This window comes from Delphinapterus leucas, chromosome 20, assembly GCF_059928025.1.
Source record: "Delphinapterus leucas isolate spDelLeu-1000000601 "Yukka" chromosome 20, BTC_Dleu_Yukka2, whole genome shotgun sequence".
In the NCBI taxonomy this organism is placed as follows: domain Eukaryota; kingdom Metazoa; phylum Chordata; class Mammalia; order Artiodactyla; family Monodontidae; genus Delphinapterus; species Delphinapterus leucas.
The window spans coordinates 16,558,782-16,695,251 of record NC_143148.1 but is presented as its reverse complement, the minus strand read 5'-3'; the positions used below and the strand labels follow the sequence as shown (position 1 = coordinate 16,695,251).

Sequence of the window (136,470 nt, the reverse complement as noted above, 5' to 3'; positions counted from 1 at the left end):
AGAGCTTCCCTGCAGAGGCAAAGCAAGTGCAAAGGCCTGGGGTTAGGAATGTGTCTGGGGAGTTAGAGGAACAGCAGGGAGGCTGGGTAGCTAGAGGCTGTGAGCAAGGGGGAGCCAGAGGAGAAGTAAGACTGGAGTCTTAGGCAACAAGGGAAGGACTTTGCTTTCAGCGGGACTGAGAGGTGGGGCCCCAGGAGGGCTCCAAGCCCCGAGGGCCCTGACCTGACACCAGTTCACAGGCTCCCTCTGGCTGTGTGTGGGGAGCAGACTGTAGGGGCGGGATGGGAGCAGGGAGACCAGGGAGGAGGCTGTGTGATGGTCCAGGAGGGAGGATGGAGGCTGGGCCTGGGTGGGGGCAGTGGAGGAGCCGAGTTTAGATTCTGGGCTTTGTGGGTGGAGCCCACAGGGTCTGCTGAGAGACTGGATGTGCGTGTGAGGGAAAGAGGGTCAAGAAAAGCTGAAGTTTGGGGCCTACCATCCACCAAAATGGAGAAGACAGTGGGTTTTTTTGGAGGGAGGGGGTGTAGGGTGGGAGAGCCATGGGAATGGAGTTTTTTTCAACAGCTAGGAACAGCCTGTCCTAGAGGAGCGGGGAGCAAGTCTCTGTGCTGGGGCGCCCGTGGCCAGGAGCTGCGAGGTGGGACTCCCGTGTCTGTGCTCTCGGACAAGGGGTCCAGGACACCGACAGACTCAGGCAGCTGATACTCAGGCAGCCGCTGCAGAGACAGGCGCAGGTTATGGCGTCACGGGAGGGTTGCGTCCAACAACAGTGACCTCGGCGAGGCACTTCCCATCTTTGAGGCCAGGCTTCCCCTTCTGTAAAAGGGCAGTCCCTCCACCCCCACCCCCCCACTGTCCTGTGGGAAAGTCCTGACCACAGAGTTAGTGGGATCCCCAGGACTAGGTGACTTGCTTGAAGTCAGATAAGCGCCGGGGAGGCTGGATTCTAACTCGGGCTGGCTGACGCGGGCTGGGACCAAGAGGGGTCCCTAGAAACCAAGGCGCTGGGCCCTCCGGGGGCCGACAGTGGGGGTTCAGAGATGCGGAGAGGGAGGCGGCCTAGGGCCCCACCCGCTTCCCGCCAGCTGCGTACCCACAGCCGCAACCCCTCCGTTTCCCCGAATCTCCATCCCACCCCCAGCTCCACCCCACCTCTCAGGTTCCGCCCCGGGTGTGCGGGTGGGGTGCCGAGAGCCCCCAGCCTGGGGTCTCACTGGAGCCGAGGACCCCTTTCCCGCTACCAGGGGAGCGGGTCGGGCCTGTGCCCAAGCCTCTAGCTGCCATGGCGGTGTCGTGTTTTAATCAAGTCTGTGTTTTTCTCCTGTCTTTCCCCCTCCCCGGTCCACTTCTCTGTCTCTCTCCTTAGAGCCTCTGTCTGTTTCTCTTCCTCTCTCTTGCTCTCTCCGTGCTCTGGCGTCCCAGCCGCCCCTCTCCATCTCTGTCTCGCTCTTCCTGCCCCAGCGCCCCGTCCCTCCCTCTCTAATTCTCCCTCTCGCGTCTCTCTCCCTGTGGCCTCGCTCTGTCCCCGCCGTCCCTCCCTCGCCTTGGCCAGCTCCCCGTGGGTCTCCCTCTCGCTCTCACCTCCTCCTCTCCCGCCTCCCTGCGGCCCCTCTCTCCCTCCAGGTATCTGACTCTCTCCATCTAGGCCCCGCCGCCCCTCCCCGCCTCGGCCGGTCCCTCCCCTCCCCCCTCCCTCCCGCGGGCGGGGGGCGGTGCTGTGACGCGACGGGGCGGGGGCAGGAACGGGGAGCTGACGCTGCGGCTACCTCCCGCGGCCCCGGCCTTTTGTGCGGGCGGCGGGCTGCGGGCGGTGGGCTGCGGGCGGCGGGGTCGGGTGCGGGCGGCGGCCGAAGAAGGCGAGGCGGCTGCCCAGCGGGGACGCTCAGCCGGGCCCGGCCCTGCCCTGCGGCTGGGCGCGCCCACCGCTCCGCATCCATGTTCGAGTGAGGACCGCGGCGGGGGCGGGGGAGGTTCGGGAGAAGGTCGGGGGGGAGGGGGCTCCGCGGGCTCGGCTAGGAGTGGCGCGGCAGCGGCCGAGATCCGGGAGCTTGTGTACCGGGGGCCGGCCAGGGAGAGGGGAGGGAGGCGTTGGGGGCCCATGGGTGCGCTCGGGGATGGGCCCTGACGGCGGGGAGGCCCCCGGGGCCGGTTCGTTGGCTTGGCGGGGCTTTGGCTGGGGGACCCGGCCTTCCGGGAGCGCCCGGGCCTCCTTCGCCTCTGCCTGGGAGGCGAGGGGTGTGCGCGAGGCTGACCCAGGTCTTCGGGCCTGCGGTCGAGGCAGGACGCAGACGAGCCCCCTCCGGCCGGGCCCCGAGGTCACGGAGCCCGGGGCAAGCCCGGGAGCAGCCTCTCCGGGTCTGGGCCCCCTCCCGCCGTTGTGATCTGTTGCTGGGCCCGGGGCTGCTCGGATGGGGGCTGTTGCGTGGCTGGTCGGCCGACCGCGTGCGTGAGATCCTCTGGGGTCGTGGGCACGGAATTGACCTACTCTCTGTCTGGGCCCAGAGTATTTTAGATTTTGCATTGTAGGTGTCTTGGAAGTGTGTATGCGTGTTTGTGTTCCTAGTGTGCAGGCAGCTGTGATCCTCTTTGGCTCCGTGTGTGTGTGTGATTTACCTCGAATTCCATCTGTGGCTCCATGTGTTTCTGTAAGCTTCCTGCGTGTGTCTGATTGTGACTGTAGTGTGGGTCTGGGGCTTTGTGTGTGTGGCTGTGACCTTCCGTGGTTGTGTAATGTATCTCATCCCGTCAGACCTATGCATGTCTGATTGTGACTTTGGAGTGTGTGTACATGTGTCTAAGTCTCCTAGTGTGCAGGCAGCTGTGATCCTCCTTGGCTGTGTGCGTGTGTGTGAATTTAGCTGGGATACCATCTGTGGCTCCATGTGTTTCTGTAAGCTGCCTGTGTGTTCAGTTGTGACTTTGTAGTGTGTGTGTGCATGTGTCAGGGGCTCTTTGTTTGCTGCTATGACCCTTTGCCTCTGTGTGCTTATAATTTGCCTCTGAACCTGTTAGCTCTGTGTGCAAATGTAAGTCACCTGTGTGTGTGCATGTGTGACATTATTGTGTGTCTGGGGTCGTTGAGTATGACTGAAACCCTCTGGGGTTGTACCTTTTATCTATTTCTGGTTCCATCTTTGTGTGAAAGTTCCTGTGTGTGTCGCTTCGTGACATTGTTGTACGTGCCTGGGCTTCCATGTGAGCAGCTGGGACCCTCTGGGGCTTTGTGTGAGTGAGAGACCCCTTGTGGCTCACAGTGAGCCTGGGACCCTCCCTCCTGAGACCTTGGCTGTACCCTTGACTCTCCGGAGCAATAATCGTAACTGATGCTGTTCCGCTGTTACAGTTTATAAAGCATGTCCCATGCATGATTTCAGTACCTGGCCACTGTGTTGTCGAGATGTGTCCACGACCTCCCGGGGCTGCATTTTTCCCAAGTCCTTCATGGCTGTGTGAGTGTCAGGGCTCTCTTGTCAGTCAGCAACAGCAGCTGACATGTCCATCCCTTGCCACGTAAGAGCAGGTCTTTGCTCTGGCATCCCCTCCAGATGGGGAATGCCATGAGAGCTGAGCTGACCCTAGACTTCATTTACCTGGGTTGTGCACATGTTAGCTGGGGTCCCCTGTGACTGTTCTTTCACTGTGTGGCTCTCTCTGTAACTGTGGGAATGTTACTTGCTTTCAAGTCTCCTCTGAGACTTTCTTGTGCCGGTATGTGTGAATGTACCTGGGACTTTGCATGGTTTTCTGTTTCTGTGACCCTCTGCAGCTGCGTGTGTGTTGTGCATGCATGCACGCGCATGTGTGTGTAACTTCTGGGACTTTGTGTGTGGCTGTGGCGTCCTTGTGTGATTGTGCTGAGACTCTGTGGCTTTGTGTGTGACTGTAATATACCTGTGATACTATTGCAGGGTGTATGGGGGGTGAGGGGTAGGGGAGGCTTCTTACAACTGTGGGGAACTGCAGTTTGCCTGTGACAGTGGCTGTGTGTGAGCCACGTCGAGGTTCCCTTTTGTGCACACCTGTGTAGGCCTCTGCCCCTCTCTGACCGGAGGGAGTTGTTGACCTCTTTAGGCCCGGGAAACCGGAGGTGAGGTGTCTGCAGTGACAAAACCCCATTCTCTTCCAAGTCCCTGAGCCATGTCACCGTGTCGGGCTCCTCCCTTCCCTCTGCTGCAGCCTGCCTGGTTGGGCAGCCTCCGGGCTGTCAGGCTTGAGCACTTCCTCTTTGTCCTGCCAAGGAGCGAGATCTGGGGGCGCAGGCTGGGCCCTGTCTGTGTGTGTCGGACTGGTCTGCAGGTGCCTTCCCTAGACCTGAGGCTGCAGGAGGGTAGGATAGGTGGAGGAGGGGTCTGCATTTCGGACTAGAGAGGCAGGAAGATGAGGCAGGGGAGGAATGTGGTCACCCCTCCTTTAAACCCTTCCCGAGCTCACCAGGGCCGTCAGGGTGAAGCCCGAACACCTGCTCAGGGCCCAGAGGGCCTGCAGGTGGGCCTGTGGCCTCCTGTCCTCCTTCCCCAGCCCCGCTGGCCACCTCCCTCCTCCTCAGACCTGCCAAACTCAGTCCTGTGCCAGAACTCACCGTTCCTGCCCCTAAAACAGTCTTCCCCGGCCCTTTGCCAGATCTGCTCCTTGTCCTTTGGGCTCAGCTCAAGTGGTCCCTGCATACCAACCCACTTAGCCCTCCTTATCTCCGTGGTCCTCAAACTTGAACATGCATTAGAGTCTCCTGGACCCCACCCACACTTCCTGATTCAGGAGGTCTGAGGTAGGTTCCAGACTCTGCATTTCTGACAGCTTCCAGGCACTGCTGGCGCTGCCCCTGTGCGCAGCGCTGCCTCACAGCACTGACCAGTGTCTGAGATCATCATCCTTATTTACATGATCTCTTACTGATCGTCTCTGTTCCCCCATCAGAATGTCAGGTCCCTGCGGGCAGCTGTTGGGTCTGTCTTGCCCACTTCTGTGTCCCCAGTGCCCGGTGCAGGGCCGGTGCTCCGTGTGCACTTAGGGGTGACTGACTGGGGTTGGCGTCCGTTTGGGCTCCAAATACCAGGCTGAGGTGTTTGTGCAGGGCTCAGCGTGGCACCTCGGCAGCAAGTGCTCTGGGGTGGCGGCAGGGCTGCGTGTTCCATCTTAGCCTGACAGTCCCTACTCAGCCAGAGCACCTTCCAGGTGGTGGGCTCTATGTATGTACGTCCTATAGACAACCCTGGGAGGTGGATACTGCTGTTATCCCCATTATGCTCAAGAAGAAACTGAGGCACAGAAAGGTTCAGGCACTTGCCCAAGGTCACAGGGAAGTGGTCCAGCTGAGATCTGCAGCAGCCTCAGCCTGCGGAGGGTTGGGCCAGTGGTACACTTGGTGGAATCCAAGTTTGGAGGGTGGGGGGCATGGGGTGGGGTCAATCACTCGTTCAGTCTACAGGGGCAAAAGCTTGCGGAGCACCTGCTGTGCGCCAGGCCTCATTCTAGGCAATGGGGTGCAGCTGGGAACAAAACCCCCTTCCCCTGTGAAGTGCACCTCCTGGTGTGGGAGGATTTGAAACGCGAGGGAGAGAGAAGAGGGAGGGGGCTCGGGGGCTCGGGAGAGGGGATGTGGTTTACATGGAGGGGCGAGGGAAGGTATCTTGGAGAACTGGCCCCTGAGCAGAGGCGGTAAGGACCTTGCCTTCATCTGGAGTCGAATGCAGGGGGAGAGGACTAAGCCAGGAGGTCCCTGACCTGAGCAGCGAGGAGGCTACTGCGATGTCCAGGAGCGGGGAGCATGGAGGCTGGGTCAGGCCGCTGGAGCAGGGGGAGGTGGGCCAAATAGAAATAATGGAGATAGATTTTAGAGCTGGACCATGTGGGACTTGCTAATAGAGTAAAAATGAGGGGTGAGTAGGAAAGAAGGAGACGCTTAGGTTTTTAGCTCAAGCCACTGAGTGGAAAGTGGTTGTTCAATAAATATTTATTGTTATGAAAGAATTAATAATTTTAAGACCAGCAGGCATTACTGAGAGCTCACTATGTGCCAGGCTCTGTTAGAAGCCCTTTACATGTACTGATTTGTTTAACCCTCCAGACAACTAGAAGAGGACATGCATTTCTCACCCTTGGATTACAGATGAACTGATCGAGGCCTGGGGAGCTAGGGGGCCTGCTCTGGGTCACATGGCTAGGAAGTGGAGCAGGGTGGGTAGGTGGGGATCAATGGGCTGATGGGTGGGCCCCCCCACCCCCCCCCACCCCCCCCCACGCCGGCCTGTCCCCCCACCCCAGCCCGTTTTCCCCCACAATGCCCCTCTTCCTGTTCCCCCAGCACCACCCCGCACTCTGGCCGGAGCACGCCAAGCAGCTCCCCATCTCTCCGTAAGCGGCTTCAGCTCTTGCCGCCAAGCCGACCCCCACCTGAGCCGGAACCGGGTACCATGGTGGAGAAGGGGTCAGATAGCTCCTCAGAGAAGGGTGGGGTGCCTGGGACACCCAGCACCCAGAGCCTGGGCAGCCGGAACTTCATCCGCAACAGCAAGGTCAGTTGGTGCAAGCCCAGGTGGGGTAGGGGGAGCGGTGGGGGGAGGGGTGGGAGGGCAGGGGCATCCCGAGGCTCATTCTGACTCCATTCCTTTCTCTTACAGAAGATGCAGAGCTGGTACAGTGTAAGTATCGGGGCAGGGGGCCTTGCTGGAAGGATGAGAGGGAGGGGGACAGGTGCTGGGCCAGGGGCCCCTGGCTGCAGTAGTCATGGAGTGGGTGCTGGGGTCAGCAGACCTGGGGATCACATCCTATGCTGCTACTTACATGCTCTGTGACCTTGAGTGAGTTGCTTAACCTCTCTGGGTTTCTCTCTCCTTGAGAAACAGTTCTGACCTTACTAGACTGAAGGGAGCATTCACTGAGAGTCAGTGGTACTGGTGGGTACGTGGTACAGGACCTGGCTTAGGTAGCAATCAGTAAATGGCTCTCGTTATGGTTACTCTTGTGTTAACAGGCAGTAGGAGCCAGAGGTGAGCTAGACACTGAAGCCCCACAGAGGCTCCTCCCAGGCTGAGGAGACTGAGGGGTGCTGGGAGCTTTGGGGGACAGAATTAGGGGTGTGGCCCCCTGTCCTGGTTCTCACCTCCCAAACTTCCCCCAGATGCTGAGCCCCACGTACAAGCAGCGGAATGAGGACTTCCGTAAACTGTTCAGCAAGCTCCCTGAAGCCGAACGCCTCATTGTGGGTGAGTCCCTGCCAGCCAGACCCGGGGCTCCCAACTCTGACCTCCTGACCCTCCCGCATGTGCCAGCCCAGCGGCCAGGACAGCCGTGTGACTCGGGTGTCTGCCCGTCTCTCCCCTCGGCCGCCTCAGATTACTCCTGTGCCTTGCAGCGCGAGATCCTCCTCCAGGGCCGCCTCTATCTCTCCGAGAACTGGATCTGCTTCTACAGCAACATCTTCCGCTGGGAGACAACAGTGAGCTGACCGACCTGGGACGAGGAGGGGCCCCAGGGCGGGCAGGGCCCTGGCCCCTTCTGACTTGTCTTTTGTCCTCAGATTTCCATCCAGTTGAAGGAAGTGACGTGTCTGAAGAAGGAAAAGACGGCCAAGTTGATCCCCAATGCCATCCAGATCTGCACGGAGAATGAGAAGGTTAGCGAGAGGACCAGCAGACAGGGGCCCCGGGGTCCCCGATCTTCACCGGCTCCTCTCTCCTGCCCACCACCCAGAGCCCTGTTGACTCAGCACCCAGCTTCTCTCATCTTCCCTTTCTCTTTACTCTCCCGGCCCCAGCATGGGCTCCTGTAGTCTCTGACCCGGACTCCTGCACCTGCTCCTGTCTCAGGCCCTGCAGTCTGTCCCCTGACATAGCTGTTCAGGGATAGTATTAACAGAAAAATTCTATCAGCTCAGAGGGCTCCTCCACCGGGAAGCCTTCCCTGATGCTCCATGTATCATGATTGTTGCCTCAGGGTCCATCCAAGAGGGCTGCCTCACACCAGTGGCCCAGACGGGACTGGAGAAGGAAATGGGGCGGGAAGACTTCAAGCAGACTTCCCTTTGTGTTTTCTTGGCCAAAAGGGGATCCGTTGGCCACCCACTGTGGGCACAGGAGACTGGGAATGTGCCTTGGGCTTCCCCCAAGCAGCCCAGCCAGTTTGGGCTGTGAGCTCTGGACTGTGAGCCCGGGGGCCAGGGCCGGGGGCCATCTCCTTATCGTGGTGACTCCAGGGTCATCCAGTGCTGGGCTGGGCACAGGACAGATATTCTGTGGAATGAGTGAAGGGATGAATGATTACATACATCAGCATGGAGAGCCGGGAACAGGGTACAGCGGGTGGAGCTTCCTCCTCCCTCCAGCCTTGTCTGTCCCCCAGGGCTCACACACCTCTCTCTTCTGCAGCATTTCTTCACCTCCTTTGGGGCCCGAGATCGCTGCTTCCTCCTCATCTTCCGTCTCTGGCAGAACGCACTGCTTGAAAAGGTGGGCCTGGGCGAATCCTGGGCAGGGGGGCTAGGGGGAGGGCTGCAGTGGGGGGACCATGGAGCCAGAGATACCAGGACTCGGGGAACTGGAGGACCCCTCCAGCTCTTCTCCATGGGCACCAGACCCAATGTGCCTGCAGCTCTTCCATAGGCCCCCACAGGGGGCTGCCACGGGCTCCGGTGCCACACCCTGCCCATGAGAAATGCGTACTCACAACCGCTTAGTCACCACCTGCAAATCAAAAATGCTCTGAAGACGGGGAGGTTTTTGGTAAAGCAAAACCTGACAAGATGGGGAGGTTTTTGGTAAAGCAAAACCCGACTTCAGCTGACATGGTTTACAGTCCCTATCAGCACTGTCTAACAGAGTTTTGTGCTGTGCTGTCGGTATGGTAGCCACTGGCCACACTTGCCTGTTGAACTCTTGAAACGTGGCTAGTGTGACTGAGGATCTGCATTTTTAATTTAATTTCAGTTTTAATTAATTTAAACTTAAAACACCACGTGTGCTTCTTGTATAACACGGGTCTGTATTTATCTCAACTAATGGGACTTTTCATATGTTTGAGGACCAAAAAATAATAATGTGAATGACTGGGGTAAATCTTAAATATAGTTGTGACTCAGTATAATATTATAGTATCCAGTACAGAATATACCAGTGATCCTCAAACTCTGTAGTTTCAGGAATCCTTTGCACTCTTTAAAATAATTATAGACTCCAAAGGGCTTCTGTTAAGTAGAGTATATCTATCAATTAGAAATTGAAACTGGGAAAAATTTTTTTAAAGTGTTCAGAGTTTGAGAAAGAACAGAAGAAGGGCAGGTTTGGGAGAGGTAGTGGTGCAGTGGGTCAGTGGGAAGGCCTCCCACAGAGAGTAAGTTTTTCAGTGTGTCTTTTTTATTTCTTTAATTTCTTGGCCTCGCTGCGTGGCATCTTAGTTCCCCAACCAGGGATCGAACCCGCGCCCCCCTGCAGTGGAAGCACAGAGTCTTAACCACTGGACCACCAGGGAAGTCCTGAAACTGGGAAATTTTTAAACACAAGATACACAAACACGCGTTACATTAGCCATCCGAACAATGATAAGGTCATATAGTCTCTGGAAAACTCCACTGTACACTCATGAGAGAATAAAAGTGAACAAGGCAAGTGATATACTACTAGTAACACTTACCATACTTATGAAAATAATTTTGCCCTCATGGATTCCCTAAAAGCGTCCAGGGGATGCCCAGAAGTCCTTGGACCACGCTTTGAGAACCTCTGGTATACACTGTACTTACTGGATCCTAAATATAATATAGATATTTCTAGTGCTGTATTATAGTATAGGCAGTGTATTATCTTTCTTAAATCCCCAAATATCTTAATTTTGAATCAAGTCTTACCCCAAAGATTCTGAGTAAGGGATTTCAGACATTTACTTTTCACATTCTGATAGTCTATTATGGGCCAGCCCTGAGTGGGCTCTCCTGGAATGCCCACTGTGGTTGCATGAGTTTATGTGGCATGCATTCAGCTGCAAGTAGCTGAAAACCCAACCAGACAATGGTTTAAACAAACAGACACTGAATTACTTCAGATGATAATAATAATAGCTAACACTTAACAGAGCTATTGGGTGCAAGGGACTGTTCTGAGCTCTCCATGAATTAACTTATTTAATCATCACAGCCACCCTTCAAGGCAGTGTGGTTAGTATCTTTATTTCACCAGTGAAGCACAGAGGGAAAGCCTTGCCCATGGGCACATATGCTTTTCTGTGGCAGAGCTGGGATTCTGACCCATTACAGTCAGGCTCCAGAGTCCACTTAATCACACTGATGCCCATGTAACAAGAGGTCTGGAGGCAGGCAATCCAGGGTAGATTTGAGGGCTCCCTATGTCATCCAGGACCCAAGCTCTTGTCCATCATTCCACACCGTCGTCCTTCTGCATATTGATGTTTTGTCCACATGCTTGTTGCCTCATGGTTGCAGGTGGCTGCTACAGCTCCAGATGTCATGCCCTCAGTTAAGTGTCCCAAACATGAAAGAAGAAAGGGATGGATGGAAAGTGGGCATTCCTTTATCAGGAAGGGAAAGCCTCCTTTAGCAGACTTTTCCTTGTATTTCTTTGGCTAAGACTTGGTCACATGATCACCCTTGGTTGCACAGGAAGCTGGGTATGTGGCAAAGGAAAAATGAGTTGATATAAGCGAGTTATAATTCCCTGGGGCTGGGGAAGATTTTCACCCCAAACAAATCAGGGTTCTGCTGGCAGGAAGGGATGGTGGATAGATGTCAGGTAGGCATCACACAGTGGCTGCTACTGCTGGCTTGTAGCACCTCAGAAGGCCCCAACCCACTCCTCCAGCAGGGCTGAACTCACTTCCTGTCTTCAGGGGCAGCTCCAGCTATGGCCATCCTCAGGGGCGAGAGCACTGGAGCAGGAGCCCGAGGGAGGGACAGTGCAGTGTCAAAGTCTCCAAGGAGGACAAGGGCAGCCAGACTGTTGGGGATGGAGTTCAGCCCCGTCACCGAGTGCGAGTCACTGAACCCCGTTGGTCAGATGGGGACTGTCCCTCCTTCACAGCACCCGAGCTGGGCCTAGAATAGAGCTTGGAAATGTCAGCTCGTGGGAGGCAGTGCAGTCCAGTGGTTAGCTCCAGGGCTAGACCAGCCCCCTGGGATCACATCTCAACACAGCCACTTCCTAATTGGATGACATTACCCACCTCTGTGCCTCAGCGTCATTATCTTAAAATGATGACAATATTAGCACCTACTTTACAGAATGGTTTTGAAGACTTGTTGAGTTAGCATGCATAAAGGGTTAGAAGAATGCCTGGCACATGGTAACAACTCGGTGGATGTCAGCTGCTGGCACTGCTACTATTATTACTGTTAGATCTCACCAGCATCATCCGGCCACTCCAGCCATGGGTAGCTTCTGAGGGCACCTGGGAAAGTAGTTGGGGGCAGGACAGCATGGCAGGTGGGAGCATTGGCTCTGGAGTCTGGCTGGGTTTGAACCCCAGAGTTGACCTCAAGCACGAGTTCTCCACCCTGGGCCTCATATTCTCTGTAAAACTGGGAACTTCAACCTGTAGCTGTGGAAGTATTGTGAGGACCTAAGGGAGAATTCCTGAGCACACTGGCTCCTATGCGATGGGGTGCCGAGCGCGATTGGGAGAGGTCTGGGATGGGAGGTCATGCTCCCCCTTGTGGACACCAGGGGAACTGCTGAGGCTGAGGGCTGGTGGGCGCGGGTGGAAGGGCTCTGGCCCTGATAAGGTGGAGGCCAACCTAACGTCCTGCCTGCCCAGACGCTGAGTCCCCGAGAGCTGTGGCACCTGGTGCATCAGTGCTACGGCTCAGAGCTGGGCCTCACCAGCGAGGATGAAGACTATGTCTGCCCCTTGCAGCTGAATGGTCTAGGGTGAGTCGGTAGCTGGAGGCTGGTTCCGGGGGTCGGGAGGAGACAGCAGGGGCTGCGTGCAGAGCTCCTGGGGTCCTGGGTGGACTGAGGCGGGGGTACAAAGTCTGGGAGACCAGGAGGGTGTGTGGGTGTCTCAAAGGTGCAGTGGTCTTACTCCCTCTCTTTCTGTGTAGGAGCCCCAAGGAAGTGGGAGATGTAATCGCCCTGAGCGACATCACCTCCTCAGGGGCAGCTGACCACAGCCAGGAGCCAAGCCCGGCAGGTTCGCGCCGTGGCCGCATCACCCCCAGCCTTTCCCGGGCCAGCAGTGACGCAGACCATGGGGTGAGCGGGCGCGTGGAGAAGCAAGGAGGGTGCTGGGTGGTGCCGGGGAGAGAGAGGGACAGACTGACAGATTGAGGGGGGACGGGGGGGAATGGACAGAGAAGAGGTAGATGGAGGGGTAAGTGAGGGGATGGATGGAGGGATGGGATGGAGCTGGGAAGATGGGCAAGGAGACTAGGCACAGGTAGGGAAAGGGAGAGACAGGCAAAGATGGGGCAGGTAGATAGATGGGAAGCGGGAGAGACAGAAGAGCCGATAGAGGGCTGGCTGGCTGGATGAGGTCGGATACATACAGATAAGGCATGGACAGGACAGGCATAAGAAAGCTCATGGCCCAGGCATCCAGGACAGGCCTGGCTGAGAGGCTGAGAAGCTGAGAGGAGTCCTCGTCTGGGTGGCCCCAGGGCCCCCCGTAGCTCAGCGAAGAGCTACACATGACCTCCCCGGCACTGGTTCTCCTACAGTCTCGAAGCCTTCTGGTGGATGTGGGTACACAAGGGGCCCTTAGGCTGGGACAAGGCTGGATTAAGCTTTTCTCTGCAGGCAGAGGAAGACAAGGAGGAGCAGACAGACAGCCAGCCAGACGCCTCCTCCAGCCAGACAGTGACCCCGGTGGCTGAACCCGCGAGCTCAGAGCCCGCCCCACCTGACGGGCCCGCCTCCCTGGGCCCCTTGGATCTGCTGCCCAGTGAGGAGCTGTTGACAGACACGAGTAACTCCTCCTCATCCACGGGGGAGGAAGGTGAGGCAGGTGGCCGATTCGTTTGCTTTGGGTACACGTGACAAACCTCACTCACACGGGCTGCACCGAGGGATTCGCTGGCTCGTGGGACTGAAAAGTCCACGGAGTAGGCAGCTAAGATAAGGCGTTTAAATGGTGTTGTTAGAAATCTGTCCGTATTTAGCTCTGCTTTGCAGGCAGCTTAGCAGGGTGGATAGGAGTATAGGCTCTGAAGCCAGATTGCTGGGGCTCAAATCCTGGCCACGCTGCTTCCTAGCTGTGTGACTTGGGCAAATTATTCAACCTCTCTGAGCCTCATTTTCCTCATCTAAAAATTTTCCTCACCTGGGGTTAGCAATAACACTACCCACTTCACAGTGTTGTCACTGAGAGAATTAAATGTCTTAATACAGGTAGTGTTTGGGCCAGTTGGTAAGCGTTGGCTGTTATTCCGTCATCATCATCGTTTCCATCTTCTCTGTGCCAACTTTATTCTCAGAGAGCTTCTACTCTTGTGGCAGAAAGAGCCCCAGCCCTGCCCCAGACAAGCCTAGCAGAGAGAAAGCATGGTTCTCCCAGTGGCTGCACCGAAAGCTCTAGGGTTGGCTCTGACTGGAGAGCAAGCCCACCCCTGAGCCTCTCACTGTGGCTGATGGCCTGGCTTGGGACACGCACACACCCCCATCCGCCCACCCCTGAGCCAGTCACTGGGGCCGAAAGCTCAAGCTAATGGGCAGGCCCACCCCTGTCATCACTGGGACTGCAGGTGCGTGAGCCTAGGTGTGCGCTCCGCCTTGAACCCATGGTGGTAGCTCTGATTGTCTGGGCTTGGGGCACACGCCCACCCTCAAGCCATCCTGTGGTGGAGGGGGGCTGAGTAGCTCGTGTCTGTGTCCGCTCTGGTCCAGGAGGACGGGGCTGCCCAGGCACCCCACAAGGCCTGGGAGTGGGGAGCAGCGGTCACTCAGAGGGAAACTGAGGAACGCAGGCAGCCTCATCCCCTGTCCTTCTCTGTCGCCCAGCCGACCTGGCGGCCCTCCTTCCCGACCTCTCCGGTCGTCTCCTCATCAACTCCGTCTTCCACGTGGGTGCCGAGCGGCTCCAGCAGATGCTCTTCTCAGACTCGCCCTTCCTGCAGGGCTTCCTGCAGCAGTGCAAGTTCACAGGTCAGGGGCCGAGGTGACCAAGGTACACGGGAGGGGGTGAGGAGGGGCAGAACAGGAGACGGGCAGGCACCGCTGTGCAGATCAGGTGTGGCAGGCTGGGGAGTTAAAAGCAGCGTCTGTGAGGCCAGAGAGGCTCCGCCTCTTACCAGCTGAGTGGCCTTGGGCCAGGTGCAGACCCTCTCTGTGCCTCGGTTTCTTCTGTGTGATGCGGGTGTGATACTAGTTACGTGCCTTGTCAGGGTATCATGAGAACTAAATGAGTTAATACTAGAAAAGTGCCTAGAACAGTAGCAGACAGTAAGCATTTAATAAATACGAGTTAATGAGCACTCTGTCAGGCCCGTGCAGAGACCAGGACAGATGAATTCCGGAATCTAGTGACAACAGCAGTAAACAGATACTCAGGCAGATAAGGGTGTATGTCAGAGAGGTGGCTGTGGTCTGGGGGGTGTTAGGAAAGGCTGCTGGAAGGATGTGACGTTGAAACTAAGGCCTGAAGGAGGAACTTTCTTAGGGAAAGTGGAGGAGGTGGGAGAGAGGAGTCCAGGAGGCCAGCAGGGTACCTGCAAAGATCCTGAGGCTGGAGGCTGGCACTGGGAGAAGCCCCCTGCGGCTGGGCCCCTGTGGCCAGGTGTGGAGAGGGGAAGCCACAGCACCAGCAGAGGCAGAAGGGCTGACCAGGGGACTAGCAGGGAGCTCGGGAGGCTGCAAAAGAGATTCAAGTTGGGGAGGGCCTACTCAGATGGTAGTTTTCTCTGTTTCTTTTTTCTGTATTGATGAAAATGAACCACGTAGAATCCCCTGCAGAATGAGTAAGACTATGCCTTGTGTTGGGGGCACTCGAGTCCCCCAAAACTATGCTTATGTCCTGGAGAGACTGGCACATCAGACTGAGGAGCTCAGACTCTGTCTGGCAGTACTGGGGAGCCATGGAGTGTTGTAGACAGATAAGGGACAGGGTCAGCCTTGGCTTTAAGAAGCTACCGCTGGACCAGGGGTAGAGACGGAGGCCAGGAGCTCAGGGGGAAGCTGAAGAGGGGCCCTGGACAGACAAGGATGGGCTGAACTAGGACAGTGCTCAGGCGGTCAGTGAATAGACGGGGAGGGAGTGTCCAGGACGAGGCTCAGGGCTCTGCAGGAAGCCTGGAGGACAGTGGGGCGAGGAGGGATGTGTTTGAGGAGATGCGGAGGCCAGTGGATGTGAGGGGCCCTGGGGACTTCCAGGGGAAGGTGTTCAAGAGGTGGCAGGACCCTAGGTCTGAGGCTCAGGGGAGAAGCCAGGACTGGTAAGGAGAGGAGACTGGGGCTGCAGGAGTAGAGGAGGTGGCCCAGGAGGGCTGAGAAGTGTAGGCAGGAGAGAGGCCCCAGCTCTGAGGATCATCAACGTCTGAAGTTTTGGGCGTCCAGAGGGAAGATGGGGCAGACACCGGGGTGGGGGCAGGGAGGAGGCGCAGGTTCGGGGGCAAGTCCCCAGAGAACTGGAACCTTCCAGAAAGGCTGAGTCTCCTGCAGTCTGTGGGCAAAGGACTGGAGAGTGGTGTCTTCATTCTGCCCCTCCATCCTCCAGACGTGACCTTGAGCCCCTGGAGCGGGGACAGCAAGTGCCACCAGCGCCGAGTGCTGACCTACACCATTCCCATCAGCAACCCGCTGGGGCCCAAGAGCGCCTCTGTGGTGGAGACACAGGTGTGCCAGGCAGGGTGGCCAGCGGGTGGGGTGGCCGGGGGCCAGGGTGGGGGGCATGGCGCTGACTCCCTGGCCCCGCAGACGCTGTTCCGGCACGGCCCGCAGGCAGGCGGGTGTGTGGTAGACTCAGAGGTGCTGACGCAGGGCATCCCTTACCAAGACTACTTCTACACTGCCCACCGCTACTGCATCCTGGGCCTTGCCCGCAACAAGGCCCGCCTCCGGTGAGCAGTGGCCCGGCCCCTCCACCTGACCCCTGGTGGTCCCAGGGCCCCTGCCCCAGTCTCCCCACACCGAGTCAGCTGCAGAATGTTCGTTGCCATCGTGGCAGGCGAGCAGAAGTCAGGAACACCCCGAGGTGTTTGGCCTGAGCCACCAGAAGGATGGAGCTGCCATTGACTGGGAGGGGAAGGTCGGGAGGGGCAGGTTTGGGGGAAGATTGGAGCTCAGCTTGGGACTTGCTGAGGTGTCTCTCAGAAGCCCGCGTGGAGCTGGGCGCAGCAGCAAGATGGAAGGGGTTCGAGGGGGGGGGTGTAGGCTAGGACGGCAGTCTGGGTGGGCAGTGCTGGGGCAGCGCCGAAGGCGGGAGACCTGCCAAGGTAGTGGGTGTGGACAGAGCAGGGGCTGCGGGCTGAGTGGGGTGGTGAGTGGGGATCACAGGGAACCCTTGGGGGGTGTCTGTTTTGTCTGTGGGTGACAAGGGGCCCTCTCTGAATCAGGGGAGGGAAGGCTGCCCCTGGGAATGGGACAGCAAGGCTGGAGTCAGACCCTGACCCCCTCACCCCTTTCCCGACCCCAGAGTGTCCTCCGAGATCCGCTATCGGAAGCAGCCCTGGAGCCTTGTGAAGTCTCTCATTGAGAAGAACTCGTGGAGCGGCATCGAAGATTACTTCCACCACCTGGGTAGGGGACAGGGGTCCGGCCAGGGCCACAGACAGGGTCGGGGCCTGGCCGGGTGCAGACATGCAGGGTCCTCTTTCGTGTCTGCAGAGCGAGAGCTCGCCAAGGCCGAGAAGCTGTCTCTGGAGGAAGGCGGGAAGGATGCACGCGGGCTGCTGTCCGGCCTGCGCAGGCGGAAGCGGCCCCTGAGCTGGAGGGGCCACGGTGACGGGCCGCAGCACCCGGACCCTGACCCCTGCGCCCGGGTTGGCATGCACCCCTCAGGTGAGTTCCGTCAGGCCTGGGGTGGGGGGGGCGGGGGAGGAGCTGGGGATCTGGGTGGGGTGAACCCGTCCATCTGGGTGGGGATGAGTCTGTCTAACTCGGAGTTGCTCCCCCGCAGGCTCCCTCAGCTCCCGCTTCTCAGAACCGTCCGTGGACCAGGGCCCCGGGGCAGGCATCCCCAGCGCCCTGTTTCTCATCAGCATTGTGTGAGTAAGGGGGCCGGGCTTGGGGGTCAGACAGGCCTGGATCTGCACCCTGGCTGTGTGAGCTTGGGCAAGTGCTTGGCCTCTCTGGGTCTCTGCTTACGTGAGAGCACGGGCTCCCCACCCCATAGCAAGGATTAAAGGAGGTGACGTTTGAGATGCGCCCGGCAGGGCTCCTCACATGGTGTACTGCCCAGTCTGCCATGGCGAGGTCATCCCTGCAGGGAGAGGGAAGCCTCGGGGCTCTGGCGGGGGTCAGAGGGGCCTGACCGCGCCCCCAGGGCTGGAGGAGCAGGCCCCGAGGGAGCCGGAATTGGGTGAACCAGGAGAGGTGTGCAAAAGGAGCAATGGCACTTACACTTCATTCAGGTTTTCTGTGCCCAGCCCTGAGCTGTGTGATGCGAGGGACACAGTAGCGACCGGCAGCCCTGGGGGGAGACAGACCTGGCACCAGACCAGAGGGATGGGGTGGTGATGGAGGAAACATGGGCGGAGGGAACAGGGAAGCCTTCGGAGGCCAGTGAAGGCTTCCTCCAGGCTGGACAGGTAGGCCGCCAGGGAAGGCTTCCCAGGAAAGCAGAGGACTCTGAGCTGAGACCCCACGGGGATTAGGCGGGGAGACCAACATGCACAGAGGCCGGGGCTAGGGGCACGGTGCTCTGAGGAAATGGAGATGAGATCCATGCTCCCCGCAGACCCTGGGCAGTGAGAGATCGGCCACACGTTCAGCCTCTCTGGGCCTCAGTTTGCCAATAACAGCAGTCCAGTGAGGTGCTGTGCGGTGCGCTCAGCTCAGGGCTGCCGGGGTCGGGGGGTGGCCGTGACCGGCTGGGCAGCTCTCATCTCTTTGTCTCCCCCTCTGTGCCTCCTCAGGATCTGTGTGAGGTAGGGTCCTGCGTCTTGCCCTCCCCTCATCTGTGTCTCACCCTCAGCTTCAGCCCCTTGTCCTCACTCCGTGCCCCCAGCTCCCCCAGCGAGGTGGCCTGGAGTAGCAGTTGAGGGCTCGGGCATCAAACAGGCCTGGGTTTGAACCCTGACTTTGCTGAGTATGGACTGTGTGACCCTAGGTGTGTCATTCACCCTGTCTGAGTCTTAGTTTCCTCCTCTGAAAAGACAGCTAATCATGGCACCCCTTCAAGGTGTGGTCACGTGGGTGACCCCCCACTTGTGGGAACGTTGGTATCCTGACTCCTGACCTCTGACCCCTCCCCCCAGCCTCATCGTCCTCATTGCCCTCAACGTCCTCCTCTTTTACCGCCTCTGGTCCCTGGAGAGGACAGCCCACACTTTCGAGTCCTGGCACAGCCTGGCCCTGGCCAAGGGGTGAGTGGGTAGCCCCAGGGAGCTGGGAGCTTGGGGAGGTCGGGGGAGCCCCAGATCCCACTCAGGCCCTGTATCCCCCACAGCAAGTTCCCCCAGACGGCCACGGAGTGGGCGGAGATCCTGGCCCTGCAGAAGCAGTTCCACAGCGTCGAGGTGCACAAGTGGAGGCAGATCCTGCGGGCTTCTGTGGAGCTCCTGGACGAGGTGCGGCTCTGGGCTGCGGGATCCTGCATTCAAATCCCAAGATGCGGCATGTGCACCTGGGCCTCACTTTCCTTCTCTGTTAAATGAGAAAAGCCATTCATAGTCCCTGCCTCCCAGGGTTGCTGGAAAAATCAGTGGGATGGGAAAAAAGTCTAGGGATGTCTGACTTCAGGCATGGCTCGATCCAGCCACTCAATAGTAGTAAGAATCAGTCTCTCTCACCTGGTCTTGACTCTGCCCACCCCCAGGGTTGCCTTTGTTTGGGGCATCCTAGGATGACCAATATGGTACCTACAGTTCCAGGGTAACATCCAAAGGTCACATTCCCATCCCTGAACCAGTCATAGTGGCCAGGGATAAGGCTTGGTCACTGAACCCCTCCCCACCTATGAGGTGACTAAGGGGTCACGTGAGGGTGGGAAAGAGGTTCTCCATAGGTTATTGGGATCTCATCTCCAGAAGGGGTTGCCCCAGACAACCACTGTAATTCGCTGGCAGCATCGACTCAGACGGCCAGGTTCAAATTCTGACCTGTGACCTCGTGCAGGTGACTTCACTACTGGGGCCTTGGCTTCCTCCTCTGTAAACGGGATGATAATCGATGTTACCTCAAAGGCTGCTGTGAGGATTAAAGGAGTTAGCATCTGAGTAGTGCCCAGCTCATGCAAACACCTCACCTGCATTCACTGTTGTTAGTGAGATCCCGCAAAGCAGGTGCTCAGTAAATGTGGTGGGGGGAGGCGTCAGCACAGACGCTGGGCGCTGGGGAGCATCTGGCATCGGCTGAGTGCCAGAGGGCATCAGAGCCCATGTTGCTGGGTGATGGTGAAAATCATTCCTGGTCACTATGGACTGGAATGCTGAGGCTCACCTTTAGGGGCCTCGTTGCACCCTGAAATCATGCTCAGAGGGAGATGCTCACGCAGGAAAGGGCTGTGCAGGACAGGGGAGAGGGATCATTGAGGCTGGGGTCCCGTCGCTCAGAGAGAGGGAGGTCAGGGCCTTCCCATCCTCAGTTCCATTCTGATGATTTTCCTCTCTCAAACTCTCAAAATTAATACTAACAGCAGACACCAATTGAGCCGTGCTGTTCTAAGAGCTAAGATGACCAACTGATTTTGTTTCTCATGGCCAGCCTCCAAGGGGGGTGCTCTTGTTACCCCCCATCTAATAGACAGGAACGTTGAGGTAGAGGCATTCCCAAGGTCGCACGGCAGGCAGTAAGAATAGCTAACGTGTACCCAGCACCTCCTGTGTGCCAGGTCCTAGGCGTCCACCCGACCCACGTTTCAGCTGAGGGACCTGGGACAGTTAAGGCACTTGCCCAAGGTTACCCAGTAAGTAGCAGAGCCAGGACTTGAAACCAGGCCACCTGGGCCCCTTCCACCTGCTGCCTATGAGAAGTAAAACTGGGTGCAGAATGGCTGGGGTGCAGAGGCACAGGCTGACCTTGGCCTCTCTGGACCTTCCCCAGTTCCTCAGCTGCGGCATGTTGGGGGATGCGTCACCCCTCCCAGCACTCATCCCCCACCCTGCCCACCTCTTCCCCCAGATGAAGTTCTCGCTGGAGAAGCTGCATCAAGGCATCACCATCTCAGACCCTCCCTTCGACTCCCAGCCACGGTCCGACGACAGCTTCTCCTGAGGATATCTGGCCACTCGGCCATCTCCCCAAATGGACAGATGGACACAGAGGCTCGGTGGCCACTGCTGGCTCGGTGTGAGCGCCGGGAACCTCCCGCCCACCCCTCCCAGTGGCCCGGCCAGGGGCCACGCAGACATGGGGACCACAGAACCGAGATGCACTTTAGACCAGCGTGTGAGTCCAGCTGCCATTGCCTGCCCCGCCAGGGCACTGGCCTGGCCTTCGGCAGGCCCCCTACTAACTTATTGTGCTTGGCTGGGGTTATGGGGGGCACCTCCCGGGGTGCACGATTTCCTCAGCTCTGGGTTTAATGTATTATATTTATTTGGGGCTGACAGAGCCCCAATAAAGGGTTGGAAATGGCTGTGGTTGTGCCTGCGGGGCCCTGGGAGTGGGTGGGAGCCTCCTGTCGCACTCAGATCCCGCTGTGGTAGGAGGGGCGTACCATCCCTTTTCTGGGGCCACGGTCACTGACGCGACCTGGAATCCCTGAGCATCTTTCACAAGCTTTGCACCATCAGGGTCCAGTGTGGGGTCTGTGAGGACAGACTGGTGGCTGGTGGCTTGGTTCAGTCCTACCTCTGATACTTAGTGGGCATGTCACCTGGAGCAGGTCAACCTCTCTGAGCTTCGGCTTCTTCTTCTGTACAATGAGCATAAGAATAGTACCTGTTGGGGACTTCCCTGGCGGCCCAGTGGTTAGGACTCTGCGCTTCCACTGCAGGGGGTGTGGGTTTGATCCCTGGTCAGGGAACTGAGATCCTGCATGCCGTGCTGCAAAAAAAAAGAATAGCACCCGTCTCCCAGGGTTGTCAGAAGTGAGTCGTTCTCCCGGAGGGCTCTTTAAAAAGCAGAATGCCGGACCCCACCCTCAGTTTCCGACTCAGCAAGTCTGGGGCGAGTCTGCTGAGCTCCTGCACTTCCAACAAGTTCCCAGGTGACGCTGATGCTCCAGGGACCCCACTTTGAGAACCGCTTTATAAGGTTTCAGGGAGTTAATAAAGGTGGCTACTTATAACAGGATCTGCACAGAGTAAGTATTCAATAAACGTTACTATTATGGCAGAAAAATTGAGGGGAGAAAAAAGTGAGTCATGGAGTGGGGACCAAGTATGCACCAGGCTCTGTGCCACGGTCTGATGTTCATTTAATTCTCGCAGTTACTCCATGAGATGGAGACAAACAAATGGTTACATGCCTGGGGCCACTCAGCAGGGAGGCAAGGCCTAGCCCCTGGTGTCTCCACATTTAGATACAAGGCCCCCCTTCAGGACCCCACACCAGCCTGTCCAGGTTGTGGCCATCTGGACCCCATCTTACCGATGTGGAAATGGGCCTAGAGGCAAGGTCTCGGTCCAGGTAGAACCTAGGTTTGTCTCACTCAAACCCTATTCTGGTTCCAGAGTGAGTGAGGAGGGGTGTAAAGAGAGACCTTTGGCAAGTCACAGTCAGGCTGTAAGAATCTTAATTGATGGCTTGGGGCAGAGGACTGGAGGAGGGGCCGCATGGGACAGGATGGACCACAGGTGACAAAGGGCAGAGCCAGTCTCCTCTAACCTCTAGCTATGTGATCATGGCAAGTTACCCATCCTGAGCCTCAGTTTCCCACACCTGTAAAATGGGCATAATGGTAACACCCATCTTGTAGGAAGAATTAAATGAGTTAATATTAGTAAAGTGCTTAGAACAGCCCCAAGCCCGTAGTAGGTGCTCAGCCAACATCAGTTTGTAGGGCGGTCACTTGGTGCCCCTGCCTGGTGCCTACGACCTGTCCTCACTGTGCTTCTGCCTGCCACCCCCGATCAGAGGGGAGGGATCAGAACAGCAAGAGAGTTATTTTTTGCAGGGGAATTTCACAGCCTAGGAGGTGCTGGCACAAAGGCCCAGATCACAAAGGTATCTGGTGTCCCTGGCTTGGTGTCCCTGGCTTCCTCTCCCTCTGCCCCGGGCCAGCCCCACCCTTGGTTCCTCTCACCTGGCAAGGCTGCAGGGGGGAGATTCTGGAACTTCACCCCACCCAGAACTGGAGGTTAGGACCTGAGGAGCAACCCTCAGCCAAAAGTCTCCCACCCTGGTCTTGACGGAGCCTCCCCCCTCATCCTCTCCATTTAGCAGACAAGCCCCCTGCCATCGCCTGGCAGGATTCCAGATCCACCTGAAACCAGCTGCATGACCCTAGGCAAGGGAGTGGCCCTCTCTCAGCCTCAGTTTCCCTGTCTGTAAAATGCAGATTCATAATAGAAGTGCAGTAAATGTTTGGGGAGGTAGAAGTGAATCCAGCGTACCGGAAGGGCTCTGTGCTTGGCGGTTATTTATTCATTTGACGAATATTTATTGAGCACTTACAATGTGACAGGCACAGTGGAAGGTGCTGGAGACGCAGTGGTGCACAGGACAGTGTCCTCACCCTGCGGGAGCTTGTTTTCCAGGGTTGGAGGGACAAGCAGTGAATGGAGAAAAACTATATAAAGAAGAGTATAATGTCAGGTAGTGACAACTGCTGTAGAAAAGAAACAAAACAAAACTAGTAAAGGAGGTCAAGTAAGGGACTGCGGAGGTAGTTTGTCCTGAGTGGACAGAGGGCCTGATGAAGGTGACATTAGAGCCGAGAACTGCCGGAGGAGAGGAAGTGAGCCCCTTGGTCACCTAAGGGAAGAGTGGCCCAAGCAGAGGTGAGCAAGGGTGAAGGCTCTGAGGTGGGAATGAGCTTGGTGTATTGGGGACAGCAGGGACCTGGACAGCAGCGGGGAGTGGCCTGGAGAGGGGAGTAGAAGATGACGTCAGAGACAAAAGAGGGTAGCGGGGTCTTGAAGGGCCTTCCTCTTGAAACATGGCACCTCAAATCCCCAGAGCCGACTTTCTGGTTTGGATCCAGGGTGCCCATCCTGCTTGAGAGGGGTCTGGAGTATTATGGGTAGCCCTAGCCTGACACCCCCCCCCCATGCCCACTTGGGTTCCCACACAGTGACCTCCAGGCCGGAGTGCCAGGGGTCTGAGGGGGAGGTCACTTGGAGGTCCCAGCCAAGTTCCCCTCGAGATCCCATGGGGATGACCTCCATAATTTGAAGTCCGAAGCTCTGCCCTCAAACCGCTCTCCAAACCCTCTTGTAACTCTGAGGGTGACCTCTCCCAGACTCCAACACTGGGGCTCCCCGGAGTCTGGAGGGGTCGGACAACCAGACCACGCGCCCCACGCCCGAAGCCGCGGTCCCTGCGCCACCGGGAGAGGCCGGTGCAGCGGGCGACTCCCGGGCCGCTGCGGCAAAGGCTGGGCAGCCGCGCCCTCCCCCCGCGGTGATTCATCCCGCCCCCTCCCTCTCCCTCTCCCTCCTCCCTCTCCCTCCTCCCTCTCCCTCCTCCCTCTCCCTCCTCCCTCTCCCTCCTCCCTCTCCCTCCTCCCTCCCGTGGCCGCCGCCGCCGCCGCTGCAGTGCGCAGGAGACCGCGGCCCGCGCCCAGGCGCGCCGGAGCAGGAGCGGGGCCGGGGTCCGCGCACCTGGCGAATGTGTTCGGCTGCGCGCGCTAGCGCAACAGCCCGAGCAGCGGCCGCCGCCCGCGCGGCGGCGGGGATGCCCGGACACCGGGCTCCGGGGCTGGGCCCCCGGCGGTAACCGGAGCGGGGGGGCCGCGCCCCCCCTCCTCCCCCCCTCGCCGGTCCCAGAGCCGCAGCTGCTGCGCCCGCGCGCTCTCGGGGACATTGTGACCGCCGCCGGGTCCCGCCGCCTCTCGCCACGCTGTTAATACCGGGGGCCCGGGAGGGGGGCGCAGCGTGCGCAGCGCAGCCATGGGGACACTGCTGGCCTTCGTGGTCGGCGCGACACTGGGTGAGTGCGCTGGGGGCGCGCGCGGCGGGGGGCACAGCTGGAGCACTGGCCGGGCGGCGGGATTCGCGCGTTGGACTCCCGGCCGCGGGCGGGGGCCGCCCTCACCCCATCCCCCGGCCCGGCTAAGTCCTCTTCAGAAGTTGTGCGCGCGGGCAGCGGGGTTCCGGAGGGCGCGGAGGTGCGGGTGGGCGCGAGCGGGCGGGGGCCGGGCTGGCACAGGTTGGTGGCTGCGGGCGCCCAGCCGGGGGCGAGGAAACGCGGAGTCAGCTGCTCCCGGAGCCCCGCAGGCTGCAATGTGACACCCACAGCCGCGGGAGGTGGGGGTTGGGACGGGGGTGGAGGCGGCGCCCGGAGATTGGGACGGAGAGAAGGAGAGACTGGGAGAGATGGAGACGGAAGGAAGGGGCGAGAGACACAGAAGAACTCCTGAGCGCTCCGCTGGGAGACTGGAGAGATGGAAGTAAGGGGGGAGCCAAGAGAGAGGGGTGCAGAGGGTGCCTGAGAGAGACTGAGGAGAGAGAGTTAAGAAACTGAGAGGTGGAGAGAGGAAAAACTTGAGCGAGGCAGAAGGAGATGGAGACACAGGTAGACACAGGAAGAGATGGAGTTTAAAAAGGACAGGGAGAGGTGGAGTGAGAGAGCGAGAGGCCGGGAGAGCGTGTCTGAGCCTGGGAAAAGGACACAAAGTGGTGGGACCTTTAGAGAGACCCCTAAGAGAGAGAAAGAGGGGGAGACAAAGACAGAGGCGTTCAGGGAGATGGAAAGAGACAGCAGAGAAGGAGGGCAGAAAACCCCAAGATTAACAGCAGAAAGAATCAGGGACAAAGGAAAAGCCCCAGAGCTGGAGAGACAGAGCATTAGCTAGTGAGCAGGAAGGAGGTGGCAGGGAAGAATGTGGAGGGACTCAAACGGACTGGAATCCGGTGAGGGTGCAAAGGCCCTGGCGCAGGAAAGCGCTCTGAGAGTTTTGAGAAGCTAATAGGAGGTGGGATTGGCTTCAGGAAGTGAGGAGCCTGGGAGCAGAGGGGGCTGAGGCAGAAGCTTGGGGTGGGGGTGGACGACAGGAACTTATGGGACTGGGGAGCAGGGCTGGAGTGTGGGTTTGCCCTGGCTGCTGTGCCCACCTCCTTCTCAGGCCTTGCCTTCTCCCAACCCATTTCTCTGGGGCTGGCTGGTCTTACAGAGCAATAATGGTAGAACTGACACCGCCACCTTGAACTTCTAGCACAGCTGGAAATCTGTTCCCACCACCTACACGCTGCAGTATTTTGGGCAAGTGGCCTTCTGAAGAAGGGGTACTTGGGTAGCAAAGACTCTGAGCTACTGACCACAGTAACAGCCCTGTTAATTGGGGGTGTCCTGTGTGCCAGACCCCTTGCGACCTTACCTACCCTAAAGAACCTGTCCAGCAACCTCCAGAAGCAAAGACGATCGATTCCCTCACCATTCACAGAGGGAAACTGAAGCTCAGAGAGGATGAGGGACTTGCCAAGGGCACGTAGCAGGTGGCAGGGCCAGGCTCAGCGTCTGCTTCTGGCCATTCCTGATCATTATTGAGGGGAAACAGATGGTTTCTGAGGGGCCCGAGAGCTAACAGCCAGCGAGCCTGGCATTGCCAAGGGTGATGGGTGCCCTGGCTTGACCTGAGCCTGCTGTCCCCGCAGTGTCCTCAGCCTGGGGAGGCTGTGTGGAGGTGGACTCAGAGACCGAGGCCGTGTATGGGATGACCTTCAAAATTCTGTGCATCTCCTGCAAGCGCCGCAGCGAGACCACTGCCGAGACCTTCACGGAGTGGACCTTCCGCCAGAAGGGCACAGAGGAGTTTGTCAAGGTGTGTGGGAACCTGGCAGGGTGGTGGAGGGTGGGCGTCTGTGTGGGAGTTGGCGGGGGCAGGGTTCCGGTAGGGGTTGGTTGGTTGTTTGCAATAATGTGCTATTACTGATGACCTGGATCCAAATTCCAGCTCCACCATGACCGACTGGTGACCTTGGGCAAGTCATTGAGCCTCTCTGAACCTCCGTTTCTGCCTCTGTAAAGATGGGGGGCAGGTGGTCTCTAGCTCTGAGGTTTGCATGAGGATTGATTGAGTTCCTGCACCTGGCACCAAATCAATGTCATTGCCATTATTTAGTACAAGCAAAAATGTCTCAGATGGTCGTCATAGAAGGAAACAGAACTTTTTTGACCTCCTTTTTGCTCCGTGTAGTTTGAATTAGATATGAGGGGGCGCCATAAACTTTGAGGGCCTGCTGGAGAATTGGGGTCTACAGCAGCCGGCATCAGGCTGCCTCTCTCCCCGCCTGGGGAGCGTGTCTGGGGGGCCGGGGAAGAATGGTAGAGAATGAAGGCCAGGAATGCCGTGTGGGGGCTTGGGCGGATAACTGAGGAACGCATGTGTCAGCATGTGCGTGTGTCAGGGCTCGGGACAGAATAGAGGTCTTGGTGGGGGACGTGGCCCAGCGGTGACCCCGCCCCCACTGCCCCCAGATCCTGCGCTATGAGAACGAGGTGCTGCAGCTGGAGGAGGATGAGCGCTTTGAGGGCCGTGTGGTGTGGAATGGCAGCCGGGGCACCAAGGACCTGCAGGACCTGTCCATCTTCATCACCAACGTCACCTACAACCACTCGGGCGACTACGAATGCCACGTGTACCGCCTGCTCTTCTTCGACAACTACGAGCACAACACCAGCGTCGTCAAGAAGATCCACCTTGAGGTGGTGAACAAAGGTGAGTCAGGCCCACGGGCAGCCAGATGGAGGGACAGATGGCGAGTAGGGGACGGGTTGGCTCCGCGCCTGGGCAGCGGGGGCGGGGAGTAACACGTCCTTCCTGGAGTCCAGCTCCGGCCTCGATTTCCCTTCAGCCACGGGGAGGTCACAGCGGGCCTGTCCCGTGGAAGTGCTGGGCGCATAACTCAGCTCTGCCACCTGCGCTGTGTGACCAACAGGCGGGTGCCTCCCTGTCTCTGAGCCGAAGGATCGTCCTGTAGCGAACAGGATGATAACAGTATCTGCCTCTCCTGGTGTTGTTGGAGCCATTCTTACGTCCCAGGGAGCTGGTGAGGATTGAGCGAGTTGCTGGGTGTCAGTTGCTGGCGTGTCTGTCACAGCAGGGCCTCAGCACACGGGGGCAATGGTGGTGGTGCGTCTGATGTCAAGTAGCCTCAGCCCTGCCTCCCTCTGTCACGTGGCGCAGGAGATAGGAGAGCGTCTCCTAGAGCAGTGCTCGTCGTCTTTGACTGTGTGCACGAACCACTTGGCAGTCTTGCTGATGTGCCAATCCTGACTTAGCAGATTCTGGGTTGGGCCCAGGATTTCATCTCCAGTAAGCTCTCAGGCGAGGCCAAGGCTGCAGGTCTGGGCCCACACCGAGCAGCAGAGATATAAGGTGTTGTTGAACCATTTCATCATTTTGGCTTCAGCTGCCTTGAACCCCTTTCCTGAACTGTCTTCTGATTGGGTGTAAATTGGAATTTTCCAGGGCCCTATGGCCCATTGGCTTAGAGAGTCAGGGAGGTATCCCAGACCTTGGGCCACCAAAGAGCAGGGCACGTGAGTCCCGAGGGGCCTGCAGTGCACACACATCATCACGGGCAACGTGCATTGGCCCACCCTTCCCTGAGAGGGGTGCTGGCTTTAGCGCCTTACATGGAGTCCATCATTGAATCCTCCCACCCACCCTGTGCGGTAGAGGCTCTTCCTATCCCCATTTTACAGATGGGGAAATAGAGGCTCAGGGAGTTAAGATTACATGGCCAAGGGCACAGAGCTGGGACCTGGATTTGAACCCAGCCAAGCCCGTGTGACTGTTGTTTCCGTTCTTGGCATGATTCACTATACTCTGTCAGCCAGAGCCTGTGGGTTTCTTTTGATAGTTAGAATTTTTTTTTTTTTTTTTTTGCGGCACGCGGGCCTCTCACTGTTGTGGCCTCTCCCATTGCGGGGCACAGGCTCCGGACGCGCAGGATCAGTGGCCATGGCTCACGGGCCCAGCCGCTCCGCGGCACGCGGATCCTCCCGGACCGGGGCACGAACCCGCGTCCCCTGCATCGGCAGGCGGACCCTCAACCACTGCGCCACCAGGGAAGCCCCGATAATTAGCATTTTTAAGTGTATTGTCAAAGTGATCCAGCAGAATTCAATTCAGGAGACACGTCTGAGCGACTCTTTGGCATAGGTCACTATGCTGGGTGGGCAGTCACCCATGGATGTAGATGATGGAGCCCTGCCCTCATGAGTTGGGGGGACAGCTGTAACAAAGACACCCCAAATACTGTGGCTTAACAAAATCTCTGTCAGTCCTGTCTCTCAAATCTGTGTTGAGGTGAAGGGTCAGGCGGTGGGGAGGCTCCACGATGCCCTTCAGGCATCCAGGTTCTTTCCACCCTGTGGCTCAGCCCTTGCTCACAATGCCGTCCTCACCTGCATGGTGGAGGCTGGGCTCACGCACACCCGTGACCTAGTAGAGTCTCTGTTTTTTAACGTTATCTACCACATTACACTGCCTCCCAGAGCCTGTGTTCTTTTGAAAAATATTTATTTATTTATTTGGCTGCACTGGGTCTTAGTTGTGGCACGTGGGATCTTCATTGCTGCGTGCAGGATCTTCGTTGCGGCACGTGGGTTCTTTTTTTTTTTTAGTTGTGGCATGCGGGTTCTTTGTTCTGGCATGAGGGATCTAGTTCCCTGACCAGGGATGGAACCTGGGCCCCCTGCATTGGGAGCACAGAGTCTTAACTACTGGACCACCAGGGAACTCCCCCAGAGCCTGTGTTCTTATATTTAAGTAACGTAGAACTCCTTCTGTTATCTTCCCAGAGCCTGTATTTTCTGCATCCTCCACCATACCCCAGTATTTTTTATCCACCACATTACGGTACTGCTTTTTTAACATTACTCACTGTAGTGTAGTATTTTATATTCTACTATATGCTATACTGTTTCACACTAGCAGACATATACCTTTTTATCATAATCCATCATACCAGAGTATTTTTGTCAACCATATTATCACATTTTTATCGTTAGCCACCATGCTATAGTATTCTAAAATATTATCAATCATATTGTAGTATTTAAAATTTTTACTTGGTATATATCATCACCAATCATACTGTAGTATTTTTTTAAAGAAAATTTTATTTTATATATCACTAGCCATGAATTTGTCATTAGTTATTACGGCCGCCAAAAAATATGGAACACTTCATGAATTTGCGTGTCATCCTTGCACAGGGGCCATGCTAATCTTCTCTGTGTCATTCCAGTTTTAGTATATGTGCTGCCAAAGTGACAACATACTGTAGCATTGATATATTTTTTTAAGTTTATTTTATTTTATAAATTTATTTATTTTTGGCTGCGTTGGGTCTTCAGTGCCATGCACGGGCTTCCTCTAGTTGTGGCGGGCAGGGGCTACTCTTTGTTGTGGTGTGCGGGCTTCTCATCGCGGTGGCTTCTCTTGCTGCAGAGCACGGGCTCTAGGCGCGCAGGTTTCAGTAGCTGTGGCACGTGGGCTCAGTAGTTGTGGCTGGCAGGCTCTAGAGCGCAGGCTCAGTAGTTGTGGTGCATGGGCTTAGCTGCTTCGCAGCATGCGGGATCTTCTTGGACCAGGGCTTGAACCCGTGTCCCCTGCATTGGCAGGTGGATTCTTAACCACTGCGCCACCAGGAAAGTCCCAGCATTGCTTTTTTTTTGCGATACGCGGGCCTCTCACTGTTATGGCCTCTCGCGTTGCAGAGCACAGGCTCCGGACGCACAGGTTCAGCGGCCATAGCTCATGGGCCCAGCTGCTCCACGGCGTGTTGGATCTTCCCGGACCGGGGCACGAACCCGTGTCCCCTGCATTGCAGGCGGACTCTCAACCACTGCGCCACCAAGAAAGTCCCAGCATTGCTATTTTTAACATTACATATCACTCTACAGTATTTTTTTCATTCCCCGTGATATTATTGTATTGTTAGCATCACTGGCCATGCTATATTCTTTTTTTATTGTAATCCACTGTCTTACTGCAGTTTCAACATTACCCATCAGTCTGTATTGCCTCCTGGTAATGACCCCTCAGCAATGAACTGAGTCATTTCCAAATGAGGGGCAGTGGGCGCTGGTGGTGAGACCTTCACTGACCTGGCAGGGGTACAGAAGATGGTAGGAAGCACTTGGGGGCCCCCCACCAGGGATGGGGCTGGCAGCTGGGGACAAACCGGCTAATTCTATTTGGACACACCCAGTATGAAGGGAGCAGGTGTTGAGGTGAAGCAGTCGCTGAGGCTGGCGAGACATCCGGCCTGCAAAGGTGCAGGCTGGGCTTCAAATCTGGTGGCTGCCTGTGTGGGAAGGCAGGTGAGGCTCTCAGAAGATTTGGGGTTTCTGAAGAAATCAGAGGTCTCCCTAGAGAAGGTGCCTCTGCCCCTCAGTGTGACCCCTCTGCCTCGGTTCCTCATCTGTAAAGTGGAGGAGTCCCACCTCCTGAGATGTCTGTGTGGGTCCATGGAGACTGCACTGGACATATCCCAGCCATTTCCAAGTTTCTCTTTGGCTGGGGAAGCTTTCCAGAGCAGATAAGAGCTTGGACCCTACAGTCGGTTACACTTAGGGTTGAATCCTAACTCTGAGTGCAGTCCTGGCTGTGCATCCTTGCCCAGCACTTTGCCCTCTCTGGGCCTCAGTGAGCTTGTCCTGCAAATGGGCTACAGAGCCATACCTGTCACTGTCCTAATCCGATTGGGAGAGCAGGAGATACCAGATTGCCTAAATCCGTTTGGGCATTGAGTTCCAGGAGCAGGGGTGAGAATTCCAATGATTGAGCTTTATCCAGCATATATTCAACTCATTGTGCTTCCGGAGGTCAGCTGACGTGGGAAGCCTGGACTGTCTCTATCCTTGGGGTTGTTTCAAAGAGTCAGAGAGATGCTCAGGTAAAGAATTTAGCACAGAGCCTGGCTGAGAGCATGCATTCACTGCATGGGACACACTTATGGTATCTTTGGAGTGAAAGAACGAACAAACAGTTGAGGTGTGGAACCCTGTCCCCAGCTCCTCCTGCAGGGAAGCAGGGGAGAAGCATCCAGCCCTGCACGCCCCCCTCCCTGTGGTCCAGAAAACATTGGTGCCATCTGCACCGGGTGTAGCAGCAGAAAGACAACACTCCCAGGGGAGGAAGACCACATGGGAACAGCGGGGAAAATGAGATCCTGACCATCCAGAAGGAGGGGACCAGGGATGAGGAGTGGACACCTGCGAAATCCGGCCGAGGACGCCACAGTGGCCTTCCGCTCTGGTCCCCTGGTTGAACGCGCTCCCTTTACAGTTTAAATTTAGGCTCAATGAAAGGAAGCTGGTGTTGCCAAGAGCCAGGGCTGCGGAAAGGATAGAGGGTTTCCAGAAAACGTCAGCGAATAGCCAACACTTACGCGGTGCTGACTGTGGGCACATCCATGCATGTTACAGATGTTAACTCGTTTTCTCTTCCCAGCAACCCTGTGAGAAGGCATGAGTATTATCATCCTTATTTTACAGAAGGAGAATAGAGGCCCAGAGAGGTGGAGTCATTTGCCTGAGGTCACACAGCTAGTAAGAGGCAGAGATAAGATTTGAACCCTGACAGTCTGGTCTCAGAGCCCCTGCTCTTAACTACTGTGCTGTACTGCCCCAATAATAACAGTAATAATATTAATAATAGTAAACATGTATCAAATGCTATGTATATGTCAAGTACTATTCTAAGGATTTTTAGAGCTTGTTTAATTCTCACAACACTCCCATGAAAGAGATATTGTGATTATCAACTTTTTAAAATCATTTTTTGTTGTTGTTATTTTTATTTGGGGATTTTATTTTATTTCTTTATTTTTGGCCGCGTGGGGTCTTCGTTGCTGCGCTCAGGCTCTCTCTAGTTGCGGCAAGTGGGGGCTACTCTTCGTTGCGGTGCGTGGGCTTCTCATTGCAGTGGCTTCTCTCATTGTGGAGCACAGGCTCTAGGCGCGCGGGCTTCAGTAGTTGTGGCTCTCGGGCTCTAGATTGCAGACTCAGTAGTTGTGGCACGTGGGCTTAGTTGCTCCACGTCATGTGGGATCTTCCTGCACCAGGGATCGAACCCGTGTCCCCTGTATTGGCAGGTGGATTCTTAACGACTGCTCCACCAGGGAAGCCCTCCGCTTTTTATAGATGGGGAAACTGAGACCCAGAGAGGTTGAGTCACTTGCCCAAGGTCACACAGCTGGCAAGTGGTAGAGCCAGGATTTGAACCTGAGTGTTCTCCTTGTAGAGCTACAGCTCTTGGGCACCTACAACCACCTGAATGACACAGAGGACCCTCGAGTTATACAGGGAGGCAGGTTGAGGGTGATCCCGAAGCCCGTCCAAGGCTGGTTATTGAGAATCACAGTAACAACGATGGCTTCTAGGGAAGCAGCCTGGCCTCATTTGCAGACCAGGACCAGGGAGGTCAAGCCACTTGCCCAAGCTTGCACAGCAGGCTCAAGGCACACTCAGGCTGCCACCTGACCCTGCCTGGCCCCTGCAGCCAACAGAGACATGGCGTCCATCGTGTCTGAGATCATGATGTACTTGCTCATCGTGGTGTTGACCATATGGTTCGTGGCAGAGATGGTTTACTGCTACAAGAAGATCGCCGCTGCCACGGAGGCTGCTGCACAGGAGAACGTGTGAGTGGGGTCGCTGAGGAGGGGAGAGGCGGCCCAGGACAGCCAGCGCTTCCCAGAGGGGAGCATGAGCTGAGTGGGGAGGTGGGCAGGGGAGCAGCCCAGGGCGCCATCTGCCGGTCCTCCCCAGAGGGGACCATTTGGTGTCAGAGATGGGATGAGGTCCCAGCCCCTCCCCCCTCAGACTCTCAGCCCCCACTTCTGTCAGGACCCAGGGTTTGGGGCCAGCATCCTCTGCCCCAAAGATACAGGACTCCAGGCCCTAGCCCTTGAACCTCCCAGTCCCTGCTCCCTCAGACTCAGACTCCAGGCCCTCAACCCCTTTCCCAGCTAGAACCCAGGAGTCTAACCCCCCAGATACCTCCTCCCTCACATTCAGGACTCCAAGCCCCAGCCTGGGCTTCTTTAGGATCCCTGGGATCCAGCCAGCCAGCCCCCTCTTCTCTCTGACTGGAGCCCTGTGCACCTGCGACAGAGACCTCAACTCTCCTTGGCCTCCGGGGGGTGGGCCAGACTGACGGTGGGGTTGCTGTACCCCTGACCTTTGCCCCCACAGCTCGGAATACCTGGCCATCACCTCAGAAAGCAAAGAGAACTGTACGGGCGTCCAGGTGGCCGAATAGCCCCGGTAAGGTGGGCTGGGCAGGCAGGGGCTGGAGGGCCTGGGAGGTGTCAGCCCTTAGGTGCCTGATGCCCTGTGTCTCCCTCACCTTTAGGCCCTGGGCTCCGCCTCAAGGAAGAGCCAGCCCTAACGGGGGACATCCGGGCACAGCCTGCCCCCAATGGGGGTTGGCCATTCCTGGGCCTCCACAAGCCTCAAAGTTCTGCCAACGGAGCCTCCAGGGTGGGAGAGGGCAGGGGGCTTGGCTCACACCCCGAATCCAGCCTCTTCCTCCTGCCCCATCACCCGCCCGCGCCGTGCATGATGGGTAAAGCAATACTGCCGCTGCCCCCATGCCTGCTTCTGCTGCCTGTTTGGGAGGGGGCGGTGAGGTGGGGGCAGCGGCTCCGCACCCCTCTTTCTTGCTGATTTGCACACATTGGCCGCTTTGGACACGCACTACTGGGGCCCAGCCCCTCCCTGCCCCCTCCCCGCCCGGTGAGGGTTATGATGGGCTGGAACAGCTTGGGACGGGGGGTTCTGGGACCCACTCCGACCCCCAGCGACATTTCCCCTCCTGCTTCCTCTGGCTGGACCTGGGGTCTCCTCTCCCTGTGATGCACTCTCGCCCCAGCCCAACCCGCCGTCTCTCACCAGCCTTGGATTGTGGCCACATCGAAAGGGGCCCATTCAGCCTCGTCTCTCTTTACACAAGTAGTTTTGTTCATGAAATAAAGATTCTTGGACTTGCTTCATAGTCTCTCTCGTGAGCCCAGTCACCTTCTACACCCCCTCCAGATCCAGGAGCCTCAGTTTTCCTGGGGACCGGCCCTCCAGGGCAGGCAGCAGGGCCTCTCCACACACGTTCGGGGATACGATGGTGGCAATGTCTCAGGCTCAGCGCCTGCCTGAAGGCTCAGCGGGTGCGGCCACTTGGTACTTGATGAATGTGTTGGGGTCTGGGGAGTCATTAGCTCAGCGGGGACCAAGAGTTTCGAGGGAGCCAGCAGGAGCCAGGGAAGCAGACTGGTAGCCGGTGTCAGCGGGGGTGATGAGGGAAGGAGAGAGAGGGCCATGAATGGAGAGAGAGGAGGAGAGGCTAGGGGCTGGGCAGTGCCAAGGCTGCCCCAGTGTGGCCCCCTGTGGGAGGCTGTGGCTGTGAGTACAGGGGGTGCGAGGGGTGAGCGGGTGGGTCCGATTGTACAGGGACGGCCCATCTGGCGTGAGCAGCTGTGGTCTGACTGTGTTTGAGGGCATGGCTGTCCACAGGCAGGTGTCTGCTGGTCATCCTTGTGTGTCTGGGTGTTTATCTGGCCCTGGGGTGTGACGTGGATGACTCTTGGCTGCTGGCCAAGAGTGTCTGATGCGGGACAGTGTGTATCTGCCTCTGGACACTTCCGGCCACTTGGCCTGGGCCTCAGCACTCAGTGCTGCTTTTTCCGGGCCAGGTCCCCACCCCCCACCCCCGTCTAGGACTTCCCAGCTCCAGAGGTCATTGCTGCTGGCGGCAGAGAGGCTGCCAAAGCAAACCAGCCCCCGTGACTTGTAGGAAAGCAGCTGGGGGGAGGGGGTGGGGGGGGAGGGAGAGCAAGGGCGGGGGCAGGCGTCGGGACTGGGGCTGGGCCGGGGACACTGGAGGGGCAGAGGCTGGTGCAGGAGTTGGGGTGCGGGAGGGGTCTGGGGCACGGGCTGGGCTGAGGCCGGCCTGGAGCTGGGACCGCCTTGTTCAGGAGTTGGACAACAGGTGCAGGAAATGGCAGGGGCAGTGGTGGGCCTGGGGATGGGCAGAGGGTGCTGGAAGGGGCAGGGGTGGACTGGGACGGGGTTCAGCCTGAGCTGGGGCAGGGCGGGGGCTGGGCAGGAGGCAGGCGAAGAGGCCGGGGCAGGGTGGGCTTGGGGCAGCTGGTGCCCTCCCTCTGTGTCCCTCCAGTTCGTAGCTCCTTCCGTTGGTCCTTGTAAGCACCCCTAGCCTGCCCTGTCTCCCCAGACCCCCGGCCCTCAGGCCAAGCCAGCCCCAGCTCCTCGTCCCCTCAGACCGGCACACCTGAGCCCCCTCCAGGCCGGAGGCAGGTTGCTGGGCCGGCCTGGTCCAGCCCCTGCAAACCCTGTCCCACCAGCCAGGTGGCCTCCCGCGCTGCCAATCCCTTTGCCCGGCCCCTCCCCGCCCCTTCCCCCGCCTCTTGCCCAGCCCCCTCCTCCTCAGGTGAGGCAGCCAGGCCTAGCAGGCCCCGCGCCACCGCCGCCGCTGCCTCTGGGGCCGCCGCTGCTGAGGGGCCACCATGCTCCTGCCCAGGCCTGGAGACTGACCCTAAACCGGCACCATCTCTCAGCTCCGCCCCCACCTGCCGGACCCCAGGGTAAGGACCAGGGTCCTCAGTTCCAGTCCCCAGGACGTGGGACCCCTCACCCAAACCCGCCCTAATGCTCAGCTCCCAGTGGAAGGGCTCCCAGGGACCCGGAGGGTGGGCTGTCAGGCTTCTCCCCAAGGACCTCAGAGTCCCAGCCCCCTGTTCTTCAGACTCCAAGATCGGCCCCGGTCTCCTCCTCCCTCAGACCCCAGAGTCCAGGCCCCTGTGCCCCTCCTCCGAAGGAGGGCTGGCCCCCAAACCTCTCTTTCCCCAGGACCCAGGAGTTGAGGCCCCAGCTCTCCTCCTTCAGACCCAGGAGTTCAGAGCCCTAGTCTCCTCCTCACCCAGGCCCAGGCGTATGGGGTCCCCCAGGCCTACAAATCCAGACATCCCCCTGGCTGCTGGTCGCACACTGACCCCATCCTTGAACCCAGCCCAGTCTGTGTCCGTGATCATGGCGTGCTCTGGCCGGGGCCCAGTCCCTCAGCCTCCCTGGATGGGCGCCTGGGACTGGGGGCACAGGGGCTGGCCTGGGCTCTCCCAGGCCCTGCCTCCCCCCGTTCATCTCCCCACAGGTCCCGCCCCGGCCCAGGAGGTCAGCCGGGGAATCATTAACTAGAGGCCGTGACATGGCGGAGAAGGAGGGTGAGTCCCCCTTTCCCTGAGCCCCAACTTTGGCTCTGCCTGGCGCCCTTCCTTCTGTGCTTTCTTCCCAGCCCTCCACCCCCTTGGGGCCCCCTCTCTCTGGCACCCCTCCTGGGGCCCATCCCCACCCGCTTCTGAAGCCTCCTCTACCTGATTAACTATTAACCAAATTTTCTGTGGGACTGTGCCACCACCTGCCTCCCTGCCACCCCATATGACCTTCCTGGCTCCTTGCCTCAGTTTCCCCTCATCCCCCAGTGATCTCTCAGCTATCCCTGGACCTGTCCTCTACTTGGGGCCAAGGCGGGGAGACTAGCTATCACAGTTAAGGACACAGACTCCGGAGTCAAATACACAGGTTTGCATTCGAATTGGCTTCTGCCACTTTTTTGCTGTGCCATCTTGTGAAAGTGTCGTCGTTTCTCTGGGCTTCATTTCCCCCCTGGGTCAAGCATGGATTCTAATGCTACCTGCCTACCTACCTCCCCACCTACCTACCTACCTACGTGAGGTTGTTGGGAGCACGTAACACACACAAGGCACCAGCATGGGGCTCACCGTGTAAGACAGATGCAGTGCACCAGAGCTGTCGTGGAAGAGGTCGGCCGACTTGGAGTCCTGGGACCCAAGACCCCCACCGATTCCAGACATTCCTCCCACCTCCTCACACTGTGGGCAAAACAGCAGAGGGAGGACTTTGGACTCGGTCCGGATGGATGGAAAGGGGAGAGACAACAGAGAAACTGCTCCAGGGATGGTGGGGAGAAACCACATCCTCAGAGTGGCGGGCACTCGAGGGCTCATGGAAGCCCCTGGCAGGGTCTCCAGCCACCCTGGCTCCTTCTTACCCTGGTCCACACTTGGGAGCCAGCTTGAAGGGCCCAGTTAGGGGTGGTCTTTCCTTTCCACGCTCCCCAGCTGGGGCCGACTCCCTCTCTTCTTCCTGGAGCCAGGCTAGCTGGGTTTGGTCCCAGGCAGTATCACTTTCTAGCTGTGAGGCCCTGGGCAGGAGACTTACCCTCTCTGGGCCTCGTTTCTTCCTCTGTAAAATGGAGACAGTACTAGTGCCCACCTCAGAGGATGGTGTGAGGATTTACATGCCGTGATAGGCAGGAAGCCCTGAATGTGTTGGCTGAAATGATGGGTGTAGATTACTGGCCTCTTTGGGTCTCAGCACAGCTAGCAAATCAGAGCCCAAATCATTCAGCTGTGGCCCAGAGTAAATCCAGGCTCCCAGTGGCTCGGGAGAAGGTGCTTGTGCCCTTGCTGAGCAGGTGGGCAGCAGAGCCCTGCACCTTTGGAACCATTCCTTCCTGGAGCCCACTGAAGGGATCTCACCGGGCCTGGGGCCTACGGGTGAATGAACCAGGGATGAAAAGCAGAACATGTGCTGAAGGATGGCCAGAGACTGGCCTGGGGACAGAGAGAACCGAGGCACAGTGGGCTTCAGTGCATCTCCAGGCAGCTTGGGCCTGGCCCTGGAGGGGAGTCCTGCTGTCGTTTCAAACCTGGACACGAATGCTGAAAAGTTCTGGTGTTGTGGTTACTTGCTGGGTGACCCCAGGTGGGTGGCTGCACCTCTCTGGGCCTCCTTTCCTCATCTGTAAATTGGGGATGGTGATAATGACACCTTCCTCATTAACAGTTGCAAGGATTTTAGGAAACTGCAGGATGGGGTTAGGACAGAGCTAAGGTCGGTGTAGCTTCTGAGAACCATTGTGGCTGCAGTTGTGCTAATGTTTACCAGTGTTACCATTCTGCTGGGTTTTTAACAAATAAATCTATTTATTTATTTATTTTGGGCTGCGTTGGGTCTTTGTTGCTGCGCGCGGGCTTTCTCTAGTTGTAGCGAGTGGGGGCTACTCTTTGTTGCGGTGCTCGGGCTTCTCATTGCGGTGGCTTCTCTTGTTGTGGAGCGTGGTCTGTAAGCGTGCGGGCTTCAGTAGTTGTGGCACACGGGCTCAGTAGTTTTGGCTCGTGGGTTCTTGAGCTCAGGCTCAGTAGTTGTGGCGCACGGGCTTAGTTACTCCGCGGCACATGGGATCTTCCCGGACCAGGGATGGAACCTGTGTCCCCTGCATTGGCAGGCGGATTCTTAACCACTGCACCACCAGGGAAGCCCCATTCTGCTGTTGAAGTACACCTAAGGTGAGGTTTGGTGCTTCCTGGAGACTTAGAATCAGAGGAGGTGATATCTGAGTTGACACTCAGGATGAGGAGGGGGTAGGTAGGTGTGCCAGGCAGAGGGAAGAGCAAGGCTAACAGCCGGGGTGACAATCTGCCCGGTGTGCAGTGGCACGTAGCTAATTTCGTATTTCTGTCGGTAAAGTTGGAAATGTAGCTGGGAGGGTGATTGAGATCCATTAGGACTCTTTTTGGTGAGAAGCTGGCCCATGACTGGGCAGTGCCGGGTCTCTCCACAAGGTGGCGCTGGTGGGTATTCTTTGTTTTATAAGTCCTGTCGTTTTGGTTGCTTTTTGGAACGGCTTATCAGTTGTCTGATAAGGACCCATATGGCTGTGTGGGAATTTAGGAAAGCATGTTCAACCCCCAAATCTCTAATAGCCATGCTTACATCATAGAGGGGCTGGCACCACGGGCTGAGGGCTTTAGACTCTGTCCTGGGGAGCATTGGGGAGTCATGGAGGGTAGGGACAGGTTGGATTTGGTGTTTAGGAGGATTCTCTGGGGTTCTATGTGGAGGCTGGGCCAGAAGGAGAGACTGAGCCCAGGGGTTGGATGGGGTGGGAGCAGGGAAGGGCGGGAGACACTTAGGAGGCCTGTAGCTGAGGTGGGAGGGAGGCGTCCTGAGGATGAGGGCCTCTGAGACGGGACCTGGGGATCTGGGGAGACATTGAGGCCAGTATGGGACCTGGGAGGTGTGAAGGACCTTGGGGATTCAAGTGGGAGGCATCTAAGAGACTGCAGGACCCCCGATCTAGGACAAAGGAGAGTCCAGGGCTGGGGACAAAAAAGGGACACAGGCTGTGGAGGTGTGTAAGACAGATGGGAGTGGGGAGGCATGAGGGGGAGGAGGCCATGGCCGCCCTGGGGACCCCAGATTTCAGGGAGTGTGTGGAGGAGATGGAGAAGTAGGGGGAGAATCAGAATCGGGCACGGGCGGTGTCCCAGAAATCAGACGGGGAGAGACTTCTGTTCAGGAAGTTGGAGTTGTGTACAATGAAAACAGACACGGAGCTGTAGATTGAATGGCGTTTCAGAGACAAGGAGCCAAAGATGTCACTTGGGAGGGTTTTGCAGCCAAATGGTGGGGACAGAAGCACTGTCCTGTGAGAGGACAAGGGCAGCCTAGCGCCCTTGGAGGAACAGAGAGCAGAGCCTCAGGGGGAAGCTCGGGGGTCCTGGCTTACCCAGCCCTTTCGCCCCTGAGGAATCACGCAAGGATGCTGCTGCCTCTCACACAGTGAGGACGCTTTCCTGCCTCAGCAAAGATATGCAGTGAGAATGCCTCTCACACCAGGGACTCAGAGTGGGGATGCTTCCTGTCCCACCAGAGGCACCTGTTTGGGGGTTGCCCGAAGTCCCCTGAACCAGAAGGCATGAAAGCAAGTTTTGCCTCTCACCTTAAGAGACACAGGGTGACAATGCTTCCTGTCCCAGCAGACGTGCCAAAGCCCCTGGGCTGGGCTCTGAGTGGCCCAAAGCTCTGCAGGCACATCTGAACAGAAAGGAACCAGGACGAGCCTGACGGCTAGCGGAGCCAAGACCTCCCACTGGAACCAGGAAGATGGTTGGGGGTGGAGGTGGGGACCTCTCTCCTCAGGGAGACAGGAAGGGGTCAGCCAGCCAGGGCTGGGCTGGCCTGGTCCACTGGGGCCTCTTTGGAGGGAGGAGCACGTTGACGGGAATGGCTGGGCTCTCAAATTCTTAAGACACTCAGACAATAGGCATCCCAGGAAGGTGCTGGACTGCTCCCTGCTCCATTCCGGGTGCTGGCCTGGCCCTGTGCCCATCAGCCGTACTGCCATGACACAGATGGCAAAGCTGGGAGGTCCTGCAGCCCTGGGAGGGCCTTGCAGATGCCAAGGGCAGTCGGGTGCATGCCAGGCCCAGCAAAAGCTTTCAGCTGCCTTTTCCCTTTGGTTCTCCTGATCTCTAGCAAAAGGGTTGGCTTTTCAGCCCCAGGGCCCCTGTTGCACTGGGAATAAAATCCCTCTTGTCCGGGGGCTGCCAGCCCTCCCCAGCTGGCCCCAGCCTTGGTCCCACTGCCTTCCCCAAGCTCATGCCATTCTGGCCAAATCAGTGGCCTCTCTTGCCCTCTAACCCACCATGCTTATTCTTGCCTCAAGGACTTTGCCTGTGCTGTTCCCTCTGCCCACTGTGCCCTTCCATGAGAGGTCTTTGCTTGGCTGGTCTCACCCCTCAGGTCTCCGCTCAAAAGTCACTTCTTGGGGAGGCCCTTCCTGAACACCCCACAGAACACTGCCACCCCCAACCCACATCATTTTCTTCATAGACTTTGCCACGATCTGGAGATTATCAAGTTCATTTACTTGTTTACTTGTTTTGGTTTTCCCCTCACTTTACACACATGGGAATGTGAGCTCCATGAGAACCAACATCTCATCTGTCTTGTTTTGGGATGTGTCTCCAGAGCCTAGAATGGTGCCAGGTACATAGTGGATGTTCAATAGGACAATGAATGAATAAAGTCTCATTTTACTGATGAGAAAACTGAGGCCCAGAGAGGTGAAGGGAGTTGCCCAGGACCACACAGCTCTAATGATTTAAAGGCATTTATTGACCAATAAAAAAATGAAAAATAAATAAATAAATAAAAGCATTTATTGAGAACTTGCTATATGCCAGCCACTATAGCACAGGGAGGGGTAGCATGGCTTAGTGGTTATACACTTGGACCCCAGTGCCAAATCTGCCCAGGGTTCAGAACTCAGCACTGCCTCTTCCTGGCTGAGTCACCTTGGGCAGGTGACTCCACTTCTCTGAGCCTCAGTTTTCCCTGTCTGAAAAATGGGAATCATGACTTAGATAAGGACTGAATAAGTTAATGCGTTCAGAGCAGTGCTTGGCACATAAAACGTGATAAGAGTATGGTTTTTATTATTATTATTTAAAAGAACTTTAAAACATTATACTTAGAGGTGTGTGCTAGGTGGATGCCCATTAAATAGATGAGGAAGCTGAGGCTCAAAGAGGTGACACCACCTGCCCAAGGTCCCACATAGGAATGGGTAAGGTCAATATGTATATGTATTTTTTTGGCCACGCCACGCGGCATGCAGGATCTTAGTTCCCAGACCAGGGATCGAACCTGTTGCCCCCTGCAGTGGAAGTGCGGAGTCTTAACCACTGGACCGCCAGGGAAGTCCAAGGCCAATATTTTTAAGTGAGGCTGGCAAATTTCCAAATGTAGGTTCTCAACCTCCAGGGGCAAATTTGACCTTGGAGCTGGGTCCTCTGGGAGAGTCCTGGTTTTGGGGGGTTCCCAGGGGCAGAGGGTCTGGTATAGCAGAGAGAAGTGAGGCAGTGAGGAAATGCCAAACAGCAGGGAAGAGAGTTGCCAAGAGGGCAAAGGTCAGGGGTCACAGCCCCCAAGAGGCTCTAAGAACCTCTGGGAAAGTTAGCAGAAGTGAGACGTTCAAGAAAAGACGGCACAACGTGATGGAGGAAATACAGAAGCGCAGCGTCATAGGGGAGGAGAAATCCCTTAAGTGCCAGGAATATAGGCAGGGAGGGTGGAAGCTGTCCCAGCCACGGCTCTTCCCGGCTGGAGCCCTTGGGGGGCTGGACACCTGGTTGTCCTCGCCGCAGGGGAGGGACGGCCCTGCCAACTGTTCACCCCAGGAAACTGGGCCCAGGGCAGGGCAGGCTCAGGCGTGCTAAGTTGGCCTGGGGGCAGGGCAGAGCTGGCCCCGTGCTCAGATCCTGCCACAATGAGGACAGACCTGGCTGTGGCCCCAGCATGGTGTCTATTGCAGGTGGCCGGACTGTGCCATGCTGCTCTGGACCCAAGGTGGCAGCTCTCACTGTGGGGACCGTGCTGCTCCTGACAGGCATCGGGGCAGCATCCTGGGCCATTGGTGAGAGTGGACGGACCCCTGCGCCTCTACCCTCCCCTGCCCCCTGCAGTTCCCAGCCTACCTGCCCTCACCTCTGCCTTCTCCGCAGTGACCGTTCTACTCAGGAGTGATCAAGAGCCGCTGTATCCAGGTGAGTAGAGCGTGCTGAGACCCTCTGGGGAGCCCTGGAGGAAGCCCGTACCTGGTGGGAACTCAATGAAAGGATTTTTTTGAATGAACTCATATTGTTGCTCTAAACACTTCACTTGTCTAACCCAGTGTTTTTCAGACTCTAAATGTGTTACCTGTTAGTGCATCATGAAATTAGTGAGCTGAAAACCACACTTTAAAAAGTATGAAATAGATTAAAAAAATGAATGCATCTCTCTCAGTAAGAAGAAGTTCTGTTAAGCTTTTCTTTTGGTTTTATGAGGGTGGGACCGTTATTCTCTCCATTACAGATGGGGAAACTGAGGCTTAGAGCAATGCCATAGTTCACCCCAGAAAACAGACGTTCAAGGCTACATCATAATGTAAAAATGTGTTTCTTATTGCGGAACGTGGTCAAACATGTTTGAGAGGTACTGTATGAATTCAGCCAACCTTTTTCTAGCTCTCCTTGGAGGTAGCTGCTGTTAGTATCCCCATTTACAGATGTGGAAAGTGAGGACCAGAGAGGACATGCAGCTGGTAAATGATGGGGCCACGAATAGCTCTTTGACTGGACTGGTAGAGATGTATCTGCATGCAGGTGGGAAGGAGTGGCCACACAAATAGATGCAGAAACTCACTGTGGAATGAATGAATCTTCCCAAATGCCAACTCCAAGCTGCCGTTCTATAGCTCAGGGCAGCAGGAAGAATGGGGAAGTTGGGTGATGGGATGCATTTTTCACTCCCACAAGCCTCATGTAGTTCCATAAAGGACTCAGCTCACATTAAGAGCAGAAATGAGCATCTAGACAAGGAAAGCCACCGTCAAGGTCAACCACCACAGTTGACACTTAGAGAGCATTTACACGTGCCAGGCACAGGCCTCAGGGCTTTGCAGGTATTGATTCATTAAATCCTCCCCACAGCCCATTTTAATATGGGGAAATGAGGCTTGGAAAGACCAAGTGACTTGCCTCAGGTCACTGGGATTGGAACCAGGCAGCCTGGATCCAGCTCTTGTGTAGAACTACTATACTCTATTGTTTCTCAAGAAACAGCCAAGTGAGTTGCCATAGTGACGGCTAACACATGCCAGGCCTTGGCTGCAGCCTTTGCACAAGAGCCCTGTGCAGTCGGGGCCATTATCATCATCCCCATTTTGCAGATGGGGAAACTGAGGCCCAGTGAAGTGAACTGACTTGTCCAAGTCCGCACATTGAATAAATGGCAGGGCAGAAGGGTCATGCACTTGCCGGAAGCTCGCTACTGCCACTGGGCTAAAAGGAGCCAGGCTCTAAGGCTCCTAGGGTGTGGGCCCCTCTCCATCCTCACCTCATGCTTTCTTCCGGTGCCCTTCAGGCTCCAACGCACTGGCAGCTCTCACGCCCTCGAAGGACCCTCCCTGCACCACCTTCTTTCCCGCTCACATCCCGAGGCAGGTTTCAGGGTCTTGCGCCATCACTGCTGAGCTGAGGCTCACACCTGTCCTGTCCTCTCTGGTTCTCAGAGTCCTCATTTGGAAACTGGGAGTGAGAATTAAAGGGGGTAATGATCCGTGCAACACTTGACTCTCAGCCAACTTGGTTAACATGGGCTTTTGTGTCTCATGCTTCAGGCTGTAACATTCCTGAGCAGGGCCTTTCTGCCCCCAGGCTCCACACTGCCCCCCCACCCCCCACCCCGCTCCCCACAGCCATCCTGCTGCCCCTGGTAAAACCCTCCTCACACTTGAAGTTCATGATTTACTCCTGGTGAATTTCAGGAGGGCAGGGGCATTTTGTTTACTGCCCCAGACAGTGTCCAGCACATAGTAGGTGCTCAGGAAACCTTTGCTTAATGAATAAGCATGAGGACAGATCACCGACATGAACCAACTTGTCCTGGGCCTCCAGCTGGAAAGTAATTAGGCCACGATTCAGACTTGGCTCTGGCCAATGCCAGCACCGTGCCCTTCCATTATACTCGGGTTTTTCAAAAACGTTGGGAAATTACAAAATGAACAAACAAAAACAACCCAGAAATGATATCCCCACCTCACTTTTCTGGGATTTTCACACCTCTAAATATATCAGACAATTTGTTGAGCAAACCAGGTGACCCAGAACATATTTTTTGCATTGCTTAAAATAATACAAACAAGAATAAAGAGTTTAGAAGTGAGAAACAGTGGCACAGAATATAGTTTTAAAAATACTTGGAGGGGGCATTTGACATTCCCTCCTCCCTCCCTCCCCCTCCCTCCAAATCCATCCATAAAGTGATAATTTTTTCCTAAAACCTCACACTTTCTGGAAATCACATTCCTAGAGCACTGAGAAGTCATTTAAAAATAAGAATTCACTCCCACCCACAGTTGGTGTTTCAGACCCCAAGTCTTGGTCTGGGGACTCAGTGGGTGGCGGGCACCACCCAGCAGAGGTACCAGGCATCCCTGGGCCCCCACCTGGAGGCCGTGACTAAGGCGAGCCAGCCAGGAAGCTCCTAGTCCAGGCTGTGGGTGAGTATATTTAGGGTGGGGACAGGTAAGGGTCCATGTGAGAGCCACAGAAGGAGCAGGGAGTATGCAGGTAGGCAGGCCTGGGTTCAAATCCTGGCTTTGCAGGTTCTTAGCTATATTCCCCTGGGCAAGTATAGCCTCTCCAAGGTTCAGTTTCCCCATCTGCAAGATGGGCATAGAAATGGTCTCTACCTTCCAGGATGGTGGTGGGATTCAAAGACCCCCCCAGATATGACACATAGCATGGGGTCAGCCCACTGACATCCCCAGGAAACATAGCCAAGTGTTATTATTACTGTGCCATTATTGTTTAACCCTCAGGACGGAAGCCACTTGAGAGGCTGTCTAGGGCAACGTTAAAAGCTTGGGGTTTGGAGTCCCTCAGGCCTGAATGCACATCCTCTGTTTGCCTTTCTCTGTCCTCAGCAGGATAGGGTTTTCCCTGGAAGTCCTGCCTCCCCTCGTCCAGATCTGTGGGGCTGTGGGAAGACTGCTCAGCTTGGGTGTGGCCTCACCAAGTTCTTCCTACAAGGATGCAAAATTGAGTTTGCACCAGATTCACGTTCCCAGAATGTGCTCTCAGAACACCAGCCATGCAGGAGGCTCAGGAGAAAAGGGGTTCACAGCTGATCTTTCCCCAGGCTTACTCCTTCCCACCTTCCCCATCTCGGTCAGTGGCAGCTCCATCCTTCTGGTGGCTCAGGCCAAACACCCTGGAATTGCCCTCAGACCCTCTTTCTCTCACACCGACATCCAATCTCAGCAGACCCTGTGGGCTCCACCCACAGAATCTACCCTAAATCTAAACTCTGTTCCCCCCCTGCTGCCCCGACCCTGGCCCAGCCTCCATCCTCTCCCTCCTGGACCATCACACAGCCTCCTTCCTGGTCTCCCTGCTCCCATCCCGCCCCTACAGTCTGCTCCCCACACACAGCCAGAGGGAGCCTGTGAACTGGTGTCAGGTCAGGGCCCTCCTGGCTCAGAGCCCTCCTCTGGCCACATCTCACTCCTGGTAAAAGCCAAAGTCCTAGTGTCAATCCAGTCTTGTCTCCCATCTCCCCTCCCCTAGCTCACTCTGCTCCAGCCTCCTTGCTGTTCCTTAAACATCCCCCGTGTCTCCCCGCCCCCCACCCCACCACCTTGGGATCTTTGCACTTGGCAGTTCCTTTGGCCTGGTTCTCTGTTCCCTCACCTGTCTTCTTACCTCCTTCAGATCTTTGTGCAGCTTTCCCTGCCCACCTGTTGGAAAGTGCAACCTCCCCTCCCCTCAATGCCAGCACTCCCCTGCCTCTGTCAAGCTTGATTTATCTCCCTGGCGCCTTCTTTTGTGACACACCATCTATTTAACCTCTCTGTCCTGTTTGTTATGCATCTCACCTAGTGGCCTTTGAGCTCCTCAGAGCTGGGGGTTTTGTCTGATCTGTTCATTGTCCAAAATAGAGCCTGGCACATACTGAGTGTTTGCTAAATGTAAATAAATACGGCTAAGGGCTATGACCTGGCTTAGGTGTGCACAAGGGTCCTCTGACCATGTGAGGAGCAGCCTATGAGGGGCTGAGGGGAGCATCACTTCTCAACACAGTAAAGCCCCAGGCAGGAGGAATCCCCCATAAGCTCTCTCCAGTCTTCCTGTGTATCTCCGCCCTACCTCTTCTCAAATTTTGTGATGCTGTGTTTGGTTGGGTGATTTTTTTACTGCTGTCTGTCTCCCCCATTGGTGGACTTTGGTTGGTGAGGGCACAGCCCAGGGCTGTCTTGGTCATCTTTATGTCCCCCGGCATCACCCCACACAGGACTGGGCATGGAGTATGTGTCTAGTTAACACTTGTTGAATGAATGAATGAATACTGCATCCTCTGCTTGGAGAATTATCATGCAATTTAGTGTGTATTCAAGGCTCTGACAAGTCCTGCAGAAAAAGATAGCTATTCTCTTTTTTTTTAAGATTATAGGAAATCTATTTAAATATTTTGGCACTGTGATGTATTAGTCAAGGGTCTTCAGGCTGTAAAAGACAAAAGGAAAATCTAAGAAACTGGCTAAACAAAAAGGGAAATTATTGACTCACTTAAGCAACAGTTCTGGGGGTTCTTCAAGCCTGACTCCATCAGGGGCTTTAAAAATGTTATCAGAAATCTGTTGACTTTCCTCCACATTGGCTCATTTTTCCCCTCCTTGGGGCAAAGATAGGCCCAGGCAGACCCAGCCTCACATGCCATTCTCCTGGGAGCTTGGTTAAAACAGTTTCCCTCATCCCAAATCTCCTGGCAGAATTCCACATTTCCAGCTCATGGGCAACCAGCTTAGGAGTCCCAGTGGTAGGAGAAAGCCCCCTGGTTCCCCCTGGCGGGGCAGCCAGAGTCCCAGAGACCCCGATCTTTGGTTCAACTTGAGTCATGGGCCCTTCCAGACGCAGTCACAAATGTGGGGGGCCCGGGGTGCTGCCATCGGGCCTGCCAGGACTCAGGACTAGATCCACGGGGTCAGAGAAGAGGCCGGGAGGGCTCGGGCAGGAAGGCGACCCAGGCGGCGGTCCTGTTGCCCTGCAGTGCAGGTCGGCCCGGCCGACGCTCGGCTCACGGTGTTTGACCAGACGGAGGGCACGTGGCGCCTGCTGTGCTCCTCGCGCTCCAACGCCAGGGTGGCGGGGCTCAGCTGCGAGGAGATGGGCTTCCTCAGGTACCGGGGTGCCCCTGGGGGTGGGGGGCTGGGGGGCGGGGCCGCAGGCCTGACCCCTGCCCCGCCCAGGGCGCTGGCCCACTCGGAGCTGGATGTGCGGACGGCGGGCGCCAACGGCACGTCGGGCTTCTTCTGCGTGGACGAGGGGAGGCTGCCGCATGCCCGGAGGCTGCTCGAGGTCCTTTCCGTGTGGTGAGGAGGGCGGTGGGCAGGCAGGGCGCGCACTGCCCCCGGCACGCACACCCCTGCTCCCCCAATGTGCCTTTCTTTCCTCTTAATTGGCCTCTCTTTTTGTCTCCCCTTGTGTCCCCATCCCTGTCTCTCCCACAGCGACTGTCCCAGGGGTCGTTTCCTAGCTACCATCTGCCAAGGTGAGACCCTGAAACTCAGAGTCTTCTTCTGAGACCCCCCCTGAGGGCAGGGCCACGTCCCATTAGACACCCCCAGGCAGGCCTTATCCTCTTAGATCCTGCAAGGATGGGGCTGTGTCTTCTCAGATCTCCCTCCCCTCCTGGTAGAGCCATGTCCCTCTAAGTCCCCAAGGAGGGGTCTGTGTCTCCTCATATCTCCCTCCCCCCCGGGTGGAGCCATGTCCCCCTGGGTCCCCAAGGATGGGGCTGTGTCTCCTCAGACACCCTCCCCCAGGGTGGAGCCATGTCCCTCAGACCCCTCAGGTTAGGATCGTGTCCACCCACTCTTCGCAGAGTGGCGTATGACCTCTCAGACCCGCTAAGGCAGGGTTCCAGGCCTCCCACTGCCCCTGACTGCCCCCTCTCCCACAGACTGTGGCCATAGGAAGCTGCCCGTCGATCGCATCGTGGGTGGCCAGGACACCAGCTTGGGCAGGTGGCCATGGCAAGTCAGTCTTCGCTACGATGGAGCACACCTCTGTGGGGGATCCCTGCTCTCCAGAGACTGGGTGCTGACAGCCGCCCACTGCTTCCCTGAGTGAGTGTCTCCCATGGCGCTGAGGGGGGAGGCTGGGGAGCGGCAGGGTCGGGGAGGCTGTGCCCAAGCAGGCTGCCACCCTCCCCTCCTATCCCTGGTAGGCGGAACCGGGTCCTGTCCCGATGGCGAGTGTTTGCCGGTGCCGTGGCCCAGACCTCACCCCATGGCGTGCAGCTGGGGGTGCAGGCAGTAATCTACCACGGGGGCTATCTCCCCTTTCGAGACCCCAACAGCGAGGAGAACAGCAATGACATTGCCCTGGTCCACCTGTCCAGCTCCCTGCCCCTCACAGGTAAGTCTGGGGCTGTTCCTTGGCCTGGGGACACCAGGGGCCAGGAGGACAGGGGAGGGGGCTAGGGCATAGGAATCCATGGTGATGAGGGAAGTGATCTTGAGGGGCACACACTGGGCATTCATTAGATGGGGACAATTGGTACAGCCACTTTGGAAAGCCATGTGGCGATTCCTCAAGCAGTTCAACACAGAGTTACGATTTGGCCCGGCAATTCCACTCCTAGGTACGTACCCAAAAGAAATGAAAACACATAGCTACACCAAAACTGGTGCACGAGTGTTCAGACCAGCATTATTCCAAAAGATGGAAACAACCCAGACGTCTACCATCTGACACATGGATAAACCAAACGTGCTAGATCCATACAATGGAATGATACTAGGCCATAAAAAGGAATGAAGTCCTGATTCATGGTACACAATGGATGACCCTGGACAACACTGTGCTGAGAAAGAAGTCAGGCCCAAAGAGCTACATGCTGTATGATTCCATTCTTATGAAATATCCAGAACTGGCAAACCTGTAGAGATAGAAAGTAGATTAGTGGTTCCCCAGGAGGTGGGGGGGGGGGCGGGCATGGGGCTGTCTAGAGGTCATAGGTAAAAGGGGTGATGAAAATGTCCTAAAATCAACTCTGATGGTGGTTGCACCTTCCTATTGCCAGGCAGGCTAGTACCTATATCTAAAACCTCTCTAAAAACCACTGACTTGCCACTTTAAGTGGGTGAATTTTGTGGTGTGTGAATTATATCTCAGAAGAGCCGTTACTGCCCCCCCCCCCAAAAATGAAAAAATTTTAAGTATATGAATGAATCAGAAAGTCAGGCGTTATCCGAGTTACAGTTCTCTGGAGCATTTCCTTTGCTCTCAATGAGAAAGATTCACTTGGGTGCCAGTGTGTCTTTAATACCTCATCTACACATGCCTTTTGGATTAAGGGCAGGCCGTGGGCTTCAGCTTTCAGAAGACCACTGTGTAGCAGGAATAGTAATAATAATGATAAAAATTTTAAAAAATAGTAATGGTGATGATAACGAAGTTAAAATAGCGATGATGATGCCTTCAGCAGGCAACAGTATGATGACAATAATAATAATGAAAGAATACAATAATAATGATGATAGGATGAACTTCAACACCTGCACGCTCCTCCTGTGTGCGGCCACTGCCCTCAGCATGTCCCAAGCATGCACTCATTTCATTGTCCCAACAGCCCGGGGACAGTTGGTTCTCTTATGATCCTGTTTTTTCACAAGGGGAAAGGTCCCAACACAGAGAAGGTACATAATGCCCCCAGTTCCCACCACTGGCAAATGGCGAAGGTTTGAGCCCAGGCTGCCCGGCGCTGGAATCAGTGCCTGTGAGCCCCTGGTTGTGTTGCCAGGGAAGTCAGTACTATTTGGTTTGCATTTTTCTTATTTTTATGGTTATTTTTCTTCTGAATGGTCCATGATGCTGGTTTTCCATTTAAGGGAGCGATACATGTTTTTCTTTTCTTGTTTCTAAATTAATTTTTTTATTGGAGTATAGTTGCTTTACAATGTTGTGTTAGTTTCTGCTGTGCAGCAAAGTGAGTCAGTTATACCTACACATATAGCCGCTCTTTTTTAGATTCTATTCCTATATAGGTCATTACAGAGTATTGAATAATACATGTTTCTCTTTTTTTAAATTTTTTACATCTTTACTGGAGTATAATTGCTTTACAGTGGTGTGCATGTTTCTCTTTAAAACAAAATAAACCCTTCTCTTTAGTGAATGGAGTGAGAGGGTTAAAAAGATTGAAGTGGGGAGGTATCCATGGGGCACAGGTGGATGGGGTGGGAGGGGCCTGGGTTTGAGACACGTGGCTGAGGGGTAACGGCACGGGCTTTGGGGTCAGGTACTTGCCAGCCCTGCGATCTTGAGCGCGTGGCTTCACCTCTCCATGCCTCAGTTTCCCTCATCTGTTAAATGACTTCTGAGGGTTATTGAAATGATGAAAAGGGTTAATCTGAGTCAAGAGCCTACAGCAATGCCAGCACTCAGTTAATATTAACAATCATTGCCACTGTCGCTGTTTTTTACTATTGCTAGTTACGTGAGCATTTCCTATTAGCCAGGCATGCTATTCAACGCGTCACCGATGTCTCACTATACACCTCTGGGGGGAAATGATTATTCTTTCCACTTTGCACCTGAGCTCTGAGCTCAGGGAGGTGAAGTCACCAGCAGGCAGCAGGTAGGGCTGCCAGGACCACTGGTGTGGGTTGTGCACTGCACAAGGAAGTCATGTGTCAGGGATGCCATTCTTACTGTGGACAGGGTGGACTGGTGTGTTTATTATGATGATGTTTTCGACGGGTGGAAGTCCAGCATCTCAAGATAGTACCTTGTAAAATTTCTCACAGAGGCACCCTCTAGGCAGGGGCAGCCCCATGGGCCATGGTTAAGAATACAGGCTTGGAAATTGGGCCAAGCTGGGTTCAAATTCTGGCTCTGCCATCGACTCATGGACTCATTCTGAGGCTTTGGACAAATGACATGGCCTTATTTTCCCCTCTTCAAATGGGGTACTAATAGCTCCTACCTCCCTGGGCTGATGGGATATTAAAGGAACTCACCCAGGAAGGTGCCTAGTACCTAGTGAGCTCTCAGTAGAAGGCAACTTCTGCTGTTGTCGTCGTAAAAGAACAGAGGGAAGGGCGGGCCGGGGGCACCAGGGGCAGCTGGGCTGAGGTCTGTACCAGGCGGGGCAGGCCGGCAGGGGTGGGACCAGCGTGGTCTGTCTCACAGAGTACATCCAGCCCGTGTGCCTCCCGGCTGCTGGGCAGGCCCTAGTGGACGGCAAGATCTGCACCGTGACTGGCTGGGGCAACACACAGTACTACGGTGAGTTCCGTCCTCTGCCTGTGAAGTCACTGTTAAGGGAGACTCCGATCCGGGCTGGGGAAGGGCCGTTGGCCTGCTTGAAGGCCTCATGGCCCAGGGGTGTAGGGACACTAAGGAGCCTGGGTGGGCACCAGGAAGGAAGGGGGGTGTGCATGCCCCCCAGCTTCGTCCAGCCCTGCTTGCACACCCCCAGGCCAACAGGCGGGGGTACTCCAGGAGGCCCGAGTCCCCATAATCAGCAGTGATGTCTGCAACGGCCCCGACTTCTACGGGAACCAGATCAAACCCAAGATGTTCTGTGCCGGCTATCCTGAGGGTGGCATTGATGCCTGCCAGGTGAGGGACGGTGAGGGGCAGCCCGGGCCCCCTCCTCTCCGGGGGTGGAGACACATGGCAGTGGGTGGTCAGGCTCGCTACCTCAGGGCCAGAGCGCTCTGTGACCACAGCCCACAATCATCCGAGGAGGGCCTCTCGGCTAGCCATCTTGGCTTCCAGCCAGGCCTTCCGTCCCCTACCAGGGCGACAGCGGTGGCCCCTTCGTGTGTGAGGACAGCATCTCTCGGACGCCACGTTGGCGGCTGTGTGGCATCGTGAGCTGGGGCACCGGCTGTGCCCTGGCCCAGAAGCCAGGCGTCTACACCAAAGTCAGTGACTTCCGGGAGTGGATCTTCCAGGCCATAAAGGTGAAATTTGGGCCCAGATGGGAGCCAGAGGGTGGGAGGGTTTGGGACTCTGAGGGGGAAAGGGAGCCAGGGTTTTCCAGAAACCAGCGCTCAGGCTTAGAAGAGGGTGCCCTAGGGAACGGATAGCCTTCAAAGGGCTCCTGGAGAGGGGAGTTCAGCTGTGGGACTTTGGGGGAAGCCTCTCAGACCTTGGAAGCCCCTAGTTGTCTTTCCCCAGACTCACTCCGAAGCCAGCGGCATGGTGACCCAGCTCTGACCTGTGGCTTCTCCTCGCTGTGCACGCCTGCAGGGCCCAAGCTGATCTAGGTGGCTCCAGCCCCACATGATGGGGTTCACCCTGGGATGGAACATTTTTCTTCTTGGGCCCAGCCCACAGGTCCAAGGATACCCTCCCTCCAAGGTCCTCCACAGTGGCGGGCCCACTCAGCCCTGGGACCACCCGAGCCTCACCCTTCTGACCCCCATGTAAATATTGTTCTGCCGTCTGGGGAGTCCCATCTAGTGCCCCTGATGACAGGATGCTCTTTAAATAATAAAGATGGTTTTGATTAACGTGGTCTCTGAGTTTGCAAATGTAAGCAGCAAATGAGGACATTTTGGGGGGTTGGAAGAGAGCAGTTGGGCCAGGCAAACATCAGACAGGGAGTGTGATGCTCCAGTTCCCGCTGGCTTAAGAGAAAATACCTTAATTGGTTCACCTAACTGGAAATGCTCTGCAGCGTCTGGCTTCAGGTACTGCTGGATCCAGCTGCTGAATATTTTTCATCAGGACTGTCCCTCACTTCCTCTCTCACATCTGCTTTTCTGTGTCAGCTTCATTTCCAAGCAGGCTCCCCTACAGTCAGAGACAGAGATGTCCCCCCAACCCACCGAAACTCTTATATGCCATGGATGACTTAACAGCCACAGTGGAAAAAGAATCCTTCTTTCCCATCGGCTACAGCAAAAAAGTCCCAGGCCTGGCTCTCCCTGGACGGATTTGGGTCACATGCTCATCCCTTATCAAATCACTGTGCACCTGTGCATGGGGTGGGGAGGAGGTTTGACCCTCAGGAAATACATGACTTGAGTGTGAGGGGTTCTCCAAAGGAAAGTGGGTTGCTCTTTCCAGAAAAAATGGTTGTAGATGCCCAGTGAAAAAAAGACATCCACTGTGGATCAACATGGGAAGCAGGGCCCTGTAGGGAGGAGGCAGAAGCACCAGGCCCTGTGAGCACAACCTGAGACCCTTATCTTGTCATCTGGGCTGGAGGTTGTTCTCAGTTTCCCCTGGGACCCACTCTGTTCCCTAGAACGTCTGCAGACCTTGCTGGGACACCAATGGCCACCAGGGGGCACTACTGCCCCCTAAACTACGGGAAGTTAAGGAGTTTCTTTGGTAGTCTTGTCCAGGTGTTGCTGGACACCAGATGCTCTGCAGGAAAACACCCACCAGGTGCCTGTTTCCCATGACTTTCTTTTCTCTTTCTTTTCTTTCTTTCTTTTTTTTTTTTTGGCTGCGCCGTGGGGCATGTGGGACCTTAGTTCCCCAACCAGGGATTGACCCCATGCCCCCTGCATTGGAAGCGCAGAGTCTTGACCACTGGGCTGCCAGGGGGTTCCTCCCATGACTTTCAATGATAAAAGTTAAATGTGTTGCTTATCAGCTACAAGCCCCCAAGCAATTTCCTAAAACATAAATCGACACGGGAAGCCCCTTTGAATAACATACAGACTATCCATTTAGAAAATGCTCCAAGCATCCCTCCCTGGACCAGACTCTTAGGATTTGGTGATCCCCACCATTACTTTGTCCATCAGGAATGCCCCAGCCCCACATCTCCATGCTCTTTTCCAAACGTCTGCATGCTGCTGCACCGTTCTACCCATCATATCGGAGATATAATTCGAGACTTGACCCACACATTGCTTTGTTAGAAACGTATTGAGTCACGGGGATGGGGCTGTACATTCTCCTTTGTTGTTGTTAGCTGAAAAATGTACTGTATGTGTGTTTTACGATGTTTGGGGACTCTGAAAGAACATGTTCCACCTTGGGGATTCTGAGCAGATATGACCATGTCCTGGGGGTTCTGAGGGGACACAGCTCACCCTGGCAGGGAGGGGGCCAGTGTGAGCAGACATGACCCTGCTCTGGGTGGGACTGAAGAGGGCATAGCCCTGCCCTGGGACACCTGAGGAGCTGCAGCCTGATTCTAGGAGACATGGTGGGAGTTTGGACATTAAAAACCAATGGGTCGTCCACTGGGAAGATGTCAACCAGGGGACCACTCTGGGTTCTGCAGACATCATTGCTCTTGGAGGGGGGAGGGGGTTGGGAGATTGCGATCCACTCAACAGCCACTCACCAGTCAGTCTCCTTTGTTGGCCAGGGGTCAGTGAGCCTGTTTCTCCTGCTGCCACTAACCTTGTCACCCACCCCAAGGAGCCACGCAGATATTAGAAAAATAATAATAACAATCACAGGATTGCTTTGAAGCTTGCTAAGATCTTGATCTTCAGAAAGATCAAATATCAAATCTCTTTCTTCCATGTCATTGCTGTGTATCTCGGACCCAGAAGTATTCGGCCCATCTGATCTAATTTATGTAACCGCCTCAGGGATACAAGCAAGGCTTTGCATTCATGGTGAGTGTTTATATCTGAATATTCACTTTCAAATATAGAAAGCCTGCTGGATGTAACTTGGAATGGAAAGCTCCATATGTGGTTTATAAGTTGCCATTCTCCCCGTCAAGTTGAAGGAGAAATGTACAGTTATTTTTCCACCATGGTTATTCTGCAAGTAAATGACCACCATAATTAACAATGATTGTGATGGCCACGAAATCTGTATTCAGAAATAATTATTCTGATGTTCAAATAGTGCTGTAAGTGGAGAATGGATCTTAGTTTCTGCAGAAAAAGTAATACTATTTAAATCCTGCAGTCATTTTGTGAGCAGCTGTCCCAGTTCTACTGCCGCATAGCAAACCGTCCCAAACTTTGTGGTATAAAATAGCAACAAGCCAGGAGGGCTGTGAATCTGCTCAAGGTGGCACATGTGAGGGGGGAAAGCTAAGACTGGGACCATGACCAGGACATCTCAGGAGATGGTACTGAGCCTCCCACTCCCCCTCGAGTGACCACCCTCTCGGGTGACCGGGCTTGGACACTGCCCCCCAGGATTTCCCTGGGCCCCCAGGGAAACCTGTTGTTTCCAGATGCTGGGGGTCTTCTGGGGATGAAGGTGGGAGGCCTTAACCAAAGATTGCTCAGAGTGGGGAGAAGGCGACGGGGCCACTCATTCATGCTGGGTGGGAGGGAGCCTGCAAATCAGGGCCTCTGTCCCACCGGGTTTGACCATGTGAAGGACTAGCTTGGGTTTGGGGAGCCAGAGCAGTGGCTTGGGGATCCCCACTTTGAAGATGGAGTCCCCACTTTCTAATTCTGAACCTCCTCTGTTAGGGCAGCCCCCAGCGATCTCCACACGTGCACAGTCTGAGCTCCCCGTCGCCTGCCCTTTATTCATCTTTCCAGGTGGATCTCTCCTTCTGACGGTCCATCCCCCAGTCATGTTCCCAAATGCCCAACTATGAGTTTCTACCACAGACTCTCCCATCATTCTCTGCAGATGTCCCCCTGGGCCCCTTCGTCTCCCCAGGTGCACATCTCAACCACGCCCCCTGCACATGCTCCCTTAGGATCGGGGAGGCTGTGAGTTCATCTTTAACCTGCTGGGGAGAGAACCGGCAGGGCCCCAGAAGGAGCGGCGCTCAGCACCGTCAGCCCTCCAGCCTCAGCAGAGCTCGTGTGGTCACCTGCGGCTTGCTTGACCCGGGCTCTGGCCTGCTGATGGGGTGGGGAGCTCCTCCAGGGCCTGGATGCCTGTGACACAACCCTGCCCCCTGGGAAAGCCCTGGGGCCACCTCCTCTCTCTCTCCTTGCCCCACCCCCACCTGCAGGCCTGGCCCAGCCTCAGCCGGACCGGATGAGACCCAGCATCCCTGGGTGCTTCCCAGGCCCCCTGGATCCATGAACAATGGGTTGGTGGAGCTGAGTTACAGGTCCCTACCCGGCCCCCACCTCCGCTCCAGGCATAAGCCAGAGCGGCCAGCCAATCCATGGGGCTACCCTGGGGCTTCTCTGACCGCTGCTGGTGGGCCAGTGGGATTGGAAAAGGGTCAGCTGTGTTGGGTGGACCCCGGCCCTTAGCAGACACCCCGTCCCCTTAGTCCTGCAGAGCCAAGTGACCTGGAGCGAGGAGCTCAGAGGTGAAGCCGGATGTGCTTCCCAACTTGGTGAGGGGACAGGACTGGGGGGCAGATAGGGAGGGTCCTAGGGGTCTGAGAGGACATGGCCCTGCCTAGAGACCTGTGGGGACCTGACCCTGACCTTGGAGACTGAAGGGACATGGCCCAGTCCGGGGGCGGTGGTGCGCGGTGCTGGAGGGCACGGCCCCGCCCCGGTGGGCCTGGGGGAGCCTCACTGGTCTTGGTGTCCTCAGTCTCTCTCTTGTACCCCTACGGGCTGGGGCACGGGGACGAAGCCCTTCCTGCTGAGGTGATGGCTTCCTGGAGGAGCTGCAGCGGCAGGAGCACTTTGCACTCTTTGAGTTCACACACAGGATGGCCTGTGTGAGTGCCCTGACCCCTGACCAGAGGTCCCTGGGCCCCATCTTCACCCTGACCCCACCCTTGCCTCATCCCGTCTGTATCTGCTCCTTGCTCCTTCTGGGTCCTGGGTCCTGTCCCCCGTCTGATCCCTGACCTGATGACACCCTTCTGCCTGTCTCTTCCTTCCCCACTTCCCCCAGGTCTGCACCAGTGGGCTGGTGTCCTTCAGGGAGCCTGTGGCCCCGTTCACGCCTGAGGCATTTCCCCTGGAGATGGGCCAGGCCTTTGCAGCCCCGTTCTGGGTGGGTGGGTCCACATCGAGCAGGGGCCATGTGTGGTACAGGCAGAGCCACCGGCCTGAACTACTGCAGCGGGCGGCCCAAGACCTGGCCTATGCCTCCCCCGCAGCCCTCCCACCCCACACGCCCTTCTCGTGGCCACCTGGGACCAAGTTCTCTTTTGGGGGACCCTTGGCCCCCAGGTGAGGAAGGGGATGGGAGAGAAGGACCCAGGCTGGGGTTCTCTGGACCAGGCCCAGGGAGGAAGGGTCTGCTTCTTGGGCAAGTGGGAGACACCATGAGGGAGAGAGTCAGAGACAGAGGGAAAGAGCAAGAGATAAAAACAGGAGGGAGATGGGAGAAATGGAGAGACAGAGGGGAAACTGCAAGGAGGGAGAGAAAATGGGTGACAGAGAGGGAAAGACACAGACTGGGAGAGAGATGGAGAAGGAAAGACAGAGAGATAGCAAGGGGAGTGAGACCATCAGTTGGAGAGAGACAGAGCAAAAGAGGAAGAAAAGGATAGATGGGGGGCGGGGCGGGGAGTGGGACGGTGGAGGCAGAAAAGGAGAAATAGGAAATAGAAACCGAGGGAAAGCGGGAGGGAGGCTGACACCCCTCCACCCCCTTTCTTTGTTACACAACCCAGACTCTGGCTCCCACGCCCTGGTTCCCGGACTCTAGCCACTGGCTGACCTCACTGGCCATCCAACCTACTAACCCACTGACCCTGCTGCTTCCTTCTCATCCTTTTCCTCCTCAGATTTCACGTTCCCTCCTGTGCCCTCCCTCCCACACACCAAGGAAACCCCGCCGTCAGAAGGCTCCCCTCTCCTCTTGCAGTCACCCCTAGGCAGCTGAACACCTCTGGGCCACCTCCTTACCTGGAATCATGAGCTTGAAGAGCCATCTCACCAGGCCCCCAGTACCTTCACTGGCCGCCTCTCCCCTCAGACCGAATCACCTCACGGCTGTGATGATCTCGCCTATTCCACTGGGAAACCTGGGCAGCAACCCTCCGTGAGCCCCTCTGCCTGAGCCCCTCTGCCTTCCAGGCTGCGGTGATGGAAGACGGTCTGTGCTCCTGGCTAAGCCCCACTCCGTGACTGTTCCCGAATCTCACCCGGAGGTGCCTCCTTCTCTCTCTCCTGCATCTGTGATTCTCAAACGGGGCCTAGACCAGCAGCATCAGCGTCATCTGGAAACTTGTTTGAAGTGGAAATTCTTGGATCACACCCTAGACCACCACTCTGGGTGGGCCCAGCAGTCTGTTTCAACCAGCCCCTTGGGGACTCTGACGCTTGGGCCCCACTGATTTAATCCCACCATGTCAGTTTGCCTCTTTTTACCGGCTCCTTCTCACCACGTTCCAACAGGCTTCGATTTGTCGCATCTTAAGAAACCTCCCTCTTTCCCTCCTCCCCGCCAGCTCTTGCCCCCTTTCTTAGACACCCTTTATAGCAAAGGCCCACCAGAGTTGTCTGTGCTCGCTGCCTCCAGGCCCTGTCTTTCCGTTCTCTTGAACCTTCTCTGGTCAGGCTTTTGTCCCCCTTCAACTTCATGCCTCCCAAACCACTCTTTCTCTTTTTTTTGATTAATTAATTTAAATTTATTTTATTTTTGGCTGCATTGGGTCTTCGTTGCTGCTCACGGGCTTTTCTCTGGTTGAGGCGAGCGGGGGCCACTCTTCGTTGCGGTGCGCAGGCTTCTCATTGCCGTGGCTTCTCTTGTTGTGCAGCACGGGCTCTAGGCGCGCGGGCTTCAGTAGTTGTGGCGTGAGGGCTCTAGAGCGCAGGCTCAGTAGTTGCTGTGCACGGGCTTAGTTGCTCCATGGCATGTGGGATCTTCCTGGACCAGGGATCGCACCCGTGTCCCTGCACTGGCAGGTGGATTCTTAACCACTGCACCACCAGGGAAGTCCTCAAATACTTTCCATTCCCTTTTTTTCTATTTTATTTTTTAAAAGCAGGGATTGCCCAATATACCTGTACAGCCTTTAGGTTGAGAACACAGATCCCAAAGTCAGCCGGCCCTGGTTAGAATTCGATCAGCACCGCTTCCTAGCTGGGTGCTCTTGGGAAAGTCACTTAACCTCTCTCTGTGCTTCAGTTTCCCCTTTAACAAAAACAAATGATGCCAATAGTACCTTGCTTGTGGGGTTGTTGTGAGAATCCAACAGATTAATAATTCCTGGCAATACAGCGAATGCTGTCAAGTATTAGCTGTCATTATTCAATTGATTTATACTCTTCACCTTAGGGAAAGATGCTGCACTGATGTCACTCTGCCCTCAGAGCAGAACTGCAGGGCTCTGCACCCCGGGGCCCTGTTGGTGACAGATGTTGTTCCAGAGCCCTGAGTCACGCCGTCCTGGGGGGAAGTAAGAGTCAGCCTTGCCCAGACCCTCCCCAGTTCAGCAGGCAGCTGAGGGGTGGCCTGAGCCACCTTCTTACCCCTTTCACAGATGAGACACTGAGGCACAGATGTGAGGGGTCTGGCCCAAGGCCACACAGCTAGAGAGTGGGCTGGAGGCACTCTGGACCAGACCTTGCCCTGGGTGATGCTGGGGACTGACAATGTCCCTGGCTCTGTCCAGTGGAGCCCCCACTCCAATGGCGTAGACAGCTGTGCTCAGACAGCAACAACCCAGGGCGGTCGGGGCTGTGATGGGGGAAGCGCAGGCAGAGTCACTGGGGCTCAATGAGGGACATTCTGGTTCTGTGGGAGCCCTTGGGAGGGGTCCAGGCCAGCCTGGGGGGTAAGGGAAAGTTTCCAGAGGAGGGGACCTCTGAACTGAGGTCTGAATGACCTCGGTCATCCCTGGAGAGAGATGAGTCTGCACGTGGGCCAGGGCTGGGCCCACAGGGCATTGAATGACAGACACGGAGTGAGGGCTTTTCCTGACGGCCTGGGACCCGCTAATTCATGGGACCCAGGGACTCCCCTCCCCCACCCCAGTCCCATGCACCTCTCAGGAGTGAGTTCAGTGTCCCTCAGACAAAACCCCTTTTTGTCTAAAGGAAGTAGCCCATTGCATATTCCAAAGGCCAGCAGAAGGATCTGGTAGGGGGGCGGGGGGAAGCTGGGGGTTCTGCCCTCCCTGGCCTGCCCCTCTGTACCAGGGTTCTTGGTCTTCCCCAATCAATAGAAATTGACTAGAGGCCAGACAAGAAATTCAGGCAAGGCTTTATTGGGGCCCCTGCTGCAGCAGCGGGAACAAGAACAAACAACAGGTTCCCTTGCTTTCTCGCTCCCTGAGCAGGGGGGCAAGCTTGTTCCTTATATGGGGTGAGGGTAGGGGTGTGTCCAGGTGTCGGGCGGGAGGACTGGCTTAGGTGTTTTGCCCACCCCTTAGGTGGTGTTGAGTGCAGGAGGCATGCACAGTACCCTGCTTTTGCTCCTGACACCCTGTTTTTGCTCCAGGCTCTTCAAAAGTGGCAGTTGGGTTTTTTGGTCTCCTTGTATCTTTTGGGTCCAGAATTTGCCCCAACTCTGCATGCACGCAGTTATTTCAGTCCCATACGATTTCTTTGTATTTTATTGCTCAAGCAGAGGTGTGTCCAGGTGCAGGCATTGCAGCACTGCAGCAAAGGGTCCTAGGTTCCAGTCTGTCTTACGTCCTCCCAAAGCCAGAGACAAGCCCTGAAGTCATTACTCACGTCACAGTAACCAAACCTAATGTTAATTGAACAACTACTAAGTGCCAAGCAGTGTTTTTGGCTAGGGACTCAGTAGTGAGCAAAACAGACAAAACCCTGCCCTAAAGGGGCTGACATTCCAGTGGAGAAGACAGAATAGGGCAGATAGATACACAGGTGAGAGAGGGAGCCAGCAAAATGAGGCAGGGTGGGGCTGGGGAATGCTAGGGAAGGGGCATGCAGTATGAAATATTGGGGTCAAGGATGGCCAGCGTGTGGGGAAGTGCCACGGGAGTGAAGGGAGGGAGCCACATTGATTGAGGGAGAACATTACAAGTATTGGGAACCCAGGGAAATGGCCCAGGGAGGGTGGAGGCACTTCCCCCGCCCCAGGGCTCTGGGCACCCAAAAAGATGAACTTTTAGCTGAAAAACTCCCCTGTCCCACTCCAGAGTATTTCTCTTTTCTTGACTTCCTTTATTAAATTCTGAGACTAGAAGACACTCCCCCCAGTACACACACACACACACACACACACACACACACACCCCTCCTCAGCAATCTCTGTCTCTCCCCTGATTTTTGAAACCCCCAAAGACAGGGGTCTGTCTTTAGGGATGGGGTGTGTCTTGGTCACCCTTGTGTCACCAGCAACCTGGCATGATGCCTTTAAAATATAAATCTGATCTCATCAGATTTCTGATAAAACCATCCATGGTTCTGGGGCTTCCCTGGTGGCACAGTGGTTAAGAATCCGCCTGCCAATGCAGGGGACATGGGTTCAATCCCTGGTCCGGGAAGATCCCACATGCTGCGGAGCAACTAAGCCAGTGAGCCACAACTACTGAGCCCGTGTGCCACAACTACTGAGGCCTGCGCACCTAGAGTCCGTGCTCAGCTACAAGAAGGGCTACTGCAATGAGAAGCCTGCGCACCCCAACGAACAGCAACCCCCGCTTGCCGCAGCTAGAGAAAGCACGCGCGCAGCAACGAAGACCCAATGCAGCCCAAATAAATAAATAAATAAATAAACCCCATCCATGGTTCTGCATTGCTCTTGGAATGAAATTTAACCTTCACACATCCTTCTAAGAGACCCTCATGTGTTGCCTCTCCTTGCTCACCCCCTCCTCCAACACTTCACCTCCTACACTCCCTCTCCCTCTAGCTCACTCGGCTCCAGCCCCACTGGCTTCTCTGCTGTTCCTGCAACATGTCCGTCTCCTCCCCACCTCAGGGCCTTTGCATCACCCAGGAGGCTGTGCTGGCTCCTGCAGGACCCCCAGGGGCCCTTTGCCTCTTGTCCCAGCGAAAGCAACCCAGATGCATACATATTCAGTGGTATCTGCGATCTGTGTCTTGCTGGGGGCATTGACCGCATCCTCTGCTGGGCCCTGAAGGAGTACACCGCAGTCTGCTAGGGTGCAAATGTCACCATTGGACCCTAGAGGAATTCTTCCTTCTGTGGTGAGTCATGGTTGAGTAGGGCAGGAACTCATCACAAGCTCTAGATGGCCACACCCACTGTTAACAGACCGAAACACTTCTGTACTCCTGAGGGCCCCCGACTTCTTCCCACATTCCAAAGCCTGGTATAGCAAGGGCTTCCAGACTCTTTCCAGGTTCCAGCTGGATGCATGCTAATTGGTTTGGAGCAATTCTATTTGATTGCTGTATATTTTAATACCACCCCTGGGCTGACTCTGTGATTCCTTGTGCTATTCCCTGCCTCCCTGTCAAGTGGACTAGAGATCCTTTTCTACCCTCGGAGAGCCTGACCTGAGAGGTCCACCTTTCTAATTCCCAGAGATGCCAGTAATCCCCCAAACTGCTAATACTTCCTGAGCATCTATACTGTCCCAGGCACGGGGCTGAGGGCTTCATGTACTTCTTGCTGTCCCCTCCTCGGAAACACCCCATGAGTGACAGACAATGACTTTTTAAACCCACATTTTACAGTTGGAAAAACTGAGGCTCACAGAGTTAAAGTCACTTGTCCACAGCTAATAAAGGACATTGTTAGACTGGAACCCAAGACTTTCTTTCTCCAGGGATGGAAGAAGTTTTATTATAGCAACATCCTGCAATTCTTTCTTAATTCTTTAGCATAGAAAATTTCAAACACAAACGAAAGTAGAGAGAATAGTATCGTGGAGGTTCTTGTACCCATCAGGCAGCTTAACAATGGCTAAGTTGTGGCCAACTTTGTTTGACCCACCACACTCCTCACCTTATTATTCACTTTTTGTGAGGCAAGTCCCAGACATCATGGAAGCCTATAGATCAGCATAATTCTCTAACAGATAGGGCTTAAAAAAAAGGCATGATTTGCTCACACCTAACAAAATGAACAAGAATTCCCTGATATGAAAAACTGAGTCCATATTCATATCTTTTTGATTGTCCCCAAAATATCCTACCTTCCTCCCCTGCACCACAATTTTTCCTGACTCCCTAATGCTTGGATATCAGAGGTTCGAACATTAGGGATGCAATAGGGACAAGGCATGTTCTCTGGGGGGGACACCACTCCCTCGCCCAACCCAAAGGCACCAAAAGTCCTCATGGGACCATCAGGGGATCAGGACGTCCCTAAAACCATGCCCTGCCCCCATGATGTTAGATCCAGATGTGACTCTCTGGTACCATGCACTAGGGAGCCCTCCAAAGCTTTGGAGTCGGGGAGAGAGGGGTGGGATTGTTCCTGGAGAGGGAAGGATAGGCTAGGGGCTGTTTCTAGAATAACAATAGGTCACGTTTATCATGGGCTCATGATATGCCAGGTGCTGTCCCAAACCCATAGTTTATTTTAACTTGCTTAGTCCTCAAAACAAGTCTGAGGCCGGTACTAAAGAGTCCATTTAATTAATTAATTTATTATTATTATTTTTAAAGAGTATAGTTGATTTTTAAAAATATTTATTTACTTATTTGGTTGTTCCAGGTCTTAGCTGCAGCAGGCGGTCTCCATAGTTGCAGCCCCAGGGCTCCTTAGCTGCAGATCGCTGGCTCCTTAGTTGTGGCACGTGGGCTCCTTAGTTGCGGCATGCAAACTCTTAGTTGTGGCACGCATGTGGGATCTAGTTCCCTGGCCAGGGATGGAACCCGGGCCCCTGGCATTGGGAGCACAGTTTTATCCACGGTGCAACCAGGGAAGTCCTAGGGATCCATTTTAGAGATGGGGAGGCTGAGCCCTCCTAGAGAGGTAAGCAACAATGTCCTGGTCGGGGACAGAGCCGGGATTTGACGCACAGAGGCAGGGAGCCGGGGCGGCAGGGAGCCGGGGCACCAGGGTGCAGATTCTAGTCGCTGCGCTTGTTTTCTCCGCCCTGTCAGCTGCGACGGGCCCCAAGCACAGCCGCTACCAGCTCTGCCTGGACCCCTGCCGTGCAGGGCACCTCGGCGTCCCTGCCCGGCTGCAGCCGCCCAGCGGCGACCTTGCCTGTGCTGAGGGCTGTGCCTGCCACGACGATGCACACCTGTGGGCGCCGGGCCAGACCCAAACTTCTGCCTGCCCCAAGCCTCCACCATGCCCTGTTTGGGTCAGCTGGGCTGGGCAAGGGATGCTTATCTCGCCTCCCTCCCTAGGTCTAGGTGAACTGATGCACCTGTTGCTGCAGCTGCGACAGACCAGGACATTTCCGCGGCAGCTCCGTGCCCTACTGGGGAGGTCTGCGGTCTGCGGGGTGGCCAGCTGGACTGGCCGAGCCCCCTAGGCACCTGTGTGGCCACCGGAGACCCTCATTACTTCACCTTCGATGGGGCTGTGGCCCACTTCCAAGGCACCTGCACCTACCACCTGGCCCATTCCTGCGAGCCAGATCCCATCCGTGGGGGCTTCTCCTTCAGTGTAGAGGCTTCCAACATGAACTTTTGCAGCCTGCACGTGTCCTTCCTGTACCGCAAAGAGGAAGAGCTCAGTAGCTGGGAGCTGAAGACCCGTGTGATCCTGGAATGGGGCCAGCAAGTTCAGGTGACAGGGCAGAAGGGTAAGGCCCACTCAGTCCTGTCCAGGCCAATCCCTCATCCCACCTTCATGCCTTTAAGTCCACGCCGTCATCCATCCATCAATCCTTATAACCATTCTTCCGTACAACCATCCTCAATCCATCCGTCCCCTACCCTTCCATCCTTCCACTCCTCAATTGATCTGCCCCTCTATCAACGCCTCCCTTCACTGAAATTCCCCTGCATCAAACCATCTCTAACAGCATAGCACACCATCCATCCCTCCATCCCTCCATACTTCGGTTCATTGCTCCCTCTATCCGTCCATCCTTCCATCCATCCATTCAACAAAACTGTACACTGACGTTGTGTCAGACCCTGTTCTAGGCTCTGGGAGCACAGAACAAAACAGGCAGGGCCCTCCTCTGCCTGACTTCACATTGTAACAGTGGGAGACAGATGGTAAAACATAAATATATAATATATCAGATGGTAATAAGTCCTAGAAAAATAAAACACCAAAGGAAGTTTGGGAGTGCGTGTGTGTATGGGGTGGGGGTTATAATTTTAAATGGGGTGAGGTTCCCTGTGGCTTCATGTGGGGAACAGACTATTGAGGGCATCTGGGGAGCAGGTGGACCATAGAGGAGGTTAATGGGATAGGCCAGGCGGGAAGGGGCAGGGGTTGGAATCAGGGAGAGGGTAGTAGGGGATGGGGAGAAGTGGGTTTCTGAAATATTTCTAAAGGATCGGATGTGGGGTGAGAGAGAGGGCGAGTTCCAGGATGTCTTGGTTTTTGGCCCCTGCATCCTGAAGGATGGAGCTGTCCCTGCCTGAGATGCAGAAGGTGCGGGGCAGGGCTTGGGGTATGATGGGAGCTCAGATTTGGACACGTGGAGTTGGAGATGCCCCTTAATGCTCCCTCCCTGCCCCCATACCTGTGGCATTGGGCAGGGGCAGGAGGTGGCGTGAGGAGTCAGATCCTGAGCGACCCCCATGCCCAGGTGGGTGGCGAGGTGGTGGGTCTCCTGGTGCAGCTGGGCCCCGAGGCCCACGCGTGGTGGGCTATGGTTCAACGGCTGCAACATGCTATTCCTGCAGGTGGGGCCTGAGTACCAGGGCCGCCTCTGCAGCCTCTGTGGCAACTTCAGCGGTGACCCTGGTGATGACAAGGTGCTCCCCAGCAGGGTGCCCGGCTCCAGCGATGCTGATTTTGGCAACACCTGGCAGAGCTGGGACAGCTGGCCTGGGTGAGTGGCCATACTGGACCAGGGAGGCCTGGGCTGGGGGAAGTGCGGGGCTGGGGGCAAACAGCAGGTGGTACCTCAAGGACAGACAGGCTGAAACAGAGGCCGCTAATAGCAAACATGGGGTCCCCCTTATTACCAGGAACTATTATACCCATTGACAGATGGGGAAACTGAGGCACAGAAGATAAGTATTTGCCGAAGTTCTCACAGTAACAAATAATGGAACAGGGACTAGAACCCAGGCAGCTTGGCTCCAGAGTCCTTGATCTTAAATACTCCGCTCGACCACCTTTGCCAAAAGGAGACAGCAAATCCTCCCCGTCACCAAACCTTTAGTCCTGAGATGTCCCGTGCAGCAGCCACGAACCTCATGTGCCACTGAAAATCAAACGTGAATGAATTTAAATTAAATTAAACCTCTCGTTCCAGTCACACTAGTCGTATCGCAAGGGCTCAATAGCACAGGCGGCTGGGGACTGCTGTATTGGATGGCACAGGTGTAGAGAGCCGTCCAAAGGCAGAGCTGGGATTTGAAGCCAACAAAGCTGACTCCAGAACCCATGCTCTACTGGCTACTCTGGGCTGAGCGGCAGTAGGAACATCATTTTACTATGGGTTGGGGTTTTATAAACTTTATAAAAGTTTATACAGCCAGGGGCTGTCAGGGCCTGAAGGGAGAGGCCGGCAGGGGCTGGTCCGGCAGGGGGCAGGACGTGAGGCTTGGAGGTGTTCATGCTGAGTCCCCGGGACCCCCCCAGCTGTCCGCAGGACATGGGGGGTGCTCCGAGCCCTGCCGGGACAGGCCCCGCGGGGGAGCAGCTCTACAGAGTTCCGGCGAACCGCTCCGGGCCCTTCGTCGAGTGCCACTGGTACGAGGACCCGGTGTCCTCCATGCAGGCCTGCGTCTTTAACCTCCGCCAGTACGGCCCTGGCAACCGCATGCCGCGTGCCGCCGGAGGCCTACGCCGAGCTCTGCACCCTGCGTGGCGTCCGCCTGCTTGAATGGCGAGCCAGCCTGGGATGCGGTAGGTGCCTCTTCACTTCTGACCAGGACCTCACCCCTTGGGCAGTTAGGATGTCCCCTTGCTCGGCTGACTGGAAACCCCTCACCCCCAGGGAGACCCCAAACCCTGCTCTCTGGGGTGGCGACCCAAACCTCAAACCAGAATCAGGGCTCCTCTCAGCCCCTGTCTAATCCCCCCTCCTACCTCTCCATACTTGATCCTGAGTAGTCCTCATTGTTTATCATGTGCCATGATTTTTAAGTGGACCGTGGATGTGATATTAATAAACCACATGGAGGGAAAGCATTAACCAGGATCAACGGCGATTTCCCAAGTATCCCGAGGTCCATCCCTGCCCCCTCCCCCTCCGCCCCGCCCTGCAACCATCCTAGGTTTTTCTCCCTCTGATTGAGGGATCCAGGGTTTCAGGCTGGTGCCCCTCCCCCAGGTATGGTGTGTCCTGCCAACAGCTACTATGACTTCTGTGGGCCACCCTGCCCAGCCACCCGTGCCAGCCTTAACCCCTCCGCTCCCCACGCTTGCCAGAGCATGGCGGGCTGCTTCTTCTTCTAGGGCTTTGCCCTGAAAGCGGGCATCTGCGTGTCACACACTCGCTGTGGCTGCTGCCCGCAGGGCTGCTACATCCTTCTGGGCGCTGGGGTGCTACCCACGGCCACCTGTGACCAGAGGTGCGTAGGCCACAGGCCTGGTCACCCACTCGAGTGCCACCCTCATGCCTGCAGGCCCCACGAACTGTGCCACCGGCGCAGGGGTGTTCGGGGCTGCTGCCCCATGTGCTACAGGACATTCTGGCTCTACGGAGACCCTCACCTGCACACATTCAGCGGGACTCGCCACCAGTGTTGAGGGCTTGGCCGGGAGACACTGACCAGATCATGCTGCCACACCACACGCCCCCTCGCCCTCTGAGTGGAGCCCTGGGGTGCCCGTGGGCCCAGCAGGTGGATGGGGACATGGCAGGATGGCGGCTGTCACTGCTGGTGGGACAATTTTGGGGGGTCCAGGTGGGCATCGGCCAACTCATAATGAACATAAATAACAACAGGCTGAAAAAATGGTAGCCCAAGGGCATTCCCTTTGGAGACAGAGATACTGGGGTTCTGACGCCCTTAGAGCTGGGCAGAGGGTCCCTGCCCCAGCCCTGCAATTCAGAGGTCCCGCTCCGGACACCTCTGACTGCATCCCTCCCCACGGGTGGCAGAGTCCAAGGCCCTTTGAAAAGTGCCCCCAGGAGCCTGCTGTCCCTCCCAACCCCTTCTAGACCTTGCTCCAGAGAATGGACCAGGCAGCGGCAATGAGCACACGCCAAGGCCCCCCTGCAGCCCCCCTGCAGGGGAGGGTGGAACCAAACTGGGCTGAGGAGAGCAGGCTGGGTCGTATGAATACGCAGGACCTCTGCCAGGGCTGGAAGGTAGGAGGTGGGCCTGGGGCAGCCCGGCGCTGGGCGCCATTTCCTGTCCAGGAACCCTGAGGAGTCACACCTGGCCTCTGGGCATTAAGAAGGTCCTGGTGTCAAGGCAGGAGGATAGAACGTATTTCCTTTAGCAGTTTGTCAGCTTGAAGACATATGAGATGTGGGCCTCCATTTATACTCTTGTTCTGGGCCCACAATTCAGGGACAAATGGACACCGGGCCCACCCGGTATTAGTCTATGCTCTAGCCGGCAATGGGGTGAAGTGGTGAAGCGCGTGGTGCTGGACCTGGAGGCCTGGGTTTGAATCCCACTGTGCATTTGCTAGTGACCTTGGCTTTACATTTCTGTGGTTTGGTTGCCTCATCTGTAAAATGGGGGATCATGGTACTGTGAACACTTCTGTGGCCAGACGTGTGGGTTTTCCACTCCAGGCAGTTCTCTACAATTTAGTTCCATTCTGACCCTCTCTACCTGGGTCAGCATCAGACCCCACAGGCTAAAGGGTTCAATCTCCCAAGACCATCCCCACTTCAGATGCCAAGCCCAAGTAGTGGGTCCCCATGTTACCTACACTTCTGTCTGATTTGGCTACAAATCAGGGGTTCCCACGACCCTCTCCTCTGTTTTGATAATTTGCTATAATGACCCGCAGAACTCAGGGAAACACTTACATTTACTGGTTTATTATAAAGGTTCTTACAAAGGATACAGATGGAGAGGTGGAGAGGTACATAGGGCGGGGTCTGTGAAAGGGTCCCGAACATGGGTGCTTCCATCCCCGTGGAACTGGGATGTGTCATCCTGCCAGCATGTGGTTGTGTTCCCCAATCTGAAGCTTCCCAAACCCCATAGTTGAAGTATTTTTATGGAGGCTTCATCACATAGGCGTGATCAATCATTGACTCAATCCCTACCCCGCTCTCCTCTCCCCAGAGGAAGCGGGGGTGGGACAGAAAGTTCCAGGCTTCTAATCATAGCAACAAGCTTCTAATCTTGGCTTGATTTTTCGAGGGACCGGCCCCCATCCAGAAGCCCACCAAGCATTGCCTCATTAGAACAAAAGACACTCCTGTCACCCAGGAAATTCCAAGGGATTTAGGAGCTCTGTGTACCAGGAACAAGGGTCAAGGACCAAATAGCAAAACAAAAGATGCTCCCTGCACCCCTATCGCTCAGGAAGTATAAGGGTTTTAGGAGCTGTGTGCCAGAAACTGGGGGCAGAGACAACATATATATTTCTTAATATGTCACAGGGGCCTACCTGTATGTGAAGATGAAAAGGTATAAATTGCCTAGGACAAAGCATTTAGTAAGGGCATAAAGTGTTTGATAAATAAATCAAACATATAACTGCAAAGGCAAACCAGCTTCCTAGCCATGCTCTGCTCCCCACCGCAGAGTAAAGATACAATCTTGAAAAATCTTAAGTCAGGTCACAAGGGTCCTATCTCAAAGCCTTCCCATGGCTCTGTCTTACTCGGAGTAAAACTGTGGCCCATTTGACCCCACAAAACTGGCCTCTGTGACCTCTCTGCCCTCATCTCCTCTAACTCGCCCCCTTAATCGCTCTGCTCCAGCCATACCAACCTCTCTGCTTCTCCTCCAACAGCCAGCCAGGCTCCCGCCTCAGGGCCTTTGCACTGGCTCTTCCCTTGGCCTGAAACACTCTTCCTGGAGAGGCTCACATATAGCTGATGCACTCTCATTCTCTCAAATGTCACCTCCTCTGAGAAGCCCTCCCTGACCACCCCCATGAAAGGAGCCATCCCTCCCAGTCTCTCTCTATTATAATCTCCCATTTTCTTTCCTTCAAAGTAATGTATCAGTATCTTAAATCATCTTTTCTTTTTTAAAAAATATATTTATTTATTTTATTTTTGGCTGCGTCGGGTTTCAGTTGCGGCACGCGGGATCTTTCATTGTGGCGCGTGGGCTCTTTGTGGTGGCGTGTGGGCTTCTCTCTAGTTGTGGTGCCTGGGCTCCAGAGTGCATGAGCTCAGTAGTTGCGTCACGTGGGCTTTGTTGCCCCGAGGCATGTGGGATCTTAGTTTCCCGACCAGGGATCAAACCTTTGTTCCCTGCATTGGAAGGCAGATGGTTAACCACTGAACCACCAGGGAAGTCCTTAAATCATCTTTTCTATTGATCACTTCTTTGTTTCCTGTCTGTCTTCCTCTTGACAGAATAAGAGTTCTCCAAGGGCAGGAACTTAGTTTATTTTGTTGAAAACGAGACAAAACTCCCTGGGAGAAAGATAATAAACCAGTACATAAGTAAACTTCTAGTATGTCAGAAGGTAATACAGTTTGTTCTGTAGAAAAATTAAGCAGGAAAGGAGACAAGAGCATGCATTGGGGTGTTACACTTTAAGACGGAGGGCAGGGAAGCATTGGGGCAGAGACCTGAAGGAGATGAGGGAGGGAGTCAGATAGACACAGGAGGGAAGGGTAACCAGGCAGAGGGAACAGCCAGTGTAAAGGTCCAGAGGTTGGAATGGTGCCTGGTGTGTAGCTAGAGCAGGGTGAGCAAGGGGGTGAGTGAGAGGAGATGAGGACAGAGGAGTGGCAGAGGCTGGTTCTGTAGGGTGGCACAGGCCACAGGTGGGAGTTTAGACTTTATCTGAGTGTACTAGGCAGGTACGGGAGGGGTTGGGGCAAGGGAGGGACAGGATCTGATTTGTGATCTTAAAGGATTCAATGGATGCTGCGTGGAGAGCGGATCACGGGGCGGGGGGCAGGAGCAGGGGGTCCCCAGAGGGACTGGTATCTGGGCAGGTCTGCCTGACACAAACTGGGTGCCTGTGTTCCATGTGAAGGGGTCCCAACCCTGGCTGGGGACACTCTCCGGGCCTTCTCCACGTCCTCGGCCATCACAGTCAGGCGGCCCCTGGCCTCTCTGTGGCCTTTCACGTGCTGTCTGGGTGACAGCGCCTGAGAATTACACTGGCAACCTCTGTGGCCTGGCTGGGGACTTTCACACGGACACTCAGGGTGGCTTCCGTGGCTCCAACAGCACGTGGCTCTCTGATGCCCACGGCTCTGCCACAGGCCTGCCACCCTCTGTTCCCGCAAGACACAGACCTGACAAGGCAGCCCTATTCCAGGCCTTCTGCAGATGGCTGGGGCCCGGACAGGCCCTATAGGGCCTGCAGTAAGGACATGGAGCCTCGGATCCACTTGGAGAACTGCCACAGGGGCATCGCGGGAGACTTTGTGTGCCATTCTGGGGAGCTATGCCCAGGAATGCCAGCGACGAGGCCTCCCCGTGCAGCCCTGGAGACACCTGATGGCCTGTGATGAGTGGGTGTTGCCAGGGGACGGTCCTTCTCAGCCTTTTCTCACCAGCTGGCCCAATACCACCTCCAGGAAATCCTCCTAGGTCAGTGCCACTCAAGTAAAGTCACTGCACACCCTGCTGGATAACTGCCCCTGTGAGGACTCTCCCTCTTTAAAATGCTTCATTAAAAATGATAGCTGGGGGGGACTTCCCTGGCGGTCCAGTGGTTAAGACTCCACGTTCCCAATGCAGGGGGCATGGGTTTGATCCCTGGTCGGGGAACTAAGATCCCGCAAGTGGTGCAGCACAGCCAACAATAACAACAAAAAAATGACAGCCGACACTGAGTGACATCGAATCAGCCAGGATAGTCTAGGTTCTGCTGCAGTAACCAACCAACCTGACATTTCCATTCCCAAACATGACCAAGGGTTAGTCTCTCTCTTACAAATTCCACAGTATTGTCCAGGACATGATTCAAATTCATTTCCAGCCCGTGATGCCACGCCGGTAACATGTGCACCCCCTGCTCTTCGATCCTCACCTTGGAAGTCATAGCACTTTGGCCAGAACTCGTCGTGGCCCCACTCACCTGCAAGGGCGGTGCTGGGATGGGGAAGCACGTGGGCATTCAGTGGCCATAAGTGACTCTACCATATGCTCATTCAGGCCCCATAACACCCTGCCGAGGGAAGGGCTATTATTACCTCTGTTTTATGGATGAGGAAACTGAGGCAAAGGGAGGTTCCATAACTTGGGCAAGGTCACTCAGAGAGTCAGCAAGATGCATGCTGCTTTGATTCCAGCTGCCCTTAGGAGGAAGTGCACGCCTTTGGCTGAGCACCTGAGCCCTCACATGGACTGACCTGCCCACTCTTCTGACCCCTGTCTGCTGCCCTTCACCTCTCTTTACATTTCCTGATGTGTGTCTACACCCTCCAGGTGGTTTCTTGCTGCTTCTTCAGGGCTCAGAAACCCAAACGGCAGTGGAGCCCGGCAGGCAAATGTCTGATGCAGATGTAATAATGAGGGGAGACTGCTGTATAGCACAGGGAACTCTACTCAGGGCTCTGTGGTGACCTAAATGGGAAGAAAATCCAAAAAAGACGGGATATAGGTATACATATCGCTGATTCGCTTCTCTATACAGCAGAAACTAACACAACACTGTAAAGCAACTATACCCCAATTAAAAAAAACATAATGACGGAGGCCAGGCAAATGTGGGAGTATGTCCTTCCTATGGGGTTGGCACTGCTCTCCCCAGATGATTCTTGCTAAGTGGGAGTCCAGGCTCAGTGGAACCCAATAGCCTTCAAATCCCAGCTCTGACACTCAGTAGTCGTATGACCTTGGGCAAGTCACTTAACCCCTCTTGGCCTCAGTTTCCTTATCTATGAAAGGGGATGATGAAAGTCCCTGTCTCCTGGGGTTGCTGTGAGGTGTAAACAAGATGCTATATGAAAAGCAAGCTCCTGGTATCTGCTCAATTATGGGTAGTTCTTTTCATCAATGAGATGATAATGACCTTGCGTGGTTTGTGGCTAACTCAGTTTTCTTCAGTGAATTCAGGAAGAAGATATTAATACGTATAAAATATAATACCCTGAGGAAGCACCGAGCAGAGCCCGGTGTAGAGTAAGTGTTCAGGAAATGTTACTCACCACTGTGATCATCCCAACATCTCCATCGCCATGATCACCCCCATCATCATCACGCTCACGTTACCTCCTGACGATACCCCCACCTTCCCCCTGCTCTTATGACCTGCCCTTGGCCCCCTCAACCCTCCCTCTGCTCCCTCGGTCCTCTTCTGGTTGGATACTTTCCAGAAGAGCAATGCTTGGCTCCTTATTAACTCTCACCTGTCTTCCTCCAGAGCCGGTCTGCCCTCCCCACAGCCACTACAAGCTCTGCGGCTCCTCGTGTCCCAGCTCCTGCGCTGAGCCCACCCTGCCCGACATCTGCCCAGCAGGAGGGCTGCCGGTGTGACACAGGCTTTGTGCTCAGCGGCACTGACTGCGTGGCCCCCCGGGGGGCAGGTACCACCTGGGGAGCAGTGAGAGCGGTACTGACACTGCGCATCTTCCACCAACGCCGTGCACTGCTCCCCCTCCTCCTGCGGGTCTGGGCAGGAGTGTGGGACCCTGAGGGGCATTTTGGGGTGCCGCCCGCCCTCCCCAGGCACCTGCCAGGCCTCTGGGCACTCACACCTTCAACGGGAGGACCGCTGAGTTCCCAGGCATTTGCGCTTCCGTCTTTGCAAAGTCTTGTGGCTTCTCCAGCTTGTTGTCCTTTTCCAAGGTGGAGGCTGGGAGGGGGGACAGGTCCATTTCAAAGCCGTCTACCCAAGCGAATGGGACCCAGGTTTGTTTACAGAGAGACAGAGAGCATTGATCTGGCCAAGGTAAGCACTCGTTGACCCCTGGAGATGCTTGAGCTGACTGAAGCTAAAAGAAATGATTTGGCTGAAACTAAGTAAAAATCATGTGACAGACCCTAGTGAAAGTGTAGTAATTCTGGGTCCACAGAATTTTTCTGTATACCGGCTTGGTTGTTCTTGTTTACAAATAACAGGAAACCTTATTAAAACTAACTCAAGTCAAAATTTTAGAGTGTATAACTGAAAATTCCAGAGGGAGGGCTGGCATGACTTGATCAGGGAGCAGGCCGTATTTATCAGCATTCCTCTTGGTTTGTGGTCCTCCGTGGTGTTAGCTTTGTCCTCAGGCAGGCTTTTCTGGTGGTGGCAAAATGACCTCACCTTCCAGGCCTCGAATGTGCTTTCTCCACTGTCCGAAGCAAAACCCAAATCTTTTCTTCCCTCAACTACTAAACCAAGATTCCTGTGTTTCACTTTGATTGGACCCCACTGAGCCAATCGCTGTGGCCCAGGGATTATCTTAAGCCTATCTGGTCCTAGCCTCAGGAGCTGTACATAGGAGAGATCCCTCCAACCCTCACAGCTGCTCATTGTAGGGAGAAGGATACAATGGGAGCCCACTCCAGTGGGCTCATATTCCCAAACCAGTATTTCTTGTTGCAACAATCTTCAAGGAATGTAAATGCCCTGGAAAACATCCCTTCTGAGACCTGAGACTTTTGTCTGAAACCCACAGGGGTGGATGTGTTTTCCATGCCTGAGGGCCCCTCCTACAAGAGTTCCATTGTTGGCTGTTGGAAAACACACAGCTGTGCCCCTCCCACCCCACCCCCTTCCAGGAAGGGAACCAGCTTTCAGAATTAGTCATGCTGTCAGCATCCCACACAACAACCCCATTGAATCCAAAGGGCAGCCCTACAGGGTGAGTATTATTCTTATCCCCATTGTATAAATGGGGAAACTGAGGCCCAGGGAAGAAGACTTGGTAGCCCAAGGTCCCACAGTGAGAAAGAGGTGGAGCTAGGATTTGAACCTAGGTTTTCTGCCTCTGAGATCCTTCCCATTCCACTTGTGGGTTTGGGTGCCCCCAAAGTGTGACCCACTTAAGGAAAGGGGAGGGGGGTAACTGATTCTTCTGTTATGGGGCCTGGGACATAGTAACTCGCAAGAATGGTTTTCATTCATTCACACAACACATATTTCCTGAGCACCTACTATGTGCCAGACTTTGTGCTGGGGACACAGAGGACTGTGTTCCATTGAACAGCCAAGGAAGGTCCCTCCCTCCCAGAGCTGACATTACAGGACGTGGGAAGGAGAATAAATATAACCAGTAAGCATATAATCACACAGCATGTCAGGAGGTGATATATGCTAGCGCTACAGAAAAAAGTAGAGAACGGGGTGGGGCGAGGTGGTTCCAGACTGAAGATGTGGTTTTCTGTTTTTCTTAAATTTAATTTATTTTATTCTTAGCTGCATTGGGTCTTTGCTGCTGCACGCAGGCTTCTCTCTAGTTGCGGCGAGTGGGGGCCACCCCCACCCCCCGTTGTGGTGTGTGGGCTTCTCACTGTGGTGGCCTCTCCTGTTGCAGAGCATGGGCTCTCGGCACACAGGCTCAGTAGTTGCAGCTCACGGGCTTAGTTGCTCTGCAGCACGTGGGATCATCCCAGACCAGGACTTGAACCCGTGTCCCCTGCATTGGCAGGCAGATTCCCAACCACTGCGCCACCAGGGAAGCCCCTGAAGATGTGGTTTTAAATCAAGTAGCCAAGGAAAGCCTCATCAAGAAGGTGCTATTTGAGCAAAAGTCCTGAAAAAAAGAAGATGAGGGAGGGACCCATGTGACATCTGTGAGAAGGGTGAACTCGGTAGAGGGAACGGCAAGTGCAAAGGTCCTGGGGCTGGAAAGGCACCTAGTGGGTTGGAGGAACAGCAGGGGGGCCAGTGTGTCTACAGCTGAGTAAGTGAGTGAGTGAGGGGTTGATGGGGAGGAGAAGTGATGGGGGACCAGGTAGGGGAGTGATTTACAGGTTGCCGGTCATGGTGAGGACCTTGGCTTTTACCAGGAGTGAGATGCAGCCAGAGGAGGGCCCTGATCTGACTCAGGGGTTCACAGGCTCCCTCTGGCTGTGTGTGGGAAGCTGACTGTAAGGGGTGGGATGGGAGCAGAGAGACCAGGGAGGAGGCTGCATGATGGTCCAGGAGGGAGAGGATGGAGGCTGGGCCAGGGTGGGGGCAGCGGCAGGGAAGGAGTGGTTGGTTCTGGCAATATTCTCTGGTGTCTCATTCCCTCTTCTGACCAGCTGTCTGTTCTTGGGACCCACAAAATTATGCGGGGCCCTTGATCCTACACACTCACGGGGTGTGGAGCCAGACAACCTGCCTTGGAATCCCAACTTTAACCCTTAAATAACTGTGTGTCTTGTGGGGAGGTGACTGAGCTCCTCTGTGCCACCGTTTCCTCCACTGGGAGAACAATGCCTGCCTAGCAAGTGGTAAGTCCCACAGCCCCACATGCTGCAGGATTGTTAGTTGACAATAGAGAGAGGCAGTTAGCAATAGCAGGTAATGACTCAGGGATGTACAGGGGTGTGCAGTTGGCTCTCAGCAATGCTTTCTTGGACGCCAAGGTGCAGGGGGAAGGGAGATGGGAGACTGAGATGTCAGGGGCCCTGGCTGCCTGAGGGCTGCCTGGTCAGTGCCTCTGCACGGCAGTGGTTGCCAACCGAGCTCTTAGAACTGCAGACTCATCTCCCTGCCTCTGCAGCCAAGCAGGAGCCTGCCAGCCCTAGCATCAGCCTCAGAGCCTCAGGGTGCCCCCACCAGGCCAGGGCTAGGCAGCCAGAAGTGGGTAAGGCACCCACGGCTAGCGGGAGGGGCAGAGTGGGTACCAAGGGGTCAGGGACTGATCCGAGAGAAGGAAAAGGAAGACTCTGTGTGTGTGTGGGAAGAACACAGGCTTTTATCTAAAAGGGAAAAAATGAATGTATATATTTATTTATAAATAATATTTAATTATTGTATAGTATATACATAAATACATGATATCCAAAGTTCAATTAAATTCTGTTTATTTAACATTTAGGTTACCCAATTCTGAATTTATTTTTCCTCTGTTGTTTTTGATCTTGTGTTTTATTATTTTTGTGTAAATGTTAATTTAAAAAATGTTATAGATTCGCCCCAACTTTTATTTTGATTTTTTTTTTTTAACTACAGAAAAGTTACATAAACAGTACGATGAACCCAAATACCCTTCACGGAGATTCACCAATTCTTAATAGTTTGCCTCATTTGCTTTACCTCTCTATGTCTCTACCTATATTCATAATTTTTTCTGAGCCCTTGCATCTCAGGAGTGTTCTCCTGCCCCTTCTATGTGCAGGGATTTTACAAGGCTTGGTCTTTTCTGATGCTAGTTGCCAAAGACTTTCAGGAGGGAGTCTCAAAATATCACCAGGTTTTTCTGTAATCACGCCTTTTCCCCTGACCTCGGGCAGACTCGGGATGACAGTCCTGGGGATTTTTCCTGCCTGAACCGTGCCATGATACATCCCCCAGGGATGAGTCCCTCAGGATGTGTGTGTCCAGGGTCTGTGCTGTAATGGTGGCCACATAGGCAGAGGGTGGGTCTCGGATGGGAGGTGACAGGAGCAGGCCTGGGGCCAGAGCAACTGTGGGTCTCCCTCTGCCTCCCTCCCTCCCTTGAAGCTTCCTATCAGGGGAAGATGGGGCCTGGGTCACCCCAGGGAGACAGACCTGCCCCTCCAACAACTAATGCCAAGGGGGAATGTGGCCCAGTTAGGCCAGATCTTCCACGAGAAGCTGAACATACAGCTTGTTATGTTGAAATATCCCGAGTTTAAATGTTGGCAACTGTGAATTTTTGCAACACTCTCTGAACTCAAGCAAACATGTACAATCGTTGGGTTGGCCTGGGGGCCGCCAGTTTGAGATCCTTGTCTCCTGGACTGAGACAGGCTGGGAGGAGGCTACAGGGCTCCCCATCATACCCCCAAATCCTCTCTCTTGCTTCCCTATAATTCCAACTCACACTCAGGACTCCTAGCCATCAGCCCAAGCCCCCATCCCCAGTGATGAGGAAACTGGTCCAGGACTGTCAGCAAATGTGGTCCCCCTTGCCCACCTGCCCCCATTAGCAGCTCTGCCCTCACCACCCCCACCTCACTCCAGCAAGGCCTCTGTGATGGTGAGCGGGGGCATAAGAGCTCCTTTCTCTTATTATTTAAGAAATACTTCAGGAGCACCATTACATTACTGCCAAGTGTTGTTCTATATATAATTCAGATGAAAATTTGGGGGAGGACCTGACATGATAATCAAAAAAGCAAAGAGGAGCTTCCTGGAATATGCTTTGAAGATAGATAAGTCAGAAGGGAACAGAAAGGGAGACGGTGGATGTGATTTTAAATAGGGTGATCAGGGAAGGCCACGTCTTCAGCCAGGACTTGAAGAAGGTAAGGGAATGAGCCCTTCCGTACTGACATGTGGGAGAAGAATCCCAGACAGAGGGAACAGCTGTTGCAAAGGCCCTGAGGCAGAAACATGCCTGGAGGGGAGGAGGGGTAGCGGGGGGGGGGGGGCAGGGAATGGTGGTACCTGAACCTCCCCCTGCCCCACCCCTAGCTTTCCTAGTCCCTAAGATGGAGACTCACACAGGTGGCCACAGGGCCAGATCCAACCTTGGACACATCTCATCTGGTCCACAAAGTGTTAGGAAATTAAAAGTCCGTTACCAACATTTAAAAATCAGGAGATTTCATCATAAAAATCAACCTTTCCAGCTTCTCTTGGTGGGTGATGACATTGAGCGGTACAGCGTGTGGATCTCAAGGGGCCTGTTAACCTTAAGTCGCCTTGTGTGGCACCTCATGTGGCACCTGGAAGCCAGGCAGACAGCGACATGCCCACAGCCACACCCCCAAAGTGTCAAGACAGGACCTGCCAGCTCCCTCTTTTTTCCCACAGGTGCTGAATTCTGAGGCCACAGGGAGCGGCCCCACAGAGCCGCAGGCGGCCTCATTTGTCTGCCCATGTGTATCTCTGTCCCCGTCTTGCCCAGGAAGCAGGAGCTTGGAGCATCACTGTGATCACACCTTCCCAGCCCCCCAGCCCAGCCTCTCAGCCTCTACCTAGGAAGGTGAGGCCCCAGCCCCACCAGGACCCCTCTCATGGGTCGGGGTGCTTCCAGCTCCCACACCCCAGGCTGCCCCATTTAAGGCCTATGAATTTGCCAGGATCCTGAAGAAATACAGCCTTAAGAGAAGAGCAATAAAATGACTGAGCCCTGACTAGCAAACGCAAATGGCAAAAGCCCAATTAATAAAACTTTGAACTGGTGACTACAAAACACCCCACAGCCTTGATTTTGTACTTGAATTCGGCATTCCTGAAAACTTGGTGATGTTCGGAAACTATCTGTAGGTTTGGTTTTTCTCATTTCGCAAGAATTCCCAGGATACTGAGAAATCACAGCTAATCTCCACGTCAGCAAATGATTTCGGGCTTCCCTGGTGGCGCAGTGATTAAGAATCTGCCTGCCAGTGCAGGGAACACGGGTTCGAGCCCTGGTCCGGGAAGATCCCACATGCTGCGGAGCAGCTAAGGCCGTGCGCCACAACTACTGAGGCTGTGTTCTAGAGTCCGCAAGCCACAACTGCTGAGCCCGTGAGCCACAACTACTGAAGCCCGCGCGCCTAGAGCCCGTGCTCCGCAACAAGAGAAGACACCATAATGAGAAGCCCGTGCACCGCAACGAAAAGTAGCCCCCGCTCGCCGCAACTAGAGAAAGCCTGCGTGCAGCAACAAAGACTCAACGCAGCCATAAATTAATTAATTAATTTAAAAAAAACCCAAAACAAAAAACAGATAAAAAACTCTAAATGATTTCAAAAGCAAAATGAAGGGGAAACATTCCAAAAGGCTTTATTATCTATATAACATGATAATATATAACACATATATTTGTATATAAACATAAACACACAACACATAGACATATATAAATAAGTGGACACATGTTGAATATGACTGAAGTCAAGCGGGCCTAGAAGACTCATCCCAAAAGAGATTCAACCCCCAATAGGATGCAAGCGGCTGCATGCACTCCACTCCCTGCAGACCTTCCCCAGGGTCTCAGGGTTCACACATGTCCCCATCCACACGGGAGTCTCAAGTCCTGCCCTAAGCCCCAGCCCCTGCCCAACACCCACTTGGATGGGGCACATTCTGTTCCACCCTGGGTTAGGTATAGGCTTATAAACATCCAAACGCAAGACCATATGATTAAAACTTCAGGGAATGAAGTTTGCAGAAGGCTCTAATTGGTGGTCCCCCCAGGCTGAAACCAGCCCTTAGATTTGTTTCGTTTGACCTGCATAATTTTTTAAAAATCTGAGCCTTTTTTTGTGTTTTGGTCGCACCATGCGGCTTATGGGATCTTAATTCCCAGCCAGGTATTGAACCTCGGCCACAGAAGTAAAAGTGCCGAGTCCTAAACACTGGACCACCAGGGTATTATTCCCTGAGCCAACTTTTAATACTGGGAACTCTACATAAAGGTTCAGGTTCCTGACATCTTTTGAAAGTATAGAAGCAATTGGCTAGAACTGTGTAGAGGTTATCCTTGAAATTCTTTTAATTAAACTTTTTTTCAAAGTAGTACACTTGCAGGATTTAAAATTCAGAAGGTAGAAGAAGGTGCATGAGCTTAAGTGAGTCTCCCTTCCCAGCCATCTCCCAGCCTCTCGGTCTTCCTCTTCAGAAGCAGCCATGGATGCCAATCTCCAAAGATATTTCATTCATTTATAAGTATGTGAATATACATTATTTTCTCCCTTACAAATGGTAGCATGTGTCTCTACATCTTGCTTTTTTTCCCATAGCAAGATGTCTGGGAGGTACTTCTGTATCTGTCCACATGAGCTTGAGCCAGTGATTTTTGTGGCTGCCCTTTATTCATTTAAATTTATTTTATTTTATTTTTATTTTTGGCTGCACTGGGTCTTCGTTGCTGTGTGCAGGCTTTCTCTAGTTGCAGAGAGTGGGGGCTACTCTTCGTTGCGGTGCGTGGGCTTCTTATTGTGGTGGCTTCTTTTGTTGCAGAGCACGGGCTCTAGGTGCACGGGCTTCAGTAGTTGTGGCATGCAGGCTCAGTAGTTGCAGCTCGCGGGCTCTAGAGCTGAGGCTCAGTAGTTGTGGCGTATGGGCTTAGTTGCTCGGCCGCATGTGAGATCTTGCTGGACCAGGGCTCGAACCCGGGTCCCCTGCATTGGCAGGCGGATTCTTAACCACTGCGCCACCAGGGAAGTCCTGGTGGCTGCCCTATAGACAGGACAATAGTTCTGTTTGCCCAGCTGCCACCGTACCTTATAGTCTCATGCCTGTCCTGCTTCACTCATTCATGATTCTTGCCTGGCCCCACTGGCATCTGAGTGTGCAGACTCCGGCACAGGTGAGGGATGGAGCATCCCTCCTAGCCACCGAGCACTCGCCCCTTCTCTGTCTCGGATGCATGCAGTTCCTGGACTTCCCAGCAGAGGGAGACACCACCCCACCCCCAAGACCACCAGAAGGGTCTTCAAAGGAACACTGCAATCTTGAAATGTCTGGGCAAGAGATGTTATCTGACCGGACACAAAGACCCCCTTAGCTGGACTGGGATCCGCCCCCACCATGCCTCCCCTTCTCTGTTTCTATCTCCCTCTGAACCTCCTGCTTCGACTGAACCCCACCCTGACTGAGCCCCACTCTTTGCAGGGACTGGCCCCTCCTTGGTGGGAGTTGTAGGGAGACCCTGTCCTAGTCTAGGGCCTGGGATTGAGAAATTGCCCAAGGGGCCCACATAAAGAAAGCGTGTAGCTGGGCGGGCGTTCCTTGCCCCACCCTTCCCCCTTCCTGCTGAGAAGTGGGGAGGGGTCCTTTCTCCCTGCCCCCAGCAGAGCCTTGACCTCAAAACCCCCTCTCCTTGTCCTGCACTCCACACTCCCCATGGTACCCTCTCCCTGGCCTGGCTCCTGCACCCTCCTCCCCACCCCCGCAATGGTGTTGGGGGTCGCCTGGAGTCCAGCTGGTGGCCAGTGCAGAGCCACCCTAGGAAGGCCCTGCCCCTCCCCGTGACCCCAATCCTCTGCCAGCCACTCAAAGGCGCCTTGTTCTCCATCCAGCCCCCAGACAAAAGTCCCTCTGTCTAAAAAGGCGGAATTGGGGGGAGGGGGCACCCCAACGGGGAACAAGTGGGGACCTGCACAGACCCCAGCTGGAAGGAATGCCATGAGGAGGAGGGACAAGAGAGGGAGGAGGGAGGGGAAGGGAGCCTTGCACAGTGCAATGGCCTTATCCGGGGTGAGAGGCAGCCCCCGTCCCAACACCCACTGCGGAGACATCTGGCTCCCAGCACCGTTGGGAAGAACCCAGGCTGGGAAGGTCTGCCTGGTGCTGGGAACCAGGTCCCAGTCTCCCTAGGCCATGATGGGCACGACGGGGGAGAGGTCATGGTCTACGGCCCAACAGCTCACCGCCCCCTCACACACCCCCTCCCCCCACCCCGTGCATCCCGTCCCCACCTCATGACCTTGGTCCTATCAGCATCTTCTGCTGACCCTCAAACGGTGTCAACGGCAACAAGCAGCCCGGAGGAGGAGGACTTTAGATCTCCCGCAATGGCCACCCATCCCCCCTCCAAGGACAGCACACAATCTAAGTAAAAGAGATTAGGTTATTACAAACAAAGCACGGCCTTCCCCCCACCGCCCCGCCAGGCAGAAGCTCTGCCGTTAAAGACCTGAGCCCCTCCTCCTTCCAGGTCCTTTTCTGAGGGGCAGGTGACTGGAGAAAGCCACCTCCCTGGATGTGAGGGGCAGAGTTCCAGCCCTCATCGTATTCTCCTTCTGCCTCGCCTAAGGCTGCTCTGTGTGACCCTAGAGACCCCAGGGAGCTCCCTGCCACTAGTGGTTGGGGGTTGGAACTGTCTCTTTAAGAGCAGGTGTGAGGTGAGAGAGCCCCTGAGCTTTAGGGAGTCAGACTAGTTCTCTACCTGCCCAGGTTTGCTTAGGGCGTGGAGGCTGCGGATAAAGGCAGGACCCAGGCTAAGCAGTCCCGCTCTCTCCCGGAACCTGAACCTCCACGCAGCAGCCTGTGGAGCACGCAGGTGAGAGGCTGGGGCCCCCTCCCTCCAACCCCTCCTTGGCTTTGCCCCTCCCTCCACTGCTTTCTGCTAAAGACCCCTAGAACCTTCCCTCTTCAAGGTCCTTTGCTGGGGGAGCAGATTAGAGAAAGCCCCCCTCCCCATCATTCACCACACAGGAGGCCAGGTGAGCCAGCTGGGGCGAGGGTAAGGCCCACAGATGGGACTGGGGTGTCTGTTAGACTGGTGGGTCTGGGTAGATCGGGGGTTCTGAGTAGAGCAGAAGTATCTGGATTGGGAGGATCAGACTGGCTGGATGGGTGGATGACTAGGTGGGCTCAGGGTGTCCGCATACTGAGAATGTGTGGGTCCTGGAGACCTCTAGGGGAAGGGGCTGGCGGCTTCCCAGGGAAGCTGTAACATGGGGAGGTGGCGCGGAGACTTCAGGGACACGAGGGAGTCATTTTGCTCAGGCCTGAAGGGCCTGGCCACCATCATGGAGAAACAGAACAATAGTAGGGGGTGGACGGCGGAAAGTCCTCACACCAGCACTGGGATCTCTGGGGCCAGGAAAGAGCAGAGAGGGGTGGGCGCAGCCTCCGTCTGCAGGCTGCCTTTCTCTCCAAGGCTTCACACCGACTGCAGTCAGTTCTGGAGCTGCCCTGGGGCCTCTTCCAATAACAGCCTGAACAGGGCAGGAGAGAGCAGATGCCCGGATGCCAGCTCCCAGCAGCCCACACCATGGGACAGTAGGGTGGAAATGTCATGCAGGGGCTGGGGTACGGCCGAGACCACCCATCAGTGCCCCTTGTGCTGGGGATGCTGGGAGATGCCTGGGGAGGGGCTGTATGGGGGTGAATGGAGCCCTCACCGGCCAGGGAGGCTTGGAGGCTCCCATGGAAAGAGGCTTAAGCGCTGAGACTGAGTCGCAGGTGACAGTATAGAGCATTAAGCTGAATTCGCAGGGGTGACAGGGTTGCGACAGCAACGTGAGCTAATCATAGTGCCAACTTCATCAAGCTGTGAAGATTACACGTATGAACAAGCGCAAAGAGCTGAGAGCAGTGTCTGGTGTGGGGTAAACGTTCAATCAGCACCTGCTCTTATTACTAGTATTAGTGTGATCGTGGGGTGACAAAGCCTCACGTGTTCGCTTTAGACTACAGGTGGTCCTTCTACAGACCTGTGCTGGGAGCCACTAGGCTGTCCTGCTCACATACGCATTCCAACTCTCCCCGCACCACCCCAAATTTGGGGGGGCCGTCTTAAACGCCTTAGTAATGTTCCCCAAAGCTACAGGCCCTTTTCCTGCCTGAATGCTCAAAGAAATGAATGCTCAAATTAAAACTGTGAGTCTGGTATATGGGATGAACTGGGAAGCTAAGAAGGTTCCCAGGAAAGAAATTCAGGGAGGGGGTTACATAGAGGCCAGAGAGAGAGAGACACGGGACGGGACGTGCTCTCCAGCTGCGGACAAGGAGACAGAGCAGGCAATGTCAATGGGCTTTTTACCAGGCTTAGGGAGGGTATGTGTTTTGCCGTCTGTGAAATGGGGTGTATAACCAATGGCCTCCGGGATTCTTGGGGGATTACATGAGTGAAAACCCAGCAAGGTCATTTGGCGGTGCCCAGCACAGAGTGGATCTAAGTGTTAGCTCTTGCTATCAAGATTGGGACAATGTATGCTGTGGCAGTGGGGCAGGGGCGGGAGAGGGGACAGGGGGACGCACAGGGGGACTGATACTGGACCAAGAAGGGGGTGGCGGAGTGTTCTTTGTGCCACGCAGGCCTACCTGGGGAAAGAGGAGTTGTTTGCTGCCAGAGGAGCTTGGTAGGGGTAGAGGCAGGACCAAGGACTGGGTGGGATGGGCAGGGGTGGGGCAGAAGCAGGACGGTGGGGTGCGAGGAGGGTGGGGCAGAAGATGAGGCTGGGGCTGCCCTCCCCCTCCCCCTCCCCCCTCCCCAATCCTCTCTGAGTTCTCTCCTCCTCACATCCTGCCCAGAGCAACAAGAGGAGCCAGCTCAGTCCCCAGCCCTGGCCCAGCCCAAGTTCTGCGAAGTCTGGGCAGGGCGGGCAGGCTCCGAGCTGTCTATGGGAGACACTCCCAGGAACAAGGCCTCCTGCCATCTGGCTCCCAACACCCCATTTCCCAAAACACCCCAAGGGCCTGAGAGAGTCCTGAGTTAGGAACAGCCTCCGCAGAGCCAGGTCTGGTTTAAATCCCGCTTCCTGGCAAGGTGACCTTGAGCACCCACTTTCACCTCTGGAGCCTCAGTTTCCACATCTGTAAGATGGGGATAACAGCTGGCGGCACCTTCCTCATTTGGTTGCCAGGGCAATTCACTTAAAGCCTCAAGTCCACGTCCAGTGAGTTATTATTGCTGCTCCCCCTGTAGGCCTTCATTCTCACCCAGCCCCCACTGCACTTTCCGGCTCCTTCTTATCTCTCAGCCCAGCGGAGTTTCAAGGCCAGGCTTTCTGCCCTGGGGTGAGCTGTGTTCCCTGGATAAGGAGCACAGTAGCAGGGGATTGGGAACCAGAGGCATCCCGGTGGCCCTGCTAAAGCTGGACCTCCCCCCTAGATCCCTCCAGGCCAGCTCTCCGACATGCAAGAGGTGGCCCTGAGCCTGCTCGTCCTCCTGGCAGGTGAGTGCCCGTTCCTGGACTGCCTTTCCCCTGACCCCCTCAGCTGGGTGGTGACCACGCTTGTGTGTGGCTCTCTCGTGCTTTCTGCCTCCCCTGTGGGGTGGTGAGTCTCAGGACAGCATCTCCTGGAAGGTGGGAAGTGCCACACTGGTGATTTCAAGGAACACATAAAGGAGGACCTCTTACAGCAGAGGTTCACACAGCTCGTCATGCATGGTCTTGATGTCTCCTTGGTGATATCGAGAAGGCTCAGCTCTGGGGTACTGTGTCTTTAACACTTCTTAACACTTGATTATGAGAGGTAAGAGTTTCAAGGTTATGTGGCAAGTTACCAAAGCCCCTTGTGCCTCAGTTTCCCCATCTGGACAATAGTAGCACCTACTTATAGAGTCACTGTGAGGATTAAACGAGTTACTATTTGCAAAGCACTTAGAAGAGTGCCTGGGACAGAGTAAGCACCATGTGTTTGTGCTTTAAATATAATTTAAAAATATGAACCTCCCTTTAACAAAGAAAGAACAGAGCTTAGGCCCAGAGCTAAGGCAGCCCACTGCTTCTAGCCAGAATTCAAACCTAGTCCTTTGCTTTCATTGTACCTGTTTTTTTTTTTTTTTTTTTTTTTTTTGCGGTACGCGGGCCTCTCACTGTTGTGGCCTCTCCCGTTGCGGAGCACAGGCTCCGGACGTGGAGGCTCGGCGGCCATGGCTCACGGGCTCAGCCGCTCTGCGGCATGTGGGATCTTCCTGGACCGGGGCACGAACCCGTGTCCCCTGCATCGGCAGGCGGACTCTCAACCACTGCGCCACAGGAAAGCCCTCATTGTATCTGTTTTTATCAGTTACATTGGGCAAGACTGCCATTCCATTCAGGGTAGTGATGTAAAGTTGCATTTTTAAATAAAGCATATTAAGTTTATAATTAGTAAGTCACTTTAAGGGGAGTGGTGAGGGATGGGTGGGATGTGGACGTGGCAGAACCAGGAGATGAGGGCTGAGAATGCCTGGGAGCTGAAGCCACCTGTCATCTTGACAAGACCATCGCTCGTTTCTGCGGGGGGTGTGGATTAGCCAGGTGTCTGGAAACATCAGGCCAAAGGCTGGCTAGGTGGCCCAAAGCCACCCAGGTGAAAACCTGTTGCCGGTGTGGGGCTGAGTCGGGGGAAACCCTCATTTCCGAGGTGGAACGTGCAGAGGAGCTAGTTTGGGGTTGGACCCCTGTGCCCGTGGGAGGTGGGGAACTGTCCATCAGGGGACCCTACGCTGAGGCCTGGAGCTCCAACGGCCCTGGCCCCGGCTTTGCCGAGGCCAGCACCCCCATCTCTCTCCTACCTCGCTTCTCCCCTCCAGGCCTGCCTGCCTTGGATGCCAATGACCCGGAAGGTGAGTCAGACCGACTCTTCCACCAGTCCCGCCCCCAAAGTCTCCCCCAGGACCCCTGCATCCCCACTCTTATCCTGGATTCATGTCCTATTTTTCTTTCCTTGCAGATAAAAACAGTCCTTTCTACTACGGTGAGAGCCTGTGCCCCTCCCTTTGCAGCCCCACTCACCCCTCAGACCGATTTCGTGCCAACGGTCCCACACAGGGTTGAGTGAGGGTCTGATGGGGGTGACCCAGGGGCGAGGATTGGGGCATTGAACAGTAAACACAGGGGATTAAGGCAACCAGGCATGCCAGCCTGGTCCTTAGAACCACCCCCACGTTTTCTTCCACGTCGCCCCATGCTCCCTCCCTCCCCTCCTCAGGCCTCTGCTCAAATGTGCCCCTTCAGCCGGGTCTCCCCTGGCCACTCTCCCTAAAAGAGCTGTCTTCTGACTCTCCGTCCCCTGGCCCTGCTTATATGTCTTCAGACCGCTTCTCTCTACCTAACTCCACGTTAGATCTCTGTCGCTTGCTGTGTAGAGACTGGAAAGTGAGTGCGGGGGCTGGAGGGCTGTCTGTTCTCTCCACTGCTGTATCCCACATCAGGGGTGCCTAATGCGTATCGTCAAGCGGTTGGGGGCTTGGATGAGGAGGGCACGGGCTGGCACCGAGGGCCCCCTCTGGGTTTCTCCTAGACTGGTTCAGGCTCCGTGTCGGCGGGCTCATCTTCGCAGCGGTCTTGTGCGCCGTTGGCATCATCGTCCTCATGAGTGAGTGGAGCAGCTGGCGGGGAAGCGGGCAGCGCAGGGCGGTGGGTGTCCTCCCCTGACATTCCCCTCTCTCCTAACAGGTGGGAAATGCAAATGCAAGTTCAGCCGGAAGCCCCGGTAAGATGGGTTCCAGGCAGTGTGCCTGCCTCATACTGGACAGACACCTTTCAGGGGGAAAGAGCTAAATTTCGCAAAAAAAAAAAAAAGGCCGGGTTTCTGGGTCTTGCCCTGGAGAATTCCTGTTACTGAGATCTTCCAGGTTTATTCTTCAGAGCCATGAATCCTCAGAGGGCCTCCAATCATGAAATGCTTTGGTCCCTGGGATGGTACAACTTTGTGGGAAAATAGCTAGGAAGATATGTCGGGGCAAGCTGAGAATCCTCTAGCCTTGAGGGAGAGGATGAACGGGGGTGAACAGAGATCTCATCACTTTTCTTTCCCTAGTCACTATCCAGGGGATGCCCCACCTCTCATCACTTCAGGTAAGACAGGGACAGAATGGAGCTGACTGGGACATAGGGTATGAGGTGTGTGTGTTTGTGTGTGTGTGTGTGTGTGCGCACGTGTGCGTGTGTGCGTGTGTGTGTATGCACCCTGGGGAGAAATAACCTGATCCACTCTCACAGGCTGACCCTGTCACCTCTCCCAGGCTCTGCCCATAACTGTTGAGGATGGATCAGCGGAAAGAGCACCGAGGGCCACTCTTTCCCCAAGTCCTGGCTCTGCACTGGATCCTAAACTCCAGGATGGAATTCTCAGACCACCTGGCCAGGGCTCCATCTCATCTCTCACTGGAGGGGGTCTTTGTTCAATTTTCACTCTTAAATGATCTTGCCTCATGCCCAAGCAGCCTCGAAACTCCCTATGTGCGCGTTGGGGTTTTGGGGGGCCGGGAGAAGGGGATGTGCATGGGAGCCAGCATGGAAGCTGGCAGCTGAATCTCTCCACTGGGACAAGCCCACAGGCCTGCTTCCTCATGACCTGGTGGGCGGCATAGGGCCTGACCTCTGCCTCCGTGGTCATGGGAGCCACATCTGCCATTTAAAATGCTCTAGTAGCCACATGGGGGACATTCTGAGAGTGAAAGGGAGCTCTAGCCAGACGGAATGCTGGGACCCTCAGGTGGACAGTGGGACCTTCCCAGGAAAACTAGGATGTGGGATCATCCTGTCACAACAGGAGTAGCCAGCTATAATAGTGACTACTGTAATAGTGGGTCTACTACTATAGGTCTACTACTACTACTATAGTAGGGTCACTACTACTATAATAGTGACCCTCTGACTCGCCTCAGACCCCATTTTATTATAAAAGACCTTCCTAACACTCAAATGTTCCTGTAAGACCTTTAAATTATTCCCCATGATACTCCTAATAATATATAATGGCCACACGGTGTGAGAACTCCAACAAGCCCTAAACTCCCTCGAGACAGTCTCCAATAGCCAATAAGACTTCCAAAATGTCCCCAAGAGCCATAAAAATGCCTAAAATCCTTCAAAACACCCCGCAGTATCTCCTACAATACATAAGACACGAGACCAACAATAAACCCGTGACCTGTCCCCTAATAATGCCCTCATATCCCTTGGACATCCCACTAGGCCCCCCATAATCATGAGCACACACTCCTTAGAAACCTCGCGAAAGCTCAACAAGGGCAGCCAAAATGTACCCTGGGACACCCCCCCACCCCCGCTCCATAATACCGTTCCTGGGACACGAATCCTCCTCCCTCACCCCACCCCCATGCCACAGCAGACACCCTCTCCCAATGACCCCACAACAACCGGTGAGGCGGGTGCACAGCGCGTTTATTGAGCTCGTACACTTTCTGTCCTCGCCCCTTTCACCGACACAGGACGGGTACCTCGGACTCCCGGCAACAATTCTCAATTTCCCGCCTATTCCCTGCGCACGCGCAACAGGGAAGACACGCTGGGTTTCCGCCTCGGCAGCAGGCATGCGCACAAGCAGCAGAGGAAGTTAGCAAGCCCGGCAGGGAAAACCGCCCAGCTACTGATGACGTCATGGAGGCGGGCACTAAAAGCGATTGGCTGGATTGAGTTTAGAAGGAAAAGGAAAGCTATCCTTTCCGTAGTACTTTTACAGGGAATAGGAGGGTCGAGAGTGGGTTGAGCGGGGCGCTTCCAGACCTCATGGAGCTCTGCACATTACCCCCCGCCCCCCATGATTTCTGTACTGTCTCCGTGTGGCGGTGCCCGAGCCTGAGCCCCCAAGTCATCCTTGGAGGGGGAGGGGTCATCTACCCCCAGCCAAGATGTTGCTTAAGACTGGACAAGCAGCTCTTGCCTTGAACTTGGCCTGTGGTCAGTATCTCACAGGACCAGCAGTCACCTCTGAGTAGGACCAGGAGTCTAGGCAATGGGGCATCCAGAGGCCCAGGACTCCCCATGCCAGCCCTCTGCCAGCCATGTCCAGGGGCCCTTCCAGTCTCAGGCACTGAGGTCTAACTCGTGATGCTGGTAGATCTGTGTGGGGCCCTTGAAGCAAGCAGCGAAGAGGAAGCGTCTGCCGGCCATGGTGATATGGGCAAAGGCCCGGGGGGCCACCAAGGCTGGGGGCCCCAGCTCCTGCAGTGGCTCCAGGAGCCCCCTGTCAGGCTCAAGGCGGAAGACCTGGCTGAAGGCGAAGTCGCTGCCCAGGATAGCCAGCTGGTCCCTGGCGATGAGCAGTGGCTGGAAGACGTGGGCACCGCGAGAGGGAAGCTGCTGCAGCAGGCGAAACATGGAACCATCCCAGCGCATGACCTGCGGAGGGTGGCCGCTCATTAGGGCTGGGGTCCAAGAGGGCCAGGCCTGCCCGTCAGTGGTCCTCTAGGCTTTGGAGGACTTGGAACAGCTTGGGAACAGAGGCCTGTAGGTCCCCAGACTCCCACAGCTTTCTTATCTTCATAAATGTCACCACCCAGCTGCTCAGGCCACCGACTTGGCGTCATTCTGAGCCCTTCTCTCTCCCTCACACCCCACATAGAATCAGTCAGCCCTGGAATCTGTCAGTTTCACCTACCATCGTATTTATGTCTCTCATTTATTCTGGCTGCACTCCAGCCCAGCCACAGTCACCTCCCTCCTGGACCATCACACAGCCTCCTTCCTGGTCTTCCTGATCTCCCTGCTCCTGTCCCTGTGCCCACAGTCTGCTCCCCATGCAGACACCCTGTGAACACCTGTGTCAGATCAGTGCCTTTTAGGCCCAGAGCCCTCCCCCTGGCTGTACCCCACTCCAGAGAGAGAGTGCTGGAGGGGGTGGGCCGTCAGCCCTGGGGCTTCAGGGTGCGGTGGTTGTGATTAAATGTAGGTGCTGGGGTGTGTCGGAGTTTGGCGGTAGAATCTCGGGGCCGGTGTCAGTGTTGGGCGGTGGGGAGTGGTTTAGGGTCAGCCAGCCTCGAGGGGTCACAGTCTTGGAGTCAGTGTTGGGGCGGGGTCAGAGCTCAAAGATCAGCACGTTAGGAAGCTCAGCCCGTGAGGCGGGTCAGAGTTCAGAGGCCAGTGCGCAAGGTGGGGTCAGTGGTGAAAGGCCGGCCCTGAGTGGGAGTCTGCTGATGCAGGTCAGGCCCGGCCTGTGCCTGCCCCACGGGACTGGGCTCAGCCTCACCATGGAGTCCCCGATGTAGCGTGTCAGGTACAGGAACACATCTCCGCTGGCCTGGAAGTGGCGTGTGGCATAGACGTCCTCGGCCTCGGGGATGTCCGTGCGCCTCTCGAAGCGGCCCCCAAACCAGTGGAAGAGCACGGGCCGCTGCGAGGCGGAGGCTAGCAGCAGGTGGGGCCGGCCGTCCAGCTCGAGGGCCTCGGCATCCGTGTCCCGGTGCCAGGCGTGCAGGCTCTGGCGCGGGTAGAAGCCGGGCCCGTCGCGGCACAGCAGCGTGGTGCTGCCCGCCTTGGACGCGTCGGCCACCACGAAGCAGGGCTGCCCGTCCAGCCACAGGAGCTCGGCATCATTGGGCCGCAGCAGCCGCCGTGGAGCCAGGGCCTGCAGCGGGGCCAGGCGCAGGTCGGGGCCGGGCCGGGCCCACAGCTGCGAGCCTCCCCACAGGCGGGCGGCCAGCACAAAGAGGCGCGGGCCCAGCACCAGCGGCTTGCAGGACACCACCGAGGGTGCTGTGGGGAGGCGGGGAGCAGGGCGCCTGTCAGATGAGCTGGGCAGGCTACCTGGCAGGCGGGAGGATGGGAGTGGGCTTACCAGACAGCTCTTCCTCCTGCCGGAAGCACTGCAGACTGTAGTCCCAGGTCAGGATCAGGCAGCGGCCGGCAAAGGGCTGTGCCAGGACGACGTGGGGCTCCCCTTGGTAGGAGAAAGCCTCTACGCCCAGCGCTGACTCGCCGACCGTCTGGAACCAGGACAGCTCTGGGAGGGGGTGCAGCGGGGAGGGGAGAGAGTCAGGCAGGCCAGGGGCACCCCACGGGTCCTCATCACTGGGTCCCGCTTTGCACACCTCTGAGGTGAGGACCACCACGGTGTTGACCTCGTAGGGACATACAGTGGGATCTTTTTACCTATGGACGTATTAACTCGCAACCACATGGCGGTACTCTGTTTTCTAAGCTGCGTGGCATCAGCAAATAGTTGCTTAGAAGTAGCCATTTATTCATTCATTTAATTTCACAAGATCCCTATGGGTTACGTTCTGTTATTATATCCACTTTATAGATGAGGAAACTGAGGCTAAGAGGCACAGGCAGCCAGCTGTCCCGCCAAATCCATCCTTCCCATCTTCCATGAGATAGGATAGCAGCTGGGCACAAAGCTGCCCAGCCAGAGGCCACATTAGCCCAGCACTCCCCCTACGCTGCCCCCCAGCCTCTGAGGTCTGCTGTGGCCATGACCAGACCAAGTTCCCAGTGGAACAAAAGCAGAGTGATGGTCGTAGTGCTTGCCTTGCTTGTAGGAAGATGGCTCATCCTGGACTTGGCCCTTTCCCCTTCTGCTTGTGAACTGGCATATGGACGGGGCCACAGCTCGGTTTCAGCCGTGGAAAGCAGGATAACACCCAGGGGCTGCCCCACCCACCTGGACTGCTCACCTCAGACCCTTCTGTTTTCTTTAATTCTTGGTATTTACAGCCTCTTTGTTACAGCACCTTAGCATTTTTGGTAACGGTGCACCCAGATTGCCCAGTGTGGTGGCGGTGGAGCCGGGTGGTGGACTCCAGTTTACAATACTTCACTCTACATGCCAGGCCCTACTTCTAGGGACCAGGGTTGAAGCAATGAACCAAACCACTAAGCATACCCATCCAAAGGGGATCTTTTAAAAATGGCCTTCAAATCATGTCACTCCCTGCTCGAAACCCTCCATGGCTTCCCACAGCCCTCTGGATAAAGTCCACCTTGTTCTCTATGGCTTTCGAAGTCCTGCAGGGTGAGGCCCCTGCACCTTCCAGCTCATCTGTGTCCTTCCCTCCTCACTCCCGTAAACCAGACGTGCCTCCCTTTGATCCCCATTCAGGACAAGCTCTGTGCTGCCTTGGGGGTCCCTGCGCATGCGGGCTCCTTCCTCTGTACTCCACTTAGCTACATCCACATCTAGTGCTACCTCTTCAGAGAAGCCTTCTCCGATGCCCCAGGTAAGGCAGGACCACCGCCTAAACTCTCCCATCACCCCCTGTGTTTATCACAATGTGTACCATACACTTATTGGCGCAACGTTTTATTGGATGTCTGTCTCCCCACCCCCAGGACTGTGACCCCATGAGGCCAAGGCCAGGGCCCAGGGTTATCTTGGTCACCACAGTGTGCCCATCGCCTCTCACAGGGATGGGCACCGAGTGGGCCTCAGGGACTGTGTGTTGACTAATGGAACACAGAGTGACTAAGTTAAACTCCTTGTTCTATGAACCCAAAGACCAAAGACATGTCTTACGCTTTGATGGTGATGACGTTAGTAACGGTCTCAGGTTTGAACTCAAACGTCCACTCCTTCCTGACCCTCCAGCTGTGCCTGGCCCCCGCTCTGGCTCTGGGCTCCCGTAGCTCCACGGTTTCCCTCCATCCCGGCCCTGACCCCTCTGTGCTTCCCCCCATCCCAGGCCTGATCATTCTGGGCCATCCCTCTCTGCTTGCCTCTGGCTGTGGGCTCTGTGAGGGCAAGACCCAGGACTGGCTTCATCACTGCTGTGCTCTCTGCTTTGCCCAGTACCCATAAAGGTACCAAAATATATTTGTGGAAAAGCAAAATGATCATAGGAAGTACTTTTTAAATGGTCGATTTTATATCAATAACAACAACGACGAGGATGAACATTTATGGGGGCCTCCCCTCCCAGGCCCTGCGCCAAGTACATCACTGAAGTCTCACAGCAGCCCTATGTCACTGTTTATTACCCCTATTTACAGACAGGAAAACTGAGGTTCAGGGAGGTGATGCTGCTTGCTCAGGAGACTCACAGCCAGGAAATGGCAGAGCAGGGAAGGAGGTGAGCCCCTCAGCCCTGGCAGCCGTTCCCCAATCTCCCACCTTCTTCCGGGAACACCTGCTGTCCCTCCTACCCCACCGGGAAAGCCCCCACCTATGGCTCTGCACTTGAACGTCTTGGGGTCGAGGTGGTGGAGCTGCATGTGGGCCAGGGCGGCGGGGCCGGCACAGGCCCCGGTCCCCACGCTGGCGTTCACGGTGGGTATCCACTGCAGCAGCCAGAGGACACGGCAGTCACACTGGAACGGGTTCCCGCGGAGGTCCCTGGGGCAAGAGGCCGGGGAGGGGCTGCGACCCGGATTCCACTCCCTGCGGGCCACGCTCCCCACCCCTCCCCAGGCAAGGTTTCAGGATAGGGCCCCCGAGTGGTGTGGAAAATATGTAGGAACCATCGCAGTCATACTCATTTGTGCCAACCAAGAGTGGGCACAGATGTCCCCTTCCCCCACCCAAACATTCCCAAATCCCCCCACCCTCCCAGCCCCCTTGAGCCTCACACGTGAGTCAGGGTCTCCAGGCCTCGGAACAGGAATCTGGGGAGGGTCTCGAGATGGTTATTGGCCAGGCTTCTGGTGGAGGGAGAGAAGGAGAAACCATCAGCAGCTCCCAGGATACGCTGTGTGCCTGGGTGATGGGTGCGGGGTGCCTGTCAGGGAGGGCTGGGGCGATGGAGGCACGCACAGGTGTGTGAGTGAGCGGAGTCCTCTGAGAGCGTTCTTAGAGATGGAGCCAATCTCATTGTCTTCGATAAAGCTGCGGAGGGAAGATGGGGTCAGGGGGCGGCCCTTGGTTCCCTGCTGTGGCCCTACAGTGCTTGGGGAACTCACCCCATGGAAGCCATAGGCCACTGGAATGTGCCGAATTCTCCCCCAACAGCTTGCATAATCCCAGGGAAAACCTCCCAGGAACCTCTCCTCAGCAAGGTCCCAGCCTACAGTTTCAGGACCCAAGAACCCGACCCTATGGTCATTGCCAGCCTCACCGTGAACACTGCCACCACCATCACCACCACTGCTGCCCTGATCACCAACACCAACACTACTAGCACCAATATTACCACCCATACCTCCACCATCATCCATTATGCCCAGGGCCTCTACCATCGTCATCAACCCCAGTACCAATAACTGCCGTCATCACCAACAATATACCATGTCACCACTGTCACCGATGCCATCACCACCCGCTCCCATCATCAACACCCACACCAACACCATCGTTACCAAACCCACACCGGCAACACTGATAAGCGTCACCAAGAACACAGCCTTTGTGATCGATACCAAAACCAGTGCCACCATTACCGCAAGCTTCAGCACTGGTACCAGCACTGCCAACACCAGAAACATCACCTTTACCCCCAGCACTCACATCATCACCCGTCAGCGCCACTACTGCCGCAATTCCCGTACGTACGAACGCCTCCGCCATCCCCACCAAACCCCATACCAACAACACTGCCATTACATCAACGCCGACATCCTACCCCAAACCATCACCAATACCAATACGATAATTACCAGTGCCCAGAATACTGATAATTGTCACTAACACCAACCCTTCAAACTTCATCATCCATACCACCAGTAGCGCCATCACCGCTGGGTCCACCATTTTTATCAAAATCACCCCCACTCCACCATCCTCAGTAATGCCACCACTTCCCTGTGAGCAGCTGCACAGCACCACCATTGTCATCACCGCCATTACCGTCAGTACCACCATCACCAACTAACTCAGAATAGTTTCCTCTTAATTTGAAACATTTCTTTATCTCTGGCCTCTCTGTAACCTCCCTGGGCTCCCAAAAGTCAGGTAGGACCAGAAACAGTCATGGGTCATCCAGGCCTTTTGTGAATCTTGAAACAGAGAGGGCAGCTGAGCAGAAGCCCCAACCCCACTCAAGAGGCCAGGACCCTTGCCCCCTCCAGACGGTCCCTTGTGCAGACACTTCCTCCCCAGGGCAACAAGCCCCTATCTCCCCCACTCTAGGAGACACAGAGGGGCTCCGCCTTCCTCTCCCAGGCCCCCATTCCTGCCCCCATCTTCTGGCTTCACTCACAGGTACTGCAGGTGGGACAGGCCCGCAAACGCATCGTCCTCGATCACGGAGAAGGAGTTGGATGTGAAGAGGCTGGCAAGGAAGTTAGAAAGACATTTTTCCAGGGTTGCTGCTCCCTACCTGACACGTTAACCTCGTCCCCTCCCAACCCCAGCCCACGTGGGCACGGTCACACACACATACGCATGCCAAGTGAGTATGTGTGTGACACGGATGCTTTCATGGACACGCACATACGTGTATGTGTGCACACTCCCCCATGCGCATGTGCATGGACACCCCCTCCCTCAGGTGGCCGTCGCTAAGCCGGGCCCCACTCACAGCAGGTGCAGTGACGGTACCCTCAGGAAGCTGCCGGCCTTCAGCTGGGTGACTCCAGTCCTAACGAGTGAGCTGGGGATGTGGGCAATGGTGGGCGAGGAGAAGACTGCTCCAGTGTGCCAGTCCCATCCCAGAGCTGTCTCCTGTGTCCGGGGGTGGGGCGGAGGGGACCCTGGCATGCCACCTGACCCTGGGTGTGTGTATTTCCCCTACATCCCAGGGGAGACAGGCATTTGCCCTCCTCGCTTGGCAAGGATCCTGGCAGCGCTCAGCCCACCCCACGGCTCTCCTTCCCAGGCCCCGATGCTGACCCTGCCCTTTGGAATTTCCCTCCGGCTCCTTTCCAAATCCCAGCAGGCCCCCTTTCAGGCCTCCCGACATCCTTTGCTGCCCCCCTCCCAAGATCCTGATGGGTCCCTGTTTCCTTGGGGAGCCAGCACCCTGACCCCCAGCCCCTGGGGTCCCAGGACTCCCATCCGCAGCCTCAGGCCTCCAGAGGGCCGGACACTCACAGCGACAGCAGGGTCGGGGAGAAGCTCTCGGGCAGGTCCGGGGAGCCCTCACACAGGGCACTGTCTTTAGAGCAGGAGCAACTCAGAGGACACTTTCCCTTTGGGGGTCTCCAGGTCCCCCCCACGCCCACCCCAGCCAGCAGCAGCAGCAGAATTCCTGCCCCTCCCATGCCCCCTGACCTCCACCGAGGCACCGGCTTCTCTCTGCCCACCCAGCTTGGCCCAGGTCGCGGCCACTACATCTCCCATGCCAGGTGGCCCTCCATGCCGCCTGCTGGCACGCTCTGCCCTGGCTTCTCTCTCCTCTTTCTTGGTCTCTCCTCAGTCTGCTTTGCTTCCTGTATCTCTTTGGTGTCTAATTTTCTGTTTATTTCTCTTTCCCTGTCTTTCTGTCTCTCTCCCTTTTTATACTTCTGACTCCATGAGTTAGTCTGCTTCCCACTCTCTATCTCGGTCTCTCTATTTCTATCTGAATTGTCTCTCTGTCTCTGTTTCTCTTTTTCTCTGTCTGTCTCCTTCTGTCTGTTGGCCTCTCTTTCTGTGTGTGTCTGAGTGTGTGTGTGTGTGTGTGTGTGTGTGTGTGTGTCTCCCTCTGTCTGGTGTCTTTATTTCTGTCTCCCTACCCCCCCTTTCCAGCTCCTTGGAAGTTTCTTCCCCTCCTCCCACGTCCCTTCTCCCAGGAGGTTTGGGAAAGGGACTTGCTGGGCACCGGGTGCTCCAGGCAAAGCAGGGCAAGAAGGAGGAGGGCGTCAGAAGCCATAGGAAGAGCAGCCCTTGGGAAGGGGCCAGAGGGCCCCATGGGAGGGGAGGGGCCGCGGAGCGTTGGAGCTGCCCTGGCCCCTCCTGGCCAGCCCCCTCCCCAGATTCCCCACTCCACCCCACTCACGGAGTGTGAGGAGGCTGTCACCTGGGTGGGGACCGGATGGCTCTGCAGGCAGGAGGGGGGTGGGAGGAGAGACCACCAAGGGCTGGAGCCTCGGTGGCCACTCCCAGCCAGCCCCCTCCCCTGGCTCCAGTAGGGCTGGGTGGGCACTGGCACCCAGGCTTGGAGGGACCAGCTCAAGTCCAGCTGCTCCCTCTGGTGGCGACACTCAGCAGGGCAGCGGCCCTGCCCCAAACCCACAACCTCTTTTGCCCGAAATTAACTCCTTGGGTACCCACCACTCACTTAGGGGTAGGGAGCCAACCCGAGGGAAAAAGGATGATAAAGAGGCCATCCCCTTCCTTCAGCACTGACTCTGTACCACGCCGCGTCCTACAAGTTCATCTACTAGCTCGTGCTGACCTCACTACAGCCCTCCGAGGCTAATATATCATACGGCTATTTTACAAATGGAAATACTGAAGCGAGGGGTCAGGTCATTTGAGATCTAGGTTATCGAGCTGGGGCAGAGCCAGGACTCAAGCCCAGGCAGCTGGCTGCACAGTCTCCCAGTATGATTTTGCATTCCTGCTTTGGAGATCAGAACCCATGGATACTGGCTGTTTTCGTTTGGACTAAGCTTTTAGCAGTTTGGATAGATTCTGTTCATTAAATAAGAAAAATAAATAAGTGATATTACCCAATCTGAAGTAGTAGTAATAATACTCACTGAGCCCTTACTATGCATCAATCTTGACATGAATTTACTCAGTCCTCACAACGACCCCTTGAGGTGGGTAGTATTATTAACCCCCACTTTACAGATGGGAAAACTAAGGCATGAGGAGAGCACACAGCCTCTCTTGGCACTGCTGCACACACCCAGAACACTTGGAGGACAAGGGACCTAACAGCACCAGCTAGGGGTCACCGGTCACGAAGCAGGGCACGGGGTGGGCCTGGCACGCGGGCTAGTCGGGGCTTTGGAGGGCACCGGGCAAAGCTGCGGGCAGATGAGGCTCAGGCCACGTTGGGTCAGCTTCGGGTCGGCATACTCAGGACTGTTCCACTAACACCTTTTATAGAAAAGTAGAAATGTGTGTCTTACTGGTAAAGCGTAAATTATTAAACTTGAATATTTTTTTAAAAGTATTAAAAGTGACCACCCCTGACACCAGGTGGGGTCACTCAGATCAGGGTCATCCCTGATCCTCAGTTTGCCCATCTGTCAGATGGGGCAGTCGTGTCACCCACTTCTCAGATGTGTAGAGAATTCCTCCTCTCTATCCGAGAGGATAGAGAGTGTTCAGAGCAGGGTGGGCACCCCACAGCTTGGGGTGGATTCTGGATCCAAGGGCTTGTCCTGCACCTGAACATCTCTGTGATTTGAGCAAGGCCCTTCAGGTCTCTGTTACCTCAGCCATAAAGCAGGGATGATAAACTTCTTTACAGGGTCTTTGAGAAAGATAGATAAAGAGCTTTGGGCCAGGGACACCGAGGGGAGACAGATGGGCCTAAATCCATACTCACAGAGTGTTCAGCCCAGCAGCGTTCTCCCTCCTGTTTATGATGAGAAGAATGACAAGGATGATAATGGTGACAGCTTACTTTTTTGTGTGTGTGTGTGATCACTTACTGTGTGCCAGGCTTTGTTCTCAATATTTTCCATGGATCATTTCAGATAATCATCCTGACCTCCCTCTGAGTTGAATAGTATTATCATTTCCATTCTACAGAAGGAGAAACTGAGCCACAGAGAGGTTAAGTCATTGGCCCATCACCCAGCCCGAAAATGGCTGGGCCTCTCCACTCTGGAGCAGCTGGCCCTGTGAGGGGAGGGACCCCAGCACTGGCTAGAGCTAGCCAGGTGCCCCCCTCCCTGCTGGCCCCCCTTGCTCCTCTGTCATCCCTCCCCAGGGCTACATAAATATTAGGGTTATCATTAACCAGGGACTGCTGGTGACTGGGGTATAGGGCCACAAGGGGCAGAGGCTCATGAGGGAGACTTTTGAAGCTGCCGGGGTCCTCTGAGACCACGTGCACACGCGCACGCGTGCGTGTGTGTGCGTGCGTGTGTGTGTGTGTCAGGGCCACCTGTGCCTGGGTGTGAGCCGTCTACCTGCTCCTGATCTGTGTCCTGCAGAGTGTGGTATCTGGGCCCAGGTCTCTTTCAGGTGGGGGCAGTTTCTGTCCTTAACCACCAGAGGGACCTTGGGAGAATTATCTCCACTTTGCTAAACCTTGGTTTGCAGATATCTAAAATGGAGTTTATAATAAGACAACATCAGGGGGACTTCCCTGGTGGTACAGTGCTTAAGACTCTGAGCTCCCAATGCAGGGGGCCCAGATTCGACCCTTGGTCAGGGAACTAGATCCCACATGCATGCCGCAACTAAGAGTTTGTATGCCACAACTAAGGAGCCCACGTGCCACAACTAAGGAGCTCTTGAGCTGCAACTAAGACCCAGCGCAACCAAATAAATAGTAATAAATAAGTAAATACATATTTTTAAAAACGACAATGTCAGGTTCAGAGACCTCTGAGCCTGGCCCAGGGTGATACATATTACCTTAATGATTTATCCATTTTGTAGGATGGGAAACCAAGGCACAGAGAGGTCTCTTGGGCTGCTCGAGCTCTCACAACTAGGAATGGCAGAGCCCAGAGCTGATCCCCCTTTTCTCTGTCACCAGCGCCTGGTAACCTGGTCTGCCCATGAGGATGCCAGGTGTGTTGTCCTCCAGGGGGTTTTAGGGGTCACGTGAGCTCAGGGACGGGGAGGTTCTGGGTAAACACATCAGCGCACATTTGGTGGTGTCTCCAAGTGTGTGAACACAGAGCGTAGGCCTGTATGTCTGCGACTGTATGACCAGCTGTGTGCCTGTTTGCCGGTGCATGGGGATGTGTGTGTGTGTGTGTGTGTCTGTCTGTTTTTATGGTTATGAAACCACAGCGTGGTTGGTTGTATGCCTGTGTCCTTGACAGTGTTTCTGCTTCTCCATGAGCCCACATAAATGTGTGTGTGTGTCTGTGTACAAATGTACACAGTTTGTGTGCCTTCACATGCCTGAGATCGTGTAGGAGTGCTGGCTGTGGCGGTGCCTTTGAATGTATTTGTGTTTAGTGTGTTTCTGTACAGACATTTGTCAGTATTGTCCTTGCAAGAGTGTGTATCTCTGTGACCATTTGTAAGAGTGCACAGTTGTGTGGTTGTGTCTTTGTGCCTCTATACGGGCATTCATCTCAATGAACACGTGTGTGTTTTGTGTGTATACAAATGTGTTTGTCTTGGTGTTTTGTGACTGGTTACGAAGTGCTGGTGAGTGTCTTTGGGTTTCTCTATGGGTGTGTCATTCTGAATTTGTATGTATGTACATGCATGTATTTGTCTTGTTTTGTGCCTGTTTATCCAGGTCTTTGGGTTTCTGTGTGTGTGTGTGTGTGTGTGTGTGTACCCCTGGGGGACCTCACAGTCAGTAGAAGACAACCTACATACACGCTGAAGTGCCCTCCAAACAGCCCTGTGGCGCTGACGAGGGCCCCGCAGGACCCTGGGGTCAGGGGTCAGTGGGTTCCTAGGCACTCAGGCCAGGTGACCTTAAGCCCAGGCTGGGCCCAATTCCCAGGGAGCAGCGTGGAAAATCATTGACACCCACCCTGCCCTCCCAGCTCCGAAGCCCTCTGAAGTGCGCCCGAGGCTCACGTGTGAGTGTGTGTGTGTGTGTTTGTGCGCCTGTAATACAGTCCTCCCTGCCGGCACCTCTTCTCCCCAGCTTTCCCCACGGCTGGCTGCCTACGATTCCTCCCTCTGAGCTGAGAGAGTTAACCTAGCGGGCCAGGGCGGTCTGGGCTGGGGGCCGCCCCCTGGCCCCCCTCCAGCCCGGCTCCAGTTACAGCTGCCGGTTGGGGAGGGTAGGGGTGGGGTGGGGCGGGGAGGGGAGACGGCTGAGGGCAGCGCGGCCAGCTCTGGGCCAGGGGGTCCAAAGTGCTCGGCCCCAGGGCACAGCCGGACGTTTGGGGGCCTTCTTTCGGCAGGGGACAGCCTGACTGGGGTGAGCGTCCCCTGCCCCTCCCCTCCAGGCCTCACCCCTGGCCTGGCTGGGCCGCCTATTTTGGGAACAGGAGTGGCTTCCCAGGCAGGCCAGACCCAAGAGGAAGGGAGTGTGGTTGGGACATTGGGGTTCTCCCAGGGGTGGAAGTGTGGGTGCAGCTCCTCCCTGCTCCTGCTGTGGCACGTGCACCCTGGCTGGGTGTGGGTTTTGGACGCTCACGTGTGTAGGGTGTAGGTCGGGCTGCGTCATTGTTTGGGGGTGCAGAAGGCCCAGATAAGGAGTAACGTGTGCCTGGGTCTCCACCCCATGTCCTGCTCCAACCAGAAGTTTAGGGAGTGGGCGTCGTCTCCATTCCAGCCCCACTGTGTGTGTGTGTGCGCGCGTGTGTGCATGTGTGCGTGCGTTCCTGCCCCTGGCATCTGTCTTCTGTCTCTCAGCCCCACTGGCCTGGGCCTCAGGTCACTCGCCTGGCGTTGTCCGTTCATGAAAGATGTCACCCAGAGGCAGGCAAAGGGGACGTTTTCCCTGTTCTCATCTCTTCCAGGAGAGGAGAAGGGGTGGCCTTTCCCACGGGGGCAGCCCATGGCAATGTGGCAGCCCAGCCTCACCCGGGCAGGGTTGTGAGTGACCCCCAAGGGGGGGGAGGAAGGCTGTTGCCATGGCGGCCTGTGCGAGGCAAATTCCTCCAGGGTGAAACGGGAGATATTTATACCCAGGGTCAGGCAAAGAGCGGGCCAGCGGCTGAGGGCAGGAGAGCTGGGATATTACGGACAGGGTGAGGCTGTGGTGTACGGGCAGGTGGGCCCTTGGGCATGTCCTGGCTGCCTCTTCCCTGGCAGTGTGTCTGTCTCTCCATCTGGGTGGGGCAAGTCATCCAGGGTAGGCATGGGGAATCTGGGGCCTGCTGTGGGGACGGCCCTGGCCCGCGGGAGGTCCCTGTGGACTGTGTGTGTGTCTCACCCCTGTCCTTGCTGCTCTGTGACCCCCATGGTGTGGGTTGTTTTCGTGATGCTGTGTCCTAGTGAAGCAGGAGGGTGCCTCTGTTTCTCAGGGTGACCAACCTGGATGATGGACGCTTTTGATATTAAGTCCCTGGACTGTCTCTGACTTAACAGAGACAGTCCCCTGAAGAGAGTTCAGGCCCCAAAGGTGGGGGAATGAGGGTACAGGTTTCCTGACCCTTGTTGTCCCCCAGGACAATGGCATCTCTCAGCCACATCTTGGTTCTTTGTGTGGGTCTCCTCGCCATGGTCAACGCAGGTGAGTCCGGGGAAGGCAGCCCACTACCCACTTCAGCCCCAAGGGTGGCAAGGGTAGGGGAAACCCTGCAAGAGAAACAAGTTGGAGACTCCAATCTGAACTGAGTCAGTTGAGGCACCAGGAAATTGGAGGCTCACGTGGGGTTCAGTTACAGGCTGGTATCTGGGGGAGGGGAGAGGATGCCCCAGGTGTGGCAAAGGTGGAGGGCGGGATGGAGGTCTGTGAATGACGGGATCAGAGACAACCTGTAATGAGATGGAGAGCTGAGGCAGTTAGGTGCCTGCTGCTCCGCCCAGGACAGTGCAGCGGGGCAGCTAAGACCCAGAGAGGGTAGGCAGCCTGCTCAGGGTCCAGCAGTCCCCAGACTCTCGGCCCAGGAATGTAAAACCCCCAAAAGCTCTCGTTATGCCCCTCCTTGTCCAGGATCCCAGGAAGCATCCGACCCTGATTTCTTTCTCTCTTTCCAGAAGCTCCACAGGAACACGACCCATTCACCTATGGTGAGGGAGGGAGGGGCACCTTTCTTTGGGAGTTAGGGGGTGCTGGGCTGGGTTCGCCTGTCCTCTCCTCATTCCTCCCCTCCCCCCACCTCTCTCTGTTTCTGTCTCCATCTCTCTCTAGACTCTCAGTGTTTATGTCTCTGTCATTCTCATTCTCTCTCTTTCTCTTGATCTGGCTCTCCGACTCGTTCTGTCTTGATCTCCCTCTGTCTCTGTCTCTCTGTTGGTCTCTGTCTATTTCATCCCTCTCTGTATCTCTGAATCTTTCTCCTTTTACCTCTTAGCATCTTATGGCTCATCCTCTGCTACCACCTGCCTTTCTCCTCTCCCTGATCCTCACCATCATCCTTCCCTACTCCCTTGTCTCCTCCCTCCTCCTTGCCTTGCCCACCTCCTCCCCTCCCTTTTCTTTACATCCTCTCTTCTCCCTGATCCCCCTTCTCCCACATCTCTCCCTCCTCCTCTCATTGATTTCCTTTCCTCTTCCCCATCCTTCCTCCTTGCCCCTTCCTCCCCATTCTGTCCCTCTACTATTCTTCCTCCTCCCCTCCCTGCATTCACGCTCCTCCTTGCTGCCCACAGACTACCAATCCCTGCGGATCGGAGGCCTCATCATCGCCGGGATCCTCTTCATCCTGGGCATACTCATCATCTTGAGTGAGTACCCCTACCGAGACCCCTGCGGCGAATCTGCGGGTGTCTGTCCCAACCCCGTCCAGTCCCCGCTCCGCCTCCAACCCCGCCCCTATCAGAGCCCTTGGCCCCGCCCTTATTTCTGCCCCCCCCCCGGCCTCACGCCCTCGGCTCCGCCCCTGTTTATGCCCCTCCCCTATCGCAGCTCTAGGCCCCGCCCCTTCTACTCCGCCCTCGGCCCCGCCCCCGCTTCTATCACCGCCCCCGGGCCCGCCCCGTTTACGGCCCCGCCCCTGTTTCTGCCCCTCCCCTTTCCCTGCCCTAGGCTCCGCCCTGCCCCTTCTACTCCTCCCTCGGGCCAGCCGCGTCTCTATTGCAGGCCCAGCACCCCCCTGTCCCTGCCCCACCCTTATCCCCCGCGGCGCTCCAGCCCTGGCGAGCGCGAGCTCTGGCTCGCTGTGCCGCGTAGAGCGTAATCTCAGCTCACTCCTCCCCACGCCCCCACCCACAGGCAGAAGATGCCGGTGCAAATTCAACCAGCAGCAGAGGTAAGAAGCCTCTCTGGGCTCTCACTCATCTACTCCCGCTCTGAAGGAGCACTGGGGGTGAGGCCGGAAGTCCACTCAATCCAGAGCCAGAGAGACCCCTCGGCAAATATGTATCAAGCACCTACTACGTGCCCAGCCCCAAGCCAGGCCTTGGGACCAAGCCACGAATTAACTGCCCTCCCTGCCTGGCTGAGCGTCCGGCCCAGTGGGGGCGGTGGCGATGGGCTCCAACAGACCCACAAATATAAAATCACGAAGTGCCGTAAGTGCCGTGAAAGAAAGAGCCGCGGCGAAATGAGATCACCTCACTTGGCGGCCCAGTTTAGCTCGGAGTCCTGTTTCTAGCTCTCTGATTCATCCTTAAATAAAAATGTAAAGCCCAGGCAATGTATGAATACCTTGTCGGTATTAAGATACTTGTAGATGTTATTATAAATAAAGGTAGTATTTATTGGGTGTGTCCCACATGCAGGATGCTGTTTCATGATGTGTTATTTACCCCTCACACCATATCTATAAGGCAGGTGCTTTTATTAACCTCATTTTACAGATGAGGAAACCAAGGCACAGGAAGGTGGTCACACGCCCCAAATCGCTCAACTGCAAGATGAAGGCTCTAGGTTTCTAACCTAGGCCGTCTCCAGGCAATCTGCCCTCAAGTCGCTTTGGCTATACCTCCTTTCCAAATTCTAGTTCCTTCTCCAGCACTCGGGGAGGTACTCTCTGTTACCGGCTTGGAGCGCCTCCTGCCAAACACTTAAACTGCTCCTGGGTGCACTGGATTTTCTGGCGGCCTGGAACCTGCGCCTCGCCCATCTCTGGGTCTCAGTACACAAGTCTGTGAAATGGGGGCCGCACTGGGGTTTCCCGGGTGAGAGCTGCCTCTCTCCTTTTCCATCCCCAATTCCTTCTGCATCTCCTTTCTCAGGACTGGGGAACCTGATGAAGAGGAGGGAACTTTCCGCAGCTCAATCCGCCGTGAGTTTGGGGAGACTTCGTGTGTTTGGGGATGCAAGCTGGTCCCAAGAACCCCTTTCCTGGTCCTCCGTGGGCGCGTGGAGCGGGGGGCTTGATTTGAAACCCGAGGTCGGGGAGTTGCCCTGCTGTGCTCCCACCTTCCAGAGGAGCTGGGGAGCCCCTCCTGCTATCCGAACTCTATGTGTTCCCCCTTAGGTCTGTCCACCCGCAGGCGGTAGAGACACCTGGTGCGATGGAAGCCAGCCAGGTCCTGCAGCTCTGACTAGGCTGGAGGGGGGAGGGGGGAGGAGGAGGGGGCGAAGGGCTGGGATAGGGGGCTTGGAGGGCTCTCCTGCCTCTTACCCTTTTCACCCGCATAGAATTCCCCTGGCACCTGACGCCTCCCACCCACCTTCCGCGCGCCCACCTCCATCTGGACTGTCCTCTTTCCCAGCCCTGCCCCCACAGACTCCCGTCTGCCGCTCAGATTTCCAATAAAACGTGCTTTTCTGTCTTGACAGAGCGGTGTGGATCTGTCAGTCCCTTCGCGCGGAAAGCCTGGGCGCCCCCTTGGCCCCGGCAGAGGGCGCCCCCACCCTTGGGGAAAGGGCGGGGACGTCGGCAGTGGGCGGGGGCGGGGGCGGGGGTGGCCGGGACGGGGGCGGGCTCTCCGGGCCCCCATTGGCTACGGCCCCCTCCACACCAGGGCTCCCCCCATCTCCCCCCGACAACAGTCCGTCCCGGTTCCAGCTGCTGCAGCCGCGCCTTCACCGCCTCGGCATCCAGCCGACCCCTGCTCCGGCTTGGCATGGCGACCCCGACCCAGGTCACCACAAAGGGTGAGCGTCGCCTGTGGAGAGGGCGCAGGGGGGCTCCGGGATCTTAGAGCTTAGGAGAGAGGATCTGGGGAGATTCCAGTACTGGAAGGGGAGGGGAATGGGGAAGGGGATGTCCCTTCCTACCATGGGCGGAGGCCCCTGCAGTGCACCCCTTGGCACCCCTCCAGGCCTCTTGGACACCTTCTCCCGGTGGTGTCGTTCCTGTGCGGGACCCGTGGTTGGAGAGCGGCAGTCCCGGGAGAAAGGATGCTCGGACCGGTAGCTATAGCAACCGGGTGGCTGGTCCAGCACAGCGGTGGTAGTGGACTCGAAGAGATGGGCTTCGAAGGTGGGAGCGGGTGGATCTGCAGCCACAGAGGTTCTCGCAGATTTCAGGAGGGTAAGGGGAGGGGGTCCATATGCCTCTCTTTTTTCTAGTGCTGGCACCTACGGTGGGTGTTTCCTGAAATCTCTGACAGGCAGGTTCAGTGGGAAGCAGGGAGAAAGAGGGAAAGATAGGAGCTGGAGGAAGTGAGAGAGAGATGGAGAGAGACAGAGAGAGCAAGAGAGAGGGAGACCGAAAGGAATACAGAAAGAGACTGACCGAGAGCCTGAAAGAGATAGAGACTGAGAGATAGAGGGACTGAGGCAACTATGGAGAGGGAGGCATAAAGACACAGAGGGGGAGAGAGAGAGAGATGGCCCCACAGCGTGAGAGGGAAATGGAAAAGAGAAGGGGGGGGTGGCACAGGGTGGGGCCCGTACCACTGCAGTGAGCCCCCATGGGCAGGGATGGGTGTCAGGACCCTCCTTCCCAGCCCACATTCGGGGTGTTGTCTGGTCCGAAAGGTGCACTTGGGTGTGCACACAGATGCCCCTCCCTACCTCCATCGCCCACACAGAGATTTACATTTCACACCATTAGCCCAATTATGCACCCCCGAAATACTGACCCCCCCCAACAGCCCCCTTTCTTGAGCCTGCTTCTGCAGAGGGGCAAGGGGAAGGATGCTTCCATGGTGGGGGAGAGGTGGGCAAGGGAGGGTCTCTTGCGCTGAGAGCAGGGCCAGGGGAGAGGCCAGCAGTGCTGAGGAACCTCTGGCAAGTGAAGGGAACCCCAATTCCACTCTGATCTCTCCTCCCCTGCCCGCTTTCCTGGGAGGTGGGGGCTGCTGCACTGAGCCATATCTGCAGAATTTGAAGCAGGGCGGGGGGGTGGGGGTGGGGGGGCGGCTGCAGAGGCTGGAAGCCACCCTAGGGAGAGGGGGCAGGGCTGAGGCAGCAAGCCTGGCGGGAGCCTAGTGCTTCCTTTCGCGGAGATGGTGGTTAGCAAGATCGATGGCAGCAGACGGGGCAGAGGTGGGAGGACAGATGCCTCCACCTCCCCACACCCTTTCTCCAGTCACAGCAGGAGAGGGGACCACAGGTCTTGGGAAACCCCGGGGGAGGAAATGCATGTTGCCTGTTGCAAACCACTTAATGAAATGAATGAATGAATGAATGGATTGTTTTGGGGTGGGGGATGGCTCCCGCATCCCCCCATCCCCCACCCCATCAGAGAGCAGGAGGGAAAAGAAGATGCAGGAGCACAGCTGGGCCTGGGTCCCTATCCCTAAGAAGGACCCTCCGCTTGGCCAGAAGCCAGTCCTGCAGAGGCAACAACAGGAGGTACAAAGGGAGCAGAGGCAGTCAAGTTTGGCCCCAGAGTTAGAAACCCAACCCCCAAGTCCCACACAGGACCCTATCCAGCCTGGGGTACCCAGACCCATCAACTCTCTTCACCTCTCAAGATGCCCCAGTTGCCATAGTAACCACCTCCTTCCTGATGTCTCCTTGGCAACTGGCCAGGAGTGGTGCACATTCCTTCTCCTGCCTCCTGGCTCCACCCTTAGCTCAGCCTCGTCCTGAGGACCCAGATTGCTGGGGCAGTAGAGACCAGAAGAGGAACTTCTGCATGGAGCAAGGAGCGCCCAGGGAGGAACCAAAGAGGACTCTGGGGCAGGCGCTCACCCACTGGGCTTCTGTGATGGTTTGGGGAAGCAGGATGTGTGGAAGCACAGGAGACAAAAGCAGGATAATTCAACTGCTCCACCTCTGATGCAGTCTCCCAGCAGCCTAGTAGGAGCTCATTCATTCATTCATCCATCCATCCATTCATTCTAGAAAACTTCTTTGAAAAACTTTATAAATGCCAGGATTAACAGTAGAGATGAATCCAATAAATTTACTCTCCATCTGGTGGGGGAGCTGAGACAAAGCACAGGTGACTCTAAAATAATGTTTTCCCCATCTGATGCTTATGAGTACCACCTTCATGATTTTTGCCCTGTCCAAATGTTCCCCACACTGATATTTATTTAACATTTTTCCTTCAAAGAATTAACTTTTAAAAAACTTTGTTAGCTTTATTTTACCCTACCACCACAAATGGAAAATCAGGAATTTTTGTTTTTTTGGTCTTACATTGAAGGCAAGTATTAAAATGATCTTAAACAGGTGACTTCACTTTTCTGAGCCTCAGTGTTCCTCTTTTGTGGAATGAGAATGAAGATAGCGCCTATATCAGAGAGCTGCTGTGAAGATAACTGTGTTAATATCTGTAAAGTGCTTAGAGGAGAGCCTGGCATGGACTCAGTGCCATCAAATGCTGCTTAGATAAATAAATAAAGGAGAAAAGCAAATAACGTCATAACAGTCTATTTAGATATTGTTGCCTGCTGAAGGCCCTGAACCCAAGGCCTGTTTTATCTTGGGAGATTAACAAGGGTTGGAAAGTGTAGAGTCACATCAGCTCCTATTTAAGACTTGCTCTTTGAAGATTGGACAGGGAACTGAGAAGGGTGAACTTACACACTGTGAGTCAGTGCTAATCAGGGTCTTGCCTGGGTGCCACCTGCATGAGTCAGTTTAAACTAGAGTATGCTGTGGTAACAAAAAAATCTCAGTGGCTTCTCACAATGAAGGTAGATTTCTCATTTAGACTATATGGCCACCACAGGTCAACTGGGGGGTCTCTACTCACCAAAGAAAACTGGAGAAGCCACGATCTTGAGCATTCATATCACCAGGCCAAAGGCAAAAGAGAGCTCTTGCATGGGCACTTAAATGCTGCAGAGTTCATTGGCCTGAATTAGTCATATGTCCCCCTTCCCAACCTCAAGGTAGCCAGCCTTCCTGAGCCTGGATAGGGGAAGAACATTAATGACAACATCTGGCATCTCCCTGGCACTCCTGATACCCCACCCCCACCCCCACTCCCCTAGTGGTGCTTGTTTTGCAGAATTGTGCTCTAATCAAGACAGAGTGTACTAAAAGCTGTCAGAGGAATTAGGGAAGCATCAGGATGGGTTTCTTGAATGGGAAGGATGTTCTGAGCTCTCCTGAAGGGGAATATAGTTTGAGACAGGGAGGTGGGAGCTGGGGAAAAGTAAATCCACAGACACACAGACACACACACGTTTTATCCACATGTTAACATTTATGAAATCAGAGTGAGTCTTCCAATGGATGAGTATGTTTTATGTGGTACAGCTACATACATATGCATGCATATACACACACACTGGGGAAGTTATTACAAAGTCAATTTTGAATCTTTAAATTGATGTCTGAGAAATAAGTAATATAGGATATATATATAATATAGTATGATATAATAATATAAAATTTTGGACATCTCTGCTCTGCTGGATTTGGTGTCAGGAGCAAGTGGATGAGAGCAGTAGCCACAGTGCCTGCCTTTTGGAGCTCTCAGATGGCTGAGAAGTCTCAGGGAGTGTTCGGGGAAGCCGATACACTCAGCCGTCCACTCAGCAGCGGGGTAGGAGTCTCAGCGTCGTATGCAAACGGGAGTATATATGTGTATTTCAGGAAATGAGCCCATGCTTGCATTAGACCTCCGTGGGGGGCTAGGACCAGGACCGCCACGTATGGTTAGGTAGGTTGTACACTGTACAAGGGAAGGTATCGACCAATGGAATGAGTGGGGGCTGGAATCCAGCCTATGCTCCTCTCTTTAAGCTTTGTGTCTGGCCATGAGGCTACATCATCCAGAGCAAGAGGTCTCATTATCTGATTTCTACACAGAAACCACTGGACCAGTGGCCCCATCAGGATCCTCAAAAATGTTAAGAAGCTCATTGTTGAAATCTTTTTCCCCCTCTCTTTCTTTCTCTGCCTTCTTGCCACAGTTCCTCAGGAACCTGACCCATTTTACTACGGTGAGTGGCAGATCCTGTGATGAGGGTACCCTGGGGCTGGATGGAGGGGTGGCTGTAGATCCCCATGGGTCACTGCTGAAGTGGCTTCAGCTATGGCTACACGCTACGTGCTGGCCCACTGGCCATGTGTCCATGTGGATATAATTCACATCAGCTGGGCTCATGGAGGGCCGAGTCAGACTTGGGGAGGGGGTACCCTCTATGGACCCTCTTTAGGCTTCACCAGCACTCTGGGCTGGTGCACTGGGATCATCAGAGAAGCAAACAACTCTGACACCAGGCTGTCGGGATTTGAATCCTGGATTATCCACTCACTAGCTGTGTGGCCTTGAGCAAGAAACTTTGCCTCTCTGGGCCCTTCTGTAAATAAAGAATAGTAATGGTTCCTACCTATAAGGACTGTGGGAAAGAGTTACTCGGATGATATCATTAAATCTTCCCCACAGCACTGAAGCTCAAGAAATGACTCCAGGTCTAGCAGAACTGACCCCAGTTCCCTCTCTATATACCCTCCTGCCCTCTCCCATTGCTCACTCATACCACTTCTCCATACGCCAAGTTCTTTCCTGCCTCAGGGCCTTTGCACTTACTGTTCCCTCTGCCAGAATACTCTTCCTCTAGCTCTCCACACAGCTCCTGTTTCTTCTTCAGGCCTCAGATCAAATAATGACTGTCTACTAGCAGAAGCCCTCCTGACTCCCCAGCAAGAGGGGCTACACCCACATCTAGCCATGGTCACATGACTGAGGTTTTTGGTTTTCTTTTGTTTATCACAATATGAACGACAACTCCCTGAGGGCAGGGGCCTGGGCTGCTGCTGGTACGGAGTGGATGCTTTATAAATGTTTACTACAGCATACTAAAGAATAATTCTTATGAAGGAAAATAAAAGAAAGAATGAGATTAGGAAATGTTGAGGAGAGCATGGAAAATTCTAAATGAGACAGCCAGAGAATGTGTCACTAACATTTGTATAAAGCCCAGAAGTTGGTAAGGGAGGGATATTTGGGGGAGGAGCTTTCAGGCCGAGGGCCCAGCAAGTGCAAAAGCCCTGAGGCAGGACCATGCCTGATAGGCTCCAGGAACTGCAGGGAGACTGGTGTGCTTGGAGTAGGGGATGAGCTCTGAGAAGGCATAGGAAGGCATAGGAACTAGATGGTACAGGGCCTCATGGGCTGTGGGGAGGACTTTGGCTTTTCCTTGCAATGCAGTGGAAGTTGGAGGGGGTGGAGTGGTGCGCTCTGAACTCAGGAAGACCCTGATCACACTCAGGTGTTAACAGGATCCCTATGGCTGGAGGGTTGAGTAGGGGGATGGGTGACAGAGAGACCACAGAGAAGGTTGTTTGCTGAAAAATATACATATATATATATATATATATATATATATATATATATATATATATATGCAATAGAGGAAGGTCATATCTTTATCTATATCTGTGGCCAAACAATCCAGAGACGGGTAAGAGAAGGGTAAAGAGGAGAGGTTAAGGGGAGCGCCCAACGCCCAAGGCCATGCACTTGATCCTCACGTTGACCCACTGGAGGAGCCTGCAGCCTTGAACCCAGGCCAAGGCTCCAGGGGAGCTGAGGTGCTGCCCCCACTTTGATGTCCTCCGATATCTTCCCCAGACTATGATACCGTCCAGACCGTGGGCATGACTCTGGCTACCATATTGTTCCTGCTGGGCATCCTCATCATCGTCAGTAAGTGTGGCCCCTTCTCGGGCTCCAAAGCCCTGGGCACCTGCAGCTCCCCTGCTGGCTTTTGTCCAGACCCTTATGTCCTGTCTCCTTGTTCTGTTCTGTCTCTGTCCTAACAGGCAAGAAGATGAAGTGCAGGAAGGCGGACTCCAGGTCTGAGAGGTCCGGCAGCAGCGGGGAGAGACGGGGAGGGGTGGGAGCGGCCTGGGGCGCAGGGGGGCTGCCAAACAAAAGGGCCCCCGGGGCCTGCCAGGTGTTTCCCAGAAAGCCTGCGCAAATGAGCCTGTTTATGCTTTTCTCTCTCATCTTTGCTTCCACAGCCCAACATGCAAATCCTGTAAGTCGGAGCTTCCCTCCTCAGGTGAGGGTGGGAAAGGGTGTGGTTCTGGGAAGATGGGTGGGAGCAGGGAGGGGAGTCAGAGGGGAAACTGCACTGGATGTCCCTAAGAATGGGGCCACCAACGATGGAGCTGAGACCCTGCCGATCAAACATGTTAAAACATGAAGTTAGCGGGATGTGAAATGTCCTAAAGCGTCCTTGAAACTGCCCAGAAACAAGTACCTAAGCTCATAAAAGCAAGGATGAACTAATTCCCCAGATGAGAAAGCCACAGCCTGTGGAGAGAGGGGTCCACATGGGAAAAGGATGTTGGCAGTCAGAATGAAGGCAGAGTTGAGCACTAGAGAAGGCAGGAAGATAGAATGTTTTCCAGACTTTAGTGTTCAGTTGGGAAGATCTAGGATGAAATGGCTGAGAAAAAGGGAGGAAGGAAGGAAGGAAGGCTTGTGAATAATTGTATCAAAAGACAAAAAGAGAGACATACAGAATACAGGTTTTAAAAACTGGTATTGGAGGGCTTCCCTGGTGGCGCAGTGGTTGAGAGTCCGCCTGCCGGTGCAGGGGACCCGGGTTTGTGCCCCGGTCCGGGAGGATCCCAACATGCCGCGGAGTGGCTGGGCCCGTGAGCCATGGCCGCTGAGCCTGCGCGTCAGGAGCCTGTGCTCCGCAACGAGAGAGGCCGCGACAGTGAGAGGGCCGCGTACCGCAAAAAAAAAAAAAACAAAAAAACTGATATTGGAAAAGAGACAATAGAGGAGAGAATATGAGTGTGAGGCTGGAAAGATGGAAAGTATAGGATAAAGAGTGAAGAGAATGGGGGTGTAAGAGGAGGTGAAGGGTGCAGGAGGGGATAGAGGAAGAGGGGGAAGGAGTCTCTAGAAGGGGTGGAGAATGGAGGAGGAGGGTGGAATGTGGGAGGGGGTGGGGTGAAGGGGGGGTGGAGGGTGGAGGGGGAGAGGGGGGAGGGTGGAGGGGGGAGGGTGGAGGGGGGAGGGGGAGGGGGGAGAGTGAGTGCAGGTGGATAGATGTAGGATGTAGGAGGGGGGATAAGCATGTAGATGAAAGATTGTGACTCCTTGGGGGTGTTAATTTTAATTATGTAAAAATATCTCGACCTGTTTTTAGTGGAACTGTGTCCTTTCCAGGGACTTTTAAAAAATCAGAGATGGGAAACTCTGCCTCTTATAGAGTTTTTAGAACTAAAAAAATGGGCTTGGGGTACTCCATATTTGGAGGATTTGATGTGGAATTTCATGTGTTTAGTTTCATGTTTATTTAATGAGATTTAAGAACATTAATGGATCACTTTGTGGATGATGGGGGGGTACGGTTGGCCTGGGTACCTGGCCACAGTCTAAGAATATGTACAGAATTCTCACCCATTCCACTTGAATGATGGGCCCAAGTGGGTGGGAGGCATAGGAATTCCTGTTGTATCCAAATGTTCCAGAGATGGTGTGCTGGAAAGGACGGAATGGGGGTATAGGAGGACGTTGGGAGCATGGGAGAGGGATGGAGACTCCTTTTCTGGTGGGGGGACACCACAGAAAAGCCCAGGCTGGGCCAGGGGTCTTCGGCCTCATCACAGATGTGTTCCTCTCATGACAGTGTCCTGTGGGACAGGACAAAAGCCCCAAAGGTGTCCCTCTATGGACCAGATATTAGGATGCAGGGAGGCAAGACAACTTCCCAGGGCTAGCTCTAGGGTGACAGTCTGGAGATCTGACTTCCATGAAGGAGCCCTGGCAGTGTGTGGCGGGGGGCTGCCTCCACCCCTCTTGCTGCCCACTGAAGCTCCATGGCTCTCTCTCTCTCTCTCTCACTCCCTCTCACCCCAGCCCCTGGAGGTGGCGGCGTGTAGACCAGCCCTGGTCACCTCCACTACTGTCCCTGCCTGATTGCGGGAGCCTGAGGACCGGGTGGAGGCGGTGGGGACCCCAGCCTTGCCCAGGGAGCGCTCCTCTGAATGAGCCGTCCCACCTACTCCAAGGCTGGAGCCGCTGCACCTCCCCAGGCCTTGGCAATTACGACCCCCCAAAGAGCCCGTCTGCATCCCAGACCCAGGAACTCAGGCCTCCAGCTCCTGGGGTCCCGGGAGTCCACCCTCAGCCCCCCACAATCCCTGTGTGCTACTCCCCGGCACGTCCCTGCTCCCCGCACCCTCAGCGTCTATGTCTTGAGCTTAATAAATGTGCATTTGGTTTTTCCCCCTGTTCTGTCTGTGTGTTCTCATCTGTGGGGACCAAACTGGGGAAGGGACAAAGCTGAAGCTGGGGAGCTGTCTCCCCCATCCCCAGATTTTCCCCCTTCCTCTCCTTCCCCTCCCGCAGTGCCACAGTGGCCGCCTTCTCTCTCAGAGCCCCTCAAGCTTCCCTTCCTTCCCTCAGCGCCACCGCCCCAGCTGCCCCTTCCCTTCTCATACCCAGACCCCAGAGTAGACCCCTCCCCCGCTCTCCCTCCCTCCCCACAGGAGCCCCACCCCGCCCAGACCTGCCCGCCCTGCTGTTCCCCACCCCCACCCTCCCCTAGGCCGGGGGGTGGAGGCCTCTGCCCAGCCTCTCACCCCAGCCCCCCCATAGCCCTCAACGTCTCCCCCTCCTGCTCCCACCCCGGGCTCTGAAGCCAGGAAACCCAAGAGGAAATGACTGAGCCCGTCTCGGTCCCCGCCCGCCAGCGCTCCCCTGGCCACACCCTCCGCCTGGACTCAGCCACTGCAGCTGCCCTCTCCGCACGAGGCTGCCGGCGGCTCGGGACCACCAGCTCTGACGTGAGTCTCTCCTCCGATCTTCCTCCGTCCGCTCCCCTCTGCCCAGGGGCCGGGCTCAGGTGGGTAGAGAGCGATCTTCTTGGCGCCTCTCCGCCCCCCACCCCCCATTCATGCTCCCTGTCCCTCCGGCTCCCCAGTACCTCCGTGTGCGGCATTGCTTCTCTCCTCCTGCCTCAGTCTCCCCAGTTCCCCTCCATCCCTCTCACCCTCCCAGATCTGCCCAGCATCCTGCTCTATTGTCCCTGCAGGGAGGCCCCTAACACCAACTCACTTTTTCCTCTGAGATCAGGAGCGCATTACTCACTCTTCCTCTTTCCCCCTCCTAGCTGACTTCTCTGCTCTGAGGACTGCCCCAGAGGGAGGGACCGAGGTCCTCAGATCTCCTCCGGTGCCCCAGATCCCTCCCCTTGCCCTACACGGTCAGTCCTGTCTAGCCTTTGAGTGCTTCTCAGCCCTGTGCAGTGGCTGCTACTTGAAGCCTGGTTTAGTCTGATGCTTCTTGTTTTCTTTGGGGACCTGCAGAGGGAAAGAGGGAGTGACTGCTGGCGATCCCCACTTCTGAGACCTTCCCCCTGGCCCTCCTTCCCGCAGCCAAAGACCCTGGCAGGGGTCTCTGAAGCCAGAGGTGCCTGCTCAGGGTAAGGAAGGGGGCTGCAGGGTCCCCAGGGGTTGCCCTGGGCCTGCCTCACTGACATCATGGCTGACCCCAGCTCTGGCTTGCTCTGTAGATGTCGCCCTTTGGTCGCCTGTGTCTCCTGGTCTTCGTTGGCCTGATTCTCCCCACCAGAGGTAAGGCCCAGCCCTGACTCCACCCTGCTGCAGGGCCCTCAGCCCCGCTTCCGGTGCATGCGTTGCTGCGTGGAAGGCTGGTGAATTTGGATGCTCTGTCCTATGTCCTCAGTCCCCTCCTGAGCTGGCACCAGGAAGTGGGGGCCCCAATAAGGGGGCCAAGGTTACACCCTGTTTAGATACCTCAGACCTGGGTGGCTGCTTCCAACGAGTCTGGCCAGGGCCTGTCCTGCTGAGCATCCTCCATTTCACCTCCAAGAAGGACTCAACGGAGTTTGATTTGGCGGGGAGATGGGTGTCGGTTTCCTACTTGGCAGCCAGGAACACCGGACTCACAGCAGAGCAGCTCCCTTGGATCCCCAGGTGATATATGATTAGGGAAAAGGGTGAGCTGGGGCCAGTCCAGGAGTTGGAGATGTCTCACCCTTACCTGAGAAGTGTTTTCTGAAGGTAGTACCTGTGGTGGGCCTTTGCAGGTGCTTTCTACATGACAGGTGCTTGTTTCAGCTTCAGCTCTACTCTATGATGCTGTTGTCATGACCATTTTACAGATGAGGAAACTGAGGCTCAGTGAAGGAAAGTGCCCTGTGCCAGAGGCTAGTGAGTGGAGGGGCTGGGCTACAACCCTGGAACCCAGAGCAAACTCTGCACTGAAGCTGCCCCATTTCTCTTTGATAAAATGGGTTTCCTGTGTTCATTCAGTCATTCAACAAGCGTTCACTGAGCAGATCCTATTCTAGGCACTGGGGAAACAGCAACTGCATAAAACAGGAGCTCACATGCTAGTTGGAAAGACACACAGTAACTGACATATCAGTAAATTATATAGTATGCTAGAAGGTGAAAAGTGCTATAGAGAAAAACAGAGGAGAGAAATGAGGATTGTTTAAATAGGGTGATCAGGTAAGACCTCACCAGAAGGTGACATTTGGGCAGACACTTGAAGGAGAGGAGGGAACAAGCCAAGCAGGTATGTAAGGAACGAGTGCTGTCTGGAGAATGTGAGTGACAGCAGGCAGGCCAGTGTTCGGGTTCGGGTTTGGGCTAGGGTTAGGGTGGGAAGGGGCAGGGTGGTAAGAGGAGAGGTCAGAGAGGTGACAGGGGACCGGGTGGAGGGGGTACTTATGGGCCAGATGAGGACTTTGGCTCTTACTAGGAGTGAGATGCAGCCAGAGGAGGGCCCTGATCTGACTCAGGGGTTCACAGGCTCCCTCTGGCTGTGTGTGGGGAGCAGACTGTAGGGGCGGGATGGGAGCAGGGAGACCAGGGAGGAGGTTGTGTGATGGTCCAGGAGGGGGAGCATGGAGGCTGGGCCAGGGTAGGGGACAGTGGCTCTGTCCAGCTCTGACTGCATGTTAAGCAGTGCGGGAGACCTCCATCTCATTTCACCCTCTCTACAGTCCTGAGTAGTAGATTCAAGTATTATCCCCACTTTGCAGATGAGGCAGTCGAGGCTCAGAGAGGGGCTTCACTTGCTCCAGGACACACAGCAAGGAAGTTATTGGGAACAGATTTTGAGATCAGGGCCCTGGCTGAGTCTAGCACCTGGGCTCCTAGGCTAAACTGCCTCTCTCACCCCACAAGGATGGGTAGGGAGAGGCAGCTGCAGGTAGGGTGCTGGGGTATTAACATTTCTTAAAACACTTCCGCAAAAGCTGATCAATCACACATCTGTCTGCTGCTCCGCCAGCAGACAGGACTTCCTGGTTATCCCCCAAAGTTTCAGGAGGGAGGGCAGGGTAGGGGTTTCGGTGAGAGAAGGGGGACCAGAGGCTCCTCCCTGACTTCTCATCCTTGATTTCCCAGGACAGACATTGGAGGAGGCCACATCCATTACTCTAGCAGACCCAGTCACTGAGAACGTTCATGCCCTGACTCCAGCCCCAGGTGAGGAAGGAGGGACAGGTCTGTCAAGATCCTGTCATTGCAAATAACAATGGCAACAAAAATCTCAAACTTGGACCAAAAGGGATTGTTTGGATTTGTGTAACTGAAAAGTCCAGGGGTAAACCTTCAGGCGTGGCTCCATCTAGGCTCAAATTATGCTATCAGGAACGTGTCTTCATCTCCTGGTTCTGTTTTCTCTGTGATGGCTTCATTTTAAGGCAGATTCTCCTTTTATGGAGCAAAGATGGCCCATAGAGACCTGGAGCTTCTATCCTACCTGCTAAGAATCCAGAGGAAAGAGAATTTCCCCTTCCCCAATCCAGCAGATGCCCCAGAACTGAGTGTCATTGACCAGGCTCAGGTCACACACCCACCTGTGAGCTGATCATTGTGGCCACAGGCATAGAAAACTCATTGGCCAGACCTGGGTCTCGTGTTTAACTTCCAACAGGGCTGGTGCCAGGCCCATTGAACCAAGTGGACTGACAGTCAGGGAAGGATGGTTCCCCAAAGGATGTTCAGGGGGCTCTTACCAGACGCGGGTGGGTGCTGAGTAGGGGAAAAGACATCTGTGGGAGGGGAGGGCCTGAGGCCAGGGAGATACTGGCATCCCATTTGGGCAGTTAGCAAATGGCTGGATTAATTCGTTTCCATGACATCAAATTTGAGTTGCTATGGAAATCCCCCTGTACCTCCATCCATGCACCTTCTCTGCATCTTCTCTCTTTTCTCTTCCTGTTTCCGGACTCCAGACACCGTCCAACCAGAACTCCAGCCCACTCCTCAGACTTCAACCCTGCAGGCTGGTAATGAGTTGGGCAGGGGCAGAGGGTAGGGAGGTGGGCCTGGGACAGACATTGTTGCCCCTCTTCCTCTGACACTCTGGGTCCTTGATTACCCATTTCAGTCCCCCAGTGCTGAATCCCCACCTCTGGGTCCTCTGACACTCTGGGTCCTTGATTACCCATTTCAGTCCCCCAGTGCTGAATCCCCAGGTTTACTTTGTTGTGGGGCGGCCAGCTAACTCCATTCACTTCTTGTAAAAATTGTTTGAAATCATGAAAAATAACATGCCTATAGAAAAATATAAAAACCATAAGTGTACAACTTAAATTACTCTAAGTTGAACCCATGTAACCATCACCCAGGTCAAGGAATAGAGCTTTGCAGACACCGCAGAAACTCCCTGTATGCCAACCCCTTCATTTTCTTCCTTTTATCTCTTTATCTTTTTTGAATTTTCAAATCATTTCTTTCACTCTTTCTTGGAATATAACATCATTCAAAAAGTGTTCACCAGTTTTGTCCATTAATGTTTAGTGGTACATAGACACGTTCTCCTTGGAAATAAAAAGAATATTGCAGGTAAGATGAAATCCCTTCATCCACTCCCCATTCTCATTCTCTACTCCCTCTCTGAGAGGTCCCCACCGTTAGTGTTACATTGGGAGTAGTTCCCCAGTGATACTGCATCACATGTGTATTAACTGGGGAAAATATACTAATTGGGAGGTGTCGTTGTGGGAGCTTAAGGATACTGTATGACTTGTTCAGCAACTCACTTTTTTTCCCCCATGCAATAATGTGTTTGGAAGCTCTTCCCACAGTCCTATAGAAGCATCCACGTTGGTCTTTTTCACTGCGTGGCATTCTGCAGGGTGCCAGTGCACAGCTGATGAAGCCATGCCCATCTTGATGAACATATTGGTTGCTTCCAGTTCTTCTTGTTGCTCGCAGTGCCGCAATGAGCAAGCCTGTCCCCTCCTCCTTGAGCACTTATAGCACAAATTAAGTGCCGGTCATGGTTCTAAATATTTCACCCTCATTCACTCATTCAATCCTCACACAAACCCTCTGAGGTAGAAATGAGCATTATCTTCGCTTTACAGGAGGCTCAGAGTAACTCACCCAAGGTGTCACCAAAAGTCAGTGACACGGCTAGGATGAGGGTCCAGGAACCTGGCTCTAAAGTTTACCCACGACACGGTGGGGCAAAGGCACACTGATTTGCCCTGCCACCAGCGGCGAGTGAGAGAGTCCCCCCTCTCTCATCCCCACAGCAGCACTTGTACATGGATGTCTTTGATTTTTGCCAACTTGAGGAGGGGAGAGGGCCCCTTGCTGCTTTCTGCAGGTCCCTGATTCGCTTCTTTCTCACCCTCCCCTCCTTTCTCTTCCGACCTGAGTAGAAGCAACCCCGAACCAGATGGAGATCCACACCCAGCAACCGACGGAAATGGATGTGCTTCTAACAACAGGTCCAGGGACAGACAAGAGCAGGACGCAAGGTAGAGCCTGGGACTAGAACAGCAACATACGAGTTGTGTTTAATTCTCCATCTAGGTCGGCGTTTCCCTGAGTACATTTCTCAGAGCACCCGTTTGGGGAATTAATACATTTTTCAAAAAAATTTTCTCAGTTTGCAGTCAAAGGTATTTGGGAAACTCTGAGTTAAAGTTAAACACGTTTCTATCTGGCAGGACTTCTCGGAGTCGTAATAAAGCTTGTTTGTAGCAGACATCCCAAGAGGGAGCGTCTAGTTTGCAGCGTTTTCCAAACTTGGTAGACTCAGGAACCCTCTTTATTCAGATCCCTTCGAAGGGCTGGTGCGGGAAATGTACCTGTAGGTGTTTCCTTGGTGTAGATCTTCTTAATGTTAGAGCAGGAGCTGTTCAGTCGCAAAACTCGGAAAACCCAACTGGAAAAAAAAAAAAAAGATGTATTAGCGATATACGCTCTGTAAAGTACAGAAGCACCAATTTCAGGCACAGCTGGGCTCAAGCACTGTCATCACGACTGACTTGCTTCCTCTCTCAGCTCTGTTTTCTTCATTCTCAAGCGGCTTTTCCCCTCTTAGTGACAAAGGTGGTCCCGTAGCTCTAAGTTTAGGCTACAAACTCAGCAGCTAGAGTGCATCTCTAGCTGAAAGGCCTAGAGTTGACTCTCATTGGCCCAGCTGGGGTTATGTGCCTATGTCTGACCAATGGGAGCCTGGGAAATGAACAGCTCTGACTGGTCAGGCCCTGAGTCTGTGCCCCATGTCTGATCTGCATAGACCAAGAGTCAGGGAAGAGGTGGCTCCCCTCAGGACAAGGGAGTTAATGTTACCAGAGGCGTGGGAAAGGGGGATGAGCAAAAATAAAGGTAATAGGGGGTCTCTAATGCCTGTGTGATGATCCATATTTGAGAGGCAGCCCCCACTGGAAAGTACTATAGATTAGGCCACTCCCAGGCTGAGTTGCATGCACGGTTGCTCAGACTGGGCACTGCACAAGAGCACTACCTAGAAGGTCACACCATTCTCCTTGTAGATTTTTTATCATTGTTACAACTTCCCAGTGATGGCAGTAAAGCATCTTATTCTGAAAGAATCTGTCTATTAAAACAATTTTACAACAGATGGAAATACGGTGTCTTGGGGAAGGGAGCTTATTTTATTTTGTACAACAGTGGGGTTTGGGGGTGTAGCAGCTGTTTCCACATTTTCCAAATGAGAAAACATCTTCACATCTCCGGATTCACTTACTCTGAGTCCTTGCTGACCTGGGTTACCCTATGTGGTATTCCCTGTTCCTGGTTGTACGTGATGGAAATTCAACTGGGTCGAGGGGGGGGTCAAGGAGCCAAGTGGTAAAAGGCACTGCTGAGCCCTGCGCCCCCAGAGCCTCTCTCCCTTCTTCATCTTTGTCTCTCTTGCACTGGAGCTTGTTTTCCACCTGGCAAGGAGATGGCCAGCTCAGAACTTCCGTCACCTAGCGTCCACTCAAAAGCCCTACTTGGAATTTGAAAGGTAGGGAAAGGTGAGACTGGGTCACATGCTCCCCCTTGTGGCTGGGTTACAGCAGGAGACCCAGATGGTCTGGGGAAGCAGGAACATTTCCCCCCAAAGAAAGGGGACTGTTGCCAGAAGAAGGGAGGAGTGAGAGCCAGGTAGACAATAGCAACAACGTGCTAAGGGTTTGCTCCATGCGGGACACACTGTGCTAAGCTTTCACGTGGTCACTCGTTCACTGCTGACAGCTACCCTATGTGGGAGGAGCTGTCAGTACCCCATTTTACAGGGAAGGGAACTGAGGCCCAGAGAGGTTACTTGGCTGGCCCTAGGCCACACAGTGCAAAGTGGCAGAACCAGAATTTGAGCCCAGGTTCCCACACACCGGGGTGGCCGGGGTGAGGGCTGGGGGGCGGGGCATGAGCACCACATACCACTGAGGCTGTCCTTTTATTACATTTCCTGTGATCCCTCCATCTTTACCCTTGATCTGGCTTATCCCTTTTCTTGGAAAAACTTTTCCTGAACATCTTGTAATCGGTTCGTATTTAGGAAACGAGGTGCTGAGGCTGGCCTGGGGAGCCAGTTCATGAGGCAGCTTCTCTGCTTGCTGGCTTCACACTGGGGCATCAGTCAGGGATGGCCACCTCACTGAGGACATTTCTCAGTGCCAGAGAGGCAGGTCTTCCCTTGGGTATTGATTTTTTTTTTTTTTTTTTAAAGAGAGGAACCCGCTGGTGTTTCTGGTCTGGGAGCAGAGGCGAAATTCAACATGTTTTCTAACAAGTATCTCCAGGCTCTGTAACTGGGTCAGGGTTCTGGAGGCCCCTGTCTGGCTCTGACAGATGTGACCCTTTATTCCTGATCACGGGGTGGTCTGGGAGGTCCTAGGAGAGGAGCCAGGGGTTCCTCGGGAGTCGGAGCTGTTGGTCCTAATCAGGGGGTGCAGGCTTATTGCAGTATTTCCATACCTGCCACTCCTGGCTGCCTCTGTGGGTGGGAGGCGGGGATACCTGGCCTGCGCCCTGAAGGTAGGCATGGGAGAGGGTCTTCTCCCAGACGCAGACGTTCAGTTGTCTTTTGTTTCCCTCCACGGCTCACTCCTGCCCTCCACCATCTTCTGGCCACTCTCTCTGCTGATCCCACTCAAGGCCCCACGCCCCCCAAGACCCAACTCCCACGCAAAAACGTCAGGACGGACCCCGCCCTCAGGCAGACTGGTCAGTAACTCCCTTCCCAGACTGGACACAGGCTATTTCCTACTCACTGTGTGTTTTTAGCGCCTCAGTACTGCCCAGCACAGAACAGTGCTCAGTAAACAGGTGTCGGGCAAACACCTGACTTCAGGGCTGGTGTTCTTGTGGGTGGGCACAGGGTAGACACACAATAAATGTCTGAATAGATGAATGAATGCATAAGTGAGTGCTGCATGCCGACAACCCCCAAACCCAATGGCTTATAATGACAATCATTTAGGGACTTGCCTGGTGGGCCAGGGGTTAAGACTTCGCGCTCCCAACGCAGGGGGCCAAGTTTAATCCCTGGTCAGGGAACTAGTTCCCGCATGCCACAACTAAAAGAGCCCACGTGTCGCAGCTAAAAGAGCCTGCATGCCACAATGAAGATCCCACATGCCGCAACTAAGACCGGACGCAGCCCAAAAAAAAAAAAAAAAAAAGACAACCATTTATGTAGCTCTCAAGTTTGCAGTTTAGAAGTTTAGTCTGGGCTTGGCTGGGTGCTTCTCTGGTCTCAGCTGGACTTACTTGTGCATTGGAGATCAGGTTGGGGTCAGCAGGAGCTCGGTTTGCAGGGGCACCTTGATTCTTCCCCTCCCGGTCTTATCTTCCACTTCCTGTCCAGCCAACCCCAGTGAACAGATGGAAATGATACACCCACGGGTCATATAGAGAGTTCATTCATTCATTCAAGCAATATTCATTGAGCATTTATTGTGTGCTGGGCACTGCTCTAGGTGCCAGGGGTACAGCAGTGAATGAGACAGACAAAAATCTCTTCCCTAATGAAGGAAACGTTTTCATGGGGAGAGAGAGACAATAAATAAGAATCATAATAACTATATATGAGGTGGTTTTAAGCTGCTATCAAGAAAAACGAAGAAAAAAAGGAATAAAAAAGAAAAACGAAGCAGGGTTAGGGTGAGAGAATGGCTGGAGAGTATTTTCTGTAAAGGGCCAGGGAGACCTCACTGAGAAGGAGCTGAGGGGGAGCCATGTGGACATCTGGGGAAGGGAGCTTCAGGCAGCAGGAGCAGCCAGTGCAAAGGCCCTGGGGTGAGAAAGGGTCTGCATGGTCACCAGCGGGGGTGGGGGTGTGGGGATGGAGCACAGTAAGTGAGGGGGGCAAGTGAGGAGAAAAGGTTAGAGGTGAAGGGAACCAGACTGTGTGCTGAGTAAGGACTTCAGTTTTGCTCTAAGTGCACCAAGGCTGAAACCCAGGTGTCTCCGCTCTGACTCTGACTCTCACTCACCCATTCACTCCACAAACCTTTGCTCCCTTCTGTCCCCTCCAGGTTCAAGCGAGGACGACCCCTTCTCCTATGGTAAGTTACCCATGGGAGGCTGTGGGGAGAGGAGGGCGCAGGCCCCTCTCGCCACACGCTTCCATTTCTGTCTCTGCAGATGTGGGCACCCTCCGGAAACGGGGCCTGTTGGTGGCAGCCGTGCTGTTCATCACCGGCATCGTCATCCTCACCAGTGAGAACGGGGGTTGGGGGGGAGGGGCATCAGGACTGGGAGGGAGGAGGCCTTGGCTTGGACTCTGACGGAGGGTAGGTTCTTGAAGGCCCCTGAGCAAGGTTGTTTTAAAGGAGGCGTATCCATATAAGCCTCCCCAGAGTTCAGTGGCTTAAGATGACAACCATTTACTGAGTTCTCAATTCCGCAGTTTGGAAACTTAGGCTGGGCTCAGCTGGATGGTTCTTCTGGTTGCAGCTGGATTTATTCACGTGTCTGAGGTCAGCCGCGGGTCAGCAGGGAGCTCTGCTTCTATGGGCACCTCAGTTCTTCACCTGGTGGTCTTCTCCAGCAGGCTAGCCTGCGCTTGTTCACACAGCGGTGGCAGGGGAATGCGATGGTGCAGCTCCCCAGGATTAGCAATAGCGGGAAGCTTTGATGGCCCTGGGCTGCATGAGTGAGGAGAGGTAATGGCTGCGCCAGGGCCTGATGAGAGATGGAAGTGGAGGAGGGGGCCCCAGGCAGGAACTGTGGCTTCAGAGAGAGGTTTCCAGCCGTGCCTCCTGGTAAGCCCACCGGGAGGGAGCGGGGCAGGGGTCGAGGGGATCGGATACCTCAGCCTCTCTCTCCTCCTGCCCTCCTCTCTCCCTCCAGGGCCTGTGGGCTGTGGCCTCTCAAGTCAGCCTCCCAGGGCCCAGTGTCGAGCAGGGAAGGGGGGCAAAGGGAGATTAACAAGTGGAGAAACTAATTTTTTAAGAAGTTTAAAAAATGTTACAGATTAAGGGGCTTTCCTGGTGGCGCAGTGGTTGAGAGTCCGCCTGCCAATGCAGGGGACACGGGTTCGTGCCCCGGTCCGGGAAGATCCCACATGCCGCGGAGCGGCTGGGCCCGTGAGCCATGGCCGCTGAGCCTGCGTGTCCGGAGCCTGTGCTCCGCAACGGGAGAGGCCACAACAGTGAGAAGCTCGCGTACCGCAAAAAAAAAAAAGTTACAGATTAAGTAAAACACGAGGGCAACCAGTTTGCAAGCTCTCAGTTAAGCTGTACAACCCACGCCAAGTTTTATGAGTGACCTCTCTTGTCCAACTTCCTTATCAGGAAAATGGGCACAGCCTCAGCTTTTCGCTTTAAGGTGGGAGACGGAACACTGATAGAATTAAAAAGAGATCGCTGATGCGTGTCTGATCCTGTTGAATCAGGGAGTCAAGCACTGTTGCCTCAGTTGTTCAACTTGTGCTTATAGATCCTGACTTAGTGCCAGACCCTGTTCTCTCCCCTGTGGGAAAAGTGAGGCTCAGAGAGTTGAGAAGTTTGTCCAAGGTCACACAGCACAGAAAAATCAGGGAATGACTGGACACAGGTCTGTGTGAGGGCAGAGCCTATATGTTAGCTCTGGGGCCATAAACTGTTCCAGTGACATTTGTGAGCACCTACTCTGTGCCCAGCCTGTGCTGTGATGCTGGGGGCCCTGGTCCCCACCCTCGGAGAACTCACAGCTGGTGGGGGGATGACAATAAACAGCTCAACACATTAATGAACAGAGTGGAGCAGAGATACAGAAAAAGAGAATTACCAGGAGGAAAATAAAGATGGATTGAGAAGGACGGGGAGAGGTGCTCCCTCTAAAGAGGCAAAATCAGAATGCATTCTGATAAGGAAGATGATTTTAAAAAACAGGTAGAGGGAGCAGCAAGTGCAAAGTCCCAGACGCAGGAATGAGCTTAGCGTGTTGCAATAACCACAGGAAGAGGCTAGGGTGGCTGGGGCAGTGTGAGCGGGAGAGGGGTAGGAGGTGAGTCTAGAGGGACAGGGAGGTGTAGGTAAGGGTGACAGCCAGGAGATGGGAGAGGGCTGTTTTCTGAAGTCCCCTTTGTTTTCTAAGATCCCCCTCATTTGCTTTGGCCCAGCCCCCTGGCCTTCCTGCTCTCCCTTAACCCCACCTGTCTACTTCTGCCTCAGGGCCTTTGCATTGACTGTTCCTTATGCCTGGAACACCCTTCCTCCATATGTCCATGTGGCTCCCCCCTCACCTCCTCAATGAGGCCCCTCTAGTCCCTGCCATGAGGATGCCCTCAGCTCCTGGGTCTCCCTGCATCCTTCCTTGTTTTATTTTTCTTCACAGCATGCATTACTGTCGGACACGTCACTGTATGTGCACTTGACTTAGTTCTTTTTCTCATTGTCGGTCTCCCCCACTAGAAAGCTCTACTAGGGCAGGGATTTTATCCATTCTTGCTCCCAACTGTGTTCCCAGTGCCTGGGTCACTGCCTGGCACAGAGTAGGCGCACAATAAATGTTTGCTGAACACATGAATGACACACAAGCTAGGGCTCCTCTGCGTAGGGGTGGGGGGAGGTCCCCCCTGCGGACCTTTGCACCAGCTCTTCCCCCGTCAGCTTCTTGTCACTTGCTCAGAGTTGCCTTGGAGCCTCCCGAGGGGAGGCTCGTCCTCCGGCACCCAGATCACCGCAATAATCAATATTGTTCCAATTCATGACTGAACCATTTCCTTCACCTACAGGCGGCAAGTGTAGGCAGTTGCCCCGGTTATGCCGGAGTCATGACAGATGAGTCCGTTGGAAGTGGGGGCTGATGACCCGATGGGCACCCTGAGACTGAGCCCCCGCCGGCTCACCGTGCCTGGCCTCCTCCCTCCCCTCGAAGGACCTACAGACTAGTCAACAAAGCCCAGCCTGAGAGGTAGGACGTGGATGGAGCCAGAGCCGGAACTGGTGGCCTGAGCCCCCTACTCTCCCAGCCCTGCCCTCCCTGAAGGCTGACTGGCTCCCCATTTATCCATTCTGTTCCGACAAGAAGTAAAGCACTGTGGTCTTTGCGCCATGGTCTCTGATCATTCCTGACCGGGGAGTGGAAGAAAGCAGCAGGGGCTGGGGCAGGGACCCCAGGAGTAAAGTGAGGGAGTCACAGACTCCAAAGCCAAGCTGGGGGCCACAGTGAACGAAGCCAGCCTGGGTGAGGTGGGAAGGATGGGGGCGGGGGCGGGCCACAGGGGAATCTGGCCAATGGGAGGGTCAGTGTTGGATTCCACCCATGGCAGATCGAGACCCCAGGCCTGGTCCTTGTGCAGAGCCTGGTGTCCAAAGCCAGCTCACCCCTGACACTGAGAGGCAACACTGCTAACCGGGCAAACACAGAGGGAGGGCCCAGGCCCACGGTGACCCTCTTTTTTCCCACTCTGGGTCCCTCAGCATGTGAGTGTGGACACCCCACCCTGCACATCCAAGGTCCATCCACACCCCTGGTTGCCTCTTGGTCTTAGGGATGTGCCCACAAAGAAAGCCACGCAGGCCCTGGAGTGGGCTCAGAGTAGCCTGGGTGGGGAATTCCAGGGTCCTGGGGACCCAGAGCATGGCTGAGAAGGGGCACAGGCTCCTGTGGGCACTTCCTGAAAGCCCTTAGGTTCTGCAGCCCGTGGGGAAGGACTCAACCAGATGAGGTGGGAGCAGGCCCTCTGAAGTGCAGGGCCTGGGGTGGGGACCTCTGCTCAGGGTCAAGGGTCATCATGCCTAAGCCAAGAGACAAGGTCCTATTCAAGGCGGTTGCATAACAATGTTTCACAAACTTCAGGTCATAGCCTGTTCCCGGGGTTACAAAATCAATTTAGTGGGCTGTGAGTAGCATTAAAAAAAAAAAAAGAAAAAGAAGTAATAAAACAGAAAATAAAATATCAGAATATATCACAAATAATATGACATTGTAGATAGATTCTTTTCTCAATTTTTGCCCCATTTTTATCCCACCTGTATTATTATTCATTTTTTAAGAGAAGAACACCCTTTTTAACTTAAATAAATATATTTAAAAAGGCACAGTGAGGGGGCCTTCCCTGGTGGCCCAGTGGTTAAAACTCCACACATCCACTGCAGGGGGCACAGGTTATATCCCCGGCCTAGGGAACTAAGATCCTGCATGCTGCACGGCGTGGCCAAAATAAACCCCCCCAAAAAAGGCACAATGATATATGGAAAACCAATACTGCTTCATAAAAATAGAAGATAGCCAAAAAGATAAATTCAATGAAACAAATACATATATTTTATGCAATATATTGTATATGTGACATATATTATGTATAATATATGTATACTATCTATGTGATATACATCATACATGATATATATATAATATACATATGGGGGGATACTAAAAATATTTTTTGATTGGCACTCCCCACCTACCAATCAGAACAGATACTTAACCAATCAGGAGGGAATATCATTCATATATATATATATATATATATATATATATATCTCATATATTACACATATATGTATATATTCATGTGTAATGTGTTATATCTATTAAATTTTTTTGACCTATAAAAACAATTTCATGTGGTTCAACCTAATGATGATGGTGTAAAACAGATTTCATACTGCAGGTCACTTTTTAAAAATATTGAAAAGCACTGGGGAGAGGGAGATATGCTTGTCACATATACGCTTGTCACATATGGTTGTCACAGTGAAGGAACTAAGGTTCTTTCTCAGAACAGGAAGTGCTGGCAGCCACATTTGCCCCCTGGCTGGATGGCCACAGGAGTATGTGGAAGATGTCTCTAGTATTTCCCAAACTTCAGTCATCACGCATGCTCTTCACAATTTTTGCTGTATTTTCATCCTGCCCGTACTATCATTATTCACTTTTTAAAAAATCAGCTCCCTTTTTAACTTAAATACATTTATTTTAAAAGGTGCAATCATATGTGGAGACCTAGTACTGCTTGATATAGATAGAAGATAGCCATAAAGATAAATCCAATGAAGACAAGCAAGGAGAAAGATAGACTGCATTCGAGCTGGATACTGAGTTGCTGGCTGAGGGCTGTGAACTGGAGGCCAGAGTCTGCTCTGTTGGAGGAGAGCATCAGGTGTCAGGGCTGTGATTGTTTCCTTACTGCCCAAAGACACTGCAGAGTTTGGGAGGCCCCAAAGCACCCTCACTTCTGATGCCAACTATAAGACTGAGTGTGCCCAAGACCACCCTTGGGTTTGATAATTCACTAAAAGGACTCACAGAACTCACTGAAAGTCATTATTCTCACAGTTATGGTTTATTACAGTGAAATACAGTGTTTTACAGTTCCCTACAGTGAAGGGAACCAGATTAGAATTAGCCAAGAAAAGAGACACATAGGGCAGAGTCTAGGAGTGTTCCAGACATGAAACCCCCAGTTGTCCTCTCCTAGTGGAGCTGTGGACAGTGCTATCTTCTGGCAACAATGTGTGACAGTGCACATGGAGTACTGCCAACCAGGGCAGCTCCCACAAGCTTTAGTGTCCAAAGTTTTTATTGGAGCTCAGTCACAAAGACATGACTGACCACCCACGTGGTCACCTTACTTTCCAGCCCCTCTGGGGCTGATACCTGTGACCCAAAGGCCCTACCATAAATCCCATTGTTAAAAACTATCTAGGCTGGCCCAAGTCCCCCAGGTAAAGAAAGACACTCTTTTCAGGCAGGACATTCCAGGGGCTTAGAGATTACCTTCCAGGAGCTGAGCACAAAAGCCAGCCATCTCTTTACTAAACAGAGTCTTCCTCCCTCATATCATTTGATGGATTAAATGATATTCAAAAAGCAATTTACTCTCGTGATGCAATTCAATGTGAGTTAATATCGTTTGGGGCCTAAAACCATTTTGCATGCCACCACTGGAGCAAAGCCTGAACTTGAGGAATCACCAGCACACGAGCATGCCTGACAGCCTCCAGGGCAGAACTAGGGCAGTGCTGACCCACTTCATCATAACTGGGGAACTGGTGCTGGGCGTCCACTCCCCCCTCATTCCATCTTCCCATGGGGTAGAGATGAAAAAGCTGATACTGTTTTTCAAAGATGCCCTTGATATGGAGTTCTGGATTCAGATTCAACTCTGCTAATTAGAGGCCCTCGTATGAAATTGGGAAGCCAGAGAGATCATCCTCTGCTCTACTGGCTGCTTTCTGCTGACACGTAGGGTTGCCAAGGTGATGAGTTTGGGACCGCACCGTTCCAGTGTCCAGTCGCTAGCTTCGTGGGCATTAAGAGGCAGTTATGCACACACACACACACAAAGGATATCTAAATGGCCAATAAACACATGAAAAGATGCTCAACATCACTAGCTATGAGCAAAAAGTAAATGAAAACGAGAACGAGACACCACCCCACGCAGAATGGCTAAAATTAGAAAGACTACCAATACCAAATGCTGCAGAGGGTGTGGAGCAAGTGGAACCTTCTTACGTTGCTGTGAATTGGAGTGTAAATCAGTACAGTCACTTTAGAAAGCTATCACTTCTTTAAAAGGGTAAATGTACACTTAACATATGATCCAGCAGTTCAATTCTTAAATATCTATCCAAGAGAAAGGAAACCAGATGTCCAGAAAAGACTTGTACTACACAAGTGTTTATAGCAGCAGTATTTGTAATAGCGAAGGACAGGAAACGATCTAAATATCCATCAGCACAGGTGAGTGGGTACAAACTGTGGCATGCTTGTGCGATGGAATACTACTCAGCGATAGAAAGAAGAATTACTGGTACGCACGACAGCGTGAATGAATCTCAAAAGCATTATCCCGAGTGAAAGGAGCCAGGTACAAGAGAGCACACACTGTATAATTCCACTTATATGAAATTCTGGAATAAGCAAAGCCAATTGATGGTGATAGAAGTCAGAATAATAGTTGCCTCTACTACTATTATGTTGCCTTTACTATGAGAACAAGAGGTTGATGGAGAAGGGACATGAGGGAACTTTCTTGAAGGATTGAAATGTTCTGTACCCTGACAGTGATGCAGATTAATTGAATGTGTATATTGGCCAGAGCTGGCTGAACTGTACACTTAAGATTTGTGTACTTTAGTACATGTGAATTATACCTCAACACAAAACACAACAAACTGGAAACCAAAAGGGCAGTTATGTCCTGGGCTGCGATGACTTCCGGGTCCTGGATCAGAGGTAGAGCTACAAGATTCTGAAGATGCCATGTACAAGGGATCCTCTTGATTGGGGTGGAGGGAGAAGCTCCCCAGGTGGGTCAGTTTGGTCATTGTGAAATGAGAAAAAAATATATATATATTTATATTTGGTTTTGCTCCCAGTTCCTGGCACACACTTCCTAAAACGCCTGTAACTTCCTAAACGATAGGAAATTACATTAGGAGCATCTTTCATTCTAATATTTGGTCTCTGATCCCAGTTCCTGATGTGGAGCTCTGAAATCCCTTGGAATTTCCTGGCTGATAGGAGTGTCTTTTGTTCTAATGAAGCAATGCCTGGTGGGCTCCTGGATGGGGGCTGGTCACCAGAAAGACCAAGGCACGGTTAGAAGCTTGGAACTTTCAGCCCCACTCCTTACCTTCCGGGAAGGAGAGAGGGCCTGGAAATTGAATTAATGGTTGACCATGCCTACACGATGAAGTAACCTCTATAAAAATCCCAAAATTATGGGGTTCAGAGAACTTCCACGTTGGTGAGCACATCTACATACCAGGAGGGTGATGCACCCCAACTCCAGGGGGACAGAGGCTCCTGTGCTCAGGACCCTTCCAGATCTTGCCTTATGAACTTCTTCATCTGGCTGTTTACCTGTATCCTTTATCACATCCTTTATTATATGATAAACTGGTCAATGTAAGTGTTTCCCTGAGTTCTGTGAGCTATTCTGGGAAACAATCGAATCCAAGCTTTGGGGGGAGTCATGGGAACCTCCAACGGTAACCAAGTTGGACACAAGTTGTGGATGACCTGGGGCCCTGCTAGTGATTGGCATCTGAAGTGGGGGGCAGTCTTGTGGGACTGAGCCCTTAACCTGTGGTGTCTGCACTAATTCTGGTTAGTGTCAGAATTGAATTGAACTGTAGGACATCCAGCTGGTGTCACAGAGAACTGCTTGGTGTGGGAAACCCCCCCCCCCCACATCTGGTATCAGAAGTGTTGTGAGTGTGGCAGTAGTGAGAGGGTAAAGGAGAAATGCACAGGAGGAGGGATGAGTTTCTCTTTACAGTCATGTTCTGGGAATCATCTACAAAGTCTTAACCTAGAGCCCATTCCACTAGCCTTTTCTTTTCTTTTCTTTTCTTTCTTTGCCACTAGCCTTAGTCAAAGAGCTTGTCAGTCCCTAATTCCCTGTATCAAGGCAGCCCATTTTTGCTTAAATATGACAGTAATAAACAATAAAATCTAAGTGGCTTACAACAACAAACATTGGTTTCTCACTCACACTGCATGTCCATCATGGGTCAGCCAAGAGCTATGATGTAACCTAAGATGATGGAAAAGCTATTACGGAAATATTCCTGCTTATCATTGACAGAAAGAAAAGAGAATAAGATGAAACACATATTGACTCTTGTAGCCTCTGCCAGGAAGGGACACTTATTATTTCTGCTCAATTTCATTGGCCAAAGGAAATCACATGGCTACAGTTGAGTTCAAGAGAGCAGGAAACTACAACCTTCTTATAGGGAGGGAACTGTGATATAGTTCGTGAACAGTAATATAGCTTGCCGCAAAGGAAGTTTATTATCTCACATAGCAAGAATTCTGGAAGCAGAAACCGTATTCAACTGCAAGAGACATAAGCCAGAAACAACAGTGATGTAAGCAAGGTGATTTATTTCTCTCTCACATAACAGAACTCTGAAGCATGTAGTCCAAGGCTGGGGAAGGGGTCCCTTGATGTCATGAGAGACCAGGCTCCTACTGACTTACTGCTCTGCCATCCTTAGAATGTGGCTCTAATCCTCAAGGTCACAAAATGGCTGCAGGAGCCTCAGCCATCATGCCACATTCCAGGGGAAAAAGCAAGAGCAAAAGAAAAAGGCAGGGTTAACCACTTGGCAAGGTTAACCTACATTTCCCAGAGTCCTCCCCTTCCCTGTGTGCTTCTGGTTAGGGTGGGCCACGAAAGACATTCTAGTGGGAAGGTTGCTGGATGGATATTAGAGCAGCAGCCATTTTCTGGCTCACATTGGTTGTCACTTATTTGCCCACTCACCACTGATGAGTCAGCTCCTTTTAAAGAGACTTTTCAGGATCCCTTCCCAAAGACTTCTGCTTACTTCTGATTGGCCACTGCTATCTGCAAAAAGAAACTGGGAAATGTAGTCTTTTGGCTGAGTCTGCAACACTCTGAATACCGCCAGGGAAAATGATAGCCTGGAGGAATTTGTGGATATGGTGAGGAGGATGCTGAGCTTCTCCCAAGTCAAGGGATGGGAGCTCAAGCAATTTTAATTCAAATACAAGAAGAGAAGGTAATTCTTAAGACTGGAGTCTGCTGAGACCTCCAGGGGATAGCAACACTGGATCTCAGACTTGGAAAAGACACTCAGAAACGTCTCCACTAGTGCCCCAGGGCTCCCCAAAGGCTGTTATCTGCTGCCCAAACCCCTTCTAGCACGACACCTTTTTCTGCTGCTCAGTGTCTGAACTGAAGCCTTACATCAGGGGCGAGATTTCTTGCCAATAGCTAATGCAGTGGTTCTTCCCATGCAGCCAGGCTCCTGAGTACAATACTGACAAGGTTCTTGTTCTGGAAGAATTAAGGCCAAATCACAGTAACCAGAAGAAATCTGCTTTGCTCACATGAGACTAGATTGTGCTTTTCTCGGGGCATCGGGAGCGTCCTCCAAATGCTTGCTTCAGGCAGGGGTGCTGCTTCTGAAGAGGCTGGTGAGTGAATGAACTCCGGCTCCTGCTGGTGGGAGATTAAACAGGATTTGAAACGCCCTCTGAGTGGCTTTGTGATGTGTCCACTTGGTGAGGTTAACCTACATTTCCCAGAGTCCTCCCCTTCCCCGTGTGCTTCTGGGTAGGGTGGGCCACGAGAGATGTTCTAGTGGGAGGGTTGCTGGGTGGAGATTAGAGCAACAGCCGTTTTGTGGCTCACACCAGTTGTCACTTATCTGCCCACTCGTCTCGTTGGCGTCAGGCAACAACCGGGCCTGCAAATGTTCCAGCTTCCCCTGGATCCATCTTCAGCTTCTCCAACTCCTGGGCCAGGTGCGTGCTTAGCCCTGTGATCGGGACCCTCACTCCACTGGACACCCGCACCATCAAGGTCAAAGGTGACAAGAATGACGGGGTTCACTTCCTACACTGTTGGTGGGAATGTAAATTGGTGCAGCCTCTATGGAAAACAGTATGGAGATTCCTCAAAAAACTAAAAATAGAGCTGCCATATGATCCAGCAATCCCACTCCTGGGCATACACCTGAACAATACTATAATTTGAAAAGATACATGCACCCCAATGTTCATAGCAGCACTATTTACAATAGCCAAGACATGGAAGCAGCCTAAATGCCCATCGACAGATGAATGGATAAACAAGATGTGGTATATATACAATGGAGTATTACTCAACCATAAAGAAAAGTGAAATAATGCCATTTGCAGCAACATGGATGGACCTAGAGATTATCATACTAAAGTGAAATAAGTCAGAAAGAGAAAGACACCATATGATATCACTTATATGTGGAATCTAAAATATGACTCAAATGAACTCATCTACAAAACAGAAATAGACTCACAGACATAGGGAACAGACTTGTGGTTGCCAAAGGGGAGGGGTTGGGGGAGGGAAGGTTGGGAGTTTGGGATTAGCAGATGCAAACTATTATATATAGACTGGATAAACAACAAAGTCCTACTGTATAGCACAGGGGACTATATTCAATACCCTGTGATACACCATAATGGAAAAGAATATGAAAAAGAATATATATATGTATAACTGAGTCACTTTGCTGTACAGCAGAAATTAACACAACTTTGTAAATCAACTATACTTTAATAAAATAAATTTAAAAAAAAAAGAATGATGGGGTTCAGTCCACCCTCGTGGCTTCCAGATTGTTTTTGCTCTCCCTGGCTTTACATCCGTCTGCCCTTCCTGACTTCTGGCCTGTGGATTTCAAGTTCCAGCATCAAGTACAGAGACAACAGCCTTACAGAGACAGCTGGAAAGGTAAAGGTCAAAGCCCTGTAACAAATCGTGCGTGCGTGTGTGTGTGTG

At 54.5% G+C, this 136,470-nt stretch overlaps 8 protein-coding genes and 1 non-coding gene across 27 annotated transcripts; 7 read left to right on the top strand and 2 right to left on the bottom strand.

Annotated features, from left to right (window-relative positions):
* The first annotated feature begins 1,742 nt into the window (after positions 1–1,742).
* Positions 1,743–20,670, top strand: GRAMD1A (GRAM domain containing 1A). 4 transcript variants are annotated; one of them, XM_022586251.3, is made up of 20 exons: positions 1,743–1,943; positions 6,065–6,174; positions 6,302–6,512; positions 6,618–6,638; positions 7,118–7,202; positions 7,332–7,435; positions 7,517–7,612; positions 8,364–8,444; positions 11,758–11,870; positions 12,044–12,194; positions 12,738–12,936; positions 13,938–14,081; positions 15,649–15,767; positions 15,849–15,991; positions 16,567–16,670; positions 16,758–16,931; positions 17,050–17,137; positions 18,350–18,457; positions 18,541–18,661; positions 20,214–20,670. In XM_022586251.3, the coding sequence occupies exons 3-20, from the start codon at positions 6,411–6,413 to the stop codon at positions 20,304–20,306; spliced, it is 2,046 nt and encodes a 681-aa protein (XP_022441959.1). In that variant the 5' UTR covers positions 1,743–1,943; positions 6,065–6,174; positions 6,302–6,410; the 3' UTR covers positions 20,307–20,670. The 4 variants fall into 4 exon arrangements, with proteins under 4 accessions (XP_022441959.1, XP_022441958.1, XP_022441957.1 ...); XM_022586250.3 differs by having other exon boundaries at positions 6,065–6,178; XM_022586249.2 differs by lacking the exon at positions 6,065–6,174.
* SCN1B (sodium voltage-gated channel beta subunit 1) lies at positions 20,345–34,967 on the top strand. Of its 2 annotated transcripts, none has more exons than XM_089902356.1 (6): positions 20,345–20,480; positions 25,793–25,959; positions 26,616–26,856; positions 32,656–32,797; positions 33,351–33,422; positions 33,511–34,967. In XM_089902356.1, the coding sequence occupies exons 1-5, from the start codon at positions 20,345–20,347 to the stop codon at positions 33,415–33,417; spliced, it is 753 nt and encodes a 250-aa protein (XP_089758482.1). In that variant the 3' UTR covers positions 33,418–33,422; positions 33,511–34,967. The 2 variants fall into 2 exon arrangements, with proteins under 2 accessions (XP_089758482.1, XP_022442145.1); XM_022586437.3 differs by lacking the exon at positions 20,345–20,480 and adding an exon at positions 23,752–24,128.
* On the bottom strand, positions 29,319–29,425 carry LOC115802598 (U6 spliceosomal RNA). Its single transcript, XR_004023100.1, has one exon. It is a non-coding gene; the product is annotated as a U6 spliceosomal RNA (small nuclear RNA).
* Positions 34,968–40,970: 6,003 nt separating the features above from the next.
* Positions 40,971–56,270, top strand: HPN (hepsin). Its single transcript, XM_022586304.2, has 11 exons — positions 40,971–42,450; positions 42,539–42,580; positions 47,628–47,757; positions 47,827–47,949; positions 48,088–48,128; positions 48,540–48,705; positions 48,807–48,997; positions 51,776–51,871; positions 52,065–52,207; positions 52,390–52,554; positions 52,772–56,270. Exons 1-11 carry the CDS (start codon positions 42,333–42,335, stop codon positions 52,808–52,810), a joined length of 1,254 nt encoding a protein of 417 aa, XP_022442012.2. The 5' UTR covers positions 40,971–42,332; the 3' UTR covers positions 52,811–56,270.
* A 27,084-nt stretch (positions 56,271–83,354) lies between these two features.
* FXYD3 (FXYD domain containing ion transport regulator 3) lies at positions 83,355–89,134 on the top strand. 4 transcript variants are annotated; one of them, XM_089902364.1, is made up of 9 exons: positions 83,362–83,534; positions 85,963–85,999; positions 86,094–86,157; positions 87,504–87,536; positions 87,644–87,667; positions 88,214–88,288; positions 88,369–88,405; positions 88,733–88,770; positions 88,938–89,134. In XM_089902364.1, exons 3-9 carry the CDS (start codon positions 86,118–86,120, stop codon positions 88,955–88,957), a joined length of 267 nt encoding a protein of 88 aa, XP_089758490.1. In that variant the 5' UTR covers positions 83,362–83,534; positions 85,963–85,999; positions 86,094–86,117; the 3' UTR covers positions 88,958–89,134. The 4 variants fall into 4 exon arrangements, with proteins under 4 accessions (XP_022442184.1, XP_089758490.1, XP_030617251.1 ...); XM_022586476.3 differs by lacking the exon at positions 85,963–85,999 and having other exon boundaries at positions 83,355–83,534; positions 88,915–89,134; XM_030761391.2 differs by lacking the exon at positions 85,963–85,999 and having other exon boundaries at positions 83,378–83,534.
* Positions 89,135–90,458: 1,324 nt separating this feature from the next.
* Positions 90,459–98,487, bottom strand: LGI4 (leucine rich repeat LGI family member 4). The gene is made up of 9 exons (XM_022586337.3): positions 97,622–98,487; positions 97,110–97,181; positions 96,789–96,860; positions 95,408–95,479; positions 95,224–95,295; positions 94,821–94,990; positions 92,495–92,659; positions 91,907–92,412; positions 90,459–91,059 (listed from the first exon to the last, which is right to left on the bottom strand). Exons 1-9 carry the CDS (start codon positions 97,789–97,791, stop codon positions 90,745–90,747), a joined length of 1,614 nt encoding a protein of 537 aa, XP_022442045.1. The 5' UTR covers positions 97,792–98,487; the 3' UTR covers positions 90,459–90,744.
* A 3,914-nt stretch (positions 98,488–102,401) lies between these two features.
* On the top strand, positions 102,402–107,037 carry FXYD1 (FXYD domain containing ion transport regulator 1). 2 transcript variants are annotated; one of them, XM_022586473.2, is made up of 8 exons: positions 102,402–102,536; positions 103,732–103,796; positions 104,264–104,296; positions 104,879–104,953; positions 105,441–105,477; positions 106,406–106,455; positions 106,651–106,702; positions 106,956–107,037. In XM_022586473.2, exons 2-7 carry the CDS (start codon positions 103,736–103,738, stop codon positions 106,671–106,673), a joined length of 279 nt encoding a protein of 92 aa, XP_022442181.1. In that variant the 5' UTR covers positions 102,402–102,536; positions 103,732–103,735; the 3' UTR covers positions 106,674–106,702; positions 106,956–107,037. The 2 variants fall into 2 exon arrangements, with proteins under 2 accessions (XP_022442181.1, XP_022442180.1); XM_022586472.2 differs by lacking the exon at positions 106,956–107,037 and having other exon boundaries at positions 106,651–106,952.
* A 121-nt stretch (positions 107,038–107,158) lies between these two features.
* Positions 107,159–116,119, top strand: FXYD7 (FXYD domain containing ion transport regulator 7). The gene is made up of 6 exons (XM_022586444.3): positions 107,159–107,273; positions 111,443–111,472; positions 113,107–113,181; positions 113,298–113,340; positions 113,499–113,539; positions 115,357–116,119. The coding sequence occupies exons 1-6, from the start codon at positions 107,243–107,245 to the stop codon at positions 115,377–115,379; spliced, it is 243 nt and encodes an 80-aa protein (XP_022442152.1). The 5' UTR covers positions 107,159–107,242; the 3' UTR covers positions 115,380–116,119.
* Positions 116,120–116,144: 25 nt separating this feature from the next.
* On the top strand, positions 116,145–128,266 carry FXYD5 (FXYD domain containing ion transport regulator 5). 11 transcript variants are annotated; one of them, XM_089902349.1, is made up of 12 exons: positions 116,214–116,285; positions 116,612–116,704; positions 116,808–116,923; positions 117,014–117,074; positions 118,881–118,961; positions 119,714–119,767; positions 121,151–121,249; positions 123,457–123,542; positions 123,885–123,953; positions 125,267–125,296; positions 125,376–125,450; positions 127,951–128,266. In XM_089902349.1, the coding sequence occupies exons 4-12, from the start codon at positions 117,014–117,016 to the stop codon at positions 128,020–128,022; spliced, it is 627 nt and encodes a 208-aa protein (XP_089758475.1). In that variant the 5' UTR covers positions 116,214–116,285; positions 116,612–116,704; positions 116,808–116,923; the 3' UTR covers positions 128,023–128,266. The 11 variants fall into 11 exon arrangements, with proteins under 11 accessions (XP_089758478.1, XP_089758479.1, XP_089758481.1 ...); XM_089902347.1 differs by having other exon boundaries at positions 116,232–116,344; XM_089902350.1 differs by lacking the exon at positions 116,612–116,704 and having other exon boundaries at positions 116,195–116,285.
* Positions 128,267–136,470: the final 8,204 nt, after the last annotated feature.

Coding starts and splice junctions, on each gene's coding strand:
- GRAMD1A (XM_022586249.2), top strand. Junction 6,639..7,117: donor AGATGCAGAGCTGGTACAGT/GTAAGTATCGGG, acceptor AACTTCCCCCAG/ATGCTGAGCCCCACGTACAA. Junction 7,436..7,516: donor TCTTCCGCTGGGAGACAACA/GTGAGCTGACCG, acceptor TTTTGTCCTCAG/ATTTCCATCCAGTTGAAGGA.
- SCN1B (XM_089902356.1), top strand. CDS start 20,345: ATGGACACAGAGGCTCGGTGGCCACTGCTGGCTCGGTGTGAGCGCCGG. Junction 20,481..25,792: donor GATGCACTTTAGACCAGCGT/GTGAGTCCAGCT, acceptor CTGTCCCCGCAG/TGTCCTCAGCCTGGGGAGGC. Junction 26,857..32,655: donor CCTTGAGGTGGTGAACAAAG/GTGAGTCAGGCC, acceptor TGGCCCCTGCAG/CCAACAGAGACATGGCGTCC.
- HPN (XM_022586304.2), top strand. CDS start 42,333: ATGGTGTCTATTGCAGGTGGCCGGACTGTGCCATGCTGCTCTGGACCC. Junction 42,451..42,538: donor GGCAGCATCCTGGGCCATTG/GTGAGAGTGGAC, acceptor CCTTCTCCGCAG/TGACCGTTCTACTCAGGAGT. Junction 51,872..52,064: donor GGGCAACACACAGTACTACG/GTGAGTTCCGTC, acceptor GCACACCCCCAG/GCCAACAGGCGGGGGTACTC.
- FXYD3 (XM_089902364.1), top strand. CDS start 86,118: ATGCAAGAGGTGGCCCTGAGCCTGCTCGTCCTCCTGGCAG. Junction 86,158..87,503: donor CCTGCTCGTCCTCCTGGCAG/GTGAGTGCCCGT, acceptor TCTCCCCTCCAG/GCCTGCCTGCCTTGGATGCC. Junction 87,537..87,643: donor GGATGCCAATGACCCGGAAG/GTGAGTCAGACC, acceptor CTTTCCTTGCAG/ATAAAAACAGTCCTTTCTAC.
- LGI4 (XM_022586337.3), bottom strand. CDS start 97,791: ATGGGAGGGGCAGGAATTCTGCTGCTGCTGCTGGCTGGGGTGGGCGTG. Junction 96,861..97,109: donor GTACCGTCACTGCACCTGCT/GTGAGTGGGGCC, acceptor CTTCCTTGCCAG/CCTCTTCACATCCAACTCCT. Junction 95,480..96,788: donor CTGTCCCACCTGCAGTACCT/GTGAGTGAAGCC, acceptor TTCCCTCCGCAG/CTTTATCGAAGACAATGAGA.
- FXYD1 (XM_022586473.2), top strand. CDS start 103,736: ATGGCATCTCTCAGCCACATCTTGGTTCTTTGTGTGGGTCTCCTCGCC. Junction 103,797..104,263: donor CCTCGCCATGGTCAACGCAG/GTGAGTCCGGGG, acceptor CTCTCTTTCCAG/AAGCTCCACAGGAACACGAC. Junction 105,478..106,405: donor AAATTCAACCAGCAGCAGAG/GTAAGAAGCCTC, acceptor CTCCTTTCTCAG/GACTGGGGAACCTGATGAAG.
- FXYD7 (XM_022586444.3), top strand. CDS start 107,243: ATGGCGACCCCGACCCAGGTCACCACAAAGG. Junction 111,473..113,106: donor ACCTGACCCATTTTACTACG/GTGAGTGGCAGA, acceptor TATCTTCCCCAG/ACTATGATACCGTCCAGACC. Junction 113,341..113,498: donor GCGGACTCCAGGTCTGAGAG/GTCCGGCAGCAG, acceptor TTGCTTCCACAG/CCCAACATGCAAATCCTGTA.
- FXYD5 (XM_089902350.1), top strand. CDS start 117,014: ATGTCGCCCTTTGGTCGCCTGTGTCTCCTGGTCTTCGTTGGCCTGATT. Junction 118,962..119,713: donor TGCCCTGACTCCAGCCCCAG/GTGAGGAAGGAG, acceptor TCCGGACTCCAG/ACACCGTCCAACCAGAACTC. Junction 121,250..123,456: donor AGACAAGAGCAGGACGCAAG/GTAGAGCCTGGG, acceptor TTTTTTTTAAAG/AGAGGAACCCGCTGGTGTTT.